The 135671-nt window shown below is 39.7% G+C and overlaps 1 protein-coding gene and 1 long non-coding RNA gene across 3 annotated transcripts; one reads left to right on the top strand and one right to left on the bottom strand.

Moving 5' to 3' along the window:
* Positions 1 to 8068: 8068 nt before the first annotated feature.
* On the bottom strand, positions 8069 to 13146 carry LOC113960827. Of its 2 annotated transcripts, XR_003532115.1 has the most exons (4): positions 12564 to 13146; positions 12323 to 12468; positions 11477 to 11604; positions 8069 to 8787 (listed from the first exon to the last, which is right to left on the bottom strand). It is a non-coding gene; the product is annotated as an uncharacterized LOC113960827 (long non-coding RNA). The 2 variants fall into 2 exon arrangements; XR_003532114.1 differs by having other exon boundaries at positions 12323 to 13146.
* A 1837-nt stretch (positions 13147 to 14983) lies between these two features.
* Positions 14984 to 102139, top strand: OXCT1 (3-oxoacid CoA-transferase 1). The gene is made up of 17 exons (XM_027670578.1): positions 14984 to 15117; positions 19159 to 19267; positions 20631 to 20721; positions 32227 to 32362; positions 36706 to 36855; positions 38552 to 38658; positions 45332 to 45392; positions 62169 to 62276; positions 64823 to 64934; positions 65409 to 65503; positions 66169 to 66217; positions 69497 to 69569; positions 70335 to 70410; positions 84887 to 84976; positions 90087 to 90167; positions 92189 to 92290; positions 98330 to 102139. Exons 1-17 carry the CDS (start codon positions 15046 to 15048, stop codon positions 98363 to 98365), a joined length of 1548 nt encoding a protein of 515 aa, XP_027526379.1. The 5' UTR covers positions 14984 to 15045; the 3' UTR covers positions 98366 to 102139.
* Positions 102140 to 135671: the final 33532 nt, after the last annotated feature.

The raw sequence follows: 135671 nt of genomic DNA, 5'->3' as shown, positions 1-135671 counted from the left end.
GCCGGCAGCGCCATGGCCGCGGCCGCGCACACGCGCAGGCGCAGCGGGGCCGCGCCGGCGGGCCTGTGGCACGGCAGAGCCGCGGGAGCGGGGACGCCGGTGCCCGGCGCCGGGGCTGCCGGCGGGGCTGGAGCGGCGGGGCTGTGGCACGGCAGAGCCGCGGGAGCGGGGATGGCGGTGTCTGGCGCCGGGGCTGCCTCGCCTCCCCCAGCTCCCGCCTCGCCGGGACAACCCTTAGCGCACCGAAGGCCGCGAGGGCAAGTTTGGTTGTGTGGGGGCGTGAAAGCTCTTGCGTAACAGGCGTCCATGGCGTCTGCGGATCCGTGTCACGGTCCCCCGGGGAGAGTCGCTGGCTTGAGCCTGTGTCAGTAGAATTTATGTAGTCAACTTACAGGTTGGAAAAGATCTTTGGGATCATCCAGTCCAAACTAAGACCAAACACCACCATATCAACTAGACCGTGGCACTGAGTGCCACGTCCAGTCTTTCCTTAAACACCTCCAGGGGCGGTGACCCCACCACCTCCCTAGGCAGCCTATTCCACTATTTAGTCACTCTTTCCCTGAGGAAATTCCTCCTAATGTCCAACTGAAACTTCCCTGGCACAGCTTAAGACTACATCCTCCTGCCTTGTCTCTAGTTGCCTGGGAGAAAAGACCGATCCCCTCTGGCTATAGCCTCCTTCCAGGTGGTTGTAGAGAGTGATGAGGTCACCCCTGAGCCTCCTCCAGGCTAAACAACTCCAGCTCCCTCAGATGCTCCTCGCAGGACTTGTGCTCCAGACCCTTTGGCAGCCTCCATGCTCCGTGCTCCAGCACCTCAATGTTCTTCATGGATTGAGGGGCCCAGAACTGGACACAGGACTTGAGGTGTGGCTTCACCAGTGCCAAGTATAGGGAGAGAATGATGTCTCTGCTGGCCACTCTGTTCCTGATACAGGCCAGGATGCCATTGGCCACCTGGGACACAGCCGGGCTTTGTTCAGCTGGCTGATAACCAGCACCCCAAAGTCCTTTTCTGCTGGAAAAACTTGATGGGGGTGCTGTCCCCATCAAGTAATGCTTTCCAGTGTCACTGCAAAATAGATGTTACCCATAAGCAAACTGAAACAAAGGCAGCAAGGATCAAACCATTTATTTATCAATAAATGTTTTTTGTTTGTTTGTTTTTAAACTTACACTTTAGTATTGAATTACTTATCATGCAGAGGTACCTCTGTGAAAGTACATGTAAATGATCCTGAGACCACATACCTTTTGTTAGAGGAATCAGGCACTTTCTCCAACGTTTTGTCCAGCTTCAGATAGCACCCTTCATGAACTTCAGGAGTGATGAGTGGCTTCCATGTGTGATGGGAAAACAATAAGTTTTCCTTTTATTTGTAACAAAATCTTGCTACTATGTGACAGTAAATCATGCACTCTTTTATGTTGTTTAGTTATAATAATACTGTATTTCACTATACTGTTTCCCTAGTCTTCTCCATCTCTTTACCTGCCTGGAAAAAGCTAATGCCTCAATGTCTGTTGGAGTAATGTGTCATGAACTCACACAATATTCATGATTTTTTTACTTGAATATTTTAAAAAAAATTACTAAAGATATTCTCCCCTTTTCAAGTCATATACTGTGCATCCTGTTAGAGCTTGTGACCCACTAAAGTACTTCAGAAAAATTGCCATTTACTTGGGTACTTTAGACCATGAAAAGCTGTCTACTTGCAGGCACAGATGTTTTTGCTGTTATCTGTCTTATGAAAGAGTTGCCAAACAGATCAAATACAACAAAAAATATAGAACTTAAAGGCAAAATTGTGTCTGCTTCCAGAAACGGTTCGATTTATAGAAGAAACAAGTGTTTTGATTGGATATGTATTGTTGTTCATTCTTGCATAGTCAATAGTCAGATACAATTTTTCATCAAAGGAACAGCCAATACTAAAAGTATTCTGGTAGTTAACTATATCCTGCTTGTGAGTGGAAGATGTGCTGGTTCATGTCTTAAGTGAAATACAACGCTTTCCATGTTGTCATCTTTGGGACTGAAGAATGCCTGCAACATTGACAAGTGCCCTTTTTCAGGTCATTTGCTTGCTTGGTCCTGCCCTTACTTCTCTGTTCCAATACCCAGATATGATGTAAGTGTTGCTTTTTTCACAATTAGTCAAGTGGGCAGGTGCGTCAGCCCTTAATAGTGAAGGAGACATCATCCAGCTTTCAAGATGTGTCCTGTAAAAAACCAAAAAATTAAAAACCCCGAAGCAACTTAAACCAAAACAAAACACCAAATGGCTGTGTGCTGACTCATTTGATAAAGGAAGTGGTATGTTTTCTTCCTGTACCTCAAGCACTGCTGCAGCTTACTTTAGCTCTGTCTGTTTTGAAAGCTGGATGTATATGCAGTGACTGTTTTTTTTCCAGAAATGGTTATCCATGCTTTATTTAAATATACAGTGAAATCTGACTTTGACCTTATCAGTGCCTGAAATGGAAGAGGTGTGTGACTGTTAATACCAAATTGGGAAAATAGAAGTTGCTACAAATTTTTAAAAAGGGGGTGATGCACACTTCTCCTGGAGGATTTGTAGGGATTTGGGTTTTAATTTCCCCAAACCTGATTTTGCCATGAAATATGTGAGGAAGCAGAAGACACCTCTAGTGGCATTATTCTTGTATTATACCCTACATACTCTCATTGGGAGATGGTTTGTGAGAAATACAGGTGACAGGACTTCTGGGCAAATACCCAAGAAACTGCAGAGGCTGGAAGAGGGGCTGGGCTGAACTAGGATGGGGGTGGTGCCTCCTCACTGCAGTGGGCGAGCCCTCACCCCTCCCTGGCAGGGAGCTCTGCCTCGCTCCTGGGTGGAGTAGCCTGTGAGCAGCCTGTGTCCGTCCTTTCTTTCCTCAAAGCTGTATTCTCTTTGCCACTAAACCTACAAGCTAAATTTTATAATATATGGAGCTGCTGTGATAGTCTTTTCCCCACACCTTCCAAAGTGCTTTGGCGTCAAGAATGGTGAAAGATAAGGTGTCTGATTGAGGGAACGGTGATTTCAGTTTGCCTTTTGTTTTCACTAAGAATCTATTCAAATAAACTCCCTGCCAGATATTTGAAAGCCAGTGGCCCAGTTAGGGCTTTACTACCTCTCACTATTCTTTGCAGGGCTGGGAAAACTTAACATTCAGATTTTTAGAACTTCACACAAAGTTGCATCCCAATATTTTTCTGAAAATTTCCGATGTTTAAGAAGAAACATTCTTTCTGAGTGACACAACATAAATGATGTTGAAGCAAAAGATATTTCACTCCATATTCTAGGGAACAGTTAAAGTAGGGTAAAATGATCTCAGGTGAAGGGATTCATGCGGGATTTGTGATCTGTCAGTGCCTACAACTACCTGGTTTTAAGGCTGCTGTTACTAATGAGGGAAGGTGTAAGGTGTTAACTGTTTAGAGACAGGCTCTGTTCCTAAATTGGTGGAAGAACAACAGGAAAAGTGTGATGCCAACAGTTGTGGTTGATGGAAGAGAGAAAGTTGTGATTTTGTCCTCCAGAGGCATTGCCACAACTGTTTTCTTTTTTTGGATTTGTATATAAATCTCTCTCTCTCTGCATATGTATATACGGTGTGAGTGTAAATTAGATTCTGTAGATTGCTACAGTAGGTTCTGATGCTTCTTTCCTTCCAAACCATATACTCTTCCTGTCCTTCTTGAGATGTGTCTGTAAATGTGTATGCTGCTAGAGAACAGGCTGGTTGTAATTATACACTTTGGAATTATTTTTGTCCTATATATTCTGTCAACACTTACTAAGTGCTCTAATATATGTAACTGTGAAACTGGGCTAGCCTGATGTCTCTGAATACCTGAAAACTTTGAACGTACTAGAACAAGTAATGTCTTGGATATACATAATTGTCCTACTTTAGTAGTTCTGGGACAACTTCTTTTTGTATTGAAAGTTAAAGAAACAGAACTTAAAACACAAGAGTGTCATGCCTTTGTATATTTAATATTATTTAAACTAGGGAAATGTTTTTAGCTTTAATTAAAAATACAGAGTCATCTAAAAAAAGCAGATTTGCGCAGCAATGACTGATACATTTTTATCATTATTAGCAGCTTCAAGAACTTCTAAGTTTTGCAGGTTGTGTAAATTTTCTTGAACTAGGGCACTTAAAATAGGTGATAGTGAACTCATACAAATTCTTGGAGAAAGTAGCCAAGACAGGAATTTTGGTGGGTTCGAGTAGGTTCATGTTCATAGAATAACAGAATACTGCAGTTTGGAGGGGACCTGTAAGGATCAGCAAGTCCAAATCCTTAATGCCCAATGTGAATTTCCCCTGATGCAGCTTCATTCCATTTCCTCAGGTGCTGTCACTGGTCACCAGAGAGAGGAGATCAGCAACTTCCCCTCGGCTGCCTCCTCCACATCCTTTGGGGAAGGTGTAGACTGCTGTGGGATCCCCCCTCAGCCTTCTGATTGTGGATGTTTTGCTCTCTAGGAAGAAAGCTGAAAGAAAGAGGTTTTACTTTCAGCAAACTAGTCCTCTGAGCAGAGGTTACTAAGCCTGATGATGGTCATTTGATTACTTACTGCTTTCTTTGGTTATGAACTGACTCTTAATGTTTAAAAAAAAAAAAGAGGAAGAAAAGGGTATGTGTGAAGGTGGAAGTAGTTAGTAATGGAAAAATTGAATGGAATTAGAGAGGTGGAAAACTAGATCAGACCTATTCAAACAGGACTCAAAAGATGTCAGACATTATCCCTTATCTGGCAGATTCCTAACAGTTTTAGAGTTTGTGGTCAAATTTTGTATTTGAAATGAACAGAGAAGACATCATGGATATTAACACAAAAGTATTTCGCTAATTTGAGTTTATAGGAAGTGAACCAGGTATACCATGCTTCAAGTCCTGCAGAACCTGGGAGAAATGATAATACTGTATTTGGTACAGCAAACGATGCTGAATTAATGTAATTTCAAGGCACATATTGTGACTCTTGGGGATGGTCCTGTACAGGGCTAACAGTTGGACTCCATGATCCTTGTGGGTCCCTTCCAACTCAGCATATTCTGTGTTTCTGTGATTCTGTGAAATGTATGCCCTTAATAATGAGTGACCCTCATAAATTATAATAGGTAATTTAAGTGTTGGACTGCAGTCTCTGAATTCTATACAGCAGTTATAACTGAGACAGATGTGAGTTGACTTAGAAATTATGAGATAGGCATATTCATCTATACGACAGGTTTCACAAATATATTCAATCTCTGGTAAAATACTTAAACTAGGGATATATTTATAAAATATTAAGCAGTAATGGTGTATTTTTGTTAGCAAAGAAATGAGACTGACTTACCTTCTTTGGTTTTTTTTTCCATTTAAGAAAATTGCAAACTTTGATAGTGAATAAAAGCATAACTGCCTAAATTGACAAATTCCATTTTATTGGTTCTTAGTGTAAATTCAGGATTTTATCAGAAATTTTTTGTGCATGATGGACATTCTGCGGATTTAGCTGTCTTAGGAATGAGACTATTATGGTGCATCTCTAGTAACTAAAGAGCCACTTCACTAAAGTTAATGAAAAGTACCTGCTCTTTTTACTTACTTATATGTATTAATGAACATTTATTCATATTTGCCTCCTGTGGATTTGAGTTGCTCAAAATAAGTTTGAAGTTTATTTCAGGTCCATCTTGTTTCATTTTGAGGAGTTTTAGTGAGCAAAGAGGTGAACTGAAGCAATGTGCCTTCACAGTCTGTTCTGTGGCTCCCCTCGTCAGAGCTGCCTCAGCAACAACTGGATTGTTGCACTCAGTCTTAACTGTCAGACTTGCACCATAAACTGTGTTAGCTGAGGAGTACGAGAAGTGTTGTTTATAAAACTACTGAATTTATTAAAATGTGTTACAGAATATTTAGTCCTCCACATGTCTTTCATCACTGTATTATTTGAAGTAAATATTCCTGCTCTTGAAAATAAGCAAAATAAATATTTGTATTTATGCACAGAAAATATGAAACAGAGGTCTTTATTTATTGTATGTGAACTTCATTAGTTTATTTTATCTAATAATATCTGTAAGAAAAATGGTCAATATTATGGTATCACCTTTCAAAATCCTCAAATTCAGAAACCCTCAATACTTTGGTATCACCTTTCAGTTCCTCAAATTCAAAAAAGGAAATGCACATTCTGTCTTGCTTTCACTGTGTGGCTTTGCAATTACCAGGGAAGGGGTGTAAAACTGGAATTTATTCAGAATAATGCTAAGAAAGGGAAGATAGTTACCAAAGATTTCCTTCCTATTTGTGGGATGAAGGACTATGAAATAATTTCCAGAATCCAGTGTCATGTTGAGTAATGGTATGGTATTATTCATATAATCATTGCTTATGAAATTATATCATACAGTATCAAATTCAGTCAGTCCTCTTAAAATGAAGCTGTGTGTTTAGCCTGAAATTTCTCTAGTTCAGAGCATTTGATACACTGTCAATGCCACATGTGAAATCAGGGAATAAGGGTGATCTGTAATGGAATTTTACCATTGTGTCAATAGATGTGAAATAGATTTATTCTGCAGAAGCATGTGAGTGCCAACAATTAGTGAAATTGCGGGTGTGTCGTATTTTTGTTTGCCTAGCCTTGCATGACTGTTCTTTGTTCTACCTGCTTTCTACTTTGTATATAGTTCAGGTGGTGCCCTGACAAAACATAAACCAGCTGCTTTCTTATAGCCTGCTATTGGGACATGTACCTGATTTGAAAAGCTTCTGAACATAAAAAGTGATTTAGCAGTTTGATTTCTGGTTGTTAGAGTGGCACGCACTGAACTTTGATGTTGGAATCGCTCTCTTCTACAGTGACCTCCCTAGAAGAGGGGAGCATTAGAGGCTGACAAATAGGAACTTCTTGCTGTTTGAAGGAAAGCTGAACTAGCTTCTTTTTAAAAAGCAGTTGTAAAGTGTACAATTTTCTGTAATGGAATGAAACAGTTTGCTTGCAACAGGCAAGGAAATCTGTGTTTTTCTATTATATGGTTAGTGAACAAAGAATGTTGTGTACTTTGGACACCTTCATCCAGAAGAATGCTGTGCCATTTGTAGGCTTCTGTCAGTGTTGGTCTGGTCTGGGAGAACTTGCTTACAGCAATCTCCACGTCAGTCTCCAACTGTTACAGATCACTCTGCGTATAACTGAGGGTATTGCTTCACAGTCGACTTCTAGCAAATGCAGAAGTAATGTCCTTTGGTCAACAGACTCATGTCCCTAGCTGCATGTTCCCATCTTTAATTGTATTACTTCTAGAGTCATGTGATGGCTTGGTGTATAAGGTCTGCTCGCTTATCTGACTGAATGCTGCCCTTTTTTCCCACAGACCTAGTCTGCAGTTGGATCACCAAGCTGATCTGAATGGCTGTAAGATGAGACTGTAGCTTCCTTCTGAAACTGTAATATGTAGCATTCTGTGAGAGAACCTTTATTTGGCTTTTACTCAAGCTTTTTTGCCCCTGTAAGAGGTTTTAGACAGTTAATTCCCTTGGATCATAGCAAAATTAAATCTACTAATTTGGGTATTGTATTAATCTATGTAGCACTCAGCATTAAAGTTTTTCCATTTCTTCTAGGGTTTCTTTCTATAGGGGAAAAAAACCAACAAAACCAAAAACAAACAAAAACCCCCAACCAACCAACATTCCTGAAAGGATCATGGAATGGATAAGAAGCAATGTAACAACTGAGGTGTACAGAAGACAGGTGTCATGCCTTAGTCTGGTAAGCATTACTCTTGGAAGAATACTAATTTAAATGTCTGCTTTGCTGTCTTGACCCTTCTTCCCCCTCTTTATGAAAAGGCCTTTTAAGTTGTGCTCATGTGATTGTATGCAGCGAAAATCCCTCACTCAGCACCCTTTGGGGTGAAAGGATCCCCGGGAGACAGACTTTGTCCAGGCAGAACTCTCCTGTAACTTTATTACTCGATTTATATACAGAATAAGGGTCTGAGCTATCAAGCCAGGCCAGGTGTTACTTATCTGCACACAGACACTCCCGTGGCCGCCTTCACCCACAAAGAACAATCATGCTCCAAGTGGCTTTCCAGCTTAACCTTGCAATTCTTTTCACACACACACACTAATCTTAGCTCTGGCTTGCTCAGGACCACAATATTTTTGCTTTAATATTTTCTTCTTCTTCTTCTTCTATCATCCAGGTGGCTGATGTTGTCTTTAGCTGCTCCTACATTTGTATTTTTCAGTTGAACATGACTGGGAAGCTCATCTCTGTTAAAAGCCTCCCCACCCCTTTTCTAGTACTACAGTTGAATGTTCAACCACGCAAATCCATGTACTGCTCTTGCTGGAGCAAGAAATCCATGTTTGTTGAACGTTAAGTGTGGAGTAGAATGTGAAATGTCTGTGGTGTTCTGGCTGGCTTGCTGGAAATCTGCTACATGGAAGTGTGAGTGCCAAGAGTACCCTCTTGAGTCTATGTTCAACTAAATACCTATCTTTCAAAGTCATAAGAAAATAAATATAAACATACTGATTTTGAAGACCTAAGTTGTCACAGGTAATTCTTCTGTTATGATGCACAACTGTTGAAGTGGCAAATTATGATAATGATAACCAAGGTTTTTTTTACACTGTGAGAAATGGACAATCCAAGATTGCTGACAAATTTTCTGATTCCTCTTGCAGATAACTTGCTAGCTGAGTGAAATTCTGGAAGTGCTTGCTTGAATTCTTAGCAATGTAAATGCACTGCAAGCAAAAAGCATCATGTTTATCACTTGGATAAACGTTCTAGTCATGTGAATTACACATTTTAAAATTATGTGGGAATCTGAGACCCTTTTTGCCATTCCCATAGTAATTAGTTTCAACCCAGTTTTTCTGGTTACCATTGGTACCTAATGTTCTCTATGCCACACGTGCTACAGAAGTAGCAACTTGTTGGAGCCTGCGAGTCTTAAGTGAGGACAGACAGTGGTGCTGAGAAGACAAATATCAAAGACCTTGAAGCCATTTGTGTTTGAGAGTTCAGCAGGATGCCACAGGGTGTCACCAATACGCTCAGTATAGTCCAGCTTTTAACCGTGACATTTCATGGAAGTGATGGCAACGTGAAATGATTGTGTTTACTGAAACTCTGCAAACCCCAAAAACTGGAATATAGAATTCTTCAGTGAACAGCTGGGGTATGGCTTCAAACTGACTCCTGAAGCAAACCATCAGGATCTTTGACAAGATGTTTTGAACTGGTGAAATTGTGAGCAAGAGGCCTAAGAGCTCTGCTACAAGCAACTGTGTGCTTGTAAATGGAGGGAATCTGCTGCTGAGGCTTATCTCTGCTGCAGGCTTCTGAGCTCCTTGTGAGTGTGTATCTGTAGAACCGGGTTTAAAATCCGACTTTACCAAAACCAGGGAAGAGCGGAGGGAAAATAGGATGCTCTAAGACAACGGATTCTGAAGGCCTTTTAAAAAGATGGAAGAGTGAATGGTAGGCATTCATTTTAAATCACTTTCTAAAAGAAATTTTTAGAAGTTTCAGATTTTGCCATGTATCCTATGTGAAACTTGTTACCTTCCCTACAAATTCTCTTCATGTGATTGTTGACTGAGAAATGAAATGTCACAGTAAAGGCCTATCTGCTTTTACATCTGTAAGTTTTGGAGCGTTGAGAATATTAACCAAGCCATTGATGAGCTGCCCACTGTAAGGGGGAAGCCATTCTGACAGCTGTTCCTCCTGCAGTTGGATGTAGTAGAAGAATTAGGCAAAACAACTGGCACCCAAAACCGTTGGAGAATGGATTGGCACTTGATTTTGTCAGTGCATGCAGGGAATTGCCTCCCTTGTCAGGAAATGATAAAGTAATTACAAGGGCTTAGATTGCATGCATGAGTTTGTGTGCTAGACTCTTGTAGACAAGAAGCGCTCCTTTCCAATTAAGCTCCACACCCACAGAACAGATGGCAAAGTCCAAGTTTAAAGGGGGAACCAGAGTTACAGGGAAAACTTGCCACCAGGCAGGTGTTGCCTTTCTTCATTTACAAGCTTGGGCCTGTAGTCTTGCTGTGCAGAACCAGCGAAGTGAGGAGTGATGTGTGTGCATGAGATCTGTTTATTCTCTACCTGTGTAAAACAAAGTCTGCATAATCATCTTAGGGCTCTGTTGGTTGGTGGGTTTTTTTTAATACATTGTGTATCAAACACAAGGAATAAAATTTCTTCACTCGTATTTTTACGAAGTCCACCTAGGTTCTGTGTTTATAGTATGTTCTATTGCTGTTGAGGTTTGTTTGAAAGAACCCCTGTGGGGCTTATTAATGTAACATTGCACTGCAGAATCTGGAAAAGCCTGTCACAGTAGTGCTATCAAACATGAACTGACTTGCAGTGTGACAGCTGCTCAGGATTCCTGTTTACAGTTTATTGTTTCTGTAGCCACTTTTGCTATGTTTGCTTTTACAGCACTATTGGTGTGTAGTGTAAAATAAACTCATTCTTTCAACTTGTCTAGAGGGGGGAAAGACTTTCCTGTTCTGTTGCATTCTTGCAGAAAAAAATTGTGGCAAAAGTGAGGAGTGAGAAATTAGTAGGGTTTTCTGAATAGAAATTTAAACTATCCTCCACAAATATCAATACGCAAACATATGGAACTTATGCAGCTGATGCCTGCAAGTATCTGCTGAATAGGCATTTTGGTTTTTCCTCACTCCTGCTGTAAAAGAATGATAAGTCACTTATCCTTTCTCCAGAACTAGTAGACATACTGACTGTCACCTTAGCTTGTTTAGACATTGTTAATGCCAGTTACTAAATGAGCACTATATGAACGTGAATAGAAGTGCCAAGGATCATACTGAGTAACAGACTTTGTGGTTCTATTTAAATTAAAATGACACCTTAATTTTAAGTGCTGTATAATTAGATCTTGTAAGTAGTGTGGTTTTGAATGAGGTGCAGTGTTTGCACTGGTCAGAAAGCTTGAAGTTTTGTCATTTTTTTAAGACAACCAAACTGAAGTAACTACTTAACTGTGGATTTAACTGCTGATATTTCAGGGGCTATTTCTCAGTACTGTCAAGGTTAATTTGCTGCGGTAACTTTAATTCTCAAATTTTGCCCAAGTATATAATGTTTGGTGGCTTTTAAGAAGTTCTGCATAAGTTGCTTATCTTAGCTCATAATAATGAAATGATAGTCTGACAAGATGTAGAGGTTTCTGTATCCTTTATATGAAAGCAGGACATTCTACCTAAAATATGAGACAGCTGTATTGAAAACTGGACTAGAATGAAACCAACAAAAAAAATTGCCCAAGATCGTTTTTCCAAGCATGGACCTCCTCATCCAAGTAGTGGGTTTTTTTATTATTTTCTTAATTAGATGACCTCCTGTATTCTATCAGGATATTAATTGTAACAAAAATATTTCATGACTTACTATTATCTGCTCAAGAGGTCCTTCAGGGATAAAGAAGTAGTCTTGCCAAAGGATTGTTGATTCTTCCTTATTATGTAGCTTCATGATCATTTCATAGTTTTGTGTCCTTCTTTATCTTAAGCTTAGGACTACGAACGAAAAATTGGCAAAGAGATTCCTCAACAACTCCACATGTTTCTTTCAAAAACCTTGGCTCTGTGGTTCTTTCATTTGCTTTACATTTGCATCTAGACAATAGCTTTTAAGGCTTGGGGTTTCTAATTGTTTTTTGTTTGTTTTCCAATTTAATTTTGCCTTTGGTATTTATATTTAGTTATGTTTGAACTTTCATTTGCCAAATCTCTGCTGATTTTTAACGTGTAATTTTCATTAGACTTGCAAATATTCATTTTTCTTTGTAATGACCTTCCTTTCACTAAAATCTTATTAATAAGTTGAATATTTAAGTTCACATGGTTTACTCGGTCATGTAAGCATTGGTCATACAGGTGGCAGCCCTCTTCTCTTAGTTAATTATACATCCTGTAAGTGCTGTGAGTTGATCTTAAAATTGTTGAATGTATTGCACAGGGGCTCGTAATTATTGTCATGTTCTCATCATATTTATAATTATGTAATGCCTTTAGGTTAGTATCACTCTGTTCTCACCGGAATATGAGAATGCTATGAAATAATTTTTCTATTTTCTTTGACTTTCCATCCGATATCAAAGGAATCAGGTTTATTGCACTTTACGAAAGATGAGTTGCAAGTGCTTTTAAATGACTAATATAAAAAAACTTCAGTATTTTGAGTAATAATCAAAAGTACTAAACACTAACCTCTTGTTTCAGAACTGGGACCTACTAACTTGTGGAAGGTAAGTTTAGGTGTTCTCTGTGTGTTCTAGTTGTTGCATAGTTAAATGAGCTTTCCCTTCTCCTTCTCACTGTGGCTCCATATGCAGTTTTCATGCCTCATTAACTGAATTTTCTTGCCAAGTTCCAATGGGTCTGAAAGAAAGGTAAATTACTAAATTTTCATTAGCTAAAATCTGGGTCAAGTATAAGCAAATTAAAAAAAATTGTCTAGAAACAAAGTTTTTCACCTCAGAGTTCGGGTTGTTCCTCCTGTGCAGGTGAATGAAACCTGCAAACTATCTGCTCACTCTTTGGTGGCTTCTTGGGGAAATACTGTTTCACTGTATTGGAGTTCTGACTTTGACATCTTGTGCTTGACAGCAGTATAAGTAGGCTGGTGTTATACAGTGTGTATATAATGATTAACCTGTGGTAGCTGTAGAATGCCTACCTGCTGACTTGTTTTGGGCACCAAGGGCTCAAAACTCTCCTCATTTGTAAATGCTGTTAAGTTTAGAAAGTGTTTTGACTCACATTTACTGCTGTTATGTGATTTACTTCAGTGAACAAAATATTAAAAACATTCTTGATCACTTTAGAGACTTGTTTCACATTGGCCATTTAGTTGTAGTTCTTGTTGTGTGAAGAGCTTTAAGACATCTTAAAAAAAAGACAAATTAGATGCTCTACTGTCCTAAACTCCAAAACAAACTATTTTATCTACTCTTTCAGTCATGCTTGGAGCTTTTCTAAGCCAAAATAAGATGCTTGCAGTCCAAAATATGTGGACTTTGCAATTTTTAAAAAAAATAATTTTGGTCTTACATAATCTGTAGCACCTGATAAGGAAAAGTTAGAAACTGTAATTTATGTAAGTAGAATAACCAGCTTTGCATAATAGATGTTCCAAATAGGTATTAATACTCATGCACATATGCAGTTAGCCCTTTTCCTTCAGTCTGCAAGGAGGAATGCTGTTGGAATCCCAAATAGTGCAAACTCCATGCAAAATAAAATGCTAGCTGGGTATGTAACACTGAACACTTTGATAAGTTTGAGAATGCACAGTATTGGTTTAAAGGAAGATAATTTATTGAACTGAAAATAATAAACTTACTTTATTGAACTGAAGAAAATAAACTGAGTTTAGACAAGTTTTTCTATGCTTAGGGAAATTTTGTCATGAAAGGAGACATGACTTAAGGAATTTACATGTGTATATGAAATTTAGGAGGAACCAAGCTTCAGAAGTCCAGCCCCGTGAAACTTTTCTGCTAATGCTTAGCCCTGGAAGAATACAAGCTGTGCTGTTATTTTGTTTTTGATTCATTAAGCCTCTATAATTTATAGCTTTTGACAGCTGGAACTGGCCCAGACTTAACTGACTAGCTAAATACGATGAATAACTAGAAAAAACTAACCAACTGAAAACCTTCACAACAGTCAAGGCATCACCACCACACTTCATTGGCATCTGCAAGGTTTGTCTGTTATGTGAAATATAACTGCAGGTACCACCTTTTAAAATGGATAGGAGTGTGGCATGCCATAGGCCGTGAACCAGCACCTGCAAGGCTGGACCAATGCTCTCAATGAAATGGACAGGGTGTGTAGCACATTCTTAAAACCTTGGTTTCCTTGTAAGTTATCCTGCTGCATGTTGATTACTGCAATGGCAAAGTACAGAGAGGCTGGCAGCTGCAATGGAAACAGCCTGGAAACAAGATGAGGAACAGCATGACCTGCCAGAAGGGTGACTTGTCATGCACATGAGAACTTATTTTCCTGCATCTGAACAGCTTCTTGCATTTCCTGTGAATCTTTGTGTTCTATTGGCATTGTTGGGGCATGCATTGATTATTTGGGGTATTTTTAGAGAGCATAAATAATGGCAAAGTCATGCTTTGAATTTTCCTCCTAGAAGCAGCAGAAAGGCCAGCAGTTCACATCACATGATGCTTAAGTGAGCAGACATCTATTCTAGTAATATTTTCCCACCCAAACATAGCATCCAAGTGCCCTGTGGAAACCATGTGCTTACTGGAGCCTGGCTCACCCCGAGGGCTGTGCACTGGAAACGTAAACCATTCAAAGCCTCTGCCCTTCCTTTATTCATGTGGTGTTAGTCCTCGGCCAGAAAATGATAGGGCAGAAATTTAAGCCACCTTAACTTGCAGGGAGACAGCTGCGATGGCGCATCTGAGCTGTCCATCGGTGGAAACCGTGGAGAGGAAAACAGGAAAAAGGAAAGGAAAACAAGAAAACCTGTTGTTTATTGAAGTGATTGTAACAGTGATGTAACATTGAGTGCTTTGCCCACCCGTGTGGGCTCTGGTGGTTTTTATGAATCAAACTGCTGTCTGATGGGCCGGCGGTGTCAGTGGCAGCTACAGGAGTAGGGGCTGCTCCTCCCCGTGGGACAGCGCCCGCGACGGGCTCCCCTGGGCTCGGCAGCGGGGGGAGGCTGGACAGCTCTCCCGGCTGCCGGACGGAGCCGGGCCGGGGGGCTCCGGCAGCCGCCACCCCCGGGCCCCCTCAGCCGCCGGCCCCGCCTCGGCCGCACCGACGTCAGCGCGCGTCAGGGCCGAGCCCCTCGCACTCCCCCGCCCGCGGGATCCGCCGTCCCGCCGCCGCCGCCGCTCCCCTCGCCCTCCGCCGAGCACCCGCACCCGCCGCCTCGGCCCGGCCGCCGTCCCTCACTCCGCTCCCCGACAGCCGCGCAGCGCGAAGATGGCGGCGTTCAAATTCCTGCTGCAGCCCCTGGGCCGCCGCATCCTCCTGCCGGCCGCGCGCAGGGCCGAGGTAAGGGCGGGGGGCGGCGGAGGAGGCGGCTCAGACCTCTCAGACCCCTCCGCCTGGCCCTGCCCGCCGATGACCTCGGCGGGAAACCCGCCCGCAGCCGCCCATGCCGGGACCGCCGTGTCCCGCGGGGGTGGCCGGAGCCCCGGGCGGGGGTGGCCTCCCCGCAGCCCCGGGGGAGGCTTTTCCCGCCCCACGGGGCCGCGACGGGCTTTGTTCGTGAAGGGTCTGTGCCGAGGGAGCTCCGTGGGCGGCGGGCGGGAGGAGGGAGCGCAGAGCGCGGCCCCGCGGCAGGGCCGGCCCCGGCGGCGGAGGGCGATGCTGTGACCTTGGGAGGGTGGCATGGACGTTTGGCTTGGAGGTTTTTTTTTTTGGTTTTATTTTTTTTTAACATACTTTTAAAATTTATTTCCCCAGCATTTCAGAAGGCAGCACAGTTACAGCATGTTACTGTGTGTTTCCACGTTGCCCTCACCGCCCCGGTGCCTCCCGGGGGCGGGCAGCAGGTGTGCGCACCTCGCTGGCAGCCCCGCCATCTCCTGCTGCCCACAAACGTGTGGTGTGCGGCCGTGCAGCTCCCTCACTCGCTTGCTTTGCCCTTCCTGGGAAGCTTCTGCCAAACCTCACGGCTCTAATGGTTTCCAGCCCACATGGCCAAGTTATTTTCTTTCTCTCTTCAGCCAAAAGTCTCTTTGTGACTTTTCTTATTTTATTTAGGTGAAACAGCTCACCTTCTCATGCCTGTGTTTACTCCTCCTGATGATAAATCTCAGCACATAGAGCTTTCAGTTTTTATTTTGCTAAGTCACACTTTTGCTTTTCCATAAAATTTACTTCAGTTCAATTGGTTATTCCAAGAACTCATCCATCCCTGTGTTACTTTCTTAAAACTGGGCTGCCAGAATTGCTGCCAGCTCCTGAGATCTTAGCTTGCTGCTCCAGTGTGCAGGAGAGCATGGGTGATCCCTTGGCACCTCAGCTTCCTGAAAGCCCACCTTTCAAACAGCAAGGGGGTGGGAAAGAGACTGAAAGGAACATATTTAATATAGAAGGGCAGATACTCTTATAAGAGACGTACAACCTGTGAAGCACGCTTGTGAAATACGTACTGCTCTGTTCACCACTGTAGCATGCACTCAGGAAGATTAAAGAAAAGGTGCCACGTGGCCTCTTTAAAATATTTTCCTGTGAGTGGGTACAAGGACACAGCAGAGCACTGGCCTCCCTCCAGCCCTGGCCCTCGAGCCTGCTTGCAACCCAGTTGTACTGCAGCTCACAAGGCTGCCAGCACTTAATATTTCTTTTGTCAATTGCACACCAAATGGGACCAGGAGAGATGCTCTTTGCAGCTTATTGTCATTATGAAAAAATGTTTCTAAGACAATCATAAATTATATGATAGTTTGGGTTGGAAGGACACTTAAGTCCTCTAGTCCAAGCCTCCTGCAATCAGCCTGGACATCTTCAACTAGATCAGGTTGTTCAGGGTCCCGTCCAGCCTAACCTTGGATGTTTCCAGGGATGGGGCACCCACAGCTTCTCTGGGCAATTTGTTCCAGTGTCTCATCACTCTCATAGTAAAAAAATTTCTTCCTTATACCTAGTCTGCATATACCATCCTCTGGTTTAAAACCATTACCCTTTGTCCTGTCACTGCAGGCCCTACTAACAGGTTTGTCCCCATCTTTCTTATAAGCCTTCTTCAAGTATTGAAGACTCTCTGGAGCCTTCTCTTCTCCAAACTGCATAACTGCAACTCTCTCAGCCTGTGCTCACAGGGGAGAGGTGCTCCAGCCCTCTAATCATGGCTCCCCTCTGGACGTGCTCCAGCAGGTTCACGTCTTTCCTGTGCTGGAGACCCTAGAGCTGGATGCAGTGCACAAGATGGGGTCTCACCAGAGTGCAGCAGAGGGATAGAATCCCCTCCCTTGACCTACTTGCCACACTGCTTTGGATGCAGCTCAGAACACATTTGGCTTTCTGGGCTGTGAGTGCACATGGCTGGATCATGTCCAGCTTCTCATCCACCAGCACCCCCAAGTCCTTCTCAGCAGGGCTTTTCTCCCAGTCTGTACTCATGCTTGGGATTGCCCCGACCCACATGCGGCATGCTGTACTTGGCCTTGTGGAACCTCATAAGATGCCCATGGGCCAGTTCTGTGAGCTTGTGCAGGTCCTTCTGGATAGCATCCTGTCCCTTGGGGTGTCAAGTGCAGCACTTGTCTTGGTGTCACCAAGTTTGCAGGTTTGCTGAGGGTGCATTCGATCCCTGTTCGTCATTGATATTAAACAGTCTTGGTCCCAGTACAGACCCCTGAGGGATACCGTGTGTTACCAGTATCCATCAGGACTCCGAGCAATTGACCACTACCCTCTGGATGTGACCATCCAACCAATTCCTTGTCCACCAAACAGTCCATGCAATCAAATCTATCTCTTTCTAAATTAGAGAGAAGGATGTTGTGGGGGACCATGTCAAAGGCTTTAGAGAAGTGAAGATAAATCCGTAGCCCTTCCCCCATCCATATGAAGTCACTCCGTCATAGGAGGCCACTGGGTTAGTCAGGCAGGACTTGACCCTGCTGAAGCCATGTGATCTGTCCCAAATCACCTCCCTGTCCTCCATGTGCCTTAGCAGAGCTTCCAGGAGGATCTGTTCCATGGTCTTCCCAGACACAGAGGGGAGGCTGACAGGTCAGTAGTTTCCAGAGTCCTGCTTTCTGCCCTTTTTAAAGATGGGTAGAAGGTTTCCTTTTGGGCAAGTCTCAAGGGACTTTACCTGACTCTATGACTTTTCAATTATGATGGATCAGTGAAGAAATGGTTGTAGTATGATTTGGCATGTGGAAGGCTCTTGTAGTCTTTCTCACCTGACACTATTTCTCATGACCCACATACTGATTTTTGATTGAGCCCATCAAAGCAGAGGAACATCAGTGTTTCCACTGGGAAGGCTGTAAGCTTCCATTCAGAAAGGCTTTTTAATATTCAATATAAACTCTCGCAGCTTTAATTTTAGAAAGAGGACAGTTTGTGTAATCTTGAAACTGAGCCAAAAATTGTTGTCCTGGTTGTAACTGTATCTTAAGGCAACTCTTCAGGGAAGAATTGGGCTATTGTCTTTAAAACATTGGTAGATTACCTTGTTTGTTTATTAATTTTTCTCCCTCTTTCACAATCTAAAAATTTTCACTTCTCAAATAAGAAGTGGAAACACTAGTAGATAGTACTTTAGCTTCCAGATTTTCTCAATTTCTTGAGACTGTATCAATGTAGTGACTTAAATGACAATTTTTTCTGGTGCCTGAACAAGTACTTGGTTAGTATTAGTGCATGGTATTAGTGGGAAATACTTAAAGGGAAAAAAGGTGACTGTGACCTAAGAACGTAATAGATGAGTTATTATGACTTCTCTGTAATGGCTTTGCATTTTGAAGTGTCTGTTTGGGGGTGGGACTTACATTGATTTCCTCTTGCCCTCCATCTGTCACACATTTTTTGGAGTCTCCATGATTCTGGGCTGTTCTTCAACAACACAAAGAGAGCCTTAGACTCTGTTAGGAAGCATTAAGACTATGTCAGGAAGCTGGGGGAAGGTTCACTCTGTTGAAGGGTGTCCCTGCCTACTATACTGCCAGTACAACACTGTCCTTCATACTGTTCCTTGGCTTCCACTCAAATTTTGTGGTGATGGTGCCTCTCTGCTTCAGCAATTTCTGTTCATGTTTAGTGTCTGGATATCTTTGAAGCTCCACATGGCAGTATATAGGTTTGAGAAGTCTGTGGATTGCTGTAATTCGTGCTGAGGAATTGCATTTGTTAATCGGTTTGCAATAAGTCACAATTTGTCAGCAATTCAAGATGGAATTCTTTTGTTTTAGAGACCTGTGGCCTTCTTTCCCCCACTTCCCCATGTTAAGTATTTACAGTAGCAATATATTTTTTTATATATTTTCCCTCTCATGTAACCAGAGGCATGGTTTTCATTATAAAGCTACCGTATAATGCTTTTTGTTCATTCGCTTGTTTCTTTTATTGTTCCAGATTTGTGGATGCTATTTTTCTACCAGCTCTCGTCGCAACACCAAATTTTATACTGATCCTGTTGAAGCTGTAAAAGATATACCCAATGGGGCAACTATACTTGTTGGTGGTAAATATTTAAATTCTTGAAGGATGCAGACACGTTCTGTTAATGAGATACTTTTTATTCATTTACCATGTTTCTTTTAATATTAACTAATTTGAGAATTCATGGAATTGCATGGTTTTTTAAAGAAGTGGTTTCCTACTCTGCCCGTGAGGGGCATATTCTTTCAGTGAGAAAATCCAGGTTGTGCCTTAGGGGAGGGAAGAAGCCTCAGAAACATCATTACTTTTCTTTCCCACTGAAAAAATGTTGGACTCTACTTGTTCTAGTTTGAATCCAGAAAATCAACATGGGCTTTTTCAAGATAGCATAGTTATTTCACGATTTGGTTCCATTATTTTTATGGTAACATTCTCTATATCCTGTATCCGCCTCTCCTCTCGGTCTCTGTGACCTTGAACAAATTGCGTAATCTGCTTTCGCTGTTAGAAGTGAAGATATATATACTTATAATACTTATCTATGTTACACTTAATCGTTATGTGTGGCATTTCCAGAAGAGTCAAGAAGTTGTGTCGTAGTGACTTTCACTGTGACTTGAGCCTTTGAATATTTTAGATGACTCCACAATTTCATACTGTTCCATCTGTGTGAAGAAAAGTGATTTCTCTATTTTGTAGGTTGTTTTGATATTGAAGAGGTAATGAATGTAACATTGTAAAACATGAGAAACCTCGCTGGAGATGTATAATGAGGCAAAATTCCTTCTGGGAAATTTTTTTTTTGTTTGGTTGATTGTTGGTTGGTTGTTGTTGTTTGAAGAAAAGATCTGAGGCCACAATAGGTTGGACTTGATGATCTCAGAGGTCTTTTCCAACCTGACTCTGATTTTGTGAAATGGTAGTACCTGTAGTGTGACATGGTATTTCACTTTGGGCATACTGGGTTCTTGCATAACCAGTGGGAGTGTGAGGCACCTGTGCCTGAGTGGAGATTTGGGTTACTGTGCTTCCAGTTACACATCTTCCCAAAGGTGTTCAGATTCCCTGATTTTTATCACCTAATTATAGGCTAAGCTGTATGGGATGTGCAGCAGAGATCTGAAGGTTGAGTGGGTAGAAAGAGAAGGAGAAATAATGAGTACAGAGGTTAGGATGTCAGGAGAGCCAAGGCCCTGGAGCCCTTCCCCAAAGGCCATTTGTGTGTGAGCAGAGCCCTGATGGCTAAAAGGCTTTCATGCAAACTGGGAAGCAGTCTGACCAGGAGATCACAGTACTAGGGTGCAACTCTTTCCAGAAGTGTTGATTTATTTAGTCAGCTAAGGAGCTTGTTTTACTCAGAAAAGATTTTTAATTCCCAGACTTCTAAATAATCTGTGTTCTTTCAAACAGTTATTACATATTCAGTTTTCTTGTATTTTTTGTAGGTTTTGGATTGTGTGGGATTCCTGAAAATCTCATTGGGGGTTTACTGAAGACTGGAGTAAAGGGAATAACTGCAGTCAGTAACAATGCAGGGTAGGTATTCATGTGCCTGTGGTTTAATAGGTGCAGAGTAAATATTCCACTCACAGGAAAATGCTGGTATATATGAAAAACCTTTTATTTTCACCATCATAATTTTCATATTAACCACACAGCTTGGTTTGAAAGTGTTATTTTTGGAATGAGCCCAGGGAGTACAGTATGTATGTATACTCAGCCTTGTCAGGGAAGAGCTGTCACTGTTGTAGAGAGTTGCAATTATGTATGTTTATATATATTCAACTAGTTGACTGTAACTAGTTGACTGAAAATTCTGATTTAGATGCTTTAAATGTACTGTCAGTGATTTTGTGTTTGTGCTGTGAATTTCCAAATGGTGATATACTTTTAAACTCAGTTTGGTGCTTTCTGACCTTCCTACTGTATTTTTGTTACTTTAAAAAAACCCCAAAAACAACACAAAAAACGGTGGAGAACATCTGTGATAAAAGAATGGAGAGGCTCTTTAATAAGTCTTGAAATTTTTGATTGATTTGTTAAAATATTTACACATTAGTGGGTTTGACGGTGAGAATAGTTCTTCGACATATAATTTCTCAGCTTCTCATTTGGCCTAGTTTTTACAGCAGCTGTTCATTGCAGTAGACTCCACAATACCTAATGATCTTCATATAGAAAAATAATTACAGCCATTTCTGTTGAATGCCTTAAGGAAACAGAAATGAAATTAAATAAAAATATTGATATGCAAAATATGAATTGCACATTCATTGGATAAGAGATTATTTGTGTTGGTATTTGGTACATACACAGAAAAACTTAAGCTCCTTAGGATCTTGTGGGAAGCAATTTCTGCTGGAAGAAGGAGAGGGAAAGAGACATTTTTGAGTGGAAAGATCAATCAGTAGGGATCATTAACTTTCTTCATAGTCTAATTTTGAATAACACACATATATGTACATAGAGAGATTGCACAGATGTTTCTGAGAGGGAGGCAAAGGTTTGACTGTGAGGAAAAGTGGAAAGAGGAGCACTGTGGAACAGAATGGAGAAGAAGATGTTTTGCATTGTTTTCTGCATATAGTTTGTGATGTTATAGGGTAGAATTAATTTTGATTGAAATAGTGTTAACTTTGCTGAAAACTCTTTGAACTTTGAGGCTGAAGTGATTTCTGTAAAGCTTTTGGTTGCTGGCAGGAGAGCAAAATTTAATTCCTTTTTTTCCTGGAAACCAGTTTTCCATGAACATTTATGAAAGTCTGGGGAGTTCCTCACAGGACAGTGTAACAATTTGAGAATGCTCAAGGACATCTAGAGTTTTCAAAAAGTCTAGTTTTTAAAAATACAAGTTTTGCTTTCAAGTTGAACAGTATAATTTATTTTGAAATTTAATTAATAATAAAATACTTGTTTCATCTGTTGTTTTTATTTATTGAATTATTGTTATATGGAACTTAGCCTACTATAGTTTGGTAGGATTTGGGAACCAGGTGAAAACACAAGTGTTGTCAGTAATAAAGTCAGAATTCTCATTGCAGCAATTGATACAATTTCTGCTCTTCTAATTAGCATGTCAAAAAGCATGCTTTTCTAATACTGTTCATCTTCTAATACTATGTCCAGAAGTATAGTGGTATGATCGAGTATTGCAATACTAATAAATGTCTTTACAACTGAAGTAGTGCAGCAGTCATATACCCTGCAACAGTAGTATTCAAAGGGTTAATTGTTCCTGTAATATAGAGATGTCAGACACTTTGTGGGATGAGTAATTGGCCACTTTCAAGATGCCACGGTGATTCAGTGTATTTGCTTTGGTGACATTGTGCTGCAGTTGATGCCCTGCTGTGTTTCAGCTTCCTGACTGCAGCTGTTTACTTCTAGCAAATGGGAGGTAATTGGTTGTGGCTAGGTTTTCTCATCCTGCAGTGGGGTTAGCAGGCAACTTGTTATTGGAGCAGGGAAGGAGCCAAGTACATAGACAGACCACCTATTCTGGAGAGCAGTGCAGCTACATGGATTAAGTTACATGCCTGTGAACCACGGAATGTGCCACAGAGCTATCTGTTTATAACTAAAATAGCAGCAGTGGAGACAGCGATTCGCTTACATCTAGGGAAAAGCAGTAATTAGGAAGTCCTGAAGTGTTCTTGCCAACTCTCTTTTAGCTGGAAAGAAGGTTCAGCAAAGCCTAGAAATGCTTGGCAGTCTCTGGAAACAACTTTAAAGGAGTAGGATGTTCACAAGTTCACATCCTACTTACTGTTCTGTGCTGCAGTGTAATGGGGAGGAGATTCCTCCTGCAAGAACTTGTTCTAGTCATGTAATTGCTGGCAGGTGAAGTCCTTGTTTTGGCCTTTTTATTGGGACCCTGGTTAGAAACATCATACTGCTAAACTTACTGTGTGCTGCTGTGCATTGCAGTAGTGCTCACACTGTGTGCTAGACAGTGAAACAGCACCTTTAAGAGCAGTTACTGTTTTGCCAAGCCAAACAAGGCAAAGTGTTTGAAAGGGAAGCAGTACAAATATCCAATACCTCTGGTATTTACACAACTTGCAGGGGAAACTAAAGCTTGTGAACCAGGGTGATAGCGAAAGATAACCTTGATAGGTGGGTGTGCTTCTAAAATACAGCCTCTCACATCTTCCCTTATAACTTGTTTTGCTCGTATAGTTCATATTTTAAATAGTTCCTTTACACTGTGGTTTTTTAAGTCCTTTAGATTTAGAGTATTTTGTCTTAGTAAGCTACCAAAATCCATTTTATTAGAGTTTTGCTGCATTTTTGTTTAAATTTATTCCATTCTACATATGTCAGTAGGTCCTTGTTTTAAACATTGATTCAGTAAATTCCCAGCATAGTTGTGATTGGTATACAGTACATTCTTGCATGTGGCTGTTTTTCCATCTGCTTGTAACTTCATGGTATCTTGTTGCATTCTGATTTCAAGTTGCTTGTAACGTGGGAGTTGGAGGTTTCGGGTCAGCCTATGCTAAGACTTCCCTAATGCAGGCTATCAGACCTGTTGTTTCAGGATCTGTGTTGCAGCAAAAGATGTGTTCTTGTCAGCATAGCCAAATATTTGAAATGAAAGTTTAAATAGTCGAATGAAATTATTGTTTTTAGTTAATTGCGCTTAATGAAATGGATAACTAATTTTGGGTATAATAATAATAATAATAATGGCCAGTCTTCGCGAACGAAGATTTGGGGAAAGGTCTTTTACCTTTCCAGCCTGCGCAATGGATTTTTTAGGTGAGACACAGCCTGCGCTGAACTGAGCCCACCCTTTAATCCTAAGGTTCATCTGCCGGGGCCAAGCAAGCTTGGACAATGGCAGTGAGGTCCTCAGGACGTAGGTTTGTTTAGAGTGACCTTCTCATAGATGGATGGCCTCACAGGGCTAACGGGCTCCATCTGCCCGGGGGACTGGCTGGATTCGAACCTGGGTCGCAGAGGTGAGAGTCCTGCACGCTAACCACTAGGCAAAAAAAAATTTTGGGTATAATCATATTCTGACATCAACACTTCCACTCTGTCTCTACCACCTTAGTAAGCTGAATTTGTGCTGGATATAACTGAAGCCTACCATCTGTGGTAGCTACACATGTGGTCTGACTGTTCTGTCAGAATTGGACTTTGTCTGTTTTTGAGAGTTAAATATGCATACTTTTTGAATGTGATAGTGTTGAACAGAAGGCTTTCACTTACGCTAAAAATAGAGAAGTCACAGTTAATATATTAATTACTAATCACCTGAGTGATCATCTAAAAGGAGATTGGCAGCATGCAGTCAGATTATCACTGGTTCAGACAGTGTTCTTAAAAGGCATTACCACCTTTTGAACCTTTGGTCTCTGTACTCTTTTTGAAGGTCTTTTGAAGTTACAGTATTATACATTAAGAAGGAGAAGTATAGCTTTGACATAAACATTTGAACTGTTGGTCATGATGCCTGAATGCAGTTACTTAGTTCTGTGGAGCATAATATTCTTGTTTTCCTAATGGGCTGGGCTATTTGTGGTTCCCAAATCTCTATAAGGCACTACTCTATGGGATCAGATGCAGTGGTAAACTTATGTACCCCATATTCTAAAGCACAGAAGGTAGTTTTATATTCTTAGCAATTAAATGTTTTGAATTCAAGACAGGTTTGATAAAGACTTTGTATTTTGAAGTTTAAGGTTTTCTCATTTTTCAGTCATTGCTTGGAATTGTATGTTTCTGTTAAAACCAAAACGTGTCTGCCATCTTTGCCACAGACTCCCCATTTTTTCTTGCGTGTAACTCCTGTGGCTTAATTCCATCATTATTGCTACTAAAATGATCTGTCTGTCTGTCTATCTATCTATCTATCTATCTATCTATTTATCTATCTATCTTTATCTATCTTTATATTATGTTTATTAAAATATGTTAAAATGTCCATGTATAGATAAAAGTATCATCAGGTGGAAGTTGCATTCCAAATTCACAGGAAGTTACAATGTTTTTCCGCATAGTATTAGGTATTAAGTGATTTTAATGGAACGAATTTGACAATCTCTTGATTCAGAAAGCTAAAATGTAACTGAAAAAGCCTGAGAGACTTGGAAGGAGGCTTGTATGTACAGAAAGATGGGATCAAGGTGATACTCAGAGTGTCTTAACATTGCATGTGTCATTTTTGTGTATGCATAAGAATTCTTTAAATATCCCAATTAAATTTACTTTCAGAAGTGAAATACAAGGTTGCCCAGGACTCTTATCTCACTTGATAGAGAGAGAAGAGTGGGGTTCTGGAAAATCCTGCACATGGCAAGTTGCCAAAATCAAGAGGCAAGGTATATATTTTCAGTGGAGTTGATTATTTGAAGCAGTTTACGTTTTTTTTAAATTATCACCATTCTTCATAAATAATCTAATGAGATGCTTTTTTACAGCTCTTAAATTGGTGACACTGTGTGAACTGCAAATCCCTGAAAATCTGCCCAGGTCATCTAGCTAATTTTAGTGTGGAGGTTACTTAGGATTTTGGCAGGGCAAATGGTACTAACTTTGCACTACATGGAACTATTTAGAAATCAGCTGTGGAACTCAGCGTGGTTGAGGAAATGTGTCAACTTGGTTACAGAAGAGTGACAATGAAAGTTAAACCTATCTTTCAGCCAAGTGACTTTTGAAATATGAGGCATTAATGACGAAATTCAAATATTTATCAGATTAACTCTATACTATATAAACTTCATTGTGAAGGAAAACTATGGTGAATTTTAAAAGTTCTCAGTAGTGTTGTTTTACTTGTAATAAATACACAGTATGCCATTTCATAACAAAAAGGAATGTGGAAGAAGGAGATCTTGCTGCTGATGTAACCATGATGTAACTTTGTCCTCTTAAAAGTTATCTGCCTTTGAACCTTTGGATGGACTGGGCCTATATGCCTGCACCCATCATTCTCACAGGGTATTTTTGGGGGATGGTAGAGGAAGAATACTTCCATTTTGCTGTGAAACTGAAGCTGAGATGAACTTATGGGAGCAAAGAGGACAGAGTTCCCATGAGAAGACTGAAGTAGCACAGGGATAAGAGTACAGTGCAGACACTGTAAAGAAGGAATAGAGGGGGATTAAGGCTCGGTCATGCCAGTTTACATGCTCGGCTTCATGATTCCCCACAACCACAGCTCCCTTATTTTCTTTTTTCTTCCTCCCCTCAAAGTGAAAGAAGTCCCAGGCTGATGAGCTGAGAGATTCAGTGCACTGTTTGTCTTTTGCCATGGACTGAAAAGTTGATGAGACAGTTTATGTGGTTTCTGGGAGCAGTGATCCACTGACCCATTTTCTGTTCTACTTCTTCCTTCTCCTGACCAGGACTACCTTAGCATATGGCAGCACTCACACTTCTCTCTTCCTCCTCCTTTCTCATCACCTTCCCTGAGAGAACTTTAGCCTCTCTTTTCTGCCTTCCATTAAACAATTTGCAATTGGACAGGTGGAAAAGTGTCCTAGGAAAAAGAAGGTGGTTAAGATAGTGTCAAGACATTTGGCTAAAGACAAGAATCAACAAGGCAAATAAACCTCATACCTCTGAATAATTTGCCTTTCTATGAACTGAATCTGTTTTTCTCTCTCTCTTTTAACTCCTATTCCTCACCTTGCCCTATTTTGTGTACCCATCTGGAAGTGATGGACAGAGAAGAAGGAGAAACAGAATATCATTTGAGCTGACTCCTTAGTACTCTTCCAGTGTAATACATAGGGAAATTATTGTGGGACATAGTCGCATTGTTATAAGCCAGCTGTAAGACTGGGAAAGTAATCAAGAACTATTACGTGACTGATTGTCCACATTAATTATGCCCTTGGTGTGCCTGCACTTGTGTTCAGTGTCTTCTGGTAAAAGCCATCTACGTAGGCATCTACTCATTTTCTGCACAAAGAAGGATCTCTTTCTGGTACTGCCAGAATTATATTTTATTTTTGTGGACCTAAGAACACAGATGGTACTTTCATCCACATACCTTCTTTCATGTTGGTAAAATTTCATGCTATAGTCAGGCATCTCTGAAAGCTTAAAATTGTGTTACTAAGAAACACAAAGTGATTCATGCATTCCTGTAAGTTGGGGGCCATATCTGGTCTTCCTTAGGGATTGTGGATCTATCTGAAAGCATAATTGCATGTAACTTGGAGATCTTTTGAAGACTGAGAAGCTGATGTTTACAACGAAAAACAGCCTCTTCTACATGGAGAATGATAGAGGAAATTGTTTTCTAGCCTATTGCCAAGAAAATTTCTAGCTCTGGAACAAGTCCATCTGTTACCAAGTTTCAAATGTTGCTTCATTATGCAGCACTTGGACTTGCTGAATGGCTGCAGAGACTGCTCATCTGACTCCAGAAGCTGACTAATGGCTTTACATAAAGCGTTCCCCAGGAATAGAACCAACCATTAATATGCTTTTTCTCTGCAGCAACAACTAGTTGCAGGAAACATTAGTTTCTGCCTGAGGTGGAGTCTTGCCCCAGGATTCATATTGCATGCTTTTCTTTCACAATCTGTAGTCTTCAGCGGTGACATAGTTACCCTGCCATCTTTCCAGTCCCCAGATTATGAGAGGAGAAAGGTTAGGTAGGGTATCATGCTGGCTTCTCATTGGTGAATGTGTTTTAATTCTCCAAAACTTAAGATATTCATGGTAATTTTTCATAACGAATGACTTTTGGCCTTGTGGGGTCTCCCAGAAATATACTGTCTCAGGTTCTGGAGAATCTTTTAACAATGACTGTAGAGGAACACATCGCTTTAAGAGATGTAGCAGGAAGTCCTTATGCTAATTCATGCTGCTTACCTTCCAGTGAGGGGAGCCAGTCTGTTCTGACTACTACCGCTTTTTAAAGATATATATAGCTGTCTTCACAAAGGCAGAGAGAGAAGAGAGTTGTAATTATCTCCTTTTACTCAAAAAACCCCCAAACAATAAGAAATCATTTGTCTTGTGCCAGAGTGTGACATTCCAAGCATCCTTTTTTTGTGCCTAAGAATGAAATTTGCTATCCCTTGCTTTCTCAAGGTGTGTAGGGCTTGTTGATGTGTGAGCCTTTTATCAGCTTGGAAACTTAGGTAATCTCTTCTTCCCTGTGATGCTCTAGAATGTGTTTTGCTTGAGCCACCAGACAAAAAGGTCTGAGGGCTGCAGATTATTGTTTATCTGCAGTGAAACATCAACATGTTGCCTTTGACTTCCAGTATACTGGAGATATGTGGGCTAGACCTTTGCAGTCATCTTTGGCTGCTTTTTTTAATTAGAAAAGGCAGACATTAGTTTTTGACAGGAAGGTTTTGTAGGTATGAGAAGGACAAAACAATAGGAAGAAATGTTGCTAAACAACCAGACCTCTGTAATTTTTCTTGTCTGCATCAGTAGAAATGGGGAACTTCGGTCACCTACATCCTTGATGAGTGCCTAGTTAGATCTCTTTTCCGATATATATTTCTTGTATTCTGTTGATTTACATTTCATCCTAATACAGAACAGGGAAACTTCTAGAAATCTTAACAATTTTGAGGGCGAAAGAAAGCATTTTCTGTCTAGCACTACTGTGTACTTTCCGTTTTCCGATAGCACATATAACAACCATGTCAGCTTCCACCACGCCTTCTTCCTTCCTAATTAGGGCAAAACATTTTTGTTGTATTCACCTTTGTTTAAATTTTTAAAGGACTGAATCTAGCTTTTTAAATAGAGATATAGGATAGGTTCTTTCCATTCACTCAGTAAAAGCTCTATTTTTCTTTTTATAGTTACTGTTTGATAGGGAGACATTGCCTGAAAGACAAATATTTTAGGGGTAACACTTTCAGCATAAAAATAATTAAAGCTAAAAAGTTCAAAAAAACCTTTTGTGCCTGAAACAACACAACCAAGAAAGCAGTAAAATATGGGAAGGGAGAACAAGTAACTTGAAATGACCGTAAAAGTGTTATATTGAAGGAAATCTCCCCGACAATATCTTTTTTTATTTTAATGCCAGATAGAGATGTGAAATGACAAGCAAAGGACAGGAAGAATAGAAGTGAGAACAGCATTTTATGTGTGCAGCATTGGTTTCTTAGGACATTCAAATGTAAGAGAAAAACATAGGAAACATAAAATGGGCTGAAGTGCTTAAAATGAGTTTTTGGAGGGAGATGAAAACTGATGTATGTGGAAAGCAAAAAGGTTATTTTAGCTGGAAACCTGAATGGAGGTTGCATCCTTAAAAAAAGGTGGGCAATGATATATTTCTTTAAGGAAATTTACGTCTAAAATAAATATATGAGTAACAGCAACAGGATTTTGTGATGCTGCTCTAAAGATTAAATATATGTGAGAGTTGAAGTAATTTTTATGTTATCAGGTAGGCAGAGCCTCCTGGTGCATGACTTTTGAAAGGTAAAATTCTTGTTTTCATTGGGGTAGGGAAATAAGGTTCTTGTAAGACCTGTGTGCTCAGTGACAGATCCTCACAGCAATTTCTGTTTTGAACAAATTTGGCTGCATTTGAAGGGAGAAGAAAAAGTGACTTAAGTGAAGAACTACTTGGCATGACTGTGGCAGAGAATAACTTTTGGCCAACTTTCTGCTTAATTTCTTTGTTTTATTTGAGAGAAGATACCTCTTAATAGTAGATTAGGGAATCAAGTGTATCCATATTGGATCCTGCATGGGATCCTGCAGGACGATATGCTAAATCCTGTAAGGACAGTGTGTTCCAGTAGCTACTTTTAAGAACACAGGAGGAAGGATTATGGATCTGAGTGAAATGAGGCAGAAATTTCTTCAACCATTAGAGATCAGCCCCTGACCTTCTCATGTTGCCATCCTTTCTCATGTGAAAGCGCACTCAGAATTTCATTGTCTACACATAGGAGTCTCGTGTCTGCTTATTTCTACTTGATAACTTCTAAGTTTTGCAATGATAAGAGTGGTGTTAACCACCCAAATGATACAGAGAAGTTGCAAACTCTGGTTTGCAAGCAGGTCAAGCTGCCCCTTGTTCTTGCACGAGAGAACACTGCACAGTTTTGTTTAAATTCTCTGTACTTTTGCTACACAGTACTGTAGTTATACCAACCCATTAAACTGACATCAGATGTTGGCTGATTTGTTATATTTGCTTACTACCTTTTATAATGAGAAGTCAGGGTTTGATGGTTTTCTCTTGAGGGGGACTGTCCTGATTTGAATGAACCTATACAGGAAATTACGGCATTTTTATTTTTATTCTCCTTTTTAATCCCTTTTGCCTACAAGACTTTCTGTTCTATTCCCAGCGCTTTCAGTTTCAAACTGCTAGATTTTTTTCCTGTGGGGAGTTATAAAAACAGGTTGTTTCCAGGCAACACGCATTTTAGTCTCAAGGTTTGGCACCACAACATTTTTGAAGTTGCATCAGAATTAGATTTTAAATTCTTCTTAGTAGGTCAGAGTTGGAGAGTGGAGCAAGCTTTGATAATATGTCACATTCTTTTACATCTAGAGAACATAGAATAAATTCAGAGAACCAGATCAGAGAAGCTTGTTTCACTTCCTCCCATGCAGTTTCCAAAATGCCTGAGTATGCATATGAAGTAGGCCATCTTCTTAAAATAGTCCTAACCTTAAAATAGTGCTCTTTATGCATGCAGTTGCACAGTCCTTCTGACTGCATGTGCATGTCTGTCCATGCAGCTGTTGAGAGTGTTGTGGTTGGAGGTGGAGAGCTGGTGCTGGTCCTGTTCACTTGGCCCCTCTCCTTTCACCTGCACTACTGCAGCCCGTGTGTGGGACACCAGCGCTGGCAAAGCATTACCACTCTTACATTTGAAAGTGAATACTGCATATTAGTAAAGTTTTTTAATCTGGTCCTTTTCGGATCTTTCCATCAGCAGTGGTGTTTTCAACAGGATGCATATATTGTAAGCACGTGTGTGTTAGTTACAGCATGCTGAATACAGGATATCTTAAAGAATTATTCTAATATTTTTCAATATTTCTTATCCTGAAATCTCAAGCCAGTGTGTGTATAACTAAGTTTATGTTGAAATAAGCCAACTAGTGGCAGATATACATCACTGTTTGTTAGGTGTTTCTGGATCATGGTATGTTTCCCGTGGGGGAGTGGAAGTTCCGAGTTCTCTGCTCATAAGTTGCAGAGACCAACATAAATGTAGAAGAGGTTTGCATAGATGTACCAGTCTGCTGCCATCCTGCATAATGTGTTGGAAATGTGATAGAAACATGCCTTTACAATATTGTCTATATTTATTTCCATTTTTAAATTTTAACCTCGTATTTCCTCAAATTGAATTAGCCTTTTTTGTTGCAGGAACTCTTGAAATATGTTCCTGTTCCATTAGTACACAATATAGGATGACAAACATCACAAAGAGTATCAGAATTTCAGAAGCACTGGCACAAGAAAAATGTTGTATGTCATCCTTGGCATTCGTTTTAAGCTGACACAGACAAGAAAATATTGACTGCAGTGCTAAAACCCTGTTGGAGTAGGCAATTTCTTAGTAAGAAATTAAAATATTTACTATAATAAGAAAATTTATACAAATATTGTGTTACCTTGTATACAAACTGTATATGTGAACATGCCTTTCTCCTTGAACTTCTAAGCAATCACCTTATTTCTGGGGAGCAAGAGTGTAAACAAAAATATATCTTTGTTCACTCAAAGCCATGTATGACTTTTTATTAATTGGTAAGACTTTTTAAGGAGCAGATATGTAAAATAACACCACTTGTCAAGCTGTTATTTGTAGCTGTTAACATGTGAAATGTCTTTAAAAGGAAGTTTTGGATGTATTCTGTGCCTGGGAAGAGATGAGGTCTGAACACTGAAATCTTAAATTTTAATTATAGCTTTAATGTTTTCCCGCCTACAAGCTAGAATTTGATTTTTGTCTTCAATTCCTTATGCCTAGTGGGGGGAGATAACTTTGTTCTTTCTTGTTAACTCATTAAAGCTTATCAAGTGCTTTGTTTACAACAAAACTCTATTGTCTGGCTTTTTCTACACAGTGTTGACAATTTTGGACTTGGTCTTCTGCTTCAGACTAAGCAGATAAAACGCATGGTGTCATCATATGTTGGAGAGAACGCTGAATTTGAACGCCAGTATTTGTCTGGTGAGCTTGAAGTTGAGCTTACACCACAGGTAAGGAGTGTCTAAGAGACTGGTGATTTCTTTTAATCTAAAATACTAAGTAGACTAATGCATAAGTGCTCTTATAAAATTATTTTGCAATCCAAATGTTTTGCCTGTGTTCTGGTGGCTCTTGCCATCTGTGGTGGGTTGATCCCGACTAGACTCCAGGTACCCAGCAAAGCCACACTGTCACTCCCCTCAGCTGGACATGGGAGAGAAAATATAACAAAGGGCTCATGGGTCAGCATAGGGACAGGGAGAGATCACTCACCAGTTACTGTCATGACACACTTGACTTGGGGAAATCAATTTAGATTATTACCAGTCAAATTGGAATAGGATAATGAGAAATAAAACCAAATCTTAAACCCTCCACGCCCCTTCTGCCACCCTCCCCTTCTTCCTGGCTGTAACTTCAATCACAATTTACCTTCTCCCTGTCAGCAGTGCAGGACAAGGAGGGAATAGAGGTTGTGGTCAATTCATCACGCGTTGTCTCTGCCACTCCTTACTCCTCAGGGAGCTCCTCACACTCTTTCCCTGCTCCAGGGTGGGGTCCCTCCCATGGGAAACAGTCCTTCACAAACTTCTCCAATGTGAGTCCTTCTCACAGGCTGCAGTTCTTCACGAACCTCTCCAACATGGGTCCCTTCCATGGGGTACAGTCCCTGAGGAACAGACTGCACCAGCATAGGTCCCTTCTGCAGCATGCAGTCCTTCAGGAACAGACTGCTCTGGCGTGGGTCCCGTGCAGGGCCATGAGTCCTGCCAGCAAACCTCCTGCAGCATGGGCTTCTCTCTCCATGGGGCCATAGGTCTTTCCAGGAGTCTGCTTCAATGCGGGCTTTCCATGGGGTAACAACCTCCTTCAGGCATCCGCCTGCTCCTGTGTGGGGTCCTCCAGGGACTGCAGGTGGATCACCGATCCCCTGTGGACCTCTATGGCCTCAGGGGCACAGCTGCCTCACCATGGTCTGCACTACGGGCTGCTGGGGAATCTCTGACTGGAGCACCTCCTCTCCCTCCTCCTTCACCAACCTTGGTGTCTGCAGAGCTGTTCCACTAGCACATTCTCACTCTTTTCTGGATGCACTTGCCACCTATGCCATAAGTTCTTTGTTCAGTATGTTATCGGCACAGGTTCTGTCAGACATGAGGAAAGCTTTTGGCATCTTCTCGCAGAAGCCACCCCTTGCAACCCCAAAACCTTGCAACCCCAGTGCACCATCTTAGGGTCATGTGCTGCAACTGTTCTGTTAAGAACTGACCAGCTGTATTGTGTGAATTCCTTTTATGGCTTGTTACATTATATTGATTTGAAATATATGTATTTTTATATATATATATACACATATACACACACATGTATGTATATTTTATTGAACATTTTTTGATTTTTGGAAGTTTCTTACCGATTGTAGAAAATGACATGAATTATGCTCACTACTGTGGCCCTTGTAAGGAGAAGGAAGTTAGGGAACTGCTCTGTTCCCATCGTGGTAGCATCTTTTGGGGATGTCATGTGTGCAGTGTCTGCCATCTAGTGGGCAGGAATCAAGTTAGGAGATAGTGTTATGCATGGTGTTATGAGACAATTTACAACTTTAATTTTTAGTGCCATAGTTTGAATTATTTTAGCACTGCTAAGCTACCCAAATAGCCTGAATGCAATGAGATCCTAAAATCATCAGTATCAGTAACATTCTATTGAAGTCTCCTTTGAGACATTGGTGATCTAACTTTAAAGCGTACAGTATGTTAGTGTGTGGCATTTTAAGAGGTGACACATAGCCTTTGGGCTTTAAACAGATATTTATATAAGTTTCTGGGAAAAACAACAGTCAAAGAATCACAGAATGTTCTGAGTTGGAAGGGTCTCACCAGTCTTAAGTATTTATTGAGAAGAGCGTCTTGGGCTCTGTTTCTTGGGAAGCACAGAATCATAGAATTGATCAGGTTGGAAGGTACCACAATGGGTCATCTGGTCCAACCTCCCTGCTCAAGCAGGGTCATTCCAGAGCACATGGCACAGGATTGCATCCAGGCAGCTCTTGAATATTTTCAGTGAGGGAGAGTCCGCAACCTCTCTGGGCAACCTGTTCCAGTGCACGGTCACCCACACAGTAAAGAAGTTCTTCCTCATATTCAGGTGGAACTTCTTGTACCTCAGTTTCTGCCCATTGCCTCTCGTCTTATTGCTCAGAACCACTGAGAAGAGCCTGGATCCAGCCTCTTGACACCTCCACTTCAGATACTTATAGGCATTGATGAGGTTCCCTCTCAGCTGACTCTTCTTGAGGCTGAACAGGCCCAGCTCCCTCAGCCTTTCCTTATAAGAGAGATGCTCTTTTCCCTTCACCATCTTTGTTGCCCTTTGCTGGATCTGTTCTTGGAGCTCCAAGTCTCTCTTGTCCTGAAGAGCCCAGAACTGAACACAGCACTCCAGATGTGGCCTCCCTAGGTCTGACTGGAGGGGCAGGACCCCTTCCCTTGACTTGCTGCCAATGCTCTTACTAATTCACCCCATAATACCATTGGCCATTCTGGCCACAAGGACTCACTGCTGGTTCATGGACAGCTTGTTGTCCACCAGGACCTCCAGGTCTGTCTCTGCAGAGCTGCTTTCCAGCAGGTCGGCCCCCAGCCTGTACCAGTGCCCAGGGTTATTCCTCTCCAGGTGCAGGACCCTGCACTTTCCCTTGTTGAATTTCGGATGGTTCTTTACCCATCTCTCCAACCTGTTGGAGTCCTTCTGAAGAGCTGCATGACACTCTGGGGTGTCAGCCACTCCTCCAACTTTGTGTCACAAAAGCATCAGCAAACTTGCTGAGGAGGCATCTGTCCCTTCATCCAAGTCACTGATGAACAAGTTTAACAGTACTGCGCCCAGTCCAGGACCCTGGGGGACACCACTAATGACAGGCCTCCAACTAGACTCTGTACCACTGATTGCAACCCTCTGGGTTGTGCCATTCAGCCAGTTCTCAGTCCACCTCACCATCTACTCATTCACACTTTCTGAATTTGCCTATGAGTATGCTGTAAGAGAATGTTTCTTAGAATCCCTGAGATGAATGGAAAAGCTCTTATACCCAGTCAGCAGACATGAAAATAACTAGGCACTTGTCACTTCCCATGTTTTGAAAGTCACAAATCTCATAAAATATTTTTTTCTTCCTTTCCAATGTTCAGTCGTTTTATCTACAAGACCTTGAACTCCTTAGACATATAATTGGCTTTGTGGAGTGTAGATAAGCTGTGTAGATCCAACATGGAAATAATGGGTCTACAGTGTATAATGGTAAACAGTAATGTAAATTAATGACTTGCTAGGAGCTGGGGGGATTTCAAATATTTGTGTCAAGATAAAATAACCTGTTGTATAAAGTTAGGTGTAACTTCAGGCAAAATGGGAGACTGTTGTGTCCTTGTTAGACAGTAAGGGAGAGGTCATGGTGAGATCTTGAAATGCAAAGATCTTGAAAAGCAGCCTTGAAAGGCTGCTTAGAACAGGACTTCGCATGGTTTGCAGCTGCCTCTTGCCACCATTTTGAAAACCTACCAGAGGTCATTGTGCTTCTTGCAGGATAACTGAGGAAAATGCAGCCTGTGTTGTGGAGATGGATAATTGACCATGATGGTCTTGTTTTGCTTTGACTCTAGAAAAATATTAAAAAAAATCTGGGAAATGACATTAATGAAAACAAGAAGACACATCTTTGGCCATAAGTCCATAACTAAGGCTGATGAGGAATTTGCGCTGTTAATATCTGTAGTACAGCTGGACATAGAGCAGAGTGCGGGCAGGGTGGTCAAACAGAGTATAGAGAAGCTCTTTCAGCTTCTTGATATTCTTGGCATGGACAACCCAGATCACTTTCCAGATCTTCCTTTCTTAATCTGCCCTCCTTGGCTGTTTCAGCTTGGAGTGAGTTCTGAAGTTTTTCTTAAGATATTGAAGAATGAAACATCAATATGGAGGACTTACACAGAAAAAAAACCCTTTTAGGATATGTAGCTAGGTGGGAAAGAGGAAAAGAACTCTGTACTCTTCTCAGAGCAATGGGTTGGAAGACAAGTTGAAGGAGAGGAGGCACGGCCAAGTGCTGGGGCTTGGTAATTGGCAGAGAGTTGTGTGACAGCACAACTTGAGCAGCTTTTGGCCATATCCAGTACCAATCCCACAAAGGAGATCTAAAATGGGAGGGAGAAATAGGTGATCACATCTGTTGGCTGAGAACAGAAGGAAAAGCTCCAAATGAGAGGATATAAAATTAATTTAATTCAAGCCATTCATTAGAGTTTGATTTATTTTTTCCAAATGACGAGTTCTTCAATATGTCTTCCCATAGGGTACACTTGCTGAACGTATTAGAGCAGGAGGAGCAGGAATCCCAGCATTTTACACCAGTACTGGCTATGGGACGCTGGTGCAGGAAGGGGGTGCACCCATCAAGTACAACACAGATGGCACCATTGCCATTGCCAGCCAGCCAAGAGAGGTAAGAGGTCTGTTTGCCATTAGGAAGCCTTCAGCTTTGAAAAACGAATTTCTGACATATTTCCAAGAGAAACAAGAGCCAAGTTTAACCCTGCTATATTGAATTAACTAGATATCTGTGGTACCAGGCACATCAGTTTTGCTCCCACTGCTTATTTCTGTCCTTTGTGATGTGTTAGAAAGGTTTTTACAGCTTTAGGGAGAGCTGGTCCAAGTGATAGCCTGCCTTGCTGATTTACTCTTCACTTGACTGTTCTCTTATTAAGTTCATTGTGTATTCAAACAAAATCTTGTACCAGCCACTGCAGTGGACGGAATGGTCTGAGAACAACCTCCTGCTAGTGGGGCAGGTGCTCCTTAAATCCTGAGCTATGCAGTAAGCAATCCTGCAGCTGCACATGAGGCTTTATCTTTAGAAGAAATGGGACGTTTTCCTGTTAAACAGGGAAGAGCTCAGTTGACACAAATTCCAGGAATTGAATTTCCCAACATTTGAAATACAATTTAGTCTCAATGTTTAAAACTTCAAAGAAATAAAAAGAGTGTGGCTTTCAAGTGAGAAACAAGTGCTTCACTTTGAAATTGGTTGTAGAATTTGAAGAAGGGAAGATATCTCAATGCTATAACTGTACTTGAAAAAATGGGTGGGGCTACTGCTGTGTGTTCCAAGTAGGCTGCATACAGTATTAAATTTTACCTTGAGCACATCTCTGGGTGCCCATGATTTTCATGTATTTTATACACAACTATTTGGAGTATCTGGACATTGACTTAGTCTCTTTTATTCCCTTATTTTTTTAATTGTATATGTCATTATGATGTTTTACAATTTGGAGGAATGTTTTGTTTATTAAATAGCTTATAATTTTAATAACATTTTTCTTCATTTGTTTTCCTTTTGACATTTGTGAGAAAATCTCTCTTAAGTCTTCCTAGTCTAATAACTGGGGGTACTAATATTATGACCATCATGACTTGTTCAATTCCATTCTCCACATCCATTTTGCATGTTAGTATTATTTTGTAAAGGCTCAGATCTCCTTTTATGGGACTGACAAACTGACTTCTGATACCTTTTTGTCATTTTTCCTTCCCCTTTCAGAAATTTTTAAAAGCTCTCAAGTACTATTTGTGTATACTCTTAACTACCTACATTGTTAAGAGAAATGCTGTTTCATCTCTCTCTTTAGGATTAAAAGACTAGCTGTGAGTCAATTCCATATTTTGGCTTCAGGCACAGTATCATTCATTGCAAATATTGATCATAAATGCAGGGAAAACCAAATGAAATTCAGCCTGTCAGATGACATGATTTGAGTACTGTGTCTCAAATCGACTTCACTTAAGAGCTGGAGTTTTCTAGTGTTGGGCAGTGATTATGGACCTTTTCAGCAATTCTGCTTTAGCACTTCAGTTTTTGGTTAGCTTGTAGATGCAGGAAGAAGCATGTCTAAATCCAGTAGATGGAGCAGGAGGAATATGTATTCACATGCAGTTCTAGAGACACTATAACAAAACTGGGGTTTACAGCCCTTCCATGCTTCTCTTATTATGATACAGTTTTTCAGATAAAACTTTATATAGTACAAAAAGAAATGTAAATATAATAGTCTGTAAAATAAACCCCATGAAATAAATATTACATGAGAAATCTGTTGGAAGAAACCTACATCTCCGTTTTGTACTTTTCTCTGTAGGTGCGAGAGTTTGACGGCCGTCACTTTATTCTAGAGAAGTCGATTACAGGAGATTTTGCTCTTGTGAAGGCATGGAAGGCTGACCGTGCAGGAAACATCATTTTCAGGTGTGACTTGTTTACCAATGGAAAAAGATTCTTTTATGATTTAGATAATGAAAGAGAAGGAGAATCCTGACTCCTGTGTGATGGCAAAAAAATGTTTTACTGAATTTGCTTTCTTCATGTTGCCTTTCCCTACTCTCAAATTATAATGCTATAAAAAACCAAAATATAATTACTTATTCTAATGACTTTTGAGAATTCAAACCTAGGTGTGAAATAAAATATTGGTAGTTTAAAATGAGACACAGCAGACTGAAGTAATTACAATTACTATTGAGAAATTTAGTGTCTTCTGTTCCTTTCAGTTTTCATATTAGTTTGGGTCCTTTTTCTTGAGCAATGAAGTTTGATCCATTCATATGTGACAGAAGAGAAGGGAGCTGAATCAGTCTTCTGGACAGTCAGTTATGGGAAAATTGATTCTGTATAAAGAAAGCAGTGTTTAAAGTTGATTTGATCTCAGTGGTGTAGGGAGAGGCATCATATGAATTTAAACATCTTCACAATGAAAAGTTTGAGTGTTGCACTAGTAATTACATCTTTTATATGAGTTGCTGTCCTTAAGTTCTGGTTTGTCCTGAACTGAAGCAGGAGAGGTTTGCTTATGTTTAATGCCTGGTTTTTATTTGTTTGTCTTATGGCTATCAGATGAAAAGGTAAGTGTTACAATTGCTGCATTTTGCTACAAGCAGACTGTGAAAGACACAGTCTGTATGTATTAGAACAAACAAGGAGTTGAAAAAGCAACTGAAAAATATATGTATAAAATAATACCCATAAAATAATACTTTTCTTTATTTATGAATACATACACATGTATTCACATTAATTTTATCTATATATCTTATAATAATAACGAATTAAAATACTTGAACATTAATAAATAAGCTTTTTTTTGCCCAACACTTGACATCCTGGCTTGCCCACTGGTAAGACAATATGGTTTCTGATTGAAAATTGAACTTTCCTGTGTGTGTGCACATGAATTTGATGGCTGTTAAACTGCTTTCCTTAGGTTCTGGTACACAGAATACAGGAAACACTCTTCTTCCTTAGGCTTCTTTTTGTTTGGTCTTGAGCCACTACTGTGTGCTTTTACCCTGTATCTATCTACTGATGCATAGTTACCTCTGAAAAATTCTTTAATTTTCCACAGCAACAGACTGGTTGCATTCTCCCTTTTACCCCTCTTCCTTTATGCCCTTTTAGTCTCTATCCCTTTCCTTCTTCCTGTTTTTTTCAGAAGTCTTCATGTGTCTCCCACATTCACACAGTACAGTTAATACCAGATACTATATCCATCTGGAGTGAAGATCTAAAAACCTTGACTCCTCCTTTCAAGTGTAACTAATCAAAGATGGAAACATCATCATCCAGTGTCTTATTCCTTGAAGAATATTACTAACTTAGAAGAATTTGCTTATGATAAGCAGTGTCCCATTCTGTTTTGGGATGACGCACAGATTACCTGATGACCTACAACAGAGAAACATAGGCTCATCTTATATCCTGCCATCTGCCACCACTTTCCCAGCAGTGTGGTACTATTTATAGTGTGTTTCCCATGACTGATATCTGTGGAGCCAATAGCTAAGGAGTAACTGTCTGCCAAACTGTTAATCACCCTCAAGCTAAGAGGTTTTTTAAATCTAAAGGTGTACTTTAGGTACACATAGTTTGACCACAGGCCGGCATTAATTTTTTTGTCTATTCTCATATGTGAACCTATACTGTTTTCTTGGGAATCCAGAATGGCACTAACTTCTTTAGAAAGCAGTTTTTTATGCTGCTTTTTTTTTCTTAACATGATACTTCATGTGCCCTAAATCTTTTCTTCCATACAGCATGTTGTGGCTACTTTCATTCCAGGTATCTTCAAGCTGAGTAGACTACTCTGTACCACAGCTTTTTTCTAACAAGGAAGCCTATGTCTGGCCCAGTAGATAATAACTTTTAGGTATAGTACACTATTAGTAAGACAAATAATCCAAGACTCCCTCAAACATAGTGAAGTAGTCTCACCTTGTTCCTATGATAACTGAAAGGATGCATATACAGTCATTTTGTTTTGTTAGTCTGATGTAGGTACTAGACTGTCTCCCAGTCTTGAGCTCCCTTGAAGCTTTGTTCATTAGGGACAACATCAAGGAGTACCACTGCTTTTGTGGATAGTCATCACAGAGTCATAGAATGGCCTGGGTTGGAAGGGACCTAAAAATCATCTCATTCCAACCCCCTTGCCATGGGCAGAGACACCTATCCCTAAGTCAGATTGCTCAGAGCTCCATCCAGTCTGTCCTTGAACACTTCCAGGGATGGGGCATCCACAGTTTTCCTGGAGCAACTTTTTCCAATGCCTGACCACCCTCACAGTAAAGAATTTCTCCCTAATATCCATTCTAAACCTACTCTCTTTGTCATGTCACTACCTGCCCTTGTAAAAAGTCCCTCTCCATCTTTCTTGTAGGCTTTCTTCAAGTACAGGATGGCAACAATTAGATTTCTCTGAAGCCTTCTCTTTTCTGGTCTTGACAATCCCAGTTCTTTCAGCCTTTTCTTGTAGGAGAGGTGCTCCATTCGTCTAATTGTCTTGGTGGCCTCCTCTGGACTCTCTCCAACAGGTCAATGTCCTTCCCTTACTGGGAACCCCAGGGCTGGATGCAGCGCTCCAGGTGGGGTCTCACCAGAGCAGAATAGAGGGGCAGAATTGCTTTCCTCAGCCTCCTGCCCACACTGCTCTGGATGCAGCCCAGCACACAATTGGCTTTCTGACCTTTAAGTGCACATGGCCAGTTCATGTCCAGCCTCTCATCCACCAGCACCCCCAAGTCCTTCTCACCAGGGCTGCTCTTGATTCTTCAGCCTTTGTTCATACTGGGGGTTCCCCCAAGCAAGCAGCAAGCAGATGTAGCACTTTGTACTTGGTCTTATTAAACCTCATGAGATTTCCTTGGGCCCACTCCTCAAGCTTGTCCAGGTCCCTCTGGATGGCATCCCGTCCTTCAAGTGTGTTAAGCACACCACTTGATTGATGTCATCTGCAAACTTGCTCAGGGTACGCTTGATCTCATCATGTGTCATTAATGAAGATATTAGTTAACACTGGTCCAAGATGGACCCCTGAGGGACACCATTTGTCACTGATGTCCATCGGGGCTCTGAGCCATTAACCACTACCCTCTGGATGTGACTGTCCAACCAATTCCTCACCCACCAAACAGTCCATGCAATCAAATCTATCTCTTTCTAAATTAGACAGAAGGATGTTGTGAGGGACCATGTCAAAGGCTTTACAGAAGGGCAGATAAATGACATCAGTAGCTCTTCCCTTGTCCACTGATGTAAGTCCACAACAGAAGGCCACTGGGTTGGTAAGGCAGAACTTGCCTATGGTGAAACCTTGCTGATTGTCTCTAATTACCTCCCTGTCCTCCATGTGCCTTAGCACAGCTTCCAGAAGGATCTGTTCCATGACCTTCCCAGACACAGAGGTGAGGCTGACAGGTCAGTCATTCCCAGGGTCCTCCTTTCTACCCTTTTTAAAGATGAGTACAGTGTTTTCCTTTTTCCAGTACCTGGGACTTCACATGACTGCTGTTATTTTTCAAATATCGGAGGGTGGCTTCTCTCCATGATATTTGAACCTCCTTTGGTTCCCCTCTCTTTTTATCTTGGTACCATTCTGCTTTGGAGTTGCAGGTGTTGCAGGTGGTGCTGCAAAGGTGTTGCTTGGTGCTGATGAAAATAGACTATTGACAAAGGAACAGAGATGTTGAAGGGGTAATCAGAGTCAGGGCCTCTGCTGTCACAGTCATATCAGATCATCTCCTCATGCTTCAAGTGGTTCCGCAGTTTGTAAATTCAGCTGATACCTGAGGCATCTCTTCACCTCTGTATCGTTAGGTACATAGTTTGTTGATTTAGTCTGCCATGAAGTAGTTTGCTGTCTTTTGCCTCTGGGAGAAAACACATTATGCCTTTGGGTCAGCTGGGAAATCCATCACTGGAAAAATAGATGTGGTAGATGTTGCTGAGACTAGATGTCCAGAAAGCCATCTTAAAATAAAAAAGGCAACTTTGTGTAGCTAGTTTCTGAATTTCATACTCCTAACCCCTTAACATTATTTGGTGTTGGAAAATAAGTGTAGTGCTTCTGTTTTTTCTCCTTCTTGATGATGTGCTCTTTAGAAATAAGGCCTTTGATCCTGTAAAGCTTCTGGATGGTGTGTTCTTCAGAAATAAAGCCTTTGATCCCGTAAAACTTCTGGATCGTGTGTTCTATAGAAATAAGGCCTTTGATCCTGTAAAAGACTGCTGCTTCTGAAACAACTTTACTAACCCAGGAACATTCTAAGTGGCAGAAGCTTTTATAAATAGTGTCAGAATAGAGCCCATTAGCTCTTCTTAGTGTTAAATTAACATTGAAATGTTTTCTTGTAATTTTTCCCCTATGTAAAAATAATTTTATATCAGTTTTTTTGCTGGAAGACTAGTCACTACAATCTTGTGAAAGGCTTTGGCTCAGAAAAAATAGTTATATGGGATGAAATACTGAATTCTTAGTTTTCACATCTGCTTTCCCCATCTGTATGCATTTTCCTACTATTTTAATTTGGCTTTTGTAACTCTGTTTTTCTTCTCATTTGCTACTCTACTTCGATTAGGATAGTTTTTCCTAAATCACTACCAGCTAGGATTGTATTCATGCTCTCAGAGAAGGATAGAATGCAAGTTGTGGTTGGTTGGGTTTGTTTTATGGTTTCCTATTCTTATATCCTTTTGGGTTTACATAGCCATTAAGAAGATCCATGGACAAAAGATATTAATAGAATCATAGAATATTCTGAGTTGGAAGGGACTCATCAGAATCATCGAGTCCAACTCCTGGCCCTGCATAGGACATTCCAAGAGTCACACTATGTGCCTGAGAGTGTTGTCCAAGCGATATTTGAACTCTGTCAGCCTTGGTGCTGTGACCACTTCCCTGGTGAGCCTGTTCCACTGCGCAGCCACTCTTTGGGTGAAAAATTTTTTTCTGATATCCAACCTAAACCTCCCTCAGCTCAGCTTCATGCTGCTCCCTCAAGTCCTGTCACTGGTCACCACTGAGGAAAGATCAGTGCCTGCCTCTCCTCTTCCCCTCACAAGGTCTGAAATGAGGTCTCCCCTCGGTTTCCTTCAGGCTGAACAGACTAAGTGACCTCAGCTGCTCCTCATACGGCTTCCCCTCAAGGCCCTTCACCATCTTCATTGCCCTCCTTTGAACTCTCTCTAAGATTTTAATGTCTTTTTATATTGTTGTGCCCCAAACTGCACACAATATTCCAGCTGAGGCTGCCCCAGTGCAGAGCAGAGCGGGACAATCTCTTCCCTCAACCGGCTGGTGATGCTTTGGCTGATGCCTCCCAGGACACGGTTGGACCTTTGTGAGAGGCTTCACAGATTCTGTGTATTGCCAGTAAAACAGCATTTCGCTGAGATATGTGTCTTTGGGTATAGCTTTGATTGTGTAGATATCTGCACTAGAAATCCTGTTAGCACTGCCTGTTAAGTCTCAGGATTTGACTGTTTCCTTTCCGTTCCTTCCCCCAACACCACGAGGTGGCAGCAGCCCCCCAAAGTTCAAAGTGGCTGTGGTACTGGGCATGGTCCTTGCGGGAAGGGGAGAGGAGGAAAACACGTTGGAGATTAACTGTTGGACTTGATCGTCTTTTGGGCTTTTTTTCCCGCTTAAATGGTTCTGTGAGTCTATGAAATAAGTATGGTTAGGGAAAAAAAATGCTTCTGTGGAAAAAGGATGGGGGAAAGGAAATTTTGATTTGTTTCGAACCCTGATTTCATGAATTCTGATGAAAATTTTTCAGGAATTCTACTTTTTTAAAAGAGAAGAGTGCTGAGAAGCTAGCAGTGAACACCACTAAAATCTACAGAACTTTTCTTAATTATTAAATATGTGAAACAGTTTTGTTTGGTTTCTGGAAAGTATAGAGAGCAGCTGACACAGGTTGCATGTTTTTCCTTGTGCCTACTATGATCTTGGTGCAGATCCAATACATGTCATGTATTGTTTTTTTCTAGAGGTTCTTTTTCCTTGGTACAGAAATGCTGTGTGGGAATACATAGGATCAATGCCAGAGTCTTGCCCTGAGTGCCAAAACTGACACAGGGGTTTTTTTGATCAAGAGAATTGGATTACATTTGCTATGCAGACTGCTATCCGAAGTCCTGATCTGAGTTATGAAGGTGTACGGGGGACTCGGGAGGTGGTTAAGCCCTGTGCTGGCCTCCCCTGTGGAGATGGATTTCATTCTTTGTGAAGTAAAAAAATGTGAAGGCACATTGTACAAAGTCCAGCTTGCTGCTGCGTTTGGATCTAATAAATGAAGATATCAGTAGCACACCCAATTTCAATTAAACAATGTGCTGATTAAAAGTCAAAAGAGCTGTAATAAATATTTTCTAATGTAGCAAAATATGATTTAATTTCAGATGCATCTTACACAATTCCACAATACTTTTTCTCCTTCCTACTTTTTTTTTATTAGTTCTCAAGCTATTTGACAAAACGATTTGTGATATTTATATTATAGACATACTTTTAGTAGCTTATCTCTGAAAAGTCTTTCATTGTACTATTATGGCTTTTAATGCTCATTAATTTTCTTTTCTTTTGCAGGAAAACTGCAAGAAACTTCAACCAACCTATGTGCAAAGCTGCAAAGACAACTGTGGTAGAGGTAGGGAATTGAAACATAATAAGCCTTATCCTCTTGTAGTCAACATACCCCTTTGTTTTGCATGGTATTCTGGGGACACAGTGGGGGGATTTCAAATCATTGGGGGATTTCATAATAGGGACAGTGGTCTAACCTGTCTCCTTGGATTGCCTGCTCCTGACACTCTGCTCTGCTTTAGGGATTAGTTCCTCAGTTTATTGCTGTTCGTTTGATCTTGACCAGGACTTCGTGTTCACTGGGATCAGCCTTTAAAAGGGAAACATGGCAACAGCCTTCTAGTATCTTAAATAAAGTAATATGTGGATGAAAGAGGAAAACAGTAGGCTCAGGCTGTACCTGAGAAGATTCACATAAGACTTTATGAAAAGCCTTCTGAAAATAAGAATGTAACAACATAGATGAGGTAAATCATAGAGATATCACAGCTGTGGTCTCTAAAATTTAATAAATTACATAACTATCAGTCCAGAATGAGATACAGATATTTGGTTAAGTCTTGAGAAAGAGAATGGACTAGCTGATCTAGAAGGTTCTTCCAATTTCTTTGTCCTTTTTCCTTGTCTGAAACGATAATGTTTAAAAACATGGAGCAACCTACATGGGAAAAATATTGGTGACTGGAGAGTTGCTAAGGCATAGCAATAGCTAAAAGACAGACTGCTCTATTAGCTTTTACTTCACTCTCTGCCTAATAAAAGCTAAATATGGTTTGTCAGTAAGATCAAGACAAACTCTTCTAGACTATTTCCAGTAAATGCTATTTGGAAGAGGCTTGTGTTTCTTCAGGGGCTTTGGTTAGTTTTGGTTTGTTGGGGGCTGGTTTGGGTTTTTTGTTTGTTTGTTTGTAAAAAGTTATGAAAAAAAATATTTGTTATATAGACATCTCTGGATAATACATTTGGGAGCTTGAGTTATTACTTTGTGTCTTACAGAATAAAGCAAAAAATACCATGATATTTGCCACACGACTTACAGTGACAATGCAGCAACAAGGAATTTTCACGTTTTTTTTCCAAGAAAGATTTAAAGTATTTTTCTATTTAAAAATTAAATAAAGAATCTTTCCCTCTAGACACTTGTCCTTCATACCTTGTTCAGTCTGGCATTTAGAGAATTTAAGTAGATCAAAGCCTTCCACCTACATTCCGTCTCACTCTCTGTCTCTGCTCTTCTATCCACTTATGATAGGGTAGAATTTTCTTGTCAGTGAGCAACTATTACGTGACATTCTTCTTTCTGTAATTCCACTTAACAGTCGTTAGTAAATCTGCTGTGAACTGTGTCCACTCTGAGTCTTGTATTTTCAATACCATTTGAAAATTGTCAAGCTTTTCACAAGATGGCATATTAATATTATTTTACAATGCTGGTTTTTATGGGCAAATTAGGTGAAGAGGCATAACCACGTATTTAGCACAAATTTAGAGCCAAATGCAATGCATCATTGGCTTTACTTCTACATGTCATTCTTCCAAAGTGGAATTCAGAATGTTGTGTTTAGATTTAAGGGTTTAAACCCAGGAATCAGAAGGAAATACCTCAATATGATGTCTAGTACATCCTCAATACTGAGCATTGTCAGCTGTCTAAGCTCAACAGTAGGAAACTGAGGCAACTGAAAATCCGAGTTTTGCGTGACTCCGTAGTTAATGTTGTTCAAGGCTGAAGGGTGAAATCTGAATTCCATTGATGGGGAGAAGAAAAATGTTTGTGTAGGGTAGTAATTCAGATACTCTCTTGGCAACAGGGATTTCTAAATTCTGTTATCTGTTGCTGGCTCTGTTTCTGTTTTTCACTGACTGAACATTTAACTGAGTTTAAGTAGACAGTCCCAGTCTCTAGAAGTAGAGATTTGAAGCCAGTCCTGCTCCTTGCCTTCAAAACAGCCAAAGGTCAGGCTTGTTTTCAGAGTCCTGCAGTCATTAATTGGGATTTTCAGAACTGTAGTTTCTCCTCTGGCACTTTCCTCAGATTTATATTAGTTTCTGATCATTGATAAAAATCTGGAATGGTGTTTGGCATAGTAAGATCCATACCAAGGAAACATAAACTACTGGAAAGCCTATCTCAGTGTATCTGTGAAAGTGGGTGAAAGTGGGAAGTGCACTGGAAATCAATTGCATTTGTTAACTTGTCCTTCTAAGTTAACCTGAGAAGCTATGAAATATAACATGCGTGCACAGTGAAAGACACTTTTTTCTTTACTTAAAGCTGCTGTTCTTTAGTTTTAGTTAGTGTGATGTTTTACACATTGATAGATGAAATACAGGCAGACACAATTTTTGCAATAATTCAGAGATGGGAGAACTTGGCAGTGTTTGTGTATGTGGGGGATAAGAAAAAAAAAATGAGACAAAAAAACCCCAGCTCTCAAACTGATCTCACAAACTGATACCTGTTGCTTGCTTACAAACTCTTGTGCGTTGTGAGTAGGAAGGCTGGCTGTGCGTAGAGAGGCTTCTAAAGAAGAAGGAAGTCAGGCTGTACCATTGCCAGTTATGTCTGGGACACACAGTGGAGAATTACTGATTTTTACAATTCCACTAGAACAAATTTCTGATTGAAGTATTTGACCTTCAGCCTTGTTTATTTTGAATAGGCAAATGGTCAGAAGTAGCCATGCAGTACTCCTTTTGGGATGAGAAATACATTGATTGTAATCTTCTGTGAAATCCAAGAGGTGCTTACAAATATTTTGGACTGTTACATGCATTTCTTTCCTTTAAGTGAGAGGGAGTGGAACCTTCTATCGTGATAATAAGGATGTATGCTGAGACAGATAACTGTAAGAATCCAACTGCTGGGTCCAGTGGAATTTCTGCTTTTATTTGAAGATGACCATTATTAAGGGTCAAAAAGATTTGTGCAACTGAATTGGATGATTCCTGTTATTTGGAAGTTAACCTTTGCAGAGAAAAATGTTAAATAATCCAGTGTTGATAACATCAGTTAGTTTGGCTTTATCTATATGTAAAAGCAAAATGGTGCAGGAATTCATCTCCTTCTCACTTTGTCTTGCAGAACTTGCAGAAGTTAAGCATGCTGTCAGAGCTGTAGTTTTGTTTGAACCTGAGACCTCATGCACACAGTCAGCCTAAGGCTTCCAGTTGATTTTCAGATCTCTAAACACTTTCCTGCTCCTATTGCAAAGACAGAAGAGCTGGGAAATCAGCTGATATAAAAGAAACTCGATGATCACAAGTTACATACAAGCCACCAGCCCTTGTGAAGGATGAAGGGAAGAGAAGAGCTTGGCATGTGAAGAAACTTGAGAGGTTGTGTGGGGTTACATATGTGGTAACATTTCCAACACAGTGTTGAATGAAGGTCATATCTGCTGAATTCAGCAGGTGTCACTGCTGTCAGGCCCCTCAACAGAGACAAGTTATTGTGTGGTGGAAAATTAATTGCATAGCAGCTTGGAGTTACAGGGAGGCCTCCTGGATGTGTGCCTAGACTGGTGGGACAAGGGCTGTGATAGTAGGATGCTTCTTAAGATGTGCATCTCCCTGTAGAGGCTCCTGTGAGCAGAGCCCCACTAGGAGGGACAATTGGTTTTTGTAGTGAATTGAGGCAACCCAAAGCTACAGGAAAAAACATGGTGTGACCTTGCCAAGTGTGGGTGTCATGACATCATGGGAAAGGTGAAGGGTGATATAGGCTTAGGCTCTTGTTTTCCTCCATGGAGGAGAACATAAACATGGGTAACTGCCCCAATCGTCCCTAGGCTGTTATCTGTTTTGTTGCCATTCTTATTCTCTGCTGTGAGACCTACTGAATATTTGTCCCTGCTGAAGTGCTTTGAGATCTCAGCCATTGCCACAGTGTGTTTGATAGTGGTAATGGTCAATATATTTAGAAATATTTATTGACTTGCTGTTTGAATATCCAGTTTGAATAATTTTCTTGTTCAGATCGGAGAGGATAGCTAAATATATCTCCTTGTGTAAATAGCATTTACACCTCAATATCAGCAGAGGGAAAAAAGAGAGTGGGCTTTCTCATAAAAATGCATTAAATAAAAATCATTAACCCCTGTATTTTATCTCTGGTTGCCTAGTAACAACACAGCCACATCAGTGAGCACCATTTTCTCAGGTACAATGAACTGCACTGCACTAAGAGACAGAATCAGAGTGAAATAAGCTATTTGTATCCTGTTATCTGTGCTAAATCATGGCATTGGGCTTTATTGAGGAAACTGGAAATGAACCTTTTCTTGTGTGTGTCTTTTCCTCCAAGTTCTTTAACAATGGCAAAACTTTCCTCAGATGCATAGCTCTGTTCTGAGGAATTTTTCAAGGTTTTACACAATGACAATTTACTGTAAAAAGTCTGTAAGCACTATTTTAAAGTGAAACAATAATCTAATAGAGTCTCTTTCATCACCTAAATGCCCCAGCTGTGAAAACTGAACCCTGGTGCAGGATGTGGTTCTGGATTTGGGATGGGCACAGACTTCATGTTCATATGTCTTTCTGTGAAACCACAGATCAGGATGTGAGGTCAAAGTGGACACAGAATTAAAGTTCTTCCTTGCAAACGCTGTAACCGCCAAACTGTTGCGTTGCTATAGCCTTTTTTGATATTGTTGAATTGCTCAGTGATGATTCCATGTGTGCTCAGGCAATAGTTGCTGAGGGAGTGTCCTATGGATCTGCAGTGGTGGAAGTGCGTTGTTTGAGAATCCCATTTGGCACAGGATGGACACTGAGCTGCTTATTCCTGCCGCCTTACCAGCCACTTCTGGCACAAGTGACAATAGAATTCAAGTTGCCATAATATGCTAGTATAATAAATGCAAAAAATATATATTTTATATATAAATATATATTATTAATTTCGGTACAGAAATCTTTGCATCTTAAACATGTAGGTAGGTAGTCAGGACTTTTGACTGCATGATTGTATTTACTTGCCTAGGCTTTGGCTAAGTCCTGAATCAAAGGTGTCTGTGGATATGAATTTAGATAACCCAAACCTAGTGTATAAACATTACAATATCCTTTTCAGAGGAACCTTAGTTGAAAGATTTGATTGAACACTTGTGGGGAGAGTATCTCTGAAATGCAAGCTCATGATCCTTAGAAAGCATAGAAGGGAAAATGGCCAAATACCAGGAATGTCTCTTAGGCAGACTGATTTCATGAGCTCAGAGATGTGTATTGATGAAGCCTTCTGGGAGGTATAGCTAAGAAGAAATAAGTTAGGGAAAGACTGTGTTAATGAGCTTGAGAATAATGTACTCCAACATGGAGAAAGCATTGGAAAAGCAGTAGGAGTTTGACCTTGATCACAATCGTTGTAATTTCATACACAGAAAAGAAAAATGACAGAAACTAAGACCAGTGTCAGATGTCAGAGGCTAAGCATTGCAAAACCCAAACAAACCAAAAAGCTTAAGCTTTTAAGAAATATCCAGCCCAGTACAAAATAAAGAATACTTGAAAATAACACGAAATCTTTTTAAGAGTACATATATATAATGTACTGTCAGACAAAGTATGTTGATACTTCATGGATCAATGAAGTGAATAAAATTATCAATGCAGATTGCAAAGAAGGCTGAAGTGCTTAATGCCTTTTCTGCTTCAGTATCCAGCAATGTTAAAAAATAGTTTGGTGGCTATTATGACGCCAGTCATAAAAAGTTAAAAAGCAAGTGAGAGAAGGATTGGAATTGAAATCCAGGGACTACTAATATTGATTTGGATAAACAGCTCCTAGAAACATTTGCACACCATTGCCACAGTAATTTTAGTTTGCCAAAAAGATTCCCGCCCCTAGACTTAAATACTCAAAGAATTGGTTTTATTTGCCTTCATTGTATTTGATTCCTTGCTTTTGTGTGTGCATGTGCTTATTAAAAGCAGAACAGAAAAAACCCCCACATTTGTATAGCTGTTGTGGAGACCATCTTAAATTATTTGAGAAGTACTGGAATAGACTGGGCTAGAATGGAGTTCATGTGTTAGTTCTTTTTACATTTAGTTAACATGCTTCTGATTCATGATGTGATTCTTGGGATGTCCTGTGCAGGGCCAGAAGTTGGACTCGATGATCCTGATGTATCCCTTACAGCTAAACATATTCTATTCTATGATTCTGTTCTGTTCTATGATTTTCAGGGTAGTAAACCTTTTTAGTAGTTAATTTAACTATGTGGGTTTTGTGACTTTTTTTTTGTTTGATTGGGGGTTTTTTGTTACTGTGTTTGTTACTGTTGTTTTTTCCTTTTCTGTTTTGTTTTTTTTTCCCTACAGTTGCTTTTCTTCTGTTTGTAACATAATTTGTGGCTTCAGATTTGGCACTTCATTGCTGGGGTAATGAATATTAAGGGGTTAAAATTCATAGCAGATCAAATTGTTGCTGTTTGCTGCTCAGATTGCTGCTCAGATGGTTTTACCTGCACACAGTACAAGATTTGAATTTGTTTTTATTTTATCTGTCTCTTATATTTTATTCCTTTCTAAATGATGCTTTCTTGAACGAGTATCATGAGTTTTCTCAGCATTCAGTTTCGGAAGTTCATTGCAGATGTGAATATAATCTTGCAATGAAAAAAATCCTTTTATCCTTGTCACATATGTTAAGAACAAATATGACATTGAAAAACAACAAGAAAAAGCAAGTCCATGGTTGATCAGTGGATACTGCAGATTGCCAGGAAGTCAGTGTGCTGGAGAAACTGATGGAAAGCCTCTGTTTGCTCCTAAAGCTAAATTTAGAGTTTTTTTCGTTATGTTTTATAGAAAGTCTGATAGACTGTGCATTTGAAATATATTTCACTGCCAGTACTTGTGTCCTCTGTCATGAGAATTTGAAAATTAAAAGGATTTAAAATACTCTAGATTTTTTCAGCCCTGCTTTGTGTATAAGATATGTTAATCAATCAATGACTTATCTGTCTCTGCATTTGAAATCATGCATTATTATAGCACTGAAAAGATGGTGCAGAGAAAGTTTTATGCATGATTCAAGGAATTTACATGCATATATACTTTTACTTCTGTGTCTCAAAGCAGTAATTTGTTTTCTGTGCTAATAGCATCTGTAATGGAGATTTCTAGTATAAAATGAGAAAGACTTGATATTCAACTGAAAATCTTACAAAAAATTACCTTCTGACATGAAGCAAATGCATTTTTTCAGGTAGTCAAAATACTGAGATTTGAAAAGCTGCAGCCTTGTAACTATTGCTGCAGTGAGGATTTTTGAGTAATTGAATCAGTTGCTCAGATTTTAGTTTTCTCTTGCAGGATCCCTCCCCTGCAAATGCTATAGAATTATTCAGTTTAAAAAGTAAGTATTTAAAGAGAAGTAATGAGTTGAGATACCAAGACTGTCTTGACTTCAAATCGTGCTGATTTTTCAGGCTTCAGACAATGGTAAAAAGAACGAATGAAGACAACAGAATAGTTTTCCATCTCTGTCTCTCAGTCACCTAGTTTTCCTCCCCCCCCCCAAATATTTTATTAAATTTCTTTATAACAGACACTCACTATGTCCAGTGTGTGGAAATGCACTCCCATTGATATTCCCATTTGAATATTCAACATTTGAATTAGATACTAAGATCCTTAATTTGCCACTTCTGATTCAGCTGGAGATGGCCATAACTAAACATTATTAAAACAACTTTAAATTTAAACAGGTGTTTTGTTTTTTTTTATTATAGAGCAAAAACCACATTCCTCTTTTTTGTTAACCTTTGAAATAAGTCAAATGTATTTTATCAGTTTTTTTCTTGTTGTTGAAAGAAGCAGAGAAAGGCAAAGAGGAGAGCTGGGGAATAATCCTGATTAAAATGGGGGAGATATGTAGCCAATTGGCTATGTAAGCAATAAGATAAGGAGCATTTATGCCTTCAGGGTCCTTAGAGTGCTGAATTTCTCAAACATTGAGCATCAAGAGCTGCAAGTGGTGGTACAAACTCATCTAGCAATTAGATTTCTAAATAAACTAAATTTTTCAATAAAAATATTTTCAAGTACTTTCAAAACAGACAGTTGCATTTTTGTGCCAGAATATTTGCCTGTTTGAGTTCCAGACTGATGGAAGTTATACTGATGTCTCATGATTCTCCCTTATCTTTTAAGTTAATTAGGCAAGGTCTTAAGCACCTTTGTTTCTGTTGCTTTACGCTGTTGGATTTTTTTGTTTGGTTTTTGTTTTTCAGACTGTGTATTTTGAAATGTAGCTTTTGTTACATCTAGGGATAGGGCCAGCTGAGAAACAGGCTTCCTAGCTTGGACAGCAGCACATTCTTGATGCTGTGATATCTGGTCATCTCCCGAAAGGCATTTAGGGGAGGTTATGTGGTTTGCCTTTGCCACCAGCAATTATAAAAGACTCCTGTGCATCCCCCAGTCACACCAAAGGAGACTATCCCTTGATTATCCTGAGCTAATCATGCATTCAGTTTCTGCTGGTGTTCATACATTGGGAAAAGCTATTTTTACATGGGTTTGGTCTTAAGTTTTTCAGAAATTATAGATGTGTTTTGTCATTCAAAATTAGAACTAATTTGGAATTTTAAGAAATTCCAGATTTAAGGAACTAAATCGAGCCATCGTACAAGTAGAAATGAGTTGCTGTTTGTGATGGATTCCATCAGATTCCATCAGGATTGAACATAAGCTAACCAATGTATCCTGTTTAGATGTGTGGCAGGAGGCTTGAGGGAAAGGGGAGAACCATTGGAATTATATGAAGTTAGCCACCCAGATATCATCTAGACTTGCAGACACCAGAAGAACAAAACTTGCTAAATGAAAGTAAAGGTTTCTCAGAGTGCTGATTTCTCTTTGCTCAATTGAGAGGAATCAGAGACAGCAAAGAAATGGATCATTAATGTCTTCCTATTTTGAGGGGGCTGGAGAGGGAGAGGTTAAAAATCCAAACAAATGGTTTCTCTAAAATTCAGTTTAAATAAGTTGTGTAACAGTTCTATTGGAAATATTAGCCAATTGGTATTGGCTTAATGTGCTTCAGCAGTTATTCTGCCTGAAAACTTGGTATGATCAGGAGATTAGGGGTTGTACTTGTTATGACTTTGAATATTAGATGTTCTAAAGACAATTTTTCCATGTTCTAGTGAAATCAGAATTTTCTCATTAGGCTGTGATAAGCAAAAAATTCTATTTTTATGATTTGAAGGACTGTTTTAACTATGTTTCTGTCAGCTTCAGCATCAAATAATAATTTTGGTTCTGTGAAGCACATAATAAAATTTGGTTTGTTGTTTTTTTTTTTTAATTTCCATGCATGCCTAGTGCTCTCCTTTCCAGGCAACTTTCAGAAAGGATAATGATTAAGTGCAAGAAAAGTTAAATTTTTCTTAAAATTTGTTACTGACAGTCTGTTTATACCCACATTCCTGTGGTCTGTTGAAAGTGTCTGAGTGGCATGACGAACTGCCGGCCATTGTTTTTTCTTCCAGGCTTTTCCTTGAAAAGTACTCTGTCTACCTTCTTCCTCAACACTGGCTAAGTTTTATTATCTTGAATGTTTTGGATATTTGGGATATGTGCTATGTCTCTGAAAGTGAAACGGACCACACCGATTCCTTGTTGAGAAGAAAGTGGTAGCATGTAAAGTAGTTTTCAGAAATCCTTGTAAATTACTGTTGTCTAAAATGAACATCTGAAATAAGGAGAACTAATACATGTGTGCACAGAATGTGTTGTTTTGAGATGATGTCTTATTGTTGCCTTCTCTTTCTGAGCAGAGAGAACCAGCAACATTATTTGTTACAAAACAGCTGCTAATATATTGTTTTACTGTGATTGCTGTATGTCTCCTGCTTAGCATGCTGTGGTCTGATCCTTAGTTTAGAGGTATTCCTTGAATTTGAGGGTGCTTTAGTTGGACTTATGTAGACCATAAAGTACAAATATTACCGTCTTGGATAGTATAATTAAATCTCTAATTTTTTCTTTATTTTTTTGTATTTTACTTTTTTACCTCTCCCTTCAGTACTTAAATTGCAGTGAGTAAGCTGAAAAGCAGTAAAACTTAAATTTATCTCCTGACCTTTAAGTTTTATTTCTTTGAATGCGTAGGATAGGAGATCTCTTTCATTCTCTTTTCGTTTGTCATTTCTCTGATATGAGTAAGAAAATAAAATCTTTTGTTCCAATTAAAGTTGATTTTTTTTATTGGAGGACGAGAGTTCAGTTACTCGTGATAATATGTGAATAATTTCAATTAAAATGTTATTTTTTTTACTTTCTAATCAATTAAAAGGCTTTCAATCTAACGTAATTTTAAAATAAACAACGAAGTACAGGAATAATGTATTTAAAGCAACATAGTATTTTGTTTGAAAAAACTGTTAAATTAAGTCATTCTGGTAGAGTTAATATTGTTAGCAGCTATTCTGTTCTGGAGTGCAAGGAATTGGAGTGTGACCAGTCACCTTATTCAGCAGAGGTACCTAGTACATGTTAAACAGGTTCTTCTACCATTAACTAACCCTTAAAAAATGAAAACTACATTCACTGATTGTGAGATTTTTGTTTGTTTTGCTCTGGCTCTTCTCCCATTATTTAATTCATTGATTGAAAAATAATGACATAATGTAATCTAAAAACATATTTTCCAAAATTGCCATCTCCAGATCTGAGAAAAATATTTTGTATATATTCCATATGGATTTTTACATTTTGGTTTTTTTTTAAGAACTTGGGTATTGAATACAAATTGGGTGCTTTATGCTTAAAAGGTGAGAATGTAATTATATTGGTTTTTTTGTTGTCACTGCTATTCTCCAGTTGAGCGTTGTAAAAATAAGCACTGAGCACTATGAAATCATCTCATTTAATCTAGAAAGCACAGGTCACAAAATGTGATCACAACCAGCAGGAGTTCATTGATGGCTTATATGAAAGCAACCACAGGGTTTCTGAAGGAATTTCTCCTTAGACGTGCCTGCTGTAGGAGTCTGGTTTGGTTGGTAATACTGGGACTGGTAGTTTGCTGGATATTAAAGCAATCTCTCATGCTTTTAATTCAGGTAATTTTACCATAGAAAAATAATGTGAAATCCTAATGAATTAATTGAAGGAGGCAAGAAAACAGCTATCATCACTTTAACTTTTTGATGCATGTAGACCTGCTTCTGCAGATCATCAAACATGCAAGTCAATCAATTTAATGGAGGCACTTCCTTTGAGAAATGTTAGTGTCATCTGACTTTGAACATGTTCTTGAAACTTAAGACTGTTGTGTATCCTGGCTGTGCATTATGTGACTAGCTTAAACATTTCTGAAGAAGTGTAATTCTATGTACATGGGAGAACCTCTCCAGAGACTGGTGGTTAAATTTTTCTTACTCTTTCATGCATGCACACAGCTTTACACATGCATAGCTTTTGCCAGTAATCAAGTATGCTTCTTCTTTTCTTGGCGGTGTCTATCCCGGTTCTACTGTGTGTGAGTACCTAGACCAGGTAATTTAGTGCTGTCTGTTTTCTCCTCTGCTGTCAGCAGTACAGCACAGAGGAAGATGTCAAATGCGTGGAACAGAAAGGGGTGGTTGGAGGAAACATGCAGCAGGTGCAGAGAAGTGTGGGAGAAGAGTTTAGGCCTGAGGCAACTAGAAGTGGAGGTGGTAATTGAGGAGATTTAGAACAGAGAAAACAAAGGTGAATTGAGTATATTCTAGCAGGGGCTCCTGATTTAGGTGGATGTGTATCGACATGACAAAGAACCTGGAGACAAACCTATGAGATTTATGTCAGCTTTGCTCCCTAATTATCAGACACAACATACTGAGAACACAGCTCGCTGTTTTTCTCTGTGGTGTTTACAGAGGGTAACAGTCTATTAGAAACCAGGAGAAGAAAACTGTTAGTTCCTGGTTCATCGGAAGCTATGAAGAAGGTGGTCTGTGTCCAGCCTCTGACTGAGGACATCCTTAAACTGCACATTGCTAGTAGCTGGGAGAATATAACCAGAAGTACCACTTACTTACTGTCTTGTAAGCATCTCTTGCCAAGAGGGAGGGACCTTCAGTGTGACCTAGACCAGTCGCATTAGGTGAAAGGTTCTCTAACAAATATGAACATTACAGATCTTTACTGTCCCCTGCCCCTCAATATGCTTATGCATTTATTCCAAGTCTGATGTGAGCATAATGTAGTGATTATCGACCAAGATGTGCCTTTTTCAGGCTATTTGATACTTGCTTGATTTTTAAGTTGTAAAAGTCTCATTTTCAGAGTGGCTGTTGACTGACTGTTATTCCATTAATACAAGATTTTGACTGAAGTAGAAATTTCATGATCTACCTGAACTTAGAGTCAGAAAAGGAAAGAATTGAACTCAGAAGATTCTCTGTTTCATCTCCCTGCTTACAGGCAGAACTGAGTAATATTGATCTGAATTTCACAAAAAGCTTTGATGCTGCAAAACAGTGAAATACACTGAAAACAGTTCACTGGAAATTAAGAACACACTATATGAACTTACTTTGTCATAGCTCAGTAAGTTCATATAGTGTGTTCTTAATTTCCAGTGAACTGTTTTCAGTGTGTATTTCACTGTTTTGCAGCATCAAAGCTTTTTATGAAATTCAGTCTAAACAATTAAGATTAATGTTTTTTTCTCTCTTGTTTGTCATTAAGCATGGGGTTTTTGTGATCTTGAGTGAACTAGAGACATAAAATTTATTGTCCTAGTCCTTATTATGTATTTTGATTTTTTAATTCTTATTATTTTATAAATGTTATACTGAATTATGCAGTGACATCATGACTTTTCCAGTAGTGAACTGAAGAAGGGCTCTGATGAGGCTAAATTTTATTTCATTTCTCTGTTGGTTTGGACATTTAAAGAGTCGTAATGTTTTATTTTACTTAAGTTCTGCTAGGAATTTTCATTATTTCAGTTTTAAGAACTGAAGTGAACTAGAATAATTAAGATAGTGATAGAGAGATTTAATAAAGTCAGTGCAAAAATAAGCTACTTACAAATGCATAGATTTCTCCCTCCATCTCTTTCTTTCTCTCACCCACACGTTTTTGATTTTTTTTCCTGTAATAAGGAATTATATTGTCATTTCTGCTTATAGCTTAATTTTATACTGAGATTTAAATCTAAAACAGCTGAAAACATTTCACATATCATATACATAATTAGGCTGCAGAAATAGGTAAAAGGTATATACTTAAAACAAAGGCCTTTTTATTTTGATCAAGTGTTTGGCATGAAAGTTTGTGTCAGTGTAATTTCCTCACCTATTTTTGGTCAAGAATCAGAGTTCTTTATTTTTCTTACTAGAAGTCCATTCAGAAGCTTTCAGAAATTCTGAAATAAAGCTGAAGAATAGATGAATTTTCATAAGTGAAAAGAAATCAAACTACTTCAAAAAGGAAAAGTAGATGTAAGTTACAGAAGGAAGTGATATTGTGAAACAAATGACCATTGATTCTATGAGTGCTGCTACCAAAAGGAATGGCAGAAGGCTCTTGTGAATCATAGCAGAGAAACAGCTTTTATGTTCTGGGTGTACTTGCAGATAAACCAGCATTCAGAAAAGTCTGCATTTGTTCATCCTGCTTTCATTGTCAGCAAGATTTGCAGAAACCACTATACCCAGGGAGAAAACCAATACTGTGAAACTCTTGAAACAATGAAAAGATTTTTAAATCAGATATCAGAGCCTTCCCAGAAGACAGAAGTCAGCTCATGTGGTCTCCTGAAGTTACCGTTCAGCTCTGCCTTTGTAGCAAAGATGTAAACATTTTCTGTCTTTTAGCGCATTGATGAAATTAAGATTTAAACTGAACATATGTGCTCAAGGCAATCTAAATGGTACCAGAGTATTTTGATTTTCTAATTACAAAAAGTGCATGAGGTGGTCTGCCCTGATTACTTCCCTCTCTCTGCATTCCCAGACTTGGTGTCTCGTAGGTGGGATGCCATGTAACTGTTTTTGATGCTTACAGAGGTTCTTCTGTGCATGACAAAATAAAGCCTGAGGCAAGGTGACTAGAGAGAAGAAAGAACAGAAGGGAGAGCAGAACAGGAGAAAAACTCACATCCTTTTATTTATTAATATGGGAGCTCTCCTGCCTGTTTCCTTGTGGCTTAGGCTACAGATGTGTTCCAGAGAAGACTCCTAAAGAAATATGAAACCTGAAAGGGAAGTGAATATGCCCAATGATGGGACTATTTATTTTTGCATTATCATTCTTGTCTAGGAAGATACTTGGGTTATGCCCTGTGGTGAAGTTAAGGTGCTGATTCCCATAGCCATCACATTTCCTAGTGTCCCTTCTGTTGGCACAACTTCGTCTCTGGCAATACTCATGGTGGGCAGCCCATGTACAGTGCCTCAACTGCAGCATCATCTAGTTCCCTGTGAGAGGAGTTGAGAGAGAGCTGGGGCAATCGGGTGGCATTTGTACTTCCCCTGTGTGAATTATTCTTTTCCCATATAAACATGCTGACTAATTTCACTTGCAGTACTGGGAGATAGTTATTTTTGCATACATCACATGCAAATTCTTAATCCCTTTTCAAAATTCCACTTTATTGTTGTGGGGTATTTGAACTTACTTAATCTTAGTTCGATTTGATGCTTATTTCATATAATGATAGAACATGGAAATTGCAAAACACCAGTAAGAATAGTGGAGGGTTGCCTGTGCACAGAAAGGTGTTCCAGTCTTCAGGGATCGTTAGGCTTATCTGAAATCCTGGGTCAAAATACAGTTTGCAGTGTTATGTTCATTTAGGATAATGTTTGGAAATATTAGAGGAAAAGCTATCATGCTGACTGCTGTGTCCAAAGAGACAAAATAAATACAAACCAATTAGCAGAATGGCATGACTAATAACAAAATTCAACAATTTATTGTTGGATCAATTATTTATCCTGTGTATTCTGTGGGGTGGGGTGAGGTGGGAGAGACAGTGTGTCAAGTTTTCTAACAGCATAATTCTGTTGGAGTTGGTTGAATTGTGCCAAGATTCTGGTTTTGTAATCTCAGCTCCTGCAGCAAATAGATGTAGTTCTTTTGTGAGAAAGTTCCAATCAGGACCAATTAGTATTCCCCAGGCCTAGTTTTCCACCTGATAAGTGAAGAAAAAATTAATTAGAAAGGATGAATTTGAAAATTTTGCTGGTAGCAGATGATCTTGCTCGCCTGTGACTCCATTGAAGAATCTTGTCTCCTGCTTCTCCTCCCTTTTGAGCATGTTCTGATAGTAGTCACTGTACCAGGAGTGCAGTGTGCTTCAGCTGTGTGCTTCAGGAGTTTATCCCATGTTTGATTTGGTCTCCATAATAATCTTAAAATTGACGTATAAAATAAAAAAACTTGAAGTGAGATGGATGCAAGTGGAACATTTTTTCATGAAAGCCCTAGTTAGAATTTTCAAAATATTGATTTGATTGTCTCTCCTTATCTTGTGAGTAAAGGCTTTCTGGATGTGGGATTCTGCTCTATATGAGCACTGAGGTTGGTATTGCTGTGGCTGTTATTGCCTCTTCCTTAGCACCTTTGTCTTAGAGATTTCAAAGCTCATCTTTTCTGTCTCTTTAATCCAGGGCTTTTTTTTAGGGATCATCTGAACCTGATCCCTGGTCTTTAGTTTGTTAATTTTTCTTCTTCCTCTGCTGCTCTTAGGGTGGATTGGTTTGTGTGTTTGTTTGTTTATTGTCACAATTCAAGGCACAGTAGGAAGGTAATTGTCTATCAGATGTACTATAGATTTTAATATTGATCACATTGTGCAGTAACAGTAGGATGTCAAATTGAATTTTAAGCTCTTTAGTGTTGCTTCACTGGTGATGGCTGTTAAGTGATGTACCCTTACTGATTTATCACACCCTAGGTCTTGTTTTGGGGTTATTAAACTGCAGACATTCTGGAAAGTTTAACTTATTCCTGGTAATAAAGGAATTTGGAAACTTAGTGAATTTCTTTTAATCTTTGAATAGATTGTTATAGGTTATCTTTGACCTGTTGCTCTAATATTACATGTTTTCCCTGTGGTTGGATTCAGGTACAACACTAACATTAGTGTCTGTTTTGTGGGAGAGTGAGATGTGGTCTGTGCACCTCGGACTTGTCAGGGAAAGCACCAGACATGGCTGAAGGTCTGTGCTGCAGGAAGCTGTCTATAGCAGGGTCTTTAGCTAGACCACCTTGAACTCAGACTTAGAAGGAAGGAAAACCTTGTTGTCTGTCATGCTCCAAATAGGTGACATTTCAAATCTATGTGTGGATGAGTGTCATTTTGTGCTGAATCTGTTTCACTAACTGTAGAGACTTCTAGATCTTCATCTTGCATCTTCTTTCTTGCAATCCATTATTACTGTTCAAATGTTTTCTATTTATTTTGAGTACACTATGGAAAATCTTTGAGCCAGCTTCTATATTTGTATCCTCAAAATTCACACTTCTGCTTTATATTTTGATGTTTTATTACTAGCATATTGATTTCCTCTGTTTGGACAAAAATTATTATTGGGTACAAAAAACTCTGAGGTAACTGTACATGTTATATTTCTACAAGTTGGCCATACAGATTGGGCTGTTAAAACATAAACTACTTTCAATTTGTATGAAGAAATATCCTTTGAAAGAAGAGGACAGATAAGCATCTAAATTAACCTATTTTAAAGGCTATGTGTATTTTGCCGCAGTCCTTAGTTTTCCTGATGTAGTACACCATATATTTAATATTTGGCACTTTATTGTTATTAAACACCTTAATTGAATACTTTTTTCTAAATATTTTCACTTTCTGTTTTTTCTGTAGGTGGAAGAAATTGTTGATATAGGAGCATTTGCCCCAGAAGACATTCATGTTCCCAAAATCTATGTTGATCGTCTATTACAAGGAGAGAAGTTTGAGAAGAGAATTGAAGTAAGTAGCTGAGATTCTTGATCATGATGTATTTCAGTTTGGGGTGTATTTAAAATTTACAGAGTTTTTGCCGTACCCACCGATTCTTAACACTGAGAAAATAGTGTGAGAAAGACCTGTCAAGTTTTACTAAGTACTGGAGGTTAGGTAGGTACTTACGTGGTGAGGTGGGCATCTGAGAATTTATCCTTGTTTCTTAAACCTCAGACCCTATGGTTCAGTCCCTGAATAATTTAGAGCAACTGCCTTCAGTCCTGGATGGCTTCACCACAGTTGAAAATTTGGGGGAAAATGCTACTTCATTCTCCTTTCTTCCCTCAGTTCACTTGCTGTAGGCACAACAGGGGGAACACCTAGACCAGGAGCTGACTTTGACGATTAGATGCTGTCTTTTAGACTGGAAAGTCCTTGACATGGGCACATAGGGCCAGTCTTTTTTGTGCCATGTGTTGAATCATGTTGTGTTGCAAAGGTCCTGGAAACTTTTGTTTCCCTTCCTTTAATCAGGAACTGTTTTAGCCAGTGGCCTTTCTAGTCTAAATAAAAGATATCAGTAGCTATTAAAAGTTGCAGCAATAATATTCTGCCACTGAAAAAGATGATTATATAATTGTTGTCTGTTGTTTCTGTGGTTTTACCTCGCTCAATCTATGTCCCTGTATTCGTTTTGATGATGTGACAATCCTTTTAAAGTGCAGTTGAAAATTCTGTATTTCTCTTGTATCTCCATACTTGGGAGGGGAGTTTTTCAAAATGTCATCAGAAGAGCTGGTGGAGAGGGAGATATATGAGAAGGAAAAAAAGTCTGGGGTAAAAAAAAGGTGCAGAAAGGAATTCTAATAGTTAAACTTTCATTGTTAAAACCAAGTCACAAAGTGCTGGAAAGTCATACAAGGCCTTTTCTCTGAGTAAACTCTTGTGAATGTTAAAGTTAAAAAGCTTTTTTTTTTCTTTCCATCTGTTCATTCTGCAAAAACATACTGCATGTTGTTAAGTAATTGACTGCAAACAGATGTGTCAAACCTTTTTTTTTTTAACCCTCTGGTCATGTTGGGTTAGATTGCAATTAGTGGTCTATTTCCTTCTTCTGAATGGATGCATTATCTCACAGAAAAGCTTTTTACCTTACATGACAGAAATCTTTTTTGCATTTATTAAACTGTTGCTTTTACTGCATCTTGGGTAAATAAGTGAATACACCTACCTAGTCAACTGCCCCCTTCCCTATATGCTTAAGAAAAAACATAAAGGGAGAGGAAAGAAAGCTACTATAAACTGCCAAGCAAAGTTGTAACAGAGATTAATTTGGGTTGTGTCAATTTTGTAATTCTGGCAGTGGCACCTCTCATTACTAGAGGTATAGGAAAGAAATGGCAGATTTATTTACTCTTCCATTACATTTTATATATGAAGTGGCTGTACAAAGTGTTGAGTATGATAAGTGGTGAGGGAACATGAGGAATAAAAGAAATAAAGAGAAGCTAGTCTGTCATAATTCTTACTGGCTCTAAATAGCAGTTCCTGCCTAATATGGCTCAGAAGTGGTCCCTCTCTTGCAAGTCATACTTTCTATCCAGTCTTCTCTTTGCTGCAGAGAAACCCTCTGTAATTGTGCTTAATTCTTCTGTAATCTGCAAACGAAGCAATTCTAGGGAAAATAGCCAAGGCATAAAATGAAAGTTGCTGGGAAGTTCAGGAGGGTTGATACTACTGGTTTCTCACTGCCAAAGGTGAAGGAGACTCTGCAAAAATTCTTTCGCGATGATGAAAAATAACAGAGGATAATTTTTCCTGATGTGCTAATTGTAGGCCCGAAGTAGGAGAGGATGTGAAGACAAATAGGGGTGCAGGACATGATGTTGTCCAGAGGAGTTTTATATGCATAGGAGAGATGAGCAAAGGACATAATCTGTGTAGACAATAATTTACAAAAAAGGTTTTACAAACTTCTTTAATGTCATGGCTTTTTCACCAATATGTGATTTACAAAACATCAGCTTAAGGCCAGAAAATTGCAGGAAACAACTTCAGGCAGATGTATGGAAGATTATAGAGATTTTTGTTAGAAAACTTCTGTTTCTTAGCTCCACTATCTTTAGATGAATGGCATTTGTCTGTCTCATGCTTATAAATCTAGGATACCTCATTAAATTGAATGAATGCAGAAAGAGAAAGATATTTGTATTTTCGGCTGACATTTTACAAATCTATTTAGGTGTCTCTGGGGTAATGAATCTCAGACTTGCTAGTATTTGCACTAATGCTTGGTGCTTTCTTCACCACTTGTCTATGTATCAGGCTTGGCAATACAGACAAAAAAAATAACATTTTGCTGTAAGGCTGTCGTTGGCAGTGTTTGATGACTGCATTGGCCTAGATAAGCTTGAATGGATAAAATAAAAGGTCATTTTTTTGTAGAAGATGTAGAATAAATAACTTTATTCTCAGACCAAGTATCTCAGTGCAGTCACAAATCAGGCTTTTGTGTCTTGAGAAGCAAGAATCTGAACTCTACTCTTTAATTATGATTATTTCTTATTTTGCAGCGTTTATCAATTCGAAAGCCTGAAGACTCAAAAGCCAAACAAAAGCAAGGAGACAACGTGAGGGAGAGGATCATCAAACGGGCTGCTTTGGAGTTTGAGGATGGCATGTATGGTATCCTTGGCTGTGCTATAGATAAAAATGAGGACTGATTAGAATAACAACTGCAGCTGGCTTGTTTAGGACAGGTTAATTAATGTACTCATTGTTTTTCCCAGACCCTTTGATTCTCTCATTTTGTTAATACGCAATTGAAAGAGAAGGGATGCTAAGACATAGAGTACCCGGTGTTTTTATCCAGGGGTATCTGAGGGGTTTGTTAGCAGTTTTGAAAGAATGTTTTGAAAGAATTTCTTGAAAAAGTTGGAAATGAAGCTTTACTTGCACTGTCATTTTTTTGTCATGTAAAGGATTTGACAGAATAAAATTAGACAGTCCAAATGGCAAAATAATTCATCACGAATATGAGATGTATAAATAAAAATGAAAGTGTTTGTGAAGAGTTCTAGTCTAATCATTTTACAATGATAACTTGTTTTGATTTACTAGTTTGCAGTAAATGTTTGTGCCTTAACCACTTCTTTTCAGCTAATCTGGGTATTGGAATCCCGTTGTTGGCCAGTAACTTCATCAGTCCAGACATAACTGTTCACTTACAAAGTGAAAATGGAGTCTTGGGTTTGGTAAGAATATATTGTGATCACTTATTGCAGTGGTTTTATCTTGGAGTGGCTAGGTTTTATTCCCCACCGATCTCCAACTTGATTATAATTTTACTAAAAAATCATGTTCAAATATGTGCCATATTACATCATCATAAAATTCTTATTGTACTGCAGGGAAGTTTTTAGAGGAATGCTCACTTTATGACTGTAGTGCTACTTTGCTAAGGATCTTCTTAAGTACACATTTTGCTGGAATCAGAACCTTCACTAGTTTGCAAGACCAAGTATTGTAAGTCTTATCAAACATAATTTTAAATGAAGCTTAAAATTAATATTATATTCACTGTCAATATGGCTTTATGAAGTTGCAGTTGCTCAACTTTTTCTGAAAAATGTCTGTCACTTTGGTTAAGAACAAAAAAAAACTCAAATCAAACAACCCCCCCCCCTTCATGGTTGTTGAGTAATTTTAACAGTCTCTGACAATATGTCCATCAGGCCTGATATGTTAGTTGATGTAAATTGTTGCTTGTATTGTCAGGATTTTTTTTCTTCTGAAGATAAAAAATGCATGTCTGTGATGATCTGTTTTCAGTAATAAGCATTAGAAATCATAAAGCAGTTATGAATTGTATTTCAAAGGTATTTTAATGTAAAGCTGACATACATCTTTATTTTGTCAGGGTCCTTATCCACTTGAAAGTGAAGTAGATCCAGACCTGATTAATGCAGGTAAAATATTTTAATTAAATTTAATTCATGGAAAGTGATTATTCATTGTTAACTTAAAATTTTTCTTTTGATGTAGTATTTGAACCCAGAATTCTGTTTTATTTTTTAATAAATATTAATATATTTGTCTTCCTTTAAGTAGAGTCTGATTTTGATCAGTGGAGATATTTAATATTCTTGGTAGAGGGCTTATGCTTTGATGCATTTTAGTAGCTACTAAAGGAAACTCTCTTCCAGGCCAGTCAGTAAAGGGTCAAATCATCATTTTCACAAGTGAGATTGTGCCATGCAACCTGTATGGAAATATGGTTTTGTTTTCCTGCTGCTTTTCACCTTGTGTTTTCTAGAAAATGATTTTCAGTAATTTCTGCTTGGGGCATGTTTTAAAACATCCTGTGTATAATGGCCTGGTTTATTCCTGGCCACGCTGTGTAACCCATTTGCATTCAGAGAGGGAGTGGCAGCCAAGGCAGGGGGAAAGACCCCCCCAGATGGGACCTGGCACAGTGAGGGGCTCTGCTCGAGGCAGCTGCTCTTTCCACTTTAGTGGGGCGTGACAGTGCTCACGTGCTGGTTTTGCCCGACTGTTTTGGTGCATTTCACCTCAGAAGCAGCCATGCAATGTAAAAACATAAGCTTTTTATGATTTAGTGCATCTGTCTGATTTTTTTTTTTGGCAAGTTGTGCCTATGTACATTTTCTTTTTCCATATAAAAATACTCTTCTATATTGTGTTATGACAAAGAAAAGTGGGCCTTGGAACTTTCTGATGATTGTTAATGGTACAGGTTATAGACCTGACACATCTTAGAGTTTTTTCATATGGCAAATATATACTTTTCATATTTTTTTATTCAAGTATACATATTCATACATACAAATACAGTATGTGTACATATGTATCTATACAGACAGTGCCTTTCTCAGTGGCTGTTAGCAAGTACAATTAAAACCTGAAAAGTCAAAGGAGATAAAGCACTGACATCAAATAAGCTTTTAATTTGATATCAGGTTGCAGTCCAGCAATTGTTCACTGACTTGAAATATTTGCTGCTTGGCTCAACTAATTGATACCATTATCATACTGCTATGTAACTGCCCCTTTTACAGTACCGTATTTTAAATATGAAGTTATCTGAGGCCATCTTCAGGTTTGAAATAAAAAACGATTAAGAAATTGAGTCCATCATTTCACCAGTAGCTACGTAATTCTTTTGATACACTGTATGAAGGAATATTTCAGAGGTGTCACAGGCAGGAAAACATTATTTAGAAGAAAAAAATACTATAAAAGGTGAAATTATTTACTTGTCTTTTAGAACTGAAGTTTTTATATGGGTACATATGAAAAATGCACTTAAACAGAGTGACAATGGAAAAAATATCAAAGAACTTCATAAATTCCCGGAAAAGTCATTGTGCTTTAACATGGAAGTCAAGACGATCTTGAATTGTTATTTGTAGTTGATAAACAGTTTTGAAGGGAATCTGGAAGGGATCAAGCTGACATAAGAGGTCAGAATGCAAAATGAAAATCAGATTGTTCTAGTATTGGTAGTTCGGTGTTAAGCAGCTTCACATATTCCTCTGAAGCTGCAGTAAACTGGACATAGGATAGGTGAACCTCAGATCTACCACCAAAATTATTATTGCTATAATTGCTGAAACATTCAGAAGCTGCTAAATCCCACTAACATATGGTTGGATTAAAACCATTCTAGGTGCTTTCCAGCTAAATTTATAAAACGAAGTGAAGAAAACAGAAGCTAAATGGCAGAGGAATAGAAATTGATTCTGTTCTCATTCATCAACTGGAATGATCCAGTATCAGCCCCAAAGTCCACATTTTGAAATGTACACGTAGCCTGGGCTTTTGCCAAGTTTTTGTCTGCAAATGTAATTGTATTGCTCTGAGATATGTATGGGTTTTTCTGTTTGTCCCATTTTTTGAATGTCCCACATGAAGTTTATCTTCACTGCAATTGAAAGGTGGACTGCTGTATTACAGCAGAAATATTTAAAAGTGCTGACCTCCTGAGAACATTTGCAAGAAGTGGGTAATGTGGTGCTCTTTCTACATTATTCTGTAGTCCTAAGCCTGTATCTCCTTTCTTCTCATCATTGCCTTACCCGTCACTTTATCCCAGGCCTCTGGCGTCATGTCACTGCCTGCAGGCCACGTTGTCTTCCCACTGCCTTGGGTGGGTGACTGGTAGGGAAGGACAATTCAGGCAGTCTCAGCAGGTCTGGGCTTTATCATGAGTGAATTCTCACAGTGTGACTGCAAGACCACTTGTATGACCTTAATTCTGTATACTATTCTGTGTGTCGAAATTTAATTTCCATACAACTAGTACATAAGATACATCAGGTGAACTCACTAATTAAAGCAAGTATCTTAGATCTATGTTTTAACTTTTCTACGCTGTTTTATTCTCTATTCCCATCCTCCCAGTTAATTTCATTGTCTTTTTTCCTCTGTTTTTTGGAAACTGTTTAATGATGCCTTATTCCCCTTTTCCTTTGTTATTACACTGTTCCTTTACAATGTCATCTGGTGCTAAAATATTTCGGTTTGTTGGTTTTTTTCTCTCAAGTTTCCCATACTTAATTTATAATTTCACCTTTGTCTGTCTTTCTTATGCCTTTTCAGAGGCACCCTGTATATATGGTTGTTCCTTAGACTGATTCAAAGAATTTGCAAGAAAGGAAGAAAAGAGCCCTGGACAGACAAATAAGATGCTTCCAGGTGTGCTCCATTGCTTGACCCAAGCATTGTTCAGAGAACAGTACAGCACTCTGAAGCACATTTTCTTGTGCAGTTTAACAAAGCAAGAATAGACTAGACCTGTCATTTATTTTTCTGTATTCTACATTGTTAGTACTATAAACTCTGCTCACTCTTTCTTGCAGCCTCCCTGTCTCCTGAAGACCCTTTCTTTCTCTATTTCAAAAGAGTTACTTCTCACTTTTTCTATGAATTGTGCAGAAAGCTGAAATCCACAGATATTTCTTACACTCTGGTTTTAGTGATGTCTTGCCTGGAACTGCAGGTGGTCAAAGAGCAGGCAATCCTATCATTAAAAACTGAAAACAAATTGCTTCACAATTCAGTATGATTGATTAAGGTAACATGTGACATAGTAAGGGTAATCAGGTCCATAGTTGTACTGACTCCAAAGGAATTTTGTAAAAAACCCTTATTTCTTGGTTAATAGCTGTGACTTGATTTGTCAATGAAACAAAATACATACATACTGTAGCTTATTTCTTTTACAGGTAAGGAGACAGTGACTGTTCTTCCAGGTTCTTCCTATTTCTCTAGCGATGAATCATTTGCAATGATAAGAGGGTATGTAACAACACAAACCCTGATCTTTTTGAAACAGGAAAAGAATAAACTGAGTCAATGACTGAACTCATTAGTATTTCTTTCAAATGTGGTTAGCATTTAAAAACCTGTAAAATTATCATGGACTTAATCAGTGATGGTTTACAGAGGATTAGTCTAGCTGTTGGAAATAAAAAAACCACTGTAACTAATAGATACCGTAATGATGTTCATGCCTACCGCCACCTGGCCATATATAAACACATTTATAACTATGTTTTAACAACTACTTTTTGGTCATTTCCAAGTATCTAATCTGTACTTGCACTCTATATTTTTTTAGCTCAGCTTGCAATTGTGATCCTCATTCCACCTCCTTCATGGAAATTCACCCTCTGCACCTGTTTTTTGTTTGTTTTTCGGAAAGGAGGTTGGATGCAAACAAACACTAAATCCTAATGGCTCTGAAAAGATAATGAGTGCATGTAAATATGTGAAGGAGTGCACTTAAAAGTATGAATTCAGAGCTGATTGAGTGTGCATGCAATTAACCAAAACCAGATGAAAGTAGGAATGTTTTTGAGGCTCAGTAGGCATAAAGAGAAATTTGCACCAGCGATACATCTAGAGGGGAAAAAAACCCAACTACATGCGTGGCACAATGGTTGCTATCTCTGTCATGTACCACCATTTTTAAATTGATGTACTGAGAATGAAGAAAAGCTTCTTAAGGTTTGTGAGCTGTTACTTGAACATGATATGCTAATTACAATTTTCTGTTGGCAGCGGCCATGTTGACTTGACAATGCTTGGAGCTATGCAGGTGTCCAAGTACGGTGACCTGGCCAACTGGATGATTCCTGTAAGTAGGTGTTTGAACTACTGTCACTATATTTAGGATAACGTAGGTATAGCTGAGGGTCAGGCAAAGGAGAAAAGAGCAGAAGTAGAATGTGGGTTGTGAAGTTCAAAGCATTAAAATGGAGGGTATGTGCATTTTTTCTGCATATTGCTGGCACCAAGCAATCCTCTTTCCTCTAAAACTATGCTTGCACTAAGCACTGTGAAAAGCAAAGCATGATTGATGCAAGCCTTTTTCCTTCCTCTCATGCTTTTCAAATGTCATGGGTTTTTTGCTGAGGACTGATGCTTTTTCTTGAGAGCGACAAGTCTTGTATGGTTGCACCTTGAGCAGTGACTTGAAGAAAAGTATAAAATAGCATGTAGCTCATTATAAAATTATAAAAAAATGCCTTCATTAGTTTTCTGAATGTTCCTGTCGACAGATCACACCATTGCCCTTTTGAATACATTAAGAAGGAAGCAATACCACTGTATTTAGCCAAGCAGACCTACAGGTTAGAACCACAGAAATGTAAGCTAATTCCAGTATTATTTAGGCAGCTGATGACATTAAACCATTCTTTGAACTTTATGTTTTAACATTAAACAACATATGTAACTTTCATACTGTTGACAAGTTCGATATTTTCAATGGCTTTCAATATGATACGACATCTAGACATGTCTTTGTGTCAGAGATGTCCAGAAACAAATTTTCCTATTAACCTGGTTTCAGGTGTTTTTGTCTACCTGAGCGGTGCTAAAGGTCTTGGGAAAGTCTGTGAAAACTGAAAGCTGAGTAGGGGAGGACAAAACCCCGAAAGATTGTCCTATCTCTTGGAAAGCATTAGTTGAGCCCAGCAGTCTGTGACCTCTCCAGCAGACCTGTGAGCATGGAAGTTGTGGAGCAGTTGTTGGAGCATAAGGTGCTTTTTTTGAGAGAGGACAAAGTCTGATGTGGGAGGTACACAAGCAGATGTGGGAGAAGGGGTTATGTTAAAGGCTATTCCGGGTGTCTGTCAGCAATTGTAGTGGATGTGGAGGAGTTATGGCTAGGTTGAAATATGACACATAGGAGATAAATCCATAAGAAAACAGTTTTCCTTAGGTGTTCTCATAGCATAACCTGGTTTTATGGTCATACATCTGAGAACAGCCGGACTAGCGCTGACTAGATCTTTTCAGACTCCACTGATAAAAGTGCTTATTTTTTCAAGACTCTTTTCTATTTGCAGTGTTCTCCAGTTAGTATTGTGAAAAAATGAGGTCTGAAAATTAGTGGTGCTGTTACTCCACTGGTCTGTGTGCTCTTCTATTGGTGTTTTATGTCTCTTGATAGAACTTGGTGTTTTAAACATAATCTGATGGTCAGGTATACTGTAGGAGTCATGTATGATATGCATTAAGGTTATACTGGTTGACTTTGCTTTGTCCTATTCCAATTTCTTTTTTTTTGTCTTGAAGTACAGGAACTTGTCACTAGAATTCAAAAGTGATTAATGAAACTGGACTCCAGAGAATAACCCACACACACTTAGAAATGTAAGGGATAAGTCGTATTACATGTATAACCCTAGATTTGCTATTTGACCCAAGGCAAAATTATAGTAGTGTAAGTTTTCAAGGAGTTGAAGTCTTAGGTAACTTAAATTGGAGTCCACCTGATTTATCCATGGCTCTGATTCTCAAAGGTATGAGATATTACCCAAACTCTAATTGCATATTTTAAATAGCTCACTTAAAAAAACTTACATGTTGTAAACTGTATTTTTTCAAGATGTTTGATGTGAACTATTGTAAGTAATCTAAACTATTAGCCTAGTACTGCAGGTATACGTCAATGAGAGGCTAAGCAAGGTATTTTGCCCTTCATATCACGCTAAGAACTACTCTTTTGTTTTACTGGGTGAAGTAGAGCTGGTTTAGTGAAGGCACTTCTTTTATGTTATCTTGTGGTGGCTGTGATGTCTTGTACAAGTAGAAACTTATTGCTTACATAGTGGCTTTTAAAAATTACTCTGAATTATTACATTCTCTGTCAAAATTTTGGAGGTAGACTAGAAAAATTATTTAAAGGTAAGTTGTTATAGTATAGACTAAATTTTTTTTTGTAAATGATATTTAGAAGTTTTTTTTGTAGGCGCAGTTCTAGATGATTTTAATGTATACGTCTTTTTATTTCAGTTGTCAGACAAATTCTAGGTTTTGTTTAGCTGCGTTGCCTTAGTCTGACATTCTCTTTATTATTTTAGAAAATGAAAGTCACTATATAAATATGTCCTTAGACTATACTTTATATTCAAGACTTCCTAACTCCTGAGATTTTCTTCTTTGACAATCCTTTGATCCTAGTAAAGCAGTGTTGAATGTTTCTGCACCTGGTAAAGCCTTCTGTTTACACAAGCTGTGCATTGAATTTAGGTAGGAAGAACTAGTTTCTTTGCTTTTTCATTGCTTTTGTAAATTGAAGTGGCAAAAGAAGTATTCTTCAAAATACCCAAGTGAACAAGTAATAAATAAAGATTCCTGCTCTAAAGTATTCCTAGTAAACCAGCAAAAAGGCATCTCTGCTGATAGCTCACGAGGTTGAAATGTTTGGAAAAAAGTACTCCTGAATAATCATTAATAATAATCATTTTAAGGCCAAAAATGCCAGTTGTTTCAACCAACATTGTTGGTATCTGAGGATATAAAATTTCATGCAGTTACATCTGTACTGAATCTAAGAGCTATTCAGTATAGCAGTCATTCTTGAAAAGCAATGTCATGAGCTGGAGCAATTAACCACTTGTTTTCTTGCTTGGTTTCATCTGCTTGGGATGGTTATTTGAGTTTTGAATTCCATTCCCATTGGCTTTTCCATGGACTTTCCTTATATGTTCCAAAGCTTTTTAGCAAGCAGTGTTCAGGGTTGTTATTCGTTATAGTAAATAGAGTTACAGGACTTCTTTGATTTAAATTAAAACTTGCAGTTAAAATCAACATATTTTCTCATGCCAACTTTTGGATTTTTTTCATAGTTCTGTCAATTCTTTATTTGGCAAATTAGTCATGCCCAACAAGTGTTTTCTAAACTTGATAAACTACATCTATTTTTATTTCATACCTCAGGGTATATTTTTATACCATTTAGGCATTGAATCAAAATTAATTTTTGCTCATAGTATGTTTACAGTTATCTTTTGAGGAAGAGGTGAAAATTCAACTTTTGCTATATGTAGATAGACTTCAAATTCTACATATTTTCCCAATATAATTAGTTGACTGTCCAGAGCTTGTTTAATTCCTGTTAGCATCCGTTTCCAAAGATATATCACAATTGGGGAATATCAGAATTATTTTTATGTTTTTTTCAACTTGCTAGAAACATCTGTGTTGAAGCAAAGCATGTGACAGCCTAAACTGCTTCTAAAATCTGAACTTTAGCTTGTGTCCTAAATTGGACTGAACAAAAGCACAGCATTCACAGATACTGCAGGCACAAATAATACTTACAATACCCACGCAGTGCTTTCAGGGACTAACATGCACTTTTCCAGTAGCTTTATGCATTTTTTACTCTCTTTCAGAATACTTTTTGCTATAAAGAAGTTAAACTGATTTTTGTGATGATGTTGAAATTCTTTCTGTGAAATTTTGTGTGACTTATCTTTCAAGATCTGAACAATCAGAAGATGAATGCAGCATTTTGTTCTAATGAACAGATTCATTTACACATATATTTCTTGAAACATTGAAGCTTAGATTGATTGTGATCTTTCTCAAAACTGTGCAGATTTACTTATTACTGCCTTCGGTGCTTTATGTTTTCTAAAAGGTACTGATTTTAGTTTTTCATTCATATATATCAAGAACATTATTTTCCATATCTGGTATTGCTTATTTCCTATGAAGATGGTTCTCCTTTCTGTTCGACTCCAAATTTATGAATAACTGGTATGTTTTCAAAACAGGGAAGTATAAAATAAAACTTGGGATTATGTTTGTCTTTTTATTATCTTTGATATGTACCTTTATACTACAGCATACACCACATGAGTCCCTATGGCTTTTTGCTATCTTCATTTTCCACACTTCCTAACCTTTGGCTGTCTGCAAATTTCTTCTGCAGTAAGGTTTTATTTATCTGTGGGTAAATATGCCCAGTGGCACTCCATAAATCCAGCCAGGAGCCTTTCCAATCAGCAGTAATTTCTCCTTGGTTACTGTTATTGAGATCTTTTGGATGGATGATTCTTAATCTGCTTTATTGACATGTCACTTGTATTCTACAGTACAGATTTTTAAAGTGGGATTAACCAACCCATAGACATTCAGATCTTCCTTTTTTTCTTGTAAATAAGATGATATGTTATTGTCAGTTAAATTTAATTTTGAGCAAGATATATCTCTTTTTTAGTCACAAGATTTGTGTAAGGAAACTTTAAGATGTATTCTGTTGTAACATTTTTCACTTCGCTTTTCTTTTAGCTTTGGTTAAGCATTTCTTATACACTGTAGCTTTTGAATTCTTGTATTGATGGTATTTGCCTTTATTTCAGAGGCAAGTAATAGCTCTATGTGTTTTGAATAAGTGCCATCATGAAGCAATCCTTTCTATTCCATAAGAGCTTGATAACACTTGAGCTCTAGTGCGTGCATGTGTTTATTTACTTGCACTTATTATTAGGAACTGAGCTAAGGAAGTCTCATTGCAATAATTACAGCCCCTTCTTTGCTCATATCTGCTGATTCTTAATGGAAAGAAAAATCCCCTGAGTAAAGGAAGAAGAGAGTGTGAATATTTTAAGCACATGCAGTAAACAATGCTATTTGCTTAGGCAGAAGTTACTTCCTAAACACTGGTGTTTGTTGGTAATTTTATTCCATTAAGCACTACTACTTAATGGCTTTTTGTCTTCCTCACTTTGGTATTTCTCCAACTAACAAGAGTGTTTCTGAGGAGGGAAAGGAGAAGGAGGTGGCAAATTTCTGTGGAGCCCCTGGGAGGAGTGTGCAGTTGGGAGAAGTTGGTCAAGAGAAGTAGAAGAGAAACACTGAGGTCACAGGCATGGAGTAGGGCAGATAGGCCAGAACAGATAGCCCATGACTGCTGGGAGCTGCTGGATGGAGCCACATTTCAGTTCGTGAGTGCAAGACACATCTGACCTATCTGTGTGTCTCAAACTAATGTTAGAAATTGCTGCTAGCAGGGCAATCCACAGCATGTACAGAGCAGCAGCATGACCATGCACTGTCACAGCGGTGCTGGCTGCTGTGGCAATTTAAATTAATTGTCTCACTTGAGCTTTTAGAAGTTGTGGGATTGACTGCACATAGCCCTGTGTACTTGCTTTGTTTGTAGTTCCTTTCTTCCGGTGTCTTTCTGAGGCCCTCAGAATAGAAGCATTTATGAAAGAGTTTCCGCTGCCCTTCTGCAGGGGCAGAAGCTTACTACAAAGTACTACAGTTACAGCTTGTACAAAGTACTGCTTTTATTTTCTCCATCCTTCCTAGTAGAAGAGACATAACTATGGTTGTTGTTGTGACCTATATCAGAGGCTGGGCACAGGTCAAAACAAAATACTAGAGCTTCTGCTGTGTTCCTCTGTGACACCAAAGCCTCTGTCTTTTTAATACGCATTTCTGAACATCCCTTAGCATTAAGCAAAACTAACATAACTACTGATACAGCTGACATGCTGTGCTAGCAGAAAAACCATAGAAACAATAGTGAAGGGACCCTGCAGCTGGAAGTTGATGAATCTGAAAGCACAAAATGGATGAAATGCCTGTGACATCAGATTTCAGTAGGGAGAAACTTACTACAGGTGAAAAATATAACTGTGCAGCATAACATTAATGAGAAGGTAGCATAATCAGGAGGACTACAAGGGTGTCACGAGGTTATGCAGGGAGAATATTAGAAGCACCAAAGCCCAACTAGAAATTAATTTGGCTACTGCCATAGGAGACAATAAAAGTGCTTCTATAAGTACATTAACAGCCAAAGAAGTGCTAAGGAAATTCTCCATCCTTTACTGGATGCAGGGGAAACATAATGACAAAGGACACAGAAACGGCTGAGATACTTAATACCTTCAGTCTTTTATAGTAAGACCAGTTGTTTCCCAGGTACTGAGCCCCCTGAGGTGGGAAACAGGGACAGGGAGCAAAATGGAGCCCCCATAATTCAGGAGGAAATGGTTGGTGACACACTATACCACTTAGACACCCACAGGTCAAGGGGCCAGATGGGATCCATGCAAGGGTATTGAGGGAGTTGGTGGAAATGCTCACTGAGCCACTTTCCGTCGTGTACCAGCAGTTCTGGTTAACGTGGGAGGTCCTCAGTGACTGGAGGTTGGTGGATGTGACACCTGTGTACAGAAGGGCCAGAAGGAGGATCAGGAATTGCATGTCTGTCAGCTTGACCTCAGTGCCAGGGAAGGTCTAGGAGCAGATCATCCTGAGTGCCATCGTGCAGAACATACAGGACAACCAGGGCATCAGGTCCAGCCAGCACAGGTTTGTGAAAGGCGGGTTGCTCCTGCTTTGAGCAACCTGATCTTCTTCTATGATAAGGGGATGAGGCTGTGGCCGTTGGCTGCCTTGACGTCAGTGAAGCTTTTGACACCTTTTCCCACAATGTTCTGGAGAAAGTGGTGGCTTGTGGCTAGGATGGGTGGACATTTGGCTGGGTAAAAAACTTTCTGGATGGCCAAGCCCAGAGAATGCTGGTGATTGGAGTTACATCCAACTTGGGGCCAGATGCTGCTGGTGTTCTCCAGGGCTCAGTATTAGGACCAGCCCTGTTTAGTATTTGTATTGAGGATCTGGATGGGGGGATCCAGTGCACCCTCAGTTTGCAGATGACACCAGACTGGGAGGAAGTGTTGATCTGCTGGAAGGCAGGAAGGATCTGCAGAGGGATATGGATAGTCTGGATCGATGGGCTGAGGCCAGTGATATGAGGCTCAGCAAGACCAAGTGCTGGGTCCTGCCCATGGATCTCAGCAACCCCAAGCAGCACTGCAGGCTGAAGCAGAGCGGCTGGAAAGATACCTGGTGGTGGAAGGACATTGAGGTGTTGGAGCATGTCCACAGAAGAGCAACAAAGTTGGTGAGGGGTCTTGTGAGCAGCAGCTGGGGGTATTCAGCCTGGAGAAAAGGAGGCTCAGGGGAGACCTTACTGCTCTGTACAGCTAATTGAAAGGAGGTTGTAGAGAGATGGGGGTCAGCCTCTTCTTCCAACAAGTGACAGTACAAGAGAAAGCGGCCTCAAGTTTTTTCAAGGGAAGTTTAGATTAGATATTAAGAACAATTTCCCCACCAAAAAGGTGGTCAAGCATTAGACCAGGCTCCCCAGGAAAGTAGTGGAGTAAGCATCCCTGCAGGTATTTAAGAGATGTGTGACACATATGGCTCTTAGTACTCACCATAGAAGAATACTGAGTACTGATTAATGTGTGTAAATTCACAGAGGCAGCCAGGATACATCCAAAGGTGCCAAAGAAGCTGGCCATTTCCTAAGCCACCAGCCGAGTGGCCAGGATTAACAAGCAGCAGCCTCAGGGATGATACTGGGCCTGACACTATTCAGCATCTCTATTCTCTACAAAAAATACAAACCAAATACAATTTTGAGCAAGAAAATTAACTCTAACTTTATATATTCTTCTAGTGGAGTATAAAATTAATGTTTTGATTGCTAAGATAATGCAGTTAGTTAGCTGAGGAGAAGAGTCATGTAATTTGTGCAGGAGATGTAGTTTAGTTACATAAATCTGGATCATTCTTGGAAAAAAGAATCCTTGAATATTAGAAGCAGCAGCCTTAGATTTTAATGCTCTGAATTGGACTAGCCAAACCTAAAGGACTAAAGCATTAATAATGCAATACAGTGAAAGAAAATTATACAGATATTCTAAGCTTTATCAAAGAAGATTATCTGAAAAGAAGAAATGAGGAAACCCAATTCCAATTCAATAATAAATCTTTTAATTTACAATCTGTAGAGGTGAGTATAACCTAAGGCATTAGGAATATAATTTTATACATCATCGGTAGTTTTTCTACAGAGCTGCAAAGTACATCTCTTGCACAATTTGGGACGCTTTGACCATGAAGCAAACTGCATATTCATTAGTAAAGACATTTTTAAAAATAAAAGTAAACTGGCAGAGACCAGCTGAGTCTTTGACGGTTCTTTGGTTTTATTTTTGCCTTTAATTGTTATTTGTAGTGCCAAGTCTGGGAGCAGAGGGCTCCACAGCAAGAGTTTTTCCAAATTCAAATTACCATTTTTAATGATGGAAGAAAGGACAAGTCTTCATGAATGTGTTCTTGAATGCCTGAGAGCGCTCTAGGTCGTCTCCAAGGAGGCCTATTGCAGCCTGTTTGTCACTTGGCTAGAATAGGAGTGTCTTTGCACAAGGCTTATTTTCATTTGGAATCCAAACACACTGTCTAGTAACTCTCCTAGTTCTCCCAGTATTTCTGTTGCACTGAATGCACTAAACTGTCCGTGTTTTGTTTCAACTTGCAAGAAATTTTGAGAAAGGTATTTTAACTATTAACCGTAAAAATAAGCTAAGGACTACAAATTGGCTAAATTCTGTATGAATAGAAAACATGCAAGTTAATTATGCTCAGTGACTGGCTTTCTCTCAACAGTTATATCAAGTTGTCTGATGTTTAGGACTAGTGGGGCTGCATCAGTATTTGAATGAAGGAGAGGGACAGGACCTGCAGTTACCTAGAGTCTCCTTGGAAATCTACTTTTCAATGGGACATTGTTTTAATCTGCAGATGTATTAGGATTTTGCAGACACACTTCTTGAAATTAAGTCTACAGTAGTATATTAGCTTGCTGCTTATCTCCCAACAAACATGTGCCAGAAAGCCCTGCAGAGCCCTTGCAGCACATAATTATCACCATTGGAAGAGTCCTGGAGCCACAAAGGAGAAAGGGAGCATATTGTGTTATCTCTACTTCTTCCACCCTTTTGAGAGCTTTCTCTATCAATTTTCTTCCTGTTTATTTCTCTTCAGAATGCACAGAAGGAATGTAGGAGCTCCTTGATGGTATTTTATTCATACTCTCTTAAATTTTCAATGTGGGAAGTGGCAGCTGTGCATTAGGCATCTGTATAATGAGAGCTGAAGAAATTCTGCCTGTCTCAAAAATACAAGCATATGTCAAAGGACTTCTGATCTGTGGGTTAGTGATAAGAATTGTTACTATGATATGGAACCATCACTTTCAAGAGAGACTAGTATTATGTTAGCAGTAAAATTTAATTATTGCATGCTATGCTGTGTGTTTTGGAAGTGGTATGTGAAGGTAAATGGACAGCTTAATTGTCCCATTACACTGAAAAACGCTCGTCACTGTAACGCAAATCCATTTCAATGAAGCATGTCACAGACTGTTTTACATTGCTCCTGAGATGCAGTTTCTTGGTGTATTCATTTAAATTTCACTCTGTCAGTGAAAACTGTTGCCAATGGTTATTTCAAGCTAGGTTTATGGGAGAATAAAAGAATAAAATTTGACCACCTTTCTTCTCACGTACTTTATGCTGCCTTAATATTCTGATTATGAAAAGTAAAGATGAAGATATAGTTAGTGCACATATTTGTGTATGTTATGTTTTAAGGAAGAGTTATTAATACATTTTGCCAAGAAAAAGCAGTCATTCAAGAACTTATGCTCCATTCTTTCAAAAATTAAACTTACTTTTAAATTTTGCTTTTCATTTTGTGTGTGTGTTAGGGGATACCTGGTAAGCATTCTTGAAAATCAGGCCATTTTCTATGTGGCTAAGCAATACAATTAATCCTTTTTTTTTTGGATCCTTTAAAAAATACCTTTGCCCAATTGTGCATTTAGAGTGTGCTCAGTTTTGTTGCATTCAGCCAGTATTAACTTTTTCTTGTGTTGTTGCATTACCCACTCTACTGATTGAAAAATCCCATTAATGATTTCCTAGTGGTTTTTTTCTCAGAATAAAATCTAATCCAGCCATCCTAGTTGACAGTAGAATTACAATAATTCTGTAGGTGAGACATATAAGGACATAAAATCAGTGGAAAATAGGACAGAAATTGCAGTTCAGAACACTTAATCTTGAGCTTTATCCATCTTTTTTGATACAATTATCATCCATTCTTTTTCACTGAAAAAATGGAAAGCGAAATCTGAAAGAGTTGTGGCTTTCGTTTTAGAATCAACTACAAACATACCTCTTCCTTAAACACAGGACAGAACTGTTAGGAATGGGCAAAAGATTGTCATCTGCATTTTTATGAAGTTAAAGTAGATGTATGCATATTCATTTTTTTAATAGTACCTTCTGATTGGTATCTTTTTTGTACAACCTGAAGGTTTCAACTAATATGCACCACCCCCCCAAAAAACAAACAAACAAACAAAACCCAAACCAACCATATGGAACCTCACTGCAATTGACAAGATATTTTTGTTGGATAGGTATATGTGGCTCTGATGACCTCCCTACCTGTGCTGTGTGTGTCATTTGATGCTGACACATCTGTAAAGTCGGATGGTACCTATACAGCAAGGGAGCGCTGTGGGTCTGATGTGTGTTAGTAGTGCCTACACCACTGCGGAGAGGGGCAGAGCAGAAACCTTTGGAGGGCTCTTAAGTTCATACTTTCGATTGCAGCGTTAGCACGACTGTGGTTATGATGGCAGTATCTTGTGTCCACTGCATTATCTTAATTTCTGCTTTTCTTTGTGGAGTTCGTACTGTTCCAGTTGCTCTGAATTTTAGTGTCTGTCCCTAGCACGATATAGTAATTTTCTTTCATAAGGAATATGAATTCTGTACCTGCCACCTAGTTTGTGTCTGTGGCTGTCAGACACAATGCTGACATCTTTAAATTCTTTACTCTGTCATTCTAGGTAGCTTGTTCAAGGTCTTCGGGGGGATGTGTGAAAATCAAGATTGAATGGGAAGCCTGCAGGTTAATCTAGAGGCACTGGTTATCTTCTGTAAGACTTTTTGAAATAGCAGTTTGACTAACTTTGGGTGTGTGAGGCATGTGTATTCTTTTATCTGATAGAAGGAAAGAGAAATTTCAGACTAAATGCTGTTTGTTTAATACAGTATTAGGGCTGCTGGCAACATTGGCAAGGACTCTTAAGAGGGAAGTGGCTCCGTTCCTTTCCAAACGGGTATACATTTTCACCTTGCCTGTCCTTTGATACTCAGTTTCAAGTGGAATTACTCAAGCTGCGTTCTAATCTGCTTTTACCACTGATAAGTTTTCACTGTTTCTTGAACACATCATTAGCATCTGCTTTGCTGTACTGTTGATGTGATATGTGTTTGTCTCAAAAGATTATGTTACTTTAACTTAACCAGAACAGTTCAGGTGCATTTTATCCTATGATGTTGGGAGTAGCTATAAAATTCAATTACAGAAGAAAAATCTGTATTCCCTGGGGAACGTAGAGGAAAGATTTAAGACACCAACATAGATTCAAGACCTTAATAGTGTTAGAAGGCTCCTAAGTTTTCCTCTTTTCTCTCAGCTACGTCTTTTTAGTCTCTTTGGATGTTCTTATAAATTGTTTCCTGCTTGCTATGACATTTTTCTAGCTTGCTTGAAATACCGTTTTGGAAAAACTTCACATTCTCTTGAAAAATATCTTGACTGTCTCACCCACACTGGAGTACTCACAAGTTTCCTCTGGAATGCCAGATTGTCTTGTGTGCTGCATGTGACCAAATGAACAGAAAGGTTTCTGTTTAGGAATTACTGTTAGGCTAAATTAATTCCTCAAGCTCTTTAATGTTATGTTTTGACCACTCAAATGATGTTCAGATATGAGGGCATTAAATGAGAAAGTATGTACCCTTTTCTCATATTTTCTTAAAGATGCCCCATCACCACAATAACAATCAATTTCTTATAGGTAGGCGTTATACGAAATTACAGTAATTTTGTTTGGATTTATGTTGGTGAAGAAGCAGAAGAGTTGATTATCTCAATTAAAAAAGAAAAATACATCAGGTCCAAAATTTCCGCATCTTATTTGGACTGAAGTGCTGATGAAAGCACAATGGGAAATGTAGAATTCCCAACTTTTGTTGTAACTGAGAAGGTGCAAGCAAATTGTCTGCTTGTGTCCTCTACCTAACACTCTGTATAAATATTGCCAAAATTTCACCTCCCAGGAACCACATGATTAATTCAAAAATCCTTTATTCTCAGTTCAAGCTGTTGCTGGTGAAGTGGGTTTTATAACAGTGTTTCAAATTACTAATGCTCTACCAGTTCTCTAAGCCTTTGCTTCTGGTTCTTAAATTAGCAGCACCAATGCAATTGGGAACTAACAAAAATCATCTTAAATAAATAAATGGAGAGAGTGGGGGGCGGGGGGCAAAAAGGGGCAAAGTGTCTTTTTGGAATCACCTTTTAGTCTTGAATATTTTAATTCAAATTTAGGATGCAGCTGGCCAGTATGATGTGGGGGAAAGTGCAAGTTGTGGTAGTTTGATAGATGTACTGAGGGCAATGCTTCTGCTTTGGATATTCCTCAACATGTAATTACTTGGCTGGTTGCATGCATTGCTTAAATGATTTGCTTCACCAGGCACCACCCTACAGTGATGAATATGTTTTCCTAAAAAGCAGGAGCAGATGAAGCTCCTTCTCTTTGACTTGCATTTTCCTGTTTCTGTGTACACAAAGGGATGATGTCTCTTCTCTCAGTCCTGTATGACTTCTCCAGTAGATTTGTTGTTGACCTTCATCAGCACTTGGTTCTTCAGGTGTTTACTTGTTGCTGTAGGTCTAGAACTAAAAGGCCTGGAAAATTAACTAATGGCATTGTCAGGACAGGTGCATCGATAGCATAATCCTCAATGCAAACGTATTCTGAGTTACTGAGGAGATAATACGTCATCTTCAGCTTCTGCATTATCTTGTAAGTGAGCCTCTGGCAGGTATGTGAGACGTCACTGCAGTCTCTCTAAGAGCTCTGTATTTCCAGGTAGGATGGAGAATGATCTGAGCAGTACCAGGAATCTAAGGACAGAGATAAATCCCTTTCACATTTGTATTTGCAAAGAAATATTTAGTAGTCATGATAATTAATATGATTAATATTAAATATTAGTCTGGCCAGAGCAATTCCAAAGGGATTTTTTATAGATATAGGAAGGTGTGATTTATTTTCCTCTCTGGAAACAGTAGAAAAGTATTATTTTGGGGGAGGGAAGAAGGGGAGGCAGTGGTGAATATTCCCTTCACTAAAATCAAGAGTCTGTAATGATCAACAGACTAATAAGTTGCTGGCTTGTCAGTTTAATGAGACAAGTCTCTTCCACATGTTTTTTTATCATGGACCATAGGTACTGATTCTTGTAAGGTACTGAATCATATAGCTGACAGAAGGAAGTGTAAGAGAAAAGCTTTGTACTAGGAAGTTTTCCAGTCATTTAACCATAAACTTTTAGGTTTTGTATATAAAACAGCATATGTTGTATTACTGTCCATATAATCAGTCAAAAGTGAGCAAATGCAAAACATTTGAGACAGAAATTAATTTATTTTAATCTGTAAAATTTACAGAATCACAGAGAATATTCTGAGTTGGAAGGGACCCAGAAGGATCCTCGAGTCCAACTCCTGGCCCTGGTCATTTCCTGTCAGAAGTGTGACAAGTTTGGATCTGTTCTAAGATCAGGTGCATCCAGTTTAAGGTGATGGAAGCAGGCAGGGATTGAATGCTGTAGCATTACAGAAAGTAAAAGTAAAGGTAGCTGAACACCAAGCCGTAAGACAGCTGCTGTCGTAACAGGTGCAGTTCTGACACTCTTTGAGAGCAGAATGAGTCCCGAGGCTGAAAGCATTGCTTAGTTTGAGGCACAAACACAAGTGATTACTGACCCACATTTATTTATTTGCCCATGTTCTGAAATGACCTCTACAGACATCTGGAATAGATCAAAACATTGGTTTGTGCTGATACAGTGATACAAGGCATGACTTTCTAAACTGGCAAGTGACTTTCTAAACTGGCAGGTGGATAGTGCTCAGATGTTCTTGTTACTAGATGTCATAAGCCAAAATTTCTTTTGAGGAAGTAATGACATTTTTATCAACAGGAGGATGAACACTTTGCTTTTCTAGAGACAGAGCCCTTGGAATTATATTCATTGCTCCTCAGTGTCAGTGTCCCGTTAAGTCAATGGCGGTACTCAGATTTTGGTTACACTCCAGGGCACCAGCCATAGCAGTGGGTCTCCTTGTTCTACTCATCATTCTTCTATTTACATCATATGGACCCTAGAAAGAGAAAGCTGTTTTCACTCTGGTGAAGCTCTATTGGTGTTTGAATACAGTGGTTATGAAATAAGTGGGCTTTCAATGCAGGAAAAAGTGACCATGTTGTGCTGTCACTGCAGCCAGAATATTCTCTCTCTCTTTTTTTTTTTTAATAATGAAAATGTTACATTTCCATTAAAATTTAATTTTAGGGTAAGATGGTGAAAGGGATGGGGGGTGCCATGGACCTGGTATCCAGTGCACAGACCAAAGTCGTCGTCACCATGGAACACTCAGCCAAGGTAAGGCTCTGCCACTTCTTTTTGAATGAGTGTTTTGTGCTATACTAAAAAAAAAGAAAAAGAAAGTGGAAAAAAGAGGCATTAATTCTGCTTCTTTGTGAGATTTGATAGTTTTGCTGTTAGTTATTATGGTGGTGCAACTGAGGCTAGGCTAGAATGGTTCCTTTCTCCTTGTAAGTGAATCATTCACCATGCGGAAAAAAATGAAATATTAACTTGATGTTTAAAAGCTGCACGCTTTTTTTTAGCTACTTCATGCAAATTTAATGGGGGTGGCAATTGCCAAAGCTACAGTAGATGCTGCCCTACTCTTTGCCTCAGAATAATCTGAAAAATGAGGTTCCCTGTGGCTAAATACTTGTTATGATGGAAAGGTATTTACCTTTGAATTGCCAGTCAAATTGGTGCCGACAGCTTAATAGAACAGATCTTTTTGATGAGATGCAGGCTGCCTTACATCATTATGTGTTAGTGGTTAATTGAGAGACTTCTTTGTGGGTGCAGTACTCTAGACATAAGCAGTCCCCCACAAAAGATCATAGGAAACTCTTCATTTGAATCTTCTATCATGGGACTGTGCAAAATAGGAGAAAAATGTACTGACGGACAAAAATCTCTATACCGAATGTTTAAAAATGCACTTTTTGTTTAATTTCTGGGTTTCTGGTATTCCAAATTTGTTGTATGTCTGCAACAGGAATTAATGTGTATTGTTCAAAATAATATCCTTGTCAAAATGCATATAGGCAATCATAAGGAGTTTGCGTGGTAAACTATAACAAATATGTAAATATGAAAGTAAATATATTAGCAGTTGTGTGATTTTTAATGAGATTTGAAGAATTAATTTTCACTTAAAAAAAAATATTGAAAAATGTAGTAGTTTCACAGTTTATACTAAGCAGTGATCTCCAGGGGCACATTGTCAGTGACAGGCCTGAGTTTAACCCAGTAGTTTTCATGCTGATACGCATAAATAAGTAAATGAAATTAAAAAGCAAATTCATCTTTATGACTTGCATCACTATTCCAGAGCCTCCCAAAAACTACATATGTAATTATCCATTTACTCATACACACACTTCAGGTGTTAATGTGATCTGAATAAATATTTATGCTAAATTTCTACTTACTGTGGAATTTGGTTAAGGCTCAGAGTCCAGGAACGGTGTAAGTATTCAAGGCAGTTTTTCTATTTAGAGACACTATTGCTGACATATTTTTTCAAAACAGTGTTTGAAAATTGTTTGCTGAGTTTTTTTCTCTGTGAGAGTACTGAAACCTGAAAAAATGAAAGCACAGATAGCTTTGCTGTTATGAACAGTCCAGTCATAGAATCATTTATTTTTGCATACATATACCTACTTTGGGCACTTGTGTGCATGGTGTGCCTCCTATGCACTTCAGGAGAGCCAGTTACAGGCTTTCATAAATTATTTCTTCTGCTTTTGTGAGAATGCATTGTCAAACTAAACTCTATGCATTTTTTTTAAAATGGCACTCTTTCCTCTTACCTAGTATGTTTTTGGGGTCTTCATACTAATGCCTCTTGTTTCCTCAAAAATTAAGATGATGAAAAATAGAAATCTCGTGTTTAGTAATCAAAAACTGCTGTTAAAGTTTTCAGGTGCTCTTTTTTTTTTCTTTAAAAGACAAGCAAATATAGCACCCGTGAGGCCAGTTCTGGAAGTCAGAAGCCTTTTGTTGGGAGTGACTGCTTTTTAATTTTTTACGCTGAAGATTTTCTTGCAAACTTATTGCATCTGAATCTAAGTATCAAAGGAGCAGTGTTTCATCCTGCTTAAAGCCAAGTGTGCTATTGAATGAAAGAAATGTCTGCATGTACTGAGACACTCTGTTGTCTGCTGGCTTTTGAGTAAAAGGCACAATTCTGTCATCTTACTCTCCAAATAAATAAGAAATCTAGCATCAGATGCCAAAGTTTGCTGTATATCAACAGCAGTCAAGATTTGATGGATGAAAATACAGTGGAAAACATAGAATATATGCAGTACCTTCAATGGAAATGTTCAAGAGTTGCTGCAATAGGTAGTTCTTGGGCACAGTTTTGTCTGATTTGTGATCTTGTGAAAGATCTTTTAATCCTTATCAAGTTTTTTTGTATAATAGTAATGGCTTGTTAAACATTAAATTTTTCCGAGAGTTTAATAGCCCTTCTCTTTTTAGTACAGACACTGCAGTCTTTAACATTGAAATAGTCTGAGTCCTTGCAGCACAGACAAAACATAATTTACAGTTAATTATGAGGATGAAACTAGTATCTGTCTTAACTCTCAAATACTCAAAGAATTTTCCTCTTTTTAAATTCTGATATGTAGTATGTTACAAATACAAATAAATACACTCAGTCCCAAATTAATTACATTTTTAATTACCTAAACTTGCACATGCATTGAAAAACAAAAGATACAGAAGTTGGATGAGAGAACATGGAATGAGCTTTGTAGAAGACTCTTCAGCTTAAGAAATGCTATTGAGGAGGGGTAACAGAGAAATATACAAAATAATGAGGGCCTGGAGAAGGTGGATGCAGAAGGGCGTGTCACTGCCTTATAAAAGAAGTAGGGATACCTAACTGAAATTAGCAGCCTGCATGGTTAAAACAAGAAGAAACACTTTTCACAGCCAGCTAACAAAGTTGTGGATGATCAGCAGAATGATATAAGATCTCAAATAATTAAACCTATAAGAAAGGGACTAAACTGCTTTATGAGGTTGAGTTCATCAAGGGCAAATAGCATTGCCCAGAAGCAGTCTCTGCCTCAGAAAATCTGTACGTCACAGCATATCAGAAACCAGGAGGGCATATCTGTAGATATTGGGTGTTCCAATTTTTGCTCCATATGCTTAGGCCACTGTGAGACACTTGGGAAATGAACCTGAAGTCTAATTCATTAACCTCTTTTTTAATTTATTTTTTACTAAACTACCTCTTTGTTTATAACCATGAAGAAAAAAAAAATAGAATAGAAGGCTGTTATTTAATGTCTAGACAGTGACTATGCATCTCTGTCTGATCTGCTAAATACTGCCTGAGAGAATTAAAAGTCAAGTTCTTACCCCCATACCATCATTGACATGTTTTGCAAAACATAGTAAAGTATGGCTGGTAATTGTTCCATGTTGTGAAAAGAGTTTTCTACACTATTCAGAAAAATAGAATGGAAACTGGTTGAAAGCACTTGATTTGGACATGACTGAAACATGGAGCACTGAATTGAAATCTCTTTTCTCAAACTGTGTTGTGGAAGATAAAAGACATTTTTGTTCTTCAGCAACAGAATTTTTTTACTTAAAGCAGACTGGAACACCTTAAGGCTTTATGTATCTACACAACAGTCTTTTCCTTTATCTGAACAAGTCCTGTATAAATTCAGATGGTAGAAAAGCATTCCATTCAGATTGCTATTCTTACATCCTGCCTGATGGATGTCTTCCAAAAGTCACAGAATCATTTAAGTTGGAAAAGGCCTCTAAGATCATTGCATCCAGCCTTTGAAAAGATCAGGAAATGCATGTCATCTTCAGTGCCAACTGGTAATACAATATTATTCAGCTCAAGTGTTAAGAAGCTCAAATGTATCAGTTATCAGGGACACAGGAGCCTTCAAGCTGCCACCTCTGCAAGTCCATGCGTTTAAATCTCAATTAGGTCCCAGAAAGAGACACTTCATTTCATAGGGCTGAAAAGTGTATCTGATATGTTACTGAAGATTTATGAATAGCACAGATTAGTCTTGGCTCTTAGGCAAAGTGCATAAGAATGTCCTCAAGATGTACAGGATATAAGTAGATCAATTGAAAGTAACTAGAATGAAGAAATAGTTCTTCACAGAAAAAAAGATATATTCAAAAGCACATGGATTGCTTATCTTGTTTTCACTCGGGAGTCAAACTGGCTGCAAGGTGGTTCCTGAGTTTATATTAAGCCTTAAGGCAAGCTGGTGATGGTAAATTTTTTGAGTATTGCATTTAAATGGTTAAATGAGACATGTTACACTCTGAGAGTTCTGAACTGAAAATTGATATTCAGTGTAACTGAAAATTGATAATTAGAGAAAAAAATAAAAGGATGGGATAATGGGAGAAATGTGCACTTAATGGTACCTCTGTAAAACACAAATACTGATGAAAAATGTAGCAATCCATTTTTTTTATATCCATTCAGAGCTCTTGAAGCCTACATTAATTTAGTAGGTTCTAAAGCCATTTGTGAACTCTTACTAAAAGAAGGAAGAAAAAAAGAAAAAAAGGAAATTAAAAAAAGATGAGGAAATCACCCCCAAAAACCCACCACCTAAACCTGACCTGTCCAGCTTCATATCAGAAGCTATGTCTTCTCATGAGGTAATATTTTTCCCAGGATTTAGATTAGCTGGCATTTGATGCCCCTGAAAAGAAAATACTTTTAAGTAAATCATGTTTTCTATACATACATTCTTTTCTGCTACGTGCTAATTTGTTCTATCTAAAACAGAGATAATGTAATTTCAGCCAACACTTGATGATGAGCATATTGCACTCATCTCTTAGTCTTTTGGACTTTCCTGGAGAGATAGAGGGAATGGGAATTCAGTGTGGGTAAAGAAACCGTATTTACTATTTGCAAAGCATAACTTTGTGTTTGAGCCCTGGGGGTTTGAGGTGCCTCTGTATATGGCTGTTTCTGCACATATTGTTTGTGATAAAGTATAAGACAGAGAAATATGTTTCCCATAATGTTGTTCCCTAATTTTTTTCTTTCATGTGTCATCGGTGAGGTCCCATGTATTTCTTGTCCTCACATTGCAGCAGGAAGGGCAGATTATTAAGCAGCAGTATGCAGAACTTCTAAGTTTAGGAGTCCACTCAGTGGTACAGTAAGATTCTTATTGGTCATCTTCCTCTATGTAGGATTTAAGTAATAACTGTCCCAAATTGCCAGAGATGTAGTCTGCTATAGAAGTGAATTCGAAGAGTGTTCTGAATACATTGAATGTGTCAATAACACAGAATGACTACAGCTGTGATTTCCGTGTATGTATTTGAATTCTGAGTAAGCTGTGTTGTTTTCGAAAATTTTTGTTTGTATCTATATTATTAAACACAGGGCAATGTCCATAAAATCTTGGAAAAATGCAGCTTGCCACTTACCGGGAAACAATGCGTTGACCGTATCATTACAGAGAAGGTAAAGTACTTTTCTTGAATCCTTGCTAGCAAATTCCTCCTCCATCCCAAGTGAAAGTAGTAAAGCTTAGTGAAAATGAAGAATATATTTAGTATCTGTTGCCACTGAAGGGAAAAGACTCCCTTGGAGATCAGGTCCAAAGGTCTTGGGGCTCATATTTTTCCTTTTAAAGCTTTGACATGTTGCATGCTGAACTGTACCCTTAGACACTTTCAGAACAAAGATGCCATGTATGACAGGCATGAAAAGTGTGTATCTCCTTATTTTTCCCAAAGTATTCCTGAAAATTTGCTGTGAGATGCAAATCTTCAAGTACAGCTGTAATCACAGCTTGGGGTTTTTTGGTTGTTTTATTATTTTGGGGGGGGGGGGGGGTGTTTTTGGGGTTTTTTTTGTGGGGTTTTTTGTTGTTGTTGTTGTTGTTGTTGTTTTGGGGGGGGTTGGGTTTTTTTGTTTTCCCCCAGCAGAGCACACATAAATTAGACAATCGGCACCTTCCTTGGTGTGTACTACAGACTGTTTCAGCTATACCTGTAACTGTAGCGGAGCTTTAAGTCTTTTGTTCTTACTTGATTCCGTTAGTGGAGCAATTTATTCTCCAGTGCAGGTACATATGAGCATCTGATATTGCTGCTGCTCAAAGTACATTAGTGGATCTTTTCAGTAAAGGATAAGTGACTTAAGGTTTTTGCTGTAATCATACTACTTTTATTATCAGTGTTTACATTTTTAAGGACTTAGAGTAGTCCCTCTGTGAGCCATCTATCATGCCAAGTAGAATACATCAAAGGTGCTGATGTAGAATTTGCTTTCTCCAGTGGTATATTGCTACATTTAAAGGATTTTTCTTCACAAAGTAAGGAAAAATAAATTAAAATGTGGAAGTTTTTTCCAGTCCTCTACTCACTGGCCACATACAAATGTAAGGTACAAAGAAAATGAGAGGGAACAAAAACTGATAGAAAATAAATAAGCAGAATTTCTCTTAAGATTCATCACTTGCCAAATCTTGTGGCTTTATTGGGAGATGACACAAATGTACAACAGCATTTAGATAATGTTGCAAATTCTGTTACCACAGTAGCATCTTAGTGTGCGTGTTCCCTTATGCCCAGCTTCTCTTTTAAGGCTTAGAGGAGCTGTCATTTTTTAGTCCCATAAAGTGGTCTCATGCGCCCAGAGGACAGCTAGTCTTCAGTACACTTCTGTGATGAGCTTAAGACTGCACTTTTATTTCAAATTCAATCTTCACTGGTCTTTTGCTACTGAACTTTTATTTTTAAGGAAAATTACTTTAAACCTTATGGTTTCCCTGGCAACTAGCTTGCAACCTGTGTATCTCCCTCTGGTAGGCACTATTAAAGTGCACATTGTTGTACAGGTGTTTTTATGTGATGTGCTTGTAAGTCTCAGAATTGGATTGCATATCTTATGAAGACATCAGGAAGAACAAGCTTTGCTCCTTCAGCCACTTCTGCCCAGGCTTTCTATTGAACATACAGCAAGAAATGTTGTTCAGTGCTAGCTTCTGAAAATACTAGCATTTGCACTGGGTGTGCAGTAACTGTAGGAGAAACTTACAAGGAGACAAAGGTGATCTGTACTCTGTACTGGCCTTAAAATGAAATAAAACAATGAGGGAGATGCTCACTTTTCCTGTTTCTTTCATGGTCTCTTGCTGGGCATTGTCTTGCAGCAAAGAATGTTTCAGCCCTTTCCTTTGGACTTCCCATTCCCACCAGATGGGAATGGCAGGCGTGGTCCTCATTTCCTATAGAGGTAAACAGTTGTACATTTGCCCCACAAAACTAACACATATAGTATTTTAAATTCTTTCAGGTTCAAAAAAATGTAGCAGAAATCTTTATTGATCAGTCAGAAAAGTGAAACCAATTGATAGTGGCATCTTTTGTTACTGAGGGAATGCTACCTACTTCAGCACACTGTTTTGTACAATATTACCATTTACATCCCTGCTTTGATAATAAAAAAAATAATTGTGTGCTTTTTGATCTTGGTAGGCGGTGTTTGATGTGGACAAGAAGAAGGGATTGACTCTCATAGAAATCTGGGAAGGACTGACAGTGGATGATATCAAGAAAAGCACTGGCTGTGACTTTGCAGTAAGTAATTTTACAAACACATATGGTTAGTCTGGAGTCAAAACAAATATTCTCCACAAATGCTCATCACATGAAGACTTGTAGATGAAGTAAGTTTCTTCTTTACAGGTGAGGACTGAATAGATTGCCTCTGGGATTTACAATAAAAACATAATTTAAGGTTAATCTAGTGTGATTATGTCAGAAGCATCAGAAGCTAGGAAAACCAGGAGATGGAGAAATGACTAAAAGGACAAGTGGAAAGGAAACTTTTATGCTTTGCAGAGGGAGCTGATCGTTTCTGAGAAGTGGATGAATATTTATTTTTCCACTGTATAAGTCAGTTTACCTAAGTCTATGTTGCTAAGTTTCCATGCTGTCTTTAGGTGGAGTTGTGAGTTTTCTCAACAGGAGTGACGTGTCCACTCTGTGTTAGTAGTGCCAGTCAATGAACTGTTCTGCCATTGATATCTTTGCTTTGTCTCTCCCTTTGTCTTCTATGAATGGAACTTAAGCTCTGCATTAATCCAGAAAGCCCCTGCCTTTTGACATTTATTCTCGTCTCATTTACAAACACAAAAATGGATTATTAATGGAAAGCTGTAGCACACTAGAGTGTAACTGAATGCACGTATGGTTGATAATATAGTTTCTTCATGGCCTTCCCCTGCATGAACATCACAAATTTTTTTCTTTTGTTTTGTGAAGTCTTTTGGGGCAGTTCAGCCCTTCTTTAGCCAAGACAGCAAGTATGACAGTATGACTGCAGAGCATTCAGTATGTGAAAGGGTTTCTTAATAAGGCTTTGAGCGTACTGTTGATAGTAAGTAACACTTTCAGAGCAATGAGCCTGTGAAATTCCATTCATTTCCTGTGTCCATAAGAGAGCATTTCTGATAACTAAATATGATAGCATATGTTTTTCTTTAGAAATTTTTAAATAAAGAGCTGTTAACTGCTGAAAATACCTTAATTTATCTGAGAAAAAAATTTGGATTAAAAACAATTGGTCTGCAACTGCAGAGTGCAGAAAGCTGCTACAGAATCACTTTGGTAGGTTACTGATTTTCCAGGTAAAGTCATTATTATTTTTTAATTTAAAGTGGAAGCAAACTTCCATATTCAGCAATTCTGTGTGCAAAAGAAATTATTTGTTCAGCTTCTGACTTTGATCTAGGAAAAAATTATCAGTTTTTTAAAACTTTCATCATGTCAGGACATCTTTTTCTTGCACTGACCAATCTGTCAAACAGCTAGCATCTAAAATTAAAAATGAACTTTGTAGGTTTGTAACTATTGCAATCAGTCACTTTGTTTTGTTCTTTTGTGTTTAATTTGGGGAGTAACTTCATAATGAATTTGAAGGTGTGACGTTTAGTAAGCATTTGCATAGATGTAAACTACAGGAAAGGACCTCTGTTTTCAGAACACACTAGCCCTTATTTTCTCAAAACCTGCTTGTTTGGAAGGATCTGGGGCTTTTTTTTTTCTTCAGGTAACTAATATATATGTATTCAATTAAATGTGTGTTTCCCAAAGTAAAGGCCAGAAGCCTGTGCTCAAGGCAATGAGGACAAAAGCAACCAAAAAATTCAGAGAGAGAAGTGAGAAGAGTAAAATGATGGGCTATGAGGTAAAGCTTTGCAGCAGGTGTGATAGGGCAAGACTGTTAGGTCCAAAGAAAAGAGTAACACCACCCAGCAAGTTCCTTGCTGCTTTTCTGCAAGTGTTACAAAGGAGTGATATAAATTTCAAATAATTAATGTAGCCTGAAGTTAGCAGTTGATGAGAGGTATTGGAGCAATCCACTGTCTGGGTCCCTGGGATATGTCTTAGTAGGATGAGGAAGGGACACTCCACAGGCACAGTTTCCTTGTTGTCCAGAGAGCACACTCTGCTCCGCAAGGCTGCAGTAGTCAGGCATGAAATCACAAGTTGCACTAAAGCACCTGTGGGCATGAAAAATGTAGATGCTGCTTGGCTTATGCATTTACAGGTACTTTCCTTGAAAGCAGGTGGCTTACATAAATGCTTTCAAAGTAAGGCATGTTTGCAAAGTGTGTACCTCTGCCAAAGTATGCACGGGAGTCAGTGTGACATACGGGTGAGTCATTACGTAAGTGCTTGAAATCTCTACAGCACTGCGGATGGAAAGCATGAACCACGCTGATTTGTTTGTTAAACCTGTGGCGTGGAGGCGCACTAGCTCGCTCTTTCCTTCCTTCCTTCCTTCCTTCCTACCTTCCTCCCTCCTTCCCTCCCTCCCTCCCTTTTTTTGTCACCCCTTCTCTAAAGCACGTTTCCAGACCACAGTGTCCAAGTCCTCCTCTCGTTGAAATCCTTACCAAATCTGTTGAAATCTTTGACAGCAAGACTGGGTTACTGTTGTGTAATATTGGACCCTTGATGGCTTGATTTTCATCTATACCAAACAACTCTATGTCCTTTGCTTAGTTTTGAAGCTCAGAAAATAAAGATTTGCACATTGTGATAGGCATTTATTCAGAAAGCAGCATCCTTGGTCCTTTATTCCACATTTCAAGACTCTACCTCAGGCTTTCTTGCAACAGTAGGATTTGTGCTTGCGATTATTTATGTTCACTGAATGAGACATCTTGGTTTTATATGGGTGACAGGAGCTTTAGTGATACTGTGTTGCCACAGTAAAAGCAGGATCATGTTTCCTAGTTTGAAACAGAACTAACTGGGGGAAAATGAAGAGTTCACCCCTTTTTCTAGTAGCTTTTTTCAGTGGATGCAATGATTGATCCGAACTAAAGCAAATATCTCTGTAGGATCACTAGAAGTGAGATTTTAAGGGATTGCTGTAGCTTTGTATATAACTACCTCACCCCATGCAGACTACTCCTATTTGAAGAGGAGAACTTCGTAGTCTGTATGGCCTTATTTGTGTCACATTTGACTATACAGTCCCATTTTCACAGCCTGCTTACTTGGAAAAACATCTCCTAAAGAACATTTGCAACAACAAAATGTCAAAGGAAACATGATTTAAACTTAACAATCTTCATTATAGACTGGCTCATATAAAACATGAACAATTCACCCTCAATTTTACTGTGCTGTGGAGACAAAATGTTGGTTTATCTTGTATGCTTAAATCAGATTTGCTGTAGCCTAGCATGTAGATCACCTTGGCAGGTAATCTGTTTGGACTTGTACTGGCTTATACCATTGATGAGACCGTGACAGAACATACTTTTGCAGATGTATTTCATTATAAAAATCAGGATAAGTCTAAAATCCCCCCACACCCCCCACCTATTTTTTTCTTAATGTAAAACAGCAGTTTTACAAAATGTTCTTGAAAGACAGTGTGGAGAATAGGAAAAGCATTTGCCAAGGCAGATGCTTAAATAGAAATGTTTAAAAAGAATGTTTAAAAATAAATTATGTATGTTTAAAAAGAAAGTGACTGTCCAATTGAGTACAAAATGGTACAGGATATTGATTTTATTTTCTGGAATTACATTTTCCTTTGAGAAACATTTTCTTTTGAGGCTGTTGCAGGATTGAGTTGATTTTAAATGGATGTTGTGTTTTTGTGACTTTTGTATCATACATACATACATACATATATATATGATGATGGAATTGTTTGATTTTATCTGAAATTAAATACAAAATAGGAGTTAATAAGAAAAGCAACTTTTATTAATTTAACGAGGTAAGCAACTTTTAACAAATATGCTAACTTTTTTTTTTAGAGTCTCTTTTTACATTTGGAACAATAACTTGCTTTTGCACACTGGTCAAGGTTACCAACTTATTAAGACTCAGCATTTTTCAGAATCAGGCCCTGAAAGAACACTTGCTATATAGAAAAACAATTAAATGAGTACAGAGCTGTTTGTGTAGCTGAGAAGTATAGTTAGGGTTTGGAAATCAGGGAGTCAGTAGGCTTGAATTGCAGAGAATCTCTGAGACTATGTCTTCTTACCAGTTCAAAGACCATGTGCTGGGCTGCCCAGGCAAACTTCTCCCCGTACACCTGTTCAACATTAGCAAAGTGTTTTGAAGCTTCCAAGATAAGATGTTCTTCCCATAAGTGAAATAATGATAAGAATGTGTTGCTTAGGAGGTGCTGTAAGAAAGTATCAACTCTGTGCACTGTGAAACAGTCTACCAAATCCTTACCAAATGCTGTGCTCTTAGCACAGCGTGACACTGAATTGACTGCAGTACCAGAATTTAAAGCAGTGGACTTGGGAGGCTTTCTGCATTTCAGATTTGAGTACTCCATGTTTTCTAAGCACAAACGTGTGTAACACTTGCATTTTTCTGCTTATTTAATCACATGTTATGTAGAGCAAACAATTTGGGTCCAGTTTGGGTCCAGTTCTGAGTGGTGCTGGGCTCTTGTCACCTCCATTACCTTCAACAGGCATTGGGGCACATCACACTCATGGGCCCCACACCCTTTCTGAAGCAGAGTGTGATAGACACAAATGACAGCTGTTAGCATCAGATGGGCAGACATTACATTTCATGTAATATGCTCATCAAATATGAAACGCTTGATGTTTTGATGGCACCGAAATCTACAACATTAGAAAAAGAGTAATCTCCTCCAGTAGCTGCCTTTTGTCATTTGCAGAATACAGTTCTTAGTGGTTCTGTCTTCATCCTCCAGCTTTTACCTTTACCTCAATGGAACCATCCTTGGTGGAGGCAGAAATAGGCTTAAATTACGCAAGACACATCAGAACTTGCACTCTGAAATGTTGAAACATTTCTGGAACTAATCCAGGAATGCTGATGCACACAGGGAGTTTCTCCTCTACACTTGTACCTATTGTACTCTTTATTATCCTAATTCACACACAACTTTGAAAAAATCAATGAATGGTTGCCATCCATTGAAAACATTTCATTAGCATTTGATACGTAAACACATTCTTCATGAACTAAGCTTTCCTCAATGGCTACTCTCATAAGGTAATAAATGATGACACATACTGGCTGGAGGAAAGATAACAGAAATAACTGGTACAGAAAATACAACCCTGTACTTCTAAAAGAAGGAGGCTTTAATGCTTGAAAAGGCCCTTATATGGGTTAAGGAGGCAGAAGGATGCAGTAGGTGAGGTTCCCATGGGACACGTTAATCAACTAGGAGACAGATTGTCCATGGAACTTTTTCCTGGAACTTTTCATCCTGAACAAGTAAGATCACATGAGTTATTTTTGATCTTCATCCTGGGGCACCTAATTAAATAGGGCTGGGAACAGGAGATAATTAAAGGGGCTTGGATCTTCTGTGGCAACCTATTCATCACAGTATTTCTGTAGACCTGCGGTCAGAGTTCAACCAAATGTTAACCACTCATACTCTGAAAGGTCTTCTCTGTATTGTTCCTATTTACACATTCTTTCCTTATCCAGCTTCCTGTTTAGGCTTACTGTGTTTTATTCGTGGTTTGCTGTACATTTATAGTATCGCTAACTGATTTTTTGAGTATAGGGAATTAGAAGACTAGAATACGTAAATGTTTCCTCACACAAAAATTAATGTGAATGGAAAAAGGCAAGTTTTTTTAAAAAAGTAAAATTAAAATTATTAAACTAGACAATCATCAATCAAATAAAATTGAATGTGAATGGAAGAAGGAAAATTTTACAAAATAGGAACAATTAGAAATATTGTACTATATTATCATCAGGCATTGTCCGTGTGCATTGAACTCTCCTGCTGCTGTTCATGGCATTGACAGCCACCTAAGACTCTGCAGGAGGCAAGTACAGGTTCAGCTGCCCAAGTTTAATCTGCTTGCATTTTTACATCAGTAACCCATCTCAAAATAAATGAAGTTGGGAGGCTAGATGCTGATACCACACATCAGTTGTATTCTTGCATCAGAAAATTTAGTTGTGGGAGTGTTTATCTCTGAAATACTGCACATACTTCAATTTAAATAAATACAGTGTCAGTAGTCTTCAATGGTACATAGTTGGTAGAGGTGGAAGTGAATGGTGGGTTGTACTGCTATAACTTATCTGTGTGCCAACTGCTGTGTTTTTTTCCCTCCTTTCTGCCAGGTTTCGCCGAAGTTAATACCAATGAGGCAGATTTAAATGTGAAATACAGACTGGGCTTAACTTGTCAGAAGGCTTGTTTCCAAATGGGAGAAATTGGTGAATGTTTTGCAGTTCTACTTTTTTTTCCTTTTCTTATTTTATAAGGGCTTTGTAAGTAGTTTCCAGATAGTTAAGCTCAGACTTTGACTATAAGCCTGAATTGTATTCTGCTTTCATAACATTACCAATTTTAATGGAAGGGTGAATATATTCCCTAAGTTTTGAATCCTATTATACTAAAATGTTAATGATGATTGTAAAAAAAAAAAAAAAAGCCTTGTAGTCTGTCTGCCAAATACTATGTTTTTTACACAGAATTAGAAAACAACCATGCAAAACTTATGATTGCCTCTGCGTATCCTGATATCTTTTGCTCTGGAACTGCGGCACTTATCATGTCCATTCTCCTGTAAAGTTGTGGGGGTTTTTTTCTGGAGTCATCTATAACAAGTATACGTATCTGCAGAGAGACATCGGGAATATGAACTTTTCTTGAGCCTTTTAATCAGTCTGTGATAAAACTATTTACACTGGTGGAAATAACGGGGACCTAAATGTATCTGCTGCTTCCACGGTGTGTGTATTTTGGTATTAGGAAGCCTACACTTCCCAAAGTCCAACTGTGACCCTTTATATTTCGATCATACAAACTAGAATGGGCCTGGTATGAAGGAGTAATATTAAAAAGGCTCCGTCCCCATGCAGACAACTGGTAGCTGCAGAATTTCCCACGTTAACTACTCTTACTCTCCAGATATAAAGCTTCTCCCCAGATCCCAGTCAAAGGCAAATGAATATTATTTCTGGAGTGAGGTCTGTCCATCCAGTGTTACACAGAGAAACCGGGGAAGAGAAGATTGTGGACACCTTGAAGATTCTTAAGAAGGGAAATGGATAGTTAAGAGTAAAAGCAGTAAATCTGCACCACTTCCCAATCAAGGCATCAGCAAAATCTAAAGAATTTGTAACCCAAATTTATAATAACTAGAATAAATGCCATAAGACAATCAAAATGAAAAGACATTATCTCAGAGTGGTTCTGCTGTTTGGTGAAGGTCTTTTTTTCCCTGTTGTTAATTACAAAATAATTTTCATATTTTGTTATTTTTGCAAATAGGTGACATGACAGCATTGGATCTCACATACCAAATCAGCACAATATGTCTTTATTATACAGAGCATGAACTGACTGGAAATCAACATTTACTAAAATATAGTCTTTTCTCTGAGCATAATGGTTTCTGTCATTTCTGTCATTTGTATAAATAGGAGCACTTAAAACACTTCAGTTAAAATAATTCCTGATATAATGTTTGACATCAGGACTGGAGCATATTAAGTGACTGAAAAGCATGTAAAATGTAGATACACAAAGTGTACATAATGCCTATCATACATGTAATAAGCAGTGTTGGGACATGATATAGAAGGGCATTCTAATACTGGGTGAATGAGGGATTCACCATAATCCATATGAGTTGTGGAAGGAGTATAAAACAGGTCTCGGGAATAAGATAGGAAAATCTTGCAACATTTAGCGCCTGTACTAACCTTTGTACTGGTTTTTTCCATTCTAAAATAAGAAATCCTTCTTTTTCATGGAACAGCTACAGAATTAGCCTTGATCCACACACAGGTTTTATAGCAGTAAAACTGTTTCGATTGGAGATACCATTTTGTATAGTTGCACTTACCCTAAACAATTCTTTGATAAACTCTTGTCAATACCGTAACAGGTTATCCTTCATCCCAGAAAGAAATAAACAAAATGCCTTTGTAAACACCATTATGCCAGTACAAAAGTGCTCCAATACTATAAACTGTATGACTTGAACTTGTGGCTGCTAATGGGTGGTAGGCTCTTGTACAACCTGAACTTGTAGGAAAGACCTGATGCTGAGCCCATAGGAAAGACTTATGTTGTACAAAGACTAGTGCTAATTTCATGATTAACATATACGAGTGATTTGGTCGATAGGTAATTTGCATTGAAGACTTGAAACTGCATTTATCAGAGTGCTCCAGTATACCTTAACCCAGCATGTTAATTTTCATGTTTTCTCTATTTAGGTGTATTCCCTGTGTTACTCATTCCAAAAAAGTTATTTTCTTAAAAGTTTGGCCATTTCTGTTGCTGTGGAGGTGGAATGAAGTCCTGCTTACAGAGGTTTTACAGATTAAAAATCTGTATATGATAAACCCTGACTATTTTAGCTCAGTACAAACAGTTTTGCTTTTGGGTAGGGCAGCCCAGAGGCCTCTTCCCCAATCCATACAGACAGTTCAGTGACAATTCTGACTCTTGTGGTGCTGTACACAGCAGAAGGTGCCTATCCTTTCCTTCAGGGCCAGAGTTGAGTGAAGAGCTACTCTGAGGGGATAGGTGTCATCCCTGAAGGTTTTTCATTCATCTTCACTCAAAGTTCTCATAGACAATACTCAGAATGGATGCTGGTTTTTGAGGAGGAGTATAAAAACTTTTATACAGGGGAAGGGAGTTACTATTAACTTCTCCAGAGGGAAAAAATAACCCAACAAAAAAAACCCCGAAAAACCAAAGAACACAAACATTTAAATAGCTGTGAACAAGTTCTTTAAGAAATCTATACATGAAATGTTGATCTATTGCTACATTAGTTGTAGGACCAATTAGTTAATTGCAGTGAACATTTTCTGACATTTGTAAAGTACAGGAGAAGTGTCTGAGGGCAGGTTCAGATGTACTCTGCTTCTGCCATAGAACTATGCTTTGCTGGCACACGCACAGAAGCCATTGTTGTCATTAACATATGGCTATAAAAAGACTAATGACCTGGTAATGTCTGGGAGTTTAATACCTTGGTTTCTGAATCAAAGAATTAGGAGCCAAGAACTCCTGATTTTCAGCTTTTCTGGTTTTCCACTTATTGCCTTGTGGAATGTCTGCTGTGTTCTCTGCCTTGTCTCCTGTTGCTGAAAAAGGGGATGTTTTTCTTCCTACCTCACAGGGATGTTGTGAGGTATAAGAAGCTAAGGTCTGTGCAAGAGGTTATCTTTTCCTCTTCAACTTGGGGATCACACGTGATCAAGAGTGTGCAAGAGTACTTGTAGACTGTCGAACATGCTGTACATTTGAACTCTGTGTCTTATTTGTATCAGTGTTAATGCAAGAGAGAAGAAGTATATGGTGCTGAAAATTGGGGATAAAAGGAGAACAGGCTCTCTCCATATACAGCAGTGATGCTGTAGCAACAGGAAACAAGGTACGGATGTCACACAGGAATTTTTTTATCTTGAGGACAATAGATGTGGTAGAATATTGGTATTGTTATGAAAATGTCATGTGTCCGCACAAGCTAATTGCAACAAGCTCTGAATCCACTTTTTTAACTCACTTGTCAAGCAGGATTAGAAATAAAAGCACTCCTAAGCATTTCCCTCTCTGTGGACGCAGGTGTGGTTCATAGGTAAGGTATACTCTGAGCAGTAGTTGCAATGATTGGTGTTGCAGGGATGAAGGTTTATTGGGACGTCACTGAAATCATTCCCTGCTTGACAGCAGTTCATGAGACAAGTTGATTCTCTTTGTCCTGAAGAAGAAGATGATTCTACTGTATTATCACATTGGACTTATTTCACTTTATATTTTATTGATTTTTTCCATGAAAAGCAAAAAAAAAGAAAAAGGAAATATTCTAGAAAATGTAGTTGTACTGTAAACTCTGCAAGTTAAACATCAAAGTCCTTCTTGTATTTGCAAAACAATCAATAAAGTAAAGATGTAAAATCTCAGGTTTTGTCTATTGTTACCATTTTTCGTGGTGTTCTATTCTGCTATTAGGAGCTGTAAGAGATTAGCTCATGTTCACACCAGCATGTCACACCTCAGCACATGCCAAAACATCAAGGTCTTGGTTGAATGTGGATAGGTTTGATAAACAGAAATAATGAAGCTCAAAACTCAGCTAACAGCTGGATTCTCCACGTTCTCTCTTCTGGCTGATGCGTCTGTTGGGTCAATCTCAAGCATAATTATCACATTCATTTTCAAAATGACTTGTTTTTCAATCAAGTTAAATAATGGACTGCATATGTAGTCCTTAGAGAAGTGATTTTTTTTACCTTTTGATTAAAACTGCTGTAGAACCGATCGCATTTCAGATGTTAATCATTGATGTTAGCGTGTGGCTGCTCTCTGAAAATAGTACTAGATGACACATGAAGACAAATTCCATTAACCACCTAGTGGATAATAAAGTATGTGATTGCAAAGGGATGAAAATGCTTGTCTGTGGATAGTGGGGTTATCCTTCCATACCTGTCATAAGGTCATGAGTAAATATGTCATAGAATCATTTTCTCTTCAGTATCATCAGAGAACAGGTTGATAAATGTGAGGAAAAATGTTTAGTGTCATAAAAAAACCCTGATGATTTGCTCTGAAATGAAACACTTCGGTAATTTATATGTATGGTCAAAATCCAACAGTCTCTCATCCCTGTGAAGGGGGCTACGAGGTAAGTGCCAAAACCACTGAGATGATGCACCAGCCTTGCAGCTCTGAAATCCAATCACACAAATGTGGAAGGTTAAGTTTTCCTCTGACAAGATGAGCAATTTGTTTACAGGCATATCTGAGCAGTTTTGTGGTATCTTGTGTAACTTCTGTTGTTGTCTATTGTGCTGGTTTGGGCCGGGATAGAGTTAGTTTTCTTCACAGTAGCTAGTATGGGGCTTGCTTTGCATTTGTGCTAAACACAGTGTTGATAACATAGGGATGTCTCCCTTATTGCTGAGTAGTGATTGCACAGAAACAAGGCCTTTGCTACTCTTCATCCCGCCCCACCAGTGAGGAAGTTGGAGGTTCACAGGTGCTTGGGAGACGACACAACAAGGACATAATTTCTGTGGTGCGCAGCGGTACTCTGAGCCTCTCTTCTCCCCATATCCATCTGCTGCTGTACACCAGAGGTCCGCTCTGGATATACCTACATCACAGGATGTGTGGTAGCTGTTAAGGGAAGAACTTCAGGAAATGCCAGGGTGGGGAAGAAATTAGTTTTCTGTATTTATTTACATAACATCAGATTTTGAGACTCCAGGAAAAGTTAAAAGTAGCTATTGTGTTTGTGTTGTGAAAACTTACTGGGCCTGGTTCACATGTATATGTACATATTTAGAAGAAGTGAGAGCATGGAAGAAGTCCTTGCCTTCAAGGCCAGTGGGTTTTCCATCTGCCTCCCATAATATTTCTGGTTTATTTGTTGTATTTTCTGTAATGGTTTACAAAAGCAAGTAGAACATTACTTATTTGGAGGAGCAGCAGAGTCTAAAACTAGAACTTCTATTTCCATGTTCTTAAAGCTGTCCCCTGAGCATGCAATCCAGAGAAAAACTTAAATTTGTGTAAAGCTGTGATAGATGATTAGAATGCAGCTGCTACAGTGTTTTTGGGCACTGCCCCTGCTGCTGTTGCATAGGGTGAGAAATGCTGGCTTTGGTGCAGTGCAAGTCGTCCTGTTAGTCTCAAACCTGTGCCTTTGTGAGATTCACAAGCTGGCTTCCATCCACCTGACTGCAGAAGGGTCTCTCTATGTAGCTTTGTGCTTTTTTCAGCACAGATGTGGCACAACCCCAGCTCCTTTGAGAAGTTGTGGTGATGCTTCTTTCCCTGTATTAACTCGGCAGGGAGAGTTTTTGTGAAGGTTCAGTTCCTAACTCTGCCCAGGAAGATTCAAAGCATACCTTGCTTGTCCCAGGGAAACACCTAACCTGCCACGCTGCTGGGTGAGCGGGGTGAGGGAGCTGCTTGAGGGGAAACATCTTGCTTTGCAGAAAGGACAGCAAAGGCTACAAGGCTGTGAACGAAGTTGAGAAGGAGCAGGAGACAATCGTCTACTGTCCAAGTCATTTGCCCAGCAGTGGCAAGGCCTGAGTTATCCTCTAAAGAATGCCTTTTCTTTTATTAACACAGGCTTTCAAATGTGTAGGCAACTCACTTCCCCTCCTTTCTGGTTCCCCCACATGTAGGTACCTACCTGCATTGTGAGGTGTTTCAGGGCAAGTACAGAACAAAAATGTGAAGGCTCTTACGGAACTGGTCAGGCAATGTGATGTTTGGGCACCTCGGCACAGTACAGAGGGAGATTTTTCCTTTTGAGATTAAATTGCCTAAATGAATCAAATTCTCTTGCAGGTGCCTGTGTCAGTTACTTTGTTTGGATAAGTTCCTAAATATTCCCTTTGATTCTGTTGCTGAAAAGTACATAATATATAGGTAGAAAAAGGAAGTGAAATGTGTAAGTGCAGGAAAAACATTTCAAAAAGAGCAGGGATTGCATCCAGGAGGAGAATCAGTTTGCATAAACTGAACAAAATCAATGTGAAAAGCAAACTTATGTGTTACACCCAAAAAACAAAGGCAAACCACAGAAGTAGCATCTTGGTACTACCTGAAGTATGTATTAATTCTAGGACAAATTCAATCTCCTCTGTCTAGGCAGTGAGTGAATAAAGACTATGAATTGGATCTGATGCCCATATCCTGCAAAATCGTGCTTCCCTCGCCCCTTTGGAAAATCTGGCTGTATGAGCAATTAACACTTTCACTCAGATTTGTCCAAAAATAAGGCAAGCTGTGCAAAACTGTCACAGGCAAAGCTGTCTTGTCCAATAAATATTCCTAAAAATACAAACTTCAAAGCTATAATCAGACACATTGGCATTCCAGTCATTTCTGTCTACTTCCTTTTTGGATTCGTTCCAATAAAACCCTGCACCAGTAAAAGCACCTGTACTTTTCTCTTTCTGGCACCGTGCTAATCCTAAAAGAGTAGCTCCCTCTGCCCAAGGCAGACTGCTTGAATTTCACCAGTTTTCCTGCTTGCCTGGGCTCATTCTTGTATGAAGGAGTGCAAGTAGAAGTGTGTGTTTCTTCCGCTGAGCCAGTGGGGGAAGCAAGACCAGAGGAGCAGAGTGGACAGCATGGGCAGAGATGGTGCTGGGGAATGGTCTTACAGAGCTACTGCTGAGCATCAGCACCTCTGGTTTGCTGGCCTGTTTCTAATGCACTGCTACTCATGCATCTCCTGCCAAAAAAAATTTAAAATAAATGGATGCATGGTATGTTCTTCTCTCTGTTTTTCATTTTATTTAATCTTGGAGATCATGTGGAGGCTCTGTTTGAAAAATTAAAATAATGAACTCCTGTGAAGTGGATGCATCTGAGCGAAGAGCTGGGGGCTTGGCTACGCAAGCCCTGGGCGTTCTCCTGGCTGCAGTGCCCACTGGGGCTAGGAGGAAGACACCAGGCTTGGGCAGGGTGCTCCTCAGACCCTGGATGCTCATCATATGGGCTCTGCTTATACAGCGTTGGGGGACAGGGCTGTAGCTGTGGCTGAGAATGGCTCAGGACTTGGTTAGAGCAGGAGGCAGGCCTGAGATCTGGGACTGAAATGGCACAAAACCGCTTTTCTGCCCTGCCTGGCAGAACTGCTGCTGAAACTCTCAGGTCCATCAGGGGATGCTTCTCATGGTCTTGCTAATACTTCTTCAGGATTACAGGCTGGTATTGCTAATTTTCTGCTGGTGTATTTATTAATACTGACATTTTCAGATTCTTCTTCAGGCAACCTTCAGCCTGGAAAAGGAAAAAGAAAAAAAAAGCCAACTACATAAATCTGCTAGCTATAAAACTGAAGGATGGTGAAATTAGTCTGCAGCAGCATAACCATGTTCTCATTAAGAGCAATTCAGCATTTTTAGGACATGTTAACTGCTGCAGTGAGGAGAAGAGGCTGCAGATCAATATAAAATAAACCACAGCCTCGCAAAAGCCAATTTATAATTTCCAAAGTACTTTCCCTTAGTTGTGCAGGAAAGTCATTGCTGGTACACCAGTGGGGTGATAGTTACAAAGAAAGCCTCAGATCACTTTGGGTCTGGAGTTGCAAAACTCATGCAATCTGAAAAAAAATCTCCATTCTGTAATGGGGATAACCTGAGATAATCTGTATTGCCACAGAGAAACTGAGACAGAGGAATGATCACCAATAGTTTCACTTCAAAAGTGGACAGGTCATGGGTGGTAATTAATTATACAAATCACCCCTGTGTATATCTCTACCTAACAAGCTGTCGGGCCGTTTGCTAAACAGCCCCTCTGAGAAGGCATCAACCTGAGACCTTTTTTCCACGGGGATTTTAATTGTGTAGCAAATTATTTTCACAGTGGAGATGGAAGGGATAGAGGGACCGGGGAGCAGCAGCATCATGTCATGGCACTGCTGGTCCTGGGGCAGCAAACACACCCACCAGGGTCAGGGCTCCTTGGTTTGGATGGGGTCCTCTTTTGGGTGATCTCTACAAGAGCGCACATTGTTTAAGTATATCTTTAATCAGATCTAAGTGTGTGATTGGGGACCTCCAAGGGCACCTTGAGGAGCGTGAGGTTAGAGGCAAAGGCCCGAGGAAGGCAGACAACAAGCAGCCTGACCTGAGAGGGCTTTTTGGCTCCAGCAGAGCATGTCCAGGCGGGACCCAACAGCTGCTAGGAAATCTGTTTGCAGTGTGTGCAGGACACACTGCTGTCCAAGGCATGATGGGGCGGGAAAGCTGGGAAGTGCTGTGCAATGCTGCTGCTGGTCTGGCAGTCTCCCCATGACTGCTAATCCCCATCTCTGAGTCTGATGGATGCTGTGCAGAGCTGCCTGACAAGAGGAGACGCTTCAGCCTGTTCTGCAGAGATTTTGCATCTTTTTCCAGAGATGGTGAGTCCTGAACCCTGGCTTGGCTGTGCACATCTGAAGGCTATCATACACAGAACAGCTCTCCTGACATGACAAATTTTGGCAGTACCTGACAATTTTACCCCAAAAGGAGAGCAGTTCTTAGTACCAGACAATATGTATGGCTTGATGCTCCAGCTGGGGCAGGTGCATAGGGAAAGTGTGTGTGGAGGTTGCCCAGAGCAAATTTAGCTAGTTAAGCATTAACTTCTAAACATGTATTAATTTAGTGAGCTTTTGGCATAAGGGTCCCAGAATTACTGCTCCCGGGTGTGGACTTTCATCACTGAGTACACGTGTGTGGCTTTCAAATATTGAGAAGAGTTGCACTGAAGTCTAGAAATAACCTAATAATAATATAATCTGAAATCTAAAAACTGTATTTAATTTGAGAGGTTCTGTAAAAATCCAGTAAAGAAAGAGGGCAGGAAGAGAAGGGCTTTCCCATGACGTTTTTGCCACTTATCACTCCAAACTTTGTACATTCGCACGGTGCTTTGCAGTTTAAAAGAACTTCGGCAAATGAAACCCTGCAGTAGCCATTCACCTTTATAATTACTGGGGGCCAGAGAAGACGAAGCAAGCTCTAATTTCACCACCCTTATTCGTAGGTGAAGCCTTCAACAATAAAAACAAATATAGCCAGAGTCTTACAGTGAACCTTTAGGGTGAAAAATGAAAAATTATAACTGTGTTTGCTGAATAAATCAGCACTGTCATCCCTGCTGGGTAATGTGGTTACCTGTATTACAGCAGAAGGAGGTCAGTGTCCTGTGCTCAGGCTCTGTGCAATCGCCCAGAGGAATGATGGTGGGGCTGCAAAGGCATCTGGAATTAGTGCACCCAGCACATCCTCATCCACAGAGGGGTAATATCCAAATGTGCTGAAATGACAAAAGGTCAGTTCTTAGCTGGTGTCTGCCACAAAAGCCCAGGACTGCAGAGGAGGAAAGCTGCTATGTTCTCTTTAGGTGATTTAAAGTGGTGGTCTAAAATGAGCATTAATTTGTCCCCAAAGCATGATTTGCTGGGGTGGTGTGAGCCATGGGGTGTTGTCACTGCCCTGGCTGTGTGGCTCTCGGTGGCAGGGAGCCAGACAACCCCCACCAGCACCTTCTGCCAGTTTTGTTGCTGTTACTAATTTTTAAGGCATCACAAAACAATGGAGGTCTTTAAGCACGATGTGGAGCTGTGGCTGAGATATTATTCAAGAAAGAGGACTCTCTCTGCTATTTGAGTGGTTCAGAGTAAGATTGCAGAGCTATTTGTTAATCCAGTAAACAAAAAAACAATCCTTGCAGCTGAGAACCTCCAAAAATCACAGGCAGGATTGGCTGTCCCACGTCATTCCTCCACTATTTTCCTTCTCTCTTAGTCATGTACCAACACAATATTTCTCACCCTTTGCCCTGTGTGAGGAAAAAAATATCAAATTTTGTCTTGTGACAAGAGATATTTAATTTTTTTTTCATACCTTTTCTTCCGCAGATGCTAATAGGATCCTCAGCATGTGTACATCTGTATGAGCAGTAAGATAAAGGGGTAGAAGATGGCAGGCAAATGTTACAGTGATGCTAAGTGGCATGGGGCTAGAAGTGCTGCAGTTTAAGAATAATTTAAAATCTCTTTGGCCAAGTCACTCTCTTGTTGCCAGTCCCAGAAAAGTAATATTGCATCATATTATGTATGAGCTATAGTGCCTGAAAATCCTGTGGCCACTTAAAATGAGGGAAAAGTGAGACAGCAAGTAGGTGAACAGTTTGTTCCTTGCCCATACCCATGGCTGGAAAAAGTCCTGTGAAATTTGTTTTAAACAGAAACTTTTGGCCAATAGTGATAGTTTTCCTCTTACCAGAAGCGTTATTTTCTGTACCTGCCATCTGACAGCATCATTAAAAGTTGATCCTTTCCCTTAAACTTCACTTCAGCTCCTAATGAGTGTAAAGTAGGTTTGACCATCTGTATATTCCCCCTATTAAATGCTGTTTTCATATTTAACTATACAGTAACTCGCCCAGGGTGATAAGTCTGGCAAATAACAGTGTATTCCAATGCAACCATTCTTTTCGGGTTAAATCTGCTCCAAGGGAGCAGCCACAAGGGACAATGCAACCTTCACCCATGTCCCTACAGTGGGCTCATTTCTTGGATGTTTATGGCAAGAGATGTACAGGGTACTGTTGTTCAAGACAATTTCCCAGGTTGCTAACAGTGGGAGTCCTCAAGTAACCCTGGAAAAAGATGGGGATATTACATGGCTATTTCTTGGGATTTATCACGCTGTGTAGAGCATTGCGGGGCCAGAGGGAAGTGCTACATGAAACATGGGTAGAGGCTCGTGTTCCTGAATTATCAGCAAGGCCGGTTTCCTGCTCTGCCACAAAATAACACCAGAGGAAAGTGCTCTAGTCTGGCAAATGAGGCTGCTCTCAGCAGGAAATGTAAAAAAAATCACGATTTTTTTCCCTTGTCAAAGCTGAAAGCCTTCAGCCCTGCTGAAGCTGTGCTGCCTGGTTTTGGGTACCACCAACCCACCTCAGCATGCCTGGAGCCATTCCACCCTGGCATCTCATACCAGTCCAGCAGACACTTCAGGAACAAAGAAATATTCGCCTTCGGGAAAACTGCAACCCTGGCAAAAGCCTGGGAAGAAGAATTGAAGGCAAACAAATGGCATTTCGACCATGTTTTTTTCCTTTTAGCAAGGGTCACTGGAATGGTTGAGCGCCCTCCCACCAGCTTCCACAGCAGCTGGTCCAAAACCCTCCTCCATCACCCTCTGCAGGGCTTCAACCCTGTTTGCTTCTGTGGTTGTGCTGCAAAGGTGCTGGTTTCAATTTTTTGTCCTGGCAGCCTTTCATGAAATTATATTATTTATAGTCCTGTGTCCATTCACATCATCATTACTCTCTAACAATAAACTTAATAATGTCTTTGCAAGCCTTTGTTATTTGCTGAATGCTGTGGGGTGCTGTGTTTCGGAGCTATCATGCACTTTACAGAGCCTATGATTTGTCTCTCGGGTATGTTATCTTGCTATTAGCTGTAAATAGGGATCTAGATAATGTTTTACATCTGTACCATTAAGAAGCAACAAATTAGACTCTTCCCTAGCCTCTTCTCCTAGCTCACTAATCTTTGTTAACTTCAGGAAAAATGGAATTAAAAAAATCATTGTTCATAAAGATACAAGCAAAGCTCTGCAATTCATAAACTTGAGACTATAACAATTGAGATTTTAACCACATCTGGTTGAAATTCATTATTCCTTTTCCTGGGAAAGCCCCAAAATGTTGCTTTTTTTTTCATAGCACAATGAAAATGAAGCCCAAAGCATCAAACTTTCCTTTACCACATGAGGTAAATATTGATTTCAAATCCATAATTTAGAACATTTTGTTTAAATGAAATACAAAACAAAGCACTTCAGAATAAAAAGCCATTCCTTCTTGGTGCAACAGAAGCATTTATTTTTAATATATTTTCAAAACAAAATAAGCAGCTTCTAGATATTCTCTGGAAAGTTCTTTTCACAGGCTGACTAGACAGCAGCTTTCAAGTTGCAGACACTTGAGCAAGAAATGTTGAAGTTCTCCCTCCCCAGTGCTGGAGAGGTTTTGATCAACTTCTGCAAGGCAGGGGCACAAATGCCTTTTAAAATTTTCTTTCCATATTGACAAAGCTCCAGCCTTTTGGCTTTCTTAAAGTAATGATTCAGTATCTGAGCCTAAAGAGCTTCAGTAGCTTTGAAGCCTAAAGAGCAGAAGGACAGAGGGGCTTTGCAGACAGACAGCCTATGCTGGTCAATGTGCCAAGGTGGTGGGACAGACAAACTGCTCAGGGTCCCTGCTGGCCCCTGGCCCTCCTAAGACACTGATGCTTTGCCTGGCCTCTCTGCAAAGGGTGCGTCTCACTCAGCATAACATTTTCAAAAGTGATGTGTTCAGAGGTTTGAAGTTCTCGCTGAGCACTCTGAAGTCAAGTTTAAAGATGATGGATAGTTTTATGACACCCAAAGGGGTCAATATCATCTTGTTACGTGAACTCCAGGAAACACCCCACAGGCAGTTTTTTGCCTTTTTTTTTTTTTACACACCTGATTTTCTCACTAAGTTTTCCCTTCCTGGGAGCACTGTCATTAGCACCTGACACTAATGCAAAAGGACTTGGGAATTCACTACCAACCTAATTGCATGAGGAGACCATTGGAGTCCACTAGATTTTCTGTTTGTTCACCAAACTCTTGTTGGCCCACCTCTTAACATATCAGTGTCACGAGCCAACCTCTCTGCTTACAGAAACAGACTGATTTGTTTTGTTGGAAACCACCACCAGGATGGAGAGTGGACCTGTCTGTGGCTGAGGAGACACTGGTGCCTGTGAATACCTCATTTGTGGGTGGTGCTTGGAGTAAGGGAAAATCTTTATATCACAGGATCAGTGAAATAATGTGAGCATGATTGCCAGGTGAGGAAGCTTAGTGCACTTTCACAAGATCAAGTTAGCACAACTTAAGACTTGAGGAAACCTGAAATTTGGGAAGGATGTGCCTGCTGATGGGCACCATGGGGTGTAAAGTTCTCCTGATTTCTCATGTGAAGGTAGATGGGGTTTGACACAGCTTATCAGCATCTCACACTGCAGTAACACGTGTTACAGTCAGAGCACAAAAAATGTCATCTCAGCCCATAGGCACTGGTGATGTGTAGGATAGTATCAGCTGTAACAATGGCTGACAGGAACAAATACAATTTTTATGGAATATTCATAGCTTTCTTAACTTCTCCCTTTCTACTTTGAAGTGATCTCCTGACACACTGGGCTAATTTTGCTGTGTTGATTTCAGCGCCTTCCAGTTTTCAGTGCTGAATTTCACCTGCTCTTTCTTCTGGATCCACAGCTGTGCACTGATCCTGCCAACAGGGTGCAAACTCTCAGGGACCTGGAGATGGTAACTGGCTGCTTCTCACTGAATGCTTCCTAAGGGAGACTCATCCCCACTTCAGGGCTTTAACACATTTGCCTGCTGCCCCTCCCTGCCACTTGCTCAACACAGATTTCCCCTTATTTACTTCAGCTGTGCACTATGCAATTAAGAACAAGACCAAGTGATGTATTTTCAATCCCTCTTCTTTAAATCCTGCCTCCTCATTTCCCTCTAGGCAATTGGGTGATTTCTTCTACTTTTGGTTCATAAAAACCAGCAGTCAGAAGGGTTATCTGTAGTTTCACTCCTTTCACAACTCGGAAATGTTTCTAGAAGTAGCAAGCTAAAGCTGTGGTGTTGCATATCTGCAGATGTAAGAAAAAGAATTGATTTTTCTTCACAGAAATATGGGCTCATATAGATTCACAAGATGAGTTATTGCAAAGTAAGAGACTGTTGTAGCACCAGGTGTGCAAATGTGGGAGCCAAAACCATCATTTTTGGATCCTAGGGGAACTCAAGCCTGGCTTTGGATGCCAGACTATAGTTGCTGGATGTGTAGAACAGGAGGGACTGGGCAGGTGCTCCCTTTATTTTAATATGTCCAAACAACCTTCTTCAAAGCTATGCCTTAGAACATCTCAGGGGACAGGAGGCAGGACAGGTACATGAATAACCTGAGGGTTAGGTACTGCCTTGTCCATATTCAAAAGTAGGGACATAAATCCTTTCTGTATCTTTTGTTTCTTTGCGTGTCCCATTTCCCACCCCCTCCCCTTCCCTTACTCACCCCCCTCCAGCCTTGTAAAAAAACACTGAATTAAAATATCCCTGGAATATCAGGAGTGAGTGGTGAAACACCAAGGAGGCCATGCTGTCCCCCAGTGTGCACCCAAAGGGGCTCACAGGTGCACCCAGGCATTTAGACTGTTATTAGTGAAATACATGAACACCAAAGGAGATTCCAAGCAGACCAGCTGTATTAGATAGTATAAGGATAGTGATGACACTGAGTGGGTGCAACAGGGCTGCTGTGGTTGGAATGGCCCCAGGGAGAGGTGTAGGAAGACACCTGGGTCAGCCCTTGCTGTGCTTCCTGCAAGCATCCCTTCCCCTGCATGTGAAAAAAGCAAGGAACAGAGAAAAACTAAACTCATGGATGGAGGGCCTTGCTCTTACTGGGTGTTAACCCACTGCCAGGGCCATGCCCAGGCTCTACACTGACATGCAGGCTGCAAACTTCCCAGACTGCTCTGTCTGAGCAGCTCCTCTGGAGGGCTGGGCTGACTGGCGGGTATGTGCCACAGCAGCAGGCACCTGCCAGGAACAGTGTTAGATGCCTTTCCAATATTTGGGGGAGTGCTGCTCCAGCAAACTGTGAAATCTCAGCCGGTGTTTCCCCACAGGTCTGCTCTGCCTGGCACCGGGGATGGTGGGGTGTTGTGGGGAAGCCAACAGGCTTTGGTCCACTGCAGGCACAGATTTAGTTTGGAGGACAGGGAGGCTGAAGCCACCAAGCACACTGCCAGCAAGGCAGTGGAATGGGACAGTGCTTGAGTGTTGCTGCTTGCCCCTGGGGTGGAAAGGCACGGTGCAGTGCTGGTCCTCCCTGGTTGGTACCATGTAGAGTGTTTGCTGGTGTCTCATTGTAAGCTAATTCAGGGAGGCATATTTTGAGAGGGCAAACCTGAGCATAAGACAAGATGTGGTGTATATAGTCTTCTTGTGCTAATAAACCTAGAAGTAGAATCCCAGCTGGTCACAGTGGTTTGCTCAGGTACTGCAGGGCAAAGGCAGCCTTCCCTGCTTGTTGTGGTGCCTGGCACAGGGGTGAACTGCTACTGGCAGTATTTTCATGCAAGAGGATTATGGATCACACACAGGAGCCAGGACTTTCTAATTCTTTTGATTCTTTTGTCCATGTCTCTTACAGTTGGACTCCATCTGAAAGGTCTTTTCCAAGCTAAATGATTCTCTGATTCTTGCCTTAATTTAATGGGAAATATATTTGATTGGACACATATAATGTTGGTGGAAACTGACTTTTATGGCTGTGCTAAGCATGACCTGAGAGAGATAAACCACTTTTTACGTTGTTACATGTTGGAAAAGGTGAAGTTAAAATACTTGTGATGGTGATATCACGCTTATCAGCCCATTGCTGATGCCTTGGGCAGCCCAGAGAGATTGTGCACTCTCCATCCCTGAGGAGGTTCAAAACTTGACTGGATGCTGCTCTGAGCAACCTGCTCTGGATGACCTGATTGAGCAGGGAGTTTAGGAAAGATGACCTCCAGAGATGTCTTTCCACCTCCCCCAGCCTGCAATATTACAAATTATGAGCGTTTAGAAGCTTTTGCATTCTTTCTATTTCTTAAACTCCTTCATATTGCCTTTGGATGAAAGTGGAATGGTCTGTGGATCTGGCCCCCCTTCCCTCTGCCTGTGGTGGGCCTCCAGCCAGCAGCAGCTCTGAGGGCAGCTGCAGGACTTCTCCCTTTCCACATTTGCCAAGGACACCAAAAGGCTTTGAAGCCCAGGCAGCAAACTGAAAAAATGATGGAAAACCTCCAAGTGGGACAGAATAGAAATAAGAGTTTAAAAGAAAAAAACAACCAAAGAAAAACCCCACCAAAATCCCTTTGGTCCTTACTACACCCTGCAGTCTGGTCCTTTCAAGGCTTCACTCACTCCACAGTGGCTTTACTGGTTTTCCACAACGTCCTGTTCTCCTGAGGGAGTGACAGCCATATCCAAATGTGGCCTGCCCTCACCTCTGGTGGGATGTGATCAGCCTGACAAGCACATTTCTACTGTAGAAAGGGACAGGACTGTCTGCAGACAAACTCAGGTTTGTAGAAGTGGGCAAAACTGGAGCTGTATTCCCATGTGGTGGGGGGTGTGTTTGCCTTTGCACGTGAACTGCACAGAAACTATTTCCATTAATCACTTCTTCGTCTCTCACCCACAGCTCACAGGCATGTTCACGGGCAGGTGCTGTGGAAGGGTGCTCACTGCAGAAGATATACAGAGACAGGAGAAAGAGGCAAAAGAGACTTGCCTTCTGGAGCGGCATTAGCTGCAAAAATCAGATTACCCTATCTAAAGGCTTATCTGATTTAAAAAGAAAAAAAATCTTAAGAAAATGGACACATGAAAGACTAAAATGTTGACAGTGAGGAAAATTGGCCTCTAGTCCTTCAGAAGAAAGAAATTTAACAATTTGGCTCTGTCTTGCTTTAATATTGTTTTAAATCACCTACTTTGAAAATAAATTCACGTATTGCAGTTTCCCCACAGTATGTGGCACTGCTGAAAAAATCTTTTGCTGAAAGAAAAGATGTCATTAATGTGTAGTGAGAGAACACTTGATTGATTTTTTTTCCTAGACCTGGTCTTAGCATATCTAAATTACAATGTTTTCTGGTCATATCTGTCATTTCTTAGACAACAACCATCAAATGATATTTTTGATCATTGATTTTTTTGCCAAAGCTGGCTGCACATGAAAACCCTGCTTTTCAGAGAAATTGGCTTTGAATAATGTGGATTTGTGGCCTTTTTTATAAGTTATATATCAACACTTTTCTTGGCATCATCACATGAGGATATTCCTCTGTTCTAGCACCTCTCCCAGGTGAATCCCTTTGTGACTGAAGAAAAGACAGATAATATTTTCCTCCTTTATGATATTTCCTTGGGGATTCAGGAGCTGTATAAAATTGCAAGCTCTTCCAACTGCAGGATCTTGGCTGGCCCTTCATACTGCTGTTGGGTTCTTGTTCAGGGGAGGGAAAAGGAGGAAAACCAGCCTCAGCCACGCGCTAAATGGTGCATGTGAAACTCTTGCCTGTGTTTGTGTGCTGTGTCTGGCAGAGTCAGGCTGCTCCTGTTGTGTCAGGGAGGCTGCACACAATCACGTTGATGACAATGTGGCCTTGTGATGTTCAGTGGTTGGAGCTCCACGTGCTGATGAAACCTGAGTCCGTGTTTAGAAATAATAATAATAATAATGGCCCATCTTCGCGAACGAAGATTTGGGGAAAGGTCTTTTTACCTTTCCAGCCTGCGCAATGGATTTTTTAGGTGAGACACAGCCTGCGCTGAACTGAGCCCACCCTTTAATCCTAAGGTTCATCTGCCGGGGCCAAGCAAGCTTGGACAATGGCAGTGAGGTCCTCAGGACGTAGGTTTGTTTAGAGTGTCCTTCTCATAGATGGATGGCCACACAGGGCTAATGACCTCCATCAGGCCAGGAGACCGGGGACTAGAACCCGTGGTCGCAGCAGTGAAAGTCCTGCACGCTAACCACTAGGCCACCAGGGGTCTCGTGTTTAGAAATACTGAAAGGCAAAATATCCTTCAAAGCCAACAGTAAAAATGAGGCAAAAGGAAGCAAGGAGTTATTCCCTTTTAGAAAACAATTTCTGTTCTTCACTTATTAGCTTGTCCTTGACTTGCCATTTGAATTTTTAATGCATTAATTGTGCTGTGTATATTGTTGGAGACTTCTGAAAATGTCAGTGAAATTAGATTATTATTTGAATGGAATATAAAGGCTAATTTAATTTAAAGTCATATCATCTCCAAACTGAAACCCTGTGTTCAGGTTATATCTTGTTACTATTTTTTGCTTATATTGTCAATGTGCCTTGGAGCCCAAATTCTGTGTGAAGGATTTAGGAAAAAGGGTCCTCTCTGCCCCTCTCTCTCCATCTCTTCCTCCAAGGACCTGTGTTCTTCTTTTGCTTACATATGATTTATGGGCAAGACAGCTATAACATCAGCTGGACCCAGGACTAATCCAGTGAGGAAAGAGCTGCAGGGATGTAATCCCACAACATACGAGCTGAAGACAGGCTGAGAGAGTTGGGGTCGTTCAGCCTAGAGAAGAGAAGACTCTGGGGAGACCTTAGAGCACCTTCCAGTGTCTATGGGAGTGGTCTATCAGAAAGCTGGAGAGGGACTTTTTACAAGGGCATGTATTGACAGGACACAGGGGAATTGCTTTAAACTGAATGGGGTAAATTTAGATTAGAAATAATCCTTCACTATGAGGGTGGTGAGGCACTGGAACAGGTTGCCCAGAGAAGCTGTGGATACCTCATTCCTGGGAGTGTTCAAACCGTGTTGGATGAGGCTCTGAGTAACCTGGGGTTGGAACTAGATGATCTTTGAGGTCCCTTCCAAACCAAACTACTCTGTGAGTCTATGATATATGACCAAATCCTGGTCCTGGCATGTTCTCCTGAGCAGCTCTAGTACACATTGCCCGAGGTGACCCCTCCCCAGGAGGGGTGGTGTGCAGCAGCTTGGGCAGTGTGCTGCTGTGAGCCACCTCAACTCATCTGCACAGCACCCTTCAGCCATGTGGTGACATTTGCATCTTCATCTGTCACCCTGTAAATGAAAATACAGGCATTTGTTTTGCCGCAACACTTGTCTTCCATGAATGTCTTGACATTTATATACCACCAAGAGACGTTACGTTATGTCAGGATTTTATTCTTGTGGCATTATCTACCCTAATTAAAGCTGTCACTACATGGCTGAAGCAGGTAGGAAAGTAATGAGGTTGTTTGGATGTCTGATTCCTTTTGAAGTTGCAATGAAGGAGGCAGTTGACGCCAAGGGGATGGGTGCCACATCTCTGCGGTCTGCCTGGAACACTGCTCATTGCTGTGCCATACAGGAAACTCTCCACTGTGTGTTCTGAGCAAACCTGTGTCCTCAGCTCTGGCTGGCACCAAAGCTGTGTTCAGCAGCTCCAGCACTGGAAGGGCCACTATTGCTGAGCATATCTGCATCTCTCTTGTAGATCAGCTACTATAAATTAAAAGAATCATGCTTTCTGGAAAGCTAGGAAAGACCAGGCTTAAACCAGATTGAGCAATGGAAAAAGCACTTGCCAAGTAGATGAGCGCAGGGAGTGCACATCTTTATTTTCTTGCATCTATCTCCCTTTTCTGGTGAGCAGGTTGGGCAGGCACTGGGGCAGGTCATCAGTGAGGCAGCTCTGTGGAGATGCCCCAGGCTCTTGCATGATTCAAGTGTCTCAGCACGTCCTGCAGACAGCCCAAGCATCATCTTGGGGCCATTTGTTCACCTTCAGCTTCTGCCAGGTGCTGTAAGCTGTGTCCTCTCTTCTAACCTCTCTGAGATGTACTGGGGCTGGGCCAAATACACATAAGGCCACTTGCAGGATGTAAACTGTGTGGTTTCCCACGAAAGAACTGGAGTATCCCATTAGCATGTTTTTGCTCATGGATGAAAATGTAACAGTTTGGAAAAAAAAATGAAATGCAGATGAGGAAGAGAAATAATCTGCAGCTTTTACAAGCTGTATCAGACTGCAGGGCAAGGATATTTTGCTTCCTCTATACAAATGGAAGCAGTTTCTCTATCATTTATAGAAGCAACTTTGTCCTGGCTTCAGTCGGGGTAGAGTTCATTTCTTCTTAACAGCTGGCACTGTGCTGTGTTTTTGATGCACTGTGAGAATCATGCTGGTGACACAGTGATGTTTTGGTTGTTGCTAATTAGTGCTCACCCTAAGTAAAGGACTTTTTCAGTGTCCCATGCCCTGCCAGAGAGCAGGTGCACAAGAGATCTGGGCGGAGGATGGCCAGGAGAGCCTGGTATATAAACTGGAGAAGTTACCTGGAAGGAGGCCAGTCAGAGTTCGGGAATGTGTTTGGCATCAGTCAGCGGGTGGTGAGCAATTTATTGTGCATTACTTGTTTTTTTTCTTGGGTTTAATTTTTTTTTTTTTACTTTTGATTCTCCTTCCTGTTCCACCAGGGTGGGGCTGGGGTGTGGTCAGGTAAGGGAGTGTCTACGTGGTGCTTAATTGACAACTGACCTTAAAGCATGACAATCTTTTATATGGATGCACATATCTATCTACAGTTCTTGGACACATAGAGATGCTGTAAGACTCATCATGACTGAAGTACAGTGAGACAGAGAGGGTAGAGGGTTCAACAGCTGATTAATCCTTCTTGCTGGAGTAGTTTTGTATTAATGAAGTACCCCTCACCTCTGCAGGACTCTAATTCGGACAAGGGAACAAGTGCCTCAAGGGTACCCTCCCAGGCCCTCTCTTCCCAGGCACTGGTGAGCAGTGCCATGTCTCAAACACAGCTTCATGTCCAGTCACTGACTTCTTGGAGAAGATTCTAATTAAAACCAGAGACTTCTTTTTCTACTGTTCTTTCTTGGAAATTAAGTGTTTAACATATTGAGGGCTTCTGGTTTAATGACAAGGCCCTTCCTCAATGTGAGGCCAGATTTCTCAGATCATTTTTAGCTGCCATTCAGCCTCTGACATACCAAAGTAAGAACATAAGTGCTAAAATCACAACTTGGATAAAGAAAGAATTTTGTGGGTTTTTTTTCAAAAACAGTTGAAAAGAGACTCAATTTGACGTGGAGCCAAGTAGGTTTGGCAGTCTATGTCAGTGGAAAGCAAACTCACTACTAATCTGTGAAGCACTGCTCCTCAGCACAGTCAGTCCTCCGCCCCCCACTACAGATAATGCACTGGCTGCCTGTGCTGTGGCTGGAGGGACCTCCTGAGACCAGGCTGGCAAAGGCCAGAGGACGTGACAAGAGCTGTTCCAGCTGGAGGCTGGCTGGATCCGGGACAGGTTTCATACTGTGGAGTGTAAAGTGAATTATCCTTATCTTTAGTTGGTATTCATTGCTGTGTTTCATAGGGAAATGTGTATTTGGGAAATTAATGATTGTCTCCAGCTACAACCTCTAAGGCAGGTACCTTCACATTGTAATTGTTACTACTGAAGTCCCCTGACTTTGTAGTCTCTCTATTCTCTCTTGTTAGCAGAACTGGTAATTGCATTTTGAAATAATTACAGCATTTCCTCTGATGAGCTTAGCTCATTTAGCCAGGTCGAAGAAAGGTTAGAGGAGATGTAATATCTTCTAATAAATATGTTGGGTGGTAAATGCTGAAAAGAGGAAAGAGCTCTTTGATCTGAAGGATAATATTAACTCAGGATCAAATGTTTATATATTGGTTAGGATAAATTTACACTTTAAACCAGAAGACAGTTTCTGGATATCTGAAGAGGCAAATTGTGAAGAGCTTGTTCAGTCAGGGAAGTGGAGGGCTTGGGTTTGTTTTAAGATGGAGCATCATGGCCCCATGTGAGGGGCAGAATAAGTGAAGGGAGGAATTCGTGGAGTAAAGGGATGAAAACAATGTGCTGCGAGGCCTTGGGTGCAGCAAATTAAATCCGAAGGGGTTTTGAAGAGGTACTGAGTTCCTCTGCTAACTCTGTGCTTTGTACTGTCATTCCATGTGTTTCAAGCTCTCTGGGGTGCTGGGAAGGACATGTCTTCTTGGCTTTACCCAAGACAGTAGCTGGTGAACCAGGGCAGTGGTAACCTGCACTGCTGCTGCTGGGGATTCACTTCAGCAAAACTTGGTCTAGACAGAAGGACAGCTGAAGGCTTTTCATGTTTACTCTGTCAACATGAACCTGGTCTGCTTTGTTGGTCCATTCAAAACTAATTTTTCTTAGTTTTTGCAATATCACACCAATTTGCCAATTGGAGAGCCAGTGATGTCCCTGATCTCTCTCGATCTCTTCCTATAAGTAAATCTTGGTTCATCATCATAAGCTCTGAGTTTGCTGCAGAGGTGGATGCTCTATGGCCTGCAGTATGTCTTGGCAGATGGGTAGATGTCCTGGGGTCCCTCTAAACTTGACACTTGCTGCTTGGCACCTTGAGATCATGACAGTCCCCCTAGCTTGGCATTCCTGTAGGTACTGAGTACTACTGTACTACTGCCCTGCAAGTAGCTCTGAAAAGCAAGATATACTGCTTTGTAAGGTTTTTAGTTCAGGGTGAGTTTTCACAACATTATCATCACTAAAATTACCCCTCTGTATCCACCTGCTGTGCACTTTTTTCCAGCCTTCATACATGAAATCACAAAGTTCTATTTAAGTGAATTTTTTTTTACTTAGAATAAACTTTCTCTTCAAAAATGCTAATTCATATCAACCGGGCCTATGATTGCTCCAAATATAACATGGGAATTGTTTGCATAAAATTCTGCTTGTTTGACTGTGCAGTGTCTGTCTGACCATTAGCAGTGAGTTGTCTTTGCCTGAGACACAACTGTGGAGTTGAGACTCCTCTCGCAGTGAGTCATAGGACCTGCTGGGTGCAGCATGTGTAGCACTAACTGTTGAAGCTCAGTTCTTGGGGAAGGAAAACCCACAAGTGTCGGGTATCTTCTTCTATTATATTCTTCAAGTGTAGACAAATGCCATCAAATAAACAAATCTGGCAGTTTTGACCCAAACAAATCTGGTAATTTTGACAGTACAGTGTACACACTGAAACAATATTGAGTTTTTGGAGAAATAAGGGTTTCCATGAGAATGTGACATGACACTGACCGTGTGGTCTGTTCTAGAAAAGCAGGTTCTTTCTTTCTATATCCCTTTGCACTCACTGTTTGAATACCTTCTGAAAGCTTAGTTCATAACCCACCACAGACTGAGAGCCAAATCTGTCTTAGGGTGCAGCACCTACAACTTCTAGGACTATGAAGGAAGGTAAATCAGGCAGCACGTCCATTTTTCTACTACTCATGTTCCTGTTGCAAACACTTTGCCTGCTCTGCTCTGGAAGGCAGATGAAGGAAAGATGTGAAGTTTCCCATGTGACAACACCAGCATGCAACCCTGCTTTTTTTTTTCCACATTTTTTGTCTGTGGTAGGAGGATGAAAAAAAAAAGCTTAACTGCAAGGAAAGATATTGTGAAAGCATTGATTCAGTATCTGCACCTCAGATCAGTCAATAGCTCTTCAGCTCCTCACTGCCTAGCTCTTTCCCTCTTTCCTCCTCTGCTGGAGCAGGGTACAGAAGGAGTATTAAACTCCAGTGATCAGTTTTGGTTAATAGAGGATGAAAGACCAAACTAGTTCATCTGTCAGGGAGATTTCTTTTGGAAATGCCAGCAGAGTCAGGCAGAAAGCGAGAGCAATGACCAAGTAAGGAGACAAGTCTGAGGAAGACAGTCTTTGGGCAATTCCAAAGCCTGGAACCTTGTATTTGTCATGAAAAAGCAGAACTTGCTGCGCTAGGTGAAGTTTTCTGGAGAGCTTTGTCATTGTTGTCAGTCTTCCCAGATTACAGGAATCCTGCACATTCACTTTGGGGGAAAAAAAATAATTGGCTTGTCCTTTGAAGATAGCCTTTCATTACACAGGAGCTCAGGTATGTATGCTTGTAACCCCTAAAATGTAATTCCCTCTTTCACTCAGAACATTCAGCAGCATACTGATGGTGAAGAACACTATCAGTGCCATGACTTGAAGACTCTGGAGTCACTACTGTAAAATGAAGGCTTCTCTGGACCATTCAGGTGGTGCATGCATGCAATGTTACTCGTTTATTCCTCAAAATCTCCCACTGCTCATGGCTGTTTAGTATCTGATGCACAAGTCATGCATGAAGGCATGTGCTGTCTGCTGCTTAGGCTTACAAGCCCTAGAAATAGTGGCTGAGCAACAGCTTTGTCCCTTGTTACAAAGACCTGCATTTTGCTGGTCTCATTGAACACTCCAACTCTTTGTGAACAGCAACGTAGCAAAATCCACACAGTGCCCAGTGCTGGGCCAAAAGCAGGCTGTGGGGACGGTGCTGTGAGACACCTGCAGGCTCTTCCATTTATGTGGATGAAAAAATATTTCAAAAAGCCCTTGAGTCTACAGAGTTTGACTGCTTTATACAAGAAACAGTGGGCTTGTAATTCATTCTTATACAATATTAATGACATTAAACAATCTTTTCCCAGATGATCAGAACAGAGATTGTTGTTTCCTTCATCCCATTTAGATTTACAGCAGAGAATAAACTTTAGAAGACACTACATAAAGCAATTCACAGTGTTTCCTTGCAGAGGCTCTAATGCATATTATTAACATCTCCCTTCTGTATATGCATATCTAATCAGGATTGTACAGATTTTATACAGACTTTTACAGAACCACCATCAGTGTAGTGTCTGAAGGGTTTCCATGGTACTTCATGGGTCATTCTGTAATATGTCTTCAGAGAGAAAAATGTAGTTGTAGAAGAGCATTTTATTTTGTTATATTTATAACCATTTTGAGTTCTGGCTTCTACTAATTTTACATGGCTACAGTTCTGGTGGCATTAATAAAAAGCTGTGAAACCAAGGCTGAGACACATGTGAGGATGGGAATAAACCTCTTGCAGAGATAGCAAGGATGAAAGCACTGTTCATTGATGCCACCTGGCATCAACACCATGAAAAAAAAGCAAATTTCAGGATGAACTTTGTCTGCTTGCAGATGCGCAAATAGAAGCCAAGCCCTCCTGAGCCATCAAGTATAGTTTCCCACTATTTCTGTCTGTCACTTCACGTTTTCCCATTCCCATATCTACCAAGCCCACTTCAGCATGTGTTCTTGCCCATTGTCCAGACTGAGGGACTGCTCCACAGGCTCTGGTGGCTGCGTACTGTCTTCTCACTTCCAGTCTGACAGTATTACTGTCAGTTTCTATCTTTTGATGTACTGCCAAACACACACCTCTTTCCCTTAAAAATTCCTCTTTCTGTTGTTTAGTTTATCCATACTGTATTTCAAGAGAAAATCTCACTACTCCTTGCATATGGTTTTCATGGCTAACTGCTCCAGGTTGTTTCATGCCCTGGGGACCAGCCACCCATCTTGATGTGTGCCTGCTCTAGTCCACATTTGTTTATAGTGCAGACAAATTACTTTCATTGTAAGACATTACATTTAAAAATCAGATTATGTTAGCCCTAGTTTCTAATATTTTGTAATAGTATTGCTTAATGTTAGTCACTGAATGATGTAAGGCCATAGCCTGATAGATGGGACCTCTCACCCCATTTTTGTGTGTGGTCACACTTACCCCCTCCGCACCCTCAGGACTATTTCATTATCCCTTGCAAACTGGTATTCCAACACAGCCCATAGTTGGTGGTTTGTGCACTCAGGCAGGTACTGTGTGCTCACACCCTTCTAGGTGAGGTTTCCTCATGGAAACCCATGTTATGAGTGTCTGGGCAGGCTCTTGGGGTCCACAGGGTCTTTCCAGAGTGTTGATGAATGAATGTGGCAGGAGCGAAGGGTTTAAACTGGTGATTCTGCATCCTGGATTGGCAAATAAGAAGTTTTAGGGCTCTAGTGATGCAGTATACCTTGAGCCATTTCCCTGGCTAATGGGCACCAGTCCAGCCATGGTGACCTGGGGACATTCACCCACCTCTTCTCCAAAATGGCAGAGCACAGGGAGCTCAAGCTATGGCTCCCTGACACGGGTGGGAAACTCTGGTTGAAAGGCAGGGATGCTAGGGCAAGGATTTTTATTGCACCATTGCCATCAGCAGGGGGAATATCACTGAAGCAGTATGAGCTAGTGGTTGGATGTTACCTGGAATATTTTTGAAGAAACCATGGAAACAGCCTTCCTCAAAATTAATAGCAGCTTTGCTGTCTGGGAGCTCATCCTGCATCTGCTTAAGCTGTTACTGGTTGCTAATCCCTTTCCTCTGCTAGGGCTGCCTGAGCAGGTGAAGCCAAGCACCTGAGTACTTGTCTGCAAGTTTAGTCATTCCACCATTGTGGCTTCAGAGGAACAGCAATTTTGTCAGTGAAATCTCTGTGTATACATATGAGTGTTTGTGTAGTTTCCACCCAGATAATTTTAATTTATTCATGTATAAAAGCTCTTGCAGTTTGCTGTTTGTCCTGCCGTTGTTCTTGCCATACGTACAGTTCACTCTTCAACACCATGTCAGAAACAATTATTTATGGCCTGATGAAGATCTCATTTTTCGTTACATTTTTCATTCTACTTTATACTAAACTCAAACCGTTTGTTTACTCAAACCACGGTGGTTCAGCAGTATTTCTAGGTACTTTGCATGGCAATGCGAAATGCAGGGAAGAGAGCTGCTCTCTGAGTGTGCTTATTTTCCCCATGCACAGGGCTGCCAGCATTACAGATGCAGGGCAGAACCCACACTTCACTTATTCTGCCCACTTGTGTGTATTAGTGCTATTTGATATTCATTGTAAGGAGGGTATTTTGGAGGACTTCTAGGGATCAGTTTAGTCTCAGAGCTGTTTTATTTGATGAGGTCTGCTTTTTTTTATTTGATGGGGTTGGTAAATAACATCTTCTTGGCAGCTCTTTCAGGAGCTTCTCTTGTTGTACCCTGGGGCTCTTTTGTACCCTGTGGGCTGTGGCAGAGGATATGCTGCTGCGTGGTGCTGCAGGGGGCTGTGTGGGGGGAGCTGGACAGTGCTGTGACAGCTCCTGTGCTTGTCACCCAGCTCACACAGCAGGACCCAGCGCGCAGGGAAGACACCGTGTAAGAGGCTATGAGGCTTCCTCCCTACTTTGCTGCAACTTCCCAGGCAGTTGATCTGTTCTGCCAGCCTGAGAGTGAATTAATAGTCATAATAAGATATTTTTTCCAGAGATTTCTGAACTGTACTGTCACAATCAAATGGAAGAATAATTAATTAAAAAAAAAATCCAAGCATTCGAGGCCCATATTTCTTGAGGATTTTTTAATTAGCATGAATCACTGTTATTAAAATAAAAGCTATTTTCCTAGTTGCTGCAAACAGAGTCAATGTTTTACCGTGGAAGTTCTTTTAGCTGCATCTGTGTAGAGCCTTATGCTTTTTATTGAGTCAGAGAGAGAAAGAATTTGAACAATACATTACAGTAAAAGCAGAATCTCATAATTTTGTTGCTTGATATGGTGATACATCTGTAATTCAATATCAGTCATATATCAGATGGTAATAAAATCACTGTGAGACAAAGTACAAATCTGATGGTGTTTTTTTTTAAACTGAATGGAGGTCCTTTCAACCTTTTTTTAGGGGCTCTTCTCCCTAAGAGCACAGAATTTGCTTTTACTTGATCCAATTTCACATTACTACAAAAAGTAAATTTCATGCTACATTTCATTTTCAGATGTAGGATATAAAACCATGAGCTACAAAAGAAAGTTTTATACTGTTCTTATCCTTTGCCTAATAATAAAACAAACAAATAAAAAGCATGGAGAAAAACAGAGAGTTTCCTAAGGAAAAAAGCCCCACCATACAGGGGTGAAATCAGGACCCTTTATACCTTCCTATATCATATGTTGTGGCTCTATTTATTTAATGGGCAGTGATTTGCCCACTGGAAGGTCAGGAGTTTATATCCCCTGCCTACCTCGGTTCCTGCCCGAATGCATGATCCTTCATTCACTGCTCTGGTTGGTTGACTAATGGTTATCAAGGCTGGAAGATGGCTTTAGTTATTTAGTCTGACCCATACACCACGTGCTATAAAACTTCACCCTGGCTCATTGATCTACGTGTGATTTATCTTCTAGAAAAGTACCCAGTCTTGATTTAGAGAGACCAAGTGACAACTGAATGTCAGTGTCTCTTGGTGCTTTGTTCCAGCTGTCAGCATCCTCACCTGCCAGACTTTGTGTCCTCCTATCTCCAAAGTGATGTTTGCCATCCATTCTTGTTACTCCTAGTCTGTGACAGAGATGGCTTAACTTTACCGATGGTTATATTTCAGCAGGTGGCAAAAGGAACCCTTATTCACCTTCTGAGCTTTACAGTTCTGGGAAGCCCTACACCTCTTTATCCAATCCAAAAATACATAGGAATTTTTAAATGATATAATTTATATGTTATTCTAAGACTATCTAGCCACAATTAGACATTTGCTCCTTATTTTTGGCTGAGAATTAGACCTAGCAAAGGACACTTCAGATAACTGACCTTTTATTTGAAAGTCTTGAGACAGTATATGGAAGGAAAAACATCATCTGAGCCTTTTCAAACAACATAGAAGAAAATTCACTACCACTGATGAAATACGAGTCTGACCATGTCAGATCATACCGAGCTGCATGTCTTCAACAGCCAACATTTCTTCATTTGTTTTGTGATAAATATATTAAAAGTAGGTAAGAAAATCCATGAGACATCACCATCCCTGCAGAAAACTCATTCTGACTCAAAGTAAGCACAGCTGAAAACTCTTGATATCTTTCCGTGTTGCCATTGCAACAGGTATGCAAGTAATCTCTCTCCCAGGTATAACTGTACCAGGCAAATCCTAACTACTCTAACAGCTCTGTGTGGCACACAGGTAATCAATCCTGCCTGTCTGTTATGCTTCCAGGGTTCTCTTCTTGTTTCTGAGTCAAAATTAGAGTGATTTTTGCTTAGAGATAAGAAAACCCAAGAAATGGCCTTACTGAAACTCATATCTGCCCTCTCCAACAGAAACGCAGAAGGCTGTTTGTGTTCTGCTGAATCTCTGTCTGTCCATAGCATGGAGGCCATATGGCCTGGGGGAACAAGAGCACCTGCACCTCCATGCAAACTGTGCCTGACCCACCATCTGCAAATGGATATTATACATAACTTTGACATCAAGGAGTGTTAAAGATCTTATATGAGGACTTGTGAACCTCCATGCACAGAGATAAAACTTTTTGGGTCCTGGTTAGGCAGACACTTTTGTCTATGTAGGTCCGTATATTAGTGAGTCACCCAGGCTCTACTTCTCCCCCTTTGTTCCCTCCCTCCCATTGTGCATCCTCAGGGAGCTTGTGAAATACTGCTTGTGAAATATCATACCTCTGTAGAGTATGCAAACAGTTTTCCTTACTTTCCTTTTTGCAAAAACCCCAGAGCTTGGAAAATCTAAACTGAAGCAGTTGATGGAGGTTTTACCCAGGCAAGGCATACCATGAACATTAATAATGTTGTATCAGTATTAGGAAACACTTTAAGATCCAACTTCACCTTTTAGTCTGACCAGTATTTTAAGCAGCTCAAAGCAAGCAAGCAAAGTACAGTATAGCATATACATGTTATGTATATGTTCGTTTTGTATTGGGTCAGAAAGTTTTCAGGTAGTTCAGAAACTTTTTTCCCCAGCAAAGAAACATCTCTACTGATCCATATTCCTGTCACATTTAGTATAGAGTCTTACAACTCTTTATTCCTCTGTCTTAATATAAGGAAGCCTATGATTGTACACCATGCAGCTAACATGCCTCAAAAACAATGCTGGCCAATGTGAGCAATTCACAACTGTGTTTTGCTAACCATGTTTCATCCTCCTCAGTTTTGGAACAGAGTTCAAAATCCTCCTCATCATCGACAGAGTCACTGCCAGAATAATCATAAGTTCTCTGCTACTCTGTCATTCCGAAAACTCCATGCTTCAGGGAAAATAACACTTCCAGGACAGGTTCTTGGTCACTGGAGATGCACAGGGCATCTTCAGTTGATTATCGCTGTAGAAAGAGGGGAGAGTGGGCTGAGCATGAGCCTGACTGAATCGTATAGCACATTCTTCTTTAAGACCAGGGATTGGTACTAAAGCCAATACCATGGCAGAGGGGTTGGAACTACGTGACCCCTAAGGTCTCTTCCAACCTAACCCAACCCCTTCTATGATTCTAACATATGCTTAAAAAACCAAAACCACACCCCTCCCCCAAAAAAGACACCTAACTCCATATATATATATATATATACACACACACTCATATCTATTCTCACTCTGCAATAGGGCAAGGAAATGGGCCAGGCAAGCAGGGAGCAGATCTTGTGATTAAGGTGTTGTCCCCAGGCCTTATGTCTAGGCTCCTCTTGTCCATTTCTTAAATCTTTCTGGACCTTGCTATGTCATTTGTAAAATGATGGCTTGAAATACTGCTTTTGCCTTTTATCCAGACAAAATTAAATTATGTCAATGGATGATTGTTAGGAACCGAGATAACATGAGGATGAGAAAAACACTATTTGCTTTTGAATCTATGGTCCTACTCAGATAAAATCAAACTGAATGCATGAATATCAAAGATTGTTTTCTAAAATTACAAATGGTGAACAAATAAAGAATTGAAGATACGTTTAATGCCTTGGAGCACTTTGGGTGAAAGTCACTATAAAGTTGTTTATTCTCATATTTCTACACTGGATCAGAGAGTAGCAGCTTTCCCCCTTTTTTTTCCTCTCATCTTACCTTTCTTTAGAAGATACATTTGATGCTTTGATACTGTTTCTTGCTTAAATTATAACACTGTTGGTTCTACAAAATGGCAGAAGTCCAGAGCACATGTCCCACTTGTGCTTTTCTAAAAGGTTACCACCACGATGCCACACTGTGCTTACAAATGTGACCAAGCCTGCCTTGGTTAAACCTCCAGTAACAGCTGATTCTGAAAAAGCTGCTGAGCTGAAGAAACCACGCGCTAAAGCTGATTGTCACAAAGCCATTAGTTCTAGTTTTAAGCCATTAGTTCTGTAGCACTGGCAGTATGTCTCAAGTCTGGGTAGATGTTCGGCTCCTTTCATTTTGTCTTGGTAAACCATGTTGTAAGAAATTACTTAGTCTAGCTGAGATTTAATAAAGCAGTGCTATTATATTTTATGTTGTGGAAAATGATGTCGAAGGAAGAACATATTCAGCAGGAAAGAGTCTGTGCTCTTTCCTAATGGTTGTCTACCCAAGAAAGAGGCTGTTGTCTGCAAGGACTTGCTATTCCACAGCTCTCCTGGAACTCTGAGTTTGTGGTTCTCACTGCTGCTAATTAATGGGAGACACTCCTCTGTGTGAAAGCAAGCCCTGCTGGCAGCAGGAAAAATTCAACTAATTCCTTTCTTTCTCTTCCCTTCTTCAATTTTTTTGTAATTTTGGGAGTGACTGCCATTACTATTTTGAAATCAGTAAGCACCAAATTTTTCAGATTTCATATACCACTGTTATTAAAAAAAAAAAAAAAGTCAAATTGCTGCAATGTGAAAACATGGATACCAGTAGCAAGTATAGCGGAGTGAAATGAAATCAGTCACATTACTACCGAAAAATCTCTTGTGATTATCAAGCAACAAATATGTTCAGGGATTATTCCCAATTAATTTGGCATACATGACATTCATTCTCTTTGCTACACACACAGTTATTTCTACAGTGGCCAGAAAAATCAAGCTCTCCACACGCCTGCAGGCTCTGGTCTCATATGCAGTTTAATATGCCAATAAGAATAATGCAATTTCCTGAGGATGAATAACTAGGGCTTGCTGGTTCAAGGTGTGTACAGATGCAATCACACCCTTCTGGTCATTAATCCCTGGGATCAGCATGTTCTGATTATTACTGTGTAATTAGTTAATAAAGCCCCTTTCAAAGTGGAAGAGAACTGCTTTCTCTGAGCACAATGTGCACTGCATCTATCATGGGTTTATTCATTCCAGATGAATCTGATTCCCATTTAAGAAAATGTATTCTGGGAACTTAACATCTCTATTGTGATGTTTCTGTTGTTTCCAACATTTCAAAAATAAAAGCTCGTGACAATTATTAATGATTTTAATCTGAAGCAAATTTCTAAGAACCAACTTACATCAGACCCAGTGTTTTGGCTCAAATACAAAAAAAAAAAAAGAGGTGAAGAAGGAAACTGATATTTCAGAGTGAGAGGTTTACGTATGTGACTTGGAGAAGATGACATATATTCTGAACAACAAATATTTTCACTTTCTGGTGTGCAGAAATGGAGTTAGTTATATTTGATTTACTAACTACTATTAAATTCCTCTTCACTAATTTTCTATTCCTACTATTAAAAGTATTTTTTTAATAACTGCCTTGAAGACTAGCTAGTCTTCAAAAATAATTATCTTGAGTTGTTTTAATTTAATGCATATGTTGCACGGCATTAAATGTAAGTTGCCAGGCCAAAGGTTTTGGAACTCCAAGCAACTTAACATTAGTGCTTTCCATGTCAGATCATACAGTAAATTATTTGAACAGAAAATTCACAGAAACAAATACAAAGAGACCCTACTGTGATCATGTTAAATTATTGTACTATCTTAAACAAATATTCACAGATAGGGTGAGGTTTTGTTGCTGTTGGTTGTTTTTGGTTCTGTTTGTTTTGTTGCGTTTTTTTTCTCCCCAGCAGTACTTGGCCAAGGTTAACTCATCAACTTCCCAAATTAGAAAACAGGTCCTGCTCCTTCCTCTGTGAAAGTCTGATGAGTTTATGACATAGTCCAGATGATGTAGTGAGAACCAAATCCTGCCAAAATTGTCTCAATCCCTAGTCAGTAGCAGCCTGACTTTTTTCATTATTGAAAGGGTCTTTTTCAAGATACTGAGACCAACCATTGCCAGCATCCTGAAATGGGAATGCTGACCCCCTCACTGGTACTGCTTGACAAATGGAGCTGTTACACATTCGTATAAGCAACGAACACAATGTCGCTCTTCTGATAGTCTCAGGTCAACAGTAGTCTGCTTTAAATTACAAATCTCTGCTTGGAAATTAATGGTAGCACCTTTGTGCCCCTTATGGAATAACAAAATCTGAAGAAGAGGTTAATTAAGTGAGTCCAGCAGAGAGCCACTGGGATGTTCAGGGGCTGGAGCACCTGCCCTGCAAGGGGAGCCTCAGACAGGACTGCTTCTGCCTGGAGAAGGGTAGGCACTTCAGAGCAGCCTTCTGCCTACTGGCAGGTCACTGAGGAAACGGAGCCACGCTTCCCACAACACAAGGGAGCAGGAAGAGAGAGTGTGGGCCCAAGTTGAAACAGGAGGAGCCCACATTATATAAAAAGGGAAACCTTTTTTTCCCTCTTGGGGCTGTCCAGTGTAGAGCAGGTTGCCAAGAGAGGCAGTGGAGTCAGTGTTCTTGGAGCTTTTCAAAATTGGTCTAGAGAAAGCCCCAAGTCACACGTTCTGACCTTCTCGCTGCTGCTGTTTTGAGCAGGCAGTTGCACTGGGTACCTCCAACCATCCCTTCCAGACTGGGTTACCAAAGCCCTTTAGAAGAGTCCAGGAACACCTCTGTGCCATGGCTATTTGGTTAAATCCTGGTGTGTTGAATTTGGTAAGCCATGCAGTCTCCCCCAGTCCTATCCATGTAAGACTATTTTCTATTTATTCACTCTGTTTTGTAAACCAAATTTATAGTTTGAAACCCTTGCTAGTCCATTTTCTGCTCAATGTCTGACTCATGCTGTGACACACTCATGTCATACTTCTCTGTATCTCAAAACTTCCCATTTTAAGAAACAGTTCTCTCTCAAAAGCTAAGAAACCAACTCAAGATGTTTAACCAAGTACTGTGAACAGTCATTCTGTCTGCATATATATATATATTTATATACACACACACAGAGCCCTCTAAGTATTCAACATGCTCTCCCTTCCTTATGTGCATCAGTGTGATCAGTCCTTAAAAGTCAACCAGATCCCTGGGTGCAACAGAGCTCACACTGCATAGGCAAAGTTGCTACAGTCTGTATTTTTTAGGTCAAATGAATGCTTCTTCTATGATTGAATTTTCTCAGCTTGGGGATTACCTCAATGAGGATTATGCTGTGCATATCTGCTCTCTGCTGATTTCTCAAGTGCACTGTACCTTGTTTACAGTCTATGCAAACTTTCTGAGTAATACATGTTCATTTTTTTTCATGTTTTAGCTCATTGCTTAGTTTATGAGCAAGCCCCTGTGCACTGGAGCTCTAGAAACTATAGCTGATGACAGTTTTTCAGATTTCAGGCAATATTTTTCCCTATTATCTTATAGGAAACATTCCAACTCATTAGCCAGTTCATGTGCTTTGAAGGTATTTTGGAATGCTCATCTTTCAATCGCGACTGTAAAAAACAGTCAAGCACATTTTACTACCACCATTCAAGACTTCAAGTCAGTTTCCTTTACATTCTGCCATTCAGTAATTAAACCCACTGCCTGGCAAAACTTATTTTCCAAATTCAGTGCATAAGCTATTTCTCCAGCTACAACTAAAGGGCATCAACTCTGGAAAATAAAAGGAGGGCAAGGACCACAGAGAATACAGAAAGCTGGGGGAAGGCCACAAAGACCTTAACCATTGAGATTAACTGTATCTTCTTCTTATCTGCAGAGAAAAAACCTTCACTAAACATTTGGGCAGAATAAAGAACAGCAGTGGCAGATGTGTTGCCATGGTAGATGCAAGATGGCTCTTTTTCTGTCGGCTGAATCTCCTACAATTGATTATTTGATTTTCCACTATTTTGCCTGAGAACGCTATCATATCAGGCCACCATCTGTCATTCTGTTTGCTCCTGCTGAAGTGTGGACAATGTTGCAGCTCTTCCAGGCATCAGATATTTTCTCTGGCCTCTCCTAAAATTTATTTTATATGTAAAATCAACTGTCCAGAATCTTCCTCTGAAAGTTTACTTCATGACTTGGGAAAAAGGCACCTGGCCCCATTGTCTCAAGTGTTTATCTGCTACAAGCCTGGTGTGCTTCTTTGGTTACTCCTGGCCTGGGAATCATTTCATGATTGTCAGGAAAATACTTCAAGTACCTCATCTTGATTTTTCCAGATACAAAGCAGTAAATGATTATATAAAGGCAGTTTCTAATGAGGTAGAAAGAGGTGTTCATTAAACAGGTGCCCATCTTGCTTTTGTTATTTTATTTTTTTTTCTTAAAATGCTTAAATGGAAGTTGTTTTGTTCTTTACCCAACCTGCCATGGATCTTTATGTAACATATTAACTTCTCTTACTGCACCTTCTCATACTTAGAGCTAGACAACATAATAATTTTACCTATTCTTCCTTGTTTCTTTATTGTCTATCTAGCTTCTATTTGGTCTGTATTTATTCAATGGAATGTCTGACCAAAAAAAACCTCCCTGCCTTGATTGTAGCTTTTTGACCATCTAAAACTTATCTTAAAGAATGACAATATTCATTCTTGTTCATTCTCTTTTGTCTGGTCTTTCCTTTCAGAAGTTGCCTAAAACCATCCTCAAATAAAATAGAAGAACTGTCTCCTTTTTATCAGTACTGTCACTAAACCATGAATTTTACCTGACAGGATTCAGAAAGAACTGGAACAGATACAACTGGTAAGACCTTGAAAGACTTCCAAACGGGAATGTATACAATGAAACTTTGTGGAGAACAAAAACAACTTCTTTCAATTACCTTTTAACACAAAATTAAAAGGTATGGACATTTACAGAAAGCTTAAAAACCGCCATCTCTCCCATCCCTCAAAACCCCAAACAAAACAAACCCAGAGAAATACCAGTTAGCAGTCTGAAGGGAGGAACATACAGGATAGAAACAGAACTGATAGGATCCAGCAGCATCAGCTAGCATCCAAGTCAAATATCCAAATTTCAGAATAACCTGACTAAGACAACAGTCCTATTGTTTACATATATACTCTTCACACTGGTTTACCATGTTCAATTTACTTCTATGCATCAAACGTGGAAAAAAAGAGCTAAAAAAGGAAAAGCAAACCAGATTTCCATCCTTGTTTTTTTTATCTCTCCTTTTTTTTTTTTTTTGTGTGCCCTGAACTGTAATTTAAAGTCCTTAAGGTGAGCAATGGTCCCTGTAACACATGCTGTAATTCTTCCACTTACGCACTTATGTTACACATGTTTTATTCCTCTTAACCAGGTTAAAAGCAATGCTTTCAACATTTTAGACATGTAATTCCTCCCACTAGGTGCCTGTAATGCCAATTATATTAACTGTCTTCTTTAAAATAAGAAATTTCCAATTCTTTTTGCTTCTTTTTGCTTTTCTCTTTGCTGCAATTTCTGGCAATTGGAATGCTTTCTATTCCAGTTTTCTGTCACTATAGGCCAATTTGTTTATGACTTGCTCAGTTAATGTCTATGTTACATTCGTCTCATTTGCATGATACTTTCTATTTTTAAACTACTATCTTCCTTAGTTCTCTGCTTCCCTCTATTCCCAATAATTACTGCTGCAACACAGGAGATCCTGGTCACTCAGTCTTTTAAAAAACTCTTCTGTTTAAGGCTCTGTGAAAAGAAACCCCATTTCACTATAATAAAATCACTAATGATATGTCCCTATTATTTCTATCCTGTTCCTATCTCACTCTTGGGGACAGAAAACATGGAACCAAGTACTTCTTTCTCTCACCTGGCTAGTTTTGTTTGATATCATGTTTGTTCCAGAGTGCACCATCATTAGTAGTGGTTTTTTTGATGTCTTCATAGTACTGTCTAATTCCTGCAGTTCAAGTAAAAGAGTCAGGATTTGTGCTTTTCTCCTCCAATGAGACTGCAAGCACTATCCTGTTCTTGAGCCACAAAGAGGAATGGATGCCTATCAGGTAATGTCCTGTTTAACTGAGTTTTGGTTTTTCAGAAAGTTTCTTTGATTTGCTATCAACTTGTGTACCATCTCATATCTCCAGCCACATTGAAAAACTGTTTCTACTTCTTATCTTTTACTAGGAGACTCCAGTCTGGGCTGTACATGAGTAAAAGTACTGGGGTATGTCAGAGAATAGTGGTTTTCATCCAGTCTTCTGGAAATTCCTGAATATCACCAGACACTTGAAGTGCCTTTATTTTGACATTTCAATTAGTTATTTTTTGAAAGGGTTGTTTGATCTGGACCAGCATTAGTATCTGTCTGGCTTTGTGGAGTAAAGGACTCTTTATGACTGATAAAGGTCTCAGCTGAA

This window comes from Neopelma chrysocephalum, unplaced genomic scaffold (assembly GCF_003984885.1).
Source record: "Neopelma chrysocephalum unplaced genomic scaffold, ASM398488v2 Primary Assembly neopelma1_96921, whole genome shotgun sequence".
In the NCBI taxonomy this organism is placed as follows: domain Eukaryota; kingdom Metazoa; phylum Chordata; class Aves; order Passeriformes; family Pipridae; genus Neopelma; species Neopelma chrysocephalum.
The sequence above is the reverse complement of the archived record's forward strand: the minus strand, read 5'-3'. Positions and strand labels throughout refer to the sequence as shown.

Excerpts from the sequence above, each read along its gene's own strand:
- OXCT1 (XM_027670578.1), top strand. The coding sequence starts at position 15,046 with ATGGCGGCGTTCAAATTCCTGCTGCAGCCCCTGGGCCGCCGCATCCTC. Across the intron at positions 20,722-32,226 it reads GCAGTCAGTAACAATGCAGG|TGTTGACAATTTTGGACTTG; the intron begins GTAGGTATTCAT and ends TTTTCTACACAG. Across the intron at positions 84,977-90,086 it reads CCATGGAACACTCAGCCAAG|GGCAATGTCCATAAAATCTT; the intron begins GTAAGGCTCTGC and ends TATTAAACACAG.